This window comes from Cuculus canorus, chromosome 10 (assembly GCF_017976375.1).
Source record: "Cuculus canorus isolate bCucCan1 chromosome 10, bCucCan1.pri, whole genome shotgun sequence".
Classification (NCBI taxonomy): Eukaryota; Metazoa; Chordata; class Aves; order Cuculiformes; family Cuculidae; genus Cuculus; species Cuculus canorus.
The window spans coordinates 6219969-6364147 of NC_071410.1; the positions used below are offsets into that span (position 1 = coordinate 6219969).

Sequence of the window (144179 nt, forward strand, 5' to 3'; positions counted from 1 at the left end):
ATTTATATTAAGAGTAGATGGTCAGTATACTACTTAATAGGGCAGATTTATCAGTGCTGTATATTTAAATAGAATGTAAACGTAGTCAGTAATCCATGTATTGCGAAATTTTAAACTAGTGTGTTAAATATAGAGCCATTTTTTCAGTTTGTGAGAATTGGCCTCACTCTATTTCATGTTGTAACTCCACTGAATTTGAGTCATTTTAGTCAACGGAACTAATCCAGTTTACTTCAGCCCGGAATCTAATCCACAATTAAGACTGGGTTTACAGTAAAGGTTGTCTCAAAGCAAAGTTCTCGTGTAGTTTGAAGTGATCAAAATTTTCCCTTGCTTAACTCTCAGTTCCTTAATCCCCAATTAATATTTAGATCTAAACACACATGTGACTTTTCCAAAGAACTTTCAAAGAATGCTCTGAGTCACTCCAATCAGTTCTGAAGCACAAAATACCCCTTGGTTGACATTCTGAGATCATGAGCTGTGGTTATGTGTATTTCACTGTTCACATGGTAACAGAATCAAAAGAAAATCATAATGAAACACAATGGTTGGATTCAGAAATAGGTTACAAAAACATTCTTTTGAGCAACCTTAACAATGGAGAAAAGATAAATTTACATTGGGCCAAATTCAACCCTGTTGCTGTGCCTATTAACTCAACTAAGCTGCACCTTGGAATAACTCAATAATTAAGTTAGATTGTTTCAGTTAGACTTGTACCACTCCCACCCTCCTTGAAATGCTAACCTGAAAATAATATGGCTGTGAAAAATCAGGACTCTGTATTTTCATTAACTCTTTATATGTCTTCATTTAAAAAAAAATTAAATATTTAACTCAAATTTGCATTAGAAATTGATATTAAAGCTGCATTTACCAGCAGAGATGAGCCTCTGATGGTTTAAAGCAGAAATAGCTTCTGTATAAGGATGAGAAGAAAGGAATGAAAAAGACTTAATTCTGTAGCTCTAAGCTTTCCTTTGTCTTAAAAGGTAAGAAAAGAATTACCATGGAAACCTGCTCACTCACTTCTTTTCATAGAAAAAGAGTTTGACTTAATTACTATGAACTTGTACTATCTTATCTTAAAATAATATTCCAAGTCTTTTTTCCCACCCAGTGTATTTATATGTGTCAGAAAGAGCTAAGGAAAATGCTATCTGAAGGGAAATAAGCATTTGTCTGTGTTTAAATCATAGCTCTTGCTCTGTAGCAAACATTTTTATTGCTGTTGTGAAATTCACACCTCTCAGGAGGAAACCTTCTTATAGAATCTGCTGCTTTCTTTCTGCTCCTGTACCTGTATGTAAGCAACTGTAGCAAATCTCTTTTAACTGGCAACAATAAAGAACAGTAATTGCACACTTTAATTTAAAATTACAAGAACGTTCCTTCCTTTTCTGGAGGGAACCTTCTTCTTTAGGCCACTTTCCAGAACTAAATGCCTGATTCTCAGAAAAGGAAAACATTGCCTTGTTCCGATTTACAGAGTCAAAACGTGGGGTACAACAAAAATCTCTGAGCACTCTGCTTTTTCACTCTTGCTTGTGTGCACTCCATTTGTACCATCAGTGAAGATGCTAATCAAATACTAGAAAACTGCGATGAATTTATACCTGCAGATCTTGGGTCTGGCCCTGAGCAGGGTTTGCTCCTGAAGCTGCATCATGCCATGAATCACCCTGTTTCTGAGGCTCCACTCCTATTGTTCCCTCCCCTCGCCTTCCTTCAACCAGTCCCTCACTCTAGTGGGGAGTACGACCCCGCAGCTGTTAGAAGGTATAATTTTCTTCATGGATTTCTTCTAAGGTAACTTACCTTGGCCAGCAAGACCTGCTCTGTGCTCCTCACATGAGAGCTTCATCCAGACACTCGGCAGTCTTACCCAACTCAGCAGTCATGGAAAGTGGAATCAGTTCTCAAAGTGAAACCTTGACAGTCTAACCCACAGTAAATGTATCAAATATCTTACATTTCACATCTAAAACTGTGGCTTCTCTTGTATCTCAAAGTACTGCACAGGCTTTTGGAAGTGGAGGTTCAAAAATTTTTTCCCACTAACTGGCCCCGGTGAGAGTGGAATCTGCACTGCTGAGTGACGTAGGAACAGAAGGGTATTGTTGATTATATCTGAGATAATCCTTGGTTTTCACATCACATCTGTGAGGCTTCCAGTCTTCTGCAGTTAGACTGCCAAGAATTATATCTTTGGGAGTTACAGTTCCCTATAAAAAAAGGCAAATAGAGAACTTCCAATCTAAAATAATTTAATTTAGTGGGAGAAAAGCTCTAGAAACCAGCAAAAAATGAAGTTTCCTCGAAAGGCCACAGGAACCACCTCTTTCCTGAAGTTCTTTACAGTCATTTTAGAGCTAGACGGCTAATATATTTGCACCCCCTAGAAATGTATGAGACTTCATATTTTCAAGGCACTTGGTTTTAGAACAACATAAGTTTGTGGCAATCATACATGTGTTTAGTTGCACTGGGATAAGTGAAGTCCTGTTTCCTGTTTTTTGGTACCTTCGCGTCGTAACAGCAATCCAGAAGTTTCTTAAAATAAATAAGAATCTACCAATACACTCAGTTTAAATATTTAAACTGTTGTTATCTTCTGATATAGTTTGATCATGATTTTTCCCTGTGTTTCTCTGGGTGGAAAAGACAGTAAGAGACACAGAGAGAATATGGTGACTTTGAGTTGCGTATAAAGACATTACTTCAATTTGAGTTTAAAAGCAAAACATTAACACTTGAATGCTCTACATGGGCAGCATGTTCCCCTCTATCATTATCTTTACACATCAGTAAAATTGATACAACCCACTTTTACATGTTGACACCAAAGTTGTTGAAGCTTTGACTTTCAACAGTTTAATTCAGCTGGTTTCAATAATGCTTCTAACATACAAAGATCAGCCCCAACTTTAGTGAGGAAAAACTGTATTTTCTGGTATCTGCTAAGCTGTGTGTCACGCGTTACTGTAATAACTACCAGGGATTAGGTTAATAGCATTACAGCTGGAAATGTTACTTCCGGCTTTGTCAGAGACCTGTTTATGATTTACAGGGTTAGAGTGATTAGTAGTGCAGATGCAGGCTCTGCTGGTTATAAAAGCCTATGTTGGTTTGAAAGCATAGTTGATTCATTTTCTGGAAGAAAAATATGGTATGTTACAGTAAAAAGTGTTGCTGGGTGTGAAGAATCTTGGGCTCATTAAGGATCTATTCACAGAAGTAAAATAACCGTTGATAAGTCGCTGCTAGGATCCCCCCCTCAGTAACTGGGATGTCACGTAGCAGCAAGTATTCCAGAAAGGTATGAAATAAACTGATTCTGAAAGCACATAAGTGTCAAATCCCTATAACCCACACGATAATACGTCAGGTCTTCCAAGAGCATAGTTACATGGAAAAATGTCTTCATGGCTAAGTGCCTGGAAATTACCACAAAATCTCATTGGGTCTTATTGTGGGGACTGTCACTTCAGGCAGTCCACTTAGAAGGAACATAACGATACTTTATAACAGTGTAAAACTTGCATGGGTAATGCTCAATTTCCATTATTGAACCGCATCTTTACAGACAGACACTTCTCGTTGTTCTGGATGTCTTCACATCTAAACTAGGCTTTCAGCTATGTGGGGCCTTTCATCTAACGTCTTGATTAAATGCAGCCTTCGTGTGAAAACGGTGGCTTTAGAAATTAGCATACTGTCAACTAAAGTAACGCTGTCTTTTACTGTTGCAAATTCAGTTTTTCTCATCTAAAATTTTGAATCAAAGTAAATAAGATTGTTGCATCATTGAAGACCTTATAATAGAAAAGAATGTATGTTCTTTCAGTTTTTCTATTAAACCATCTTCTTTAAATTGTTGGCACCGGTGTCTATGACAATGCTGACTATGATCCACACCATTAGAGGTCAACTGATGCTGTCCTTTCATTCCTTGGTTTTGTTAGTTCTCTTATGCTCTCACAATCTCAGTTCAACTTCTTTCTTCCTAAGTGGTTTTCAAAGATCGACATTTTCTTTTGGTATACTGCAACATGGAAAACTACTGATTCATACTCGCTGTTCTTCAAAGCACGGGAAGGAGTGATTAGATTCTGACCACAATTGTGAAAAGTCCTATGTCTCTTTTAATTCCCTTTCTGCTGCTTTTTTTCTTAAAGATATCTTGCTAGCTACAGCTTTCTATAGATAAACAGGCACCGTGTTGGCAAACTTCACACTCAAAGTGAAGTCTACAGAATTTGCATTTGTCAAATTTTACAACGAGGTGGAAAAATGGCACTCCTTACTCGGAACAAACTTGAGACATAATTGCTTGTAAGCTAAGCGGATATCAAATTCATTTTGTCATGAATTAAATCATGCTTTGGCTTTGCAGATTGCAGCTCTCAAAAATGGACCTTGTTTACTATGAATTGTGGGGTGTAGTACTGTATGAAAGAATTGATGGTATATGATATGACTAATAGAATACCATGACTCCTATATTGTCTTGAGACAAAAGACAGCCTGAATCTTTGCCCAGACTTCTATATCTGTCCAACATTTCAACAATGGTCTAAGATGTTGGCCAGTCACCAGGTGGTTGTGCTAATGGACTGTAAGTCGTCTTAGCTGTTCCTCCACTCTGAAAAGCTGTCTGAGGAACATCTTTTTTGAGCTTCAGGTAGACAGACTGCATCAAGAGAAGAAAATACATGTCTAGGAGTATGAAGAGACATAGCTGCAGGTTATAGTGTCGTGAGGATTTGTGGTAAAACCAAGCTGCCACATAAGCTGTTGCTATTTAGCCAGTAGGCTATCTTGGCCTCTCTGCCTTGTGTGATGGGGAGGGTGTGCTACATTCCCAAAAGCATGCTCTTCTTTTCTGTTTCAAGGGTTTTGTGAACCCCTTGAGTAGCAAAACCAAAAGCCTCATGTAGGTGCAGCCAAGGTTGGTATTGCTCACATCTGCAAAATCCATTTGGTCCTTTTGAAGAACTTTAGTCTAAAGGGTGTTCTAAATTTATTCTCCAAGGTAGTAAAAGACTGGGCTTGTTGGGAATTCAATCCAGCTCTCCAGGAGGCTTCCTGTCACTGTTGCTGGGCAGCTCCAGTACCAAATGGCAGCTGTGATTAAAAGCATGACAGTCAGTGACCCTTAGCTTGCTCTCATAGCACAGGACCTTAAAAATGCTTCAGTGAACCTCAGAGGAAATTCAGATCACAAGAGAGACTCTTTCAAATTTGCCTAAAGGAACTGAGTTGTTTGGGTTTGGTTTGTTTTTTCTTCCTTCCAGACTGCATTTGTTCCTGGAAAAAACAAAGGATGATTGAGGGACAGTATTTGCCCAGGGAAAGGTGGCTTTGGAGTGAGGAAAGGATAATGGGGGTGGAGGGGAATTACAACTGCTTTTTGTTTGTTCGCATGTGCTTTAAGTGCTATGTTGCTGAAGCTTCTAATGCCATATGGCGGAACAGCTGATGGTTAAATGCTGATGCTGAAACATGATGCTGACACAGCAGATGCTAAAATGTGATTGGGACAAAGATGATAGCAAAATACTGAAGGTGAAACACCAGTGCTGAAAACGATGATAAAATGGAAACTTCTGACGTCCCTCTGTTAGAAATCATATTTCTGGAGCTGGCAATAACAATAACATCCAGATGATGTTTGGAAGGCCAGACTGGAGAGTTGCCAGGTGTGTGGGAAACTAGTAGAATTGTCAGCTGTTTTCTGGTAGGAGATAGTGGGCAAAGTTTCTTGCTCCTTGCTCTAAAGGGGAGGACACAAATGCTTTAGTAAGAAGCAAATAGGTTGTGAAGCTTTCTTTCCACCTCTCACAGTCCACCCAGCAGAAGCTTGTATCGGCTCTATGTTGGTCTGACAGAGATGAGAGAGGCTGGCTGCAAACCAGCAGGTTTCCAGCTGGTCACAACAGAATAATGAGGTCATCCAACACACACAGAGGCTGTTTGCTTTCTTGTATCCCTTAACATTTATGTATTTTTTATGGTTCTAAACATTTAGAACAAGAGTTTTAAACATTTAGTTGCAACTAAACATAGTCCTGTATTTTTTTTTTTTTGACAGGAAAACCCATTCTGGGGTGCGTTTGTCTAAGTGTCTGAAAGATGGCTTTAACCTTATTAGCAGATATGCACTGTGTATCTTGTGAGGCACAGGAATGGCATTTTGTTTATCAAATACCCAAGCTGTTCTAGAAAATCAAGATAACTTAAAAAACAGGGAGAGGGCCAAGTAACTTCATTGGTGATATAAAAGTTACAAGAAAACGTAGTCAAATATTAAATAATCTCCAGTCCAGTTCTCTATGCCCTCAGAAAATCCAGGGTAAATTGAGCAGCTCTCTTTGGCATCAGCTGCTCTTTTTTCCTACAGACCAGATTTTGTTTTGCTTTTTAGCTTGTTGACTGCAAGTAGCTCAAATTGTAGATTATAAAATTCATATTATTAAAATTCTCTGTGATTATTTCAGTAGCCATTTACTTGTCAAAGTCTTGCAGTAAGGAAAGAGTTTGACCACTAATATGTGATTACCTGGGAAGGAGGTAGGGCATGGTCGGTGTTCAACATGTGAAATATGATTGGAAGGCTTCAAATTGTCTGTTTCCTTTGAGGGTCCTGGCATGTGTTTCACTTATTTGTTTGCAGGTTACTGTGTCTTCTAAAAGAGTGTAGACAGGCAGCAAGGAAGGGGACTTGATTCTGTCTAAGGTACCATCTGCTGTGCTTTGGTCAGATGAGCTCTGAACACAGGCAGACCTGAAGGATGCTCCTGGAGTACAGAGAGGGCACTAAAAGAAATAATGAAAGATTTAGGTGGCAACAAATGAGAGAAGCAGAGAGAAACCAGGACTCGGACACGATACGAAGCATGGGAATTATTTACCTAACCACTGATACATAGCGTGGTTTTAAAAACCTTAAGGCATTGAGCTGTCTGCAGGGAACCGTCTGATGAGATACATGACCTATGGAAGACCTGTACCCCCTGAAGACCTGGTCCCCCAGGGGCCCTGTGGCCTCTCAAAAGGCATAGCATGCCAGCACATAGATACACGAGTCCCTTCGCCATAGTAATTGGAGTACAGTTTTTACAGATAGCCGCTCTTACCTTCTGAAGTGATATATAAATATAAATAACGTTAGCATTAGAAGGGAGTTGATAGCCTTTAGCAATATACAGGATTGGGCCTTGATCTCAACTCTGAACAGGAGTGTGGGAAATCAGACACCACCATCCCTTTCCTCCAGAGAGAAACTTCCATAGTAACAGACTAAAAATGTGAATGATTAATTAGTTATTTTAGAGGAAATTCTACGACTTGAGTTAATTTTATTGGGCATTCATGTCCAACTCATACCTTTCCCAGTTCCACACTTGCAGTCTTTTCCCCAGACTAAACCTCTCTTTGGAGTTCCCCTGGGAGGTACTGTGGTGGTTGTTTTTTTGCTTGGTCAAAGTGACAAAAACATAAAAAAAAAAATCACTATAGAATATGATCTAAAGTCTAACAACACTTAAGCCCAGGAAAGCAGCTCCATCATCTAGGCAGCTGCTGATAACTATACAGAAGTCTCTAGCACAGAGCCTAGGGGAAGGAACACAACTGTTGTCCCTGGGAAAGTTCATTCCAGTGTAAAAGCTTATGGTTAAATCAGTTCCAAAAATGTTCTTGAAAACTAATTTGCACTCCAGTGACTTGAGAAGAGGTTTGGTGTTTGGTACCTAATAAAGATAGCTAGCATTGGAGGGGGGGATGTTATTTTAATTATAACAACACGGTGATGGTATTTTCAGGAAGGGATCCCACTGAGTTCTGACTGCAGACGTTTCTCTACTCACAGCGTTTAAGCAGCTGCCAAAGGGTTTTCGTTAATAGGTTATTTGGATACAGTGTATGCAGGCTTATGCTCTGCTATCACTGCTTCACAGCCCTTCTTTCCCTTTCTTGACTTTCTTGGAAAGATGAGCCAAATAGATTCAGTTGGAGCCAATGCCTCAGATTAGAAGGCAAGAAAGCAAGTGGTGAGAGGCAGCCGGTATTGCAGCTCTGTAGCAGACAGCAGGGTGAGAACCCCAGCCCCTGAGATCACCAGACACCCTAATCCCACTCCACATGCAGAGCATTTGCGGGACAGCTTTCAATGTCTGCGCACCCGAGTTGGCTGATGGAGTAAAGCCCTCCTAAAATTTGTAATGTAACCGTATTGAGGGACTGGGAAACTCCAGCTTCAGTCTTTACACGAAAGCTCTCGAGCTGCTCATTAGTTTTTGAAATCGTACCATTTGTGACTTGTTGCATTTTGCTTTGCTGGTGTAACTAATTGCTACTGACCTTGCTGGCATTTAGAACTGCTAAGGATCCGCTCAAGGGCGGGAGCTGGGACCCAGCATTTCTCCGCACCGAGCAATGCATAGTATCGCCCGGTCTCATCTCACGTATAGCGCTATACGTGAGGAGTAACTGGGTAGGAATCATGAAGTCAAACCAGTACAAGGTGAGGGTGAGGCCCAACTACTCATTCTTGCAAAGTCTCTCCCCCTGAGAATGTGCATCTGTCATTGTGCTTCCTCAGCACAACTTGGATACGGGAAGAACTTAGGAGATAGTTGGGGCTTGTGAGAGCTTGCAGCTATTCTCAGCTCCATTCAGCTGCGCATTCACATTGCTTAGAAGATTTTACAAAGGTATTACCATCCCAATCAGATTGTAGTGCTCTATTTTATGTATATTAGAGTCTCTAACCAACAAATCTTTATGTGAAAAAAAACCTGAAAATAACTCTGTGTAAATCATCATCAATTCTTTTATTATTCATTAAAGTAACATTAATCATAAACCTCTTTGGTATTCATGTGGATGTAATATGTAGTTCCAAAGGAATTATGGATTAAAGGGGACTTAAGCTCAGAACACTCAGTTCTCTATGAACATGCTGTGTTCATTATGTTAGATTTAGTGTGAACTATTTTCTTCAGTATTATTAGAAGGGAGTAATGGTTGAGTTTCGCATTTATTTGAAAGTGATTAAAGTAAAATTTTCACCTTGAATAAAACAGCATCATATTAACAATTTTTATCATGCCCACAAAAGAAATCTCTTCTCAAAAGATTGGAAATAATCCTCTGAAATCTACCTGCAGCTGATTATATTAACCCATGAGAAATATACATTTCCACCTCTATGGATTTTTTTTTTTTTAAACTTTACATTGTTGAGGTTGTTAATATCGCTGCTACTCACATGCACCTGGGGGTAATGTTGTGATCAGTGCACATTCACTCTTCTGTTTCTGACATCTGAAGGCCCTACATTAATATTCTAAGACTCATTACTGATGTAAAAACTAACTGGTTTATTGAACATTGCATGTCTGGCCTCGTGTCTGCATAGTACTAATTAAAAATCACAAACTTCTTTACCAGCAGGAAGCTTTGTAAAATGCGGTGTGGATTCTTTAGAGGATTTACCGTAGTCTCTTTGTACATAAACCAGAGGGTGTTTTTCCGAGACTCTTGTGAGTTTAGAGGTATTAATTACAGAAATAATTCTATGATGAGAATACTAGGCTGGATTCTGCTCAACATACCATTTTATACCACAGTACTAAACTAGCTCTAGGCGTGAGAGGTCTGATGATGAGAAATGAGTTCATACAAGGAATTCTGAAGGTTGGAGTTGCAGTGGATCTCATTCCTGCCTCTGAACCTACCATGCAGTAGACACTATTTGTGTTCCAAAACACTCACCTCATCTGAAGGACAGAAAGTCCTCCAAATGCCTGGAAGTGGGCTCATTTTTCAACACTGAGCTTTTCATGTTTGAATGGAGATTTACATTAAGAACTTTGTGAGATAGCGTAGAGGGCCATATTTTATCAGACAGTGGATTTCTTTTCATTTTGTATTAGCAAAGTGTGTGTAATCCTAATTAAGAAATAAGTTAATCCTAATGTCAACTGGCATAAATCCTGTGGGGAGAAGTGTTTTTGTTTACAAAGTGCTAGAAGTATTTGCTTGCCTTTGGTCTTTGTGTCATCCTTGTTCCTGCACAGCCTAATCTAAGGTCAAGAGAATCATGGAATCATAGAATTGCATGGGCTGGAAGGGACCTTTAAAGGTCATCTCGTCCAACCCCGCTGCCATGGGCAGGGACATCTTAAACTAGACCGGGTTGCTCAAAGCCCCATCCAACCTGACCTTGAACCCCTTGAGGAGCTTGTTGACTGCTCTTGCAAACCCTCAGCTTGTTTGGTGGAGTGTCACAAGAGGTTTTGTGCTTATCTGGACACTGCTTAGACTCCTCGCCTGCCCTTGTCATCCACAGTGCAACTTTTTGCAAGCTTTTGGGGTAAATCTTTAGGTTAGCTTTTTTACTTTTAGGAATTCTGAAATGCCATAACTTCCAGGCACTGTTCCTACCATCAGACATTTAAATACCCTGCCACAGCTGTGTCTGAATGTTCTAACCTAGCTTCAGATAACTTAAACAAGTTTTTGGGTTTTCAGAAGGAAGGAAGCAAGCTTTGATAACGAAGTTGTTCAGAATTGAGAAGAAATTCCAAAAAGTCAGAATGAACTCCAATTAAAGTTACAAATAACCCCTTTTAAACTTCTTTGAGCCATAATATGGTCTGACAGGATCTTCATTCAGCCTGGATTTCTCCATGACAAACACTTTCCTCACTTCCAGGCCCTCCTGACGGCTGCTCTGTGTTGTTCTCAAAATGATTGCAGCTTGATTCCTCACAGAGAGATTCTTGCAAATATGTGCAGGCTGAGGATGGTGGGCATTGCGGTGGAGGCTCTTACCTACCGCTATCACTGTGTATCAGTGACTTCCACTAATTGAGTTAGAAACACGGTTCTACCCTCCTTCACACAGGCTGTCAAAACAGACTGGGGCATTCTTTCAGAGAGATTTGGGGTTTGTTCTTTGGTACATGATTTTCTTAAGGATAAATCCAAGTCGCAAGTCATGATCCACTCAAGTGTTCTTAGGTAAACTGAAATGGCTTCAGAGGTAGGCAGATATTAGGCTGTGCTCTGAACCGTGGGGAGTTTCCGCTGCTTTTGAGAGGTCCGGTGAGGAAAGCTGCCCCCAGGAAAGGATTGGGGCAGAGAACGGAGCCAGTTCAGCCTGTGGGGGAAAGTTGGTGGGAGAAGGGGAAAACAAATCCCTTTTCCTGCCACTCCATAGCACATTGAAGCTTGGATTCTGTAAATATGCTTTTATCTAGAATAAAGATGGCTGTGTAAGAAAAGCTATAGCACTAAATACCTTCTTTAGTCTGTAGGGAACTTTTATCTGCAGCAGTCACAGCTCTCCTGTTAGAAATCAGCCCCTTTATCTCTTTTTGTGTGAAGCATGGTGCAGGGGGGATAGAAGAGTTTCTGCTGGCTCACGTGGCACACAGCATTGTGTTTCTGAACCTCTCTCAGTTATTAATAATGAATTAGTCTTCACAATACAAATATAAGGAAAGATGGTTAGTAGTGTCATTTTTTTGGTTTTAAAAAATGGAAGCAGTGAAAAATGAAGAGAGCTGGTCAGGATCTTACCGCACCAGAAATTGGAAACTGAACATAGGTTTCCTGAATGTTATGCCCATGCCCTGGCTGGTTTTAAAATTTCACATTTCTTTTATTACTAACTTGCCCCGGAGAGTTTTTTTCTTTTTGTCCTATTTCTTTCCCCTTTCTTTCCCTCCTGTCAGTGTAGTACAGAGATCCATGTAAGCATAACTTCACATTCCACCAAAAAAATTGAACAGCCTCAGGACACACTGTATTTGCAACATAAAATGCCATTTTGCAAGACAAAAGTCATATTGCTGTTACTGAAAATAGTCAGAAAATCATAATGCCGTGTATTGCAACAGTCCATGTTGTTCAAACGTGCCTGTCCTTTTCTCATGACTATTAACTATTCTTTTGTTCCTGGTGTTCCTTCTCTCCTTTGGACCACATGCTGGTCAAAAGATACTTGCCGGTTTGTACATCAAAGAAAGAAAATAAACGAAGGAATGGGATTTTTCACTACCGATTTCTGATTGCCTGTAGCGTGGAAGGCTGCCAAGAGGAGCTTTCACGTGCTCAGAGACCAGAGCTGCTGGTGCTGGTGCCTATGTGAGCTACCTGGTAAGCTGGGTCAAAAAACAGCAGGCAAACACTAACCTTTTTTTCCAGGAGGTAAGAAGACTGGCAACATTCATTTTCAGCTGCGTTAACTCTTTTGATTGCAGTCCAAAAGACAATCTTGCAGCAACCATCAAATCAGAGCAGCTAATGCCGCTTTGCTGTTATATATTCTGTTGGTACAGCCAGGAGCACTGTCTTCTTGCTCTAAGAGGGATCTTCAGTCCCTGTGTTCTGTTACAGTTTTTAATCACGTGTTTCTATCATATATATCATAGGTGAGGAGGGAAAAGTGCCCAGGTACCTTTGATATTCAGCCAGGATAGATTGCAGTAATGTTCAGGCTGCTCTACAGTGTCCTAAACAAAGCAGCAGCAGAGCAGAAGCAGAGAGATGTGAGCTGTCTGTACCGACGTTGAAGTGTACCCCAATTTATGCCCTGAGGAGCTTTGCTGTTCCTGGAAGGTTTGGGATGGGGTTTCTCTTGAAGTAACAAAAGATGACATGCCCGACACTTCCTCTACACAGCCCTCTGCTTCTCTCCGAACACTGCCACTTTTCAAGTGCTTCTCACTATTAGTGGTAGCAGATGTGTTTAAAAGTTGAGGAACTCTCAGCCTCTGCCCAGGCTGCTATGCCAGTGCTCTGATTACCAGGAAAGGAAAAAATACGTTGAGTGAGTGAGAAAACTCAGAGAGAATCCCAAAACGTTAAGAAAAAAATCTGCCCCAGTGAAGGATTTTTTTACTGGGAGTGGTGGGGATTTGCTGTAGGCAAAAGTGAATCTTTTGAGTAATTGGGCTGCGAGTGGGAGGAGGGGCAGAGCTGGAGGCTCCCACCCCAGGGTGCTGCTGCTCTGTAACCTCTTCGCACCTATTGAGCTCAATGGCACAAAAAGGTGGCCCGTGCCTTGCAGGGAAAGGTCTGCAATGAATAAACATCTTCATTTTAAATCACTGTAGGCTCCCGATTTTGCATTTCATTTTCAAACGTAGTTATCCAATTTTCAGTTTAGGCCCTCTGAAGTGTAGAAAAATAGAAATAAACTGCAGAAGAAGGGGAGAAAAAAACTTTAAAAATTGCTAAAATGATGCACGAAGAGAGAGAAAAAGTGACCTTTGGTTGGGCATCCAACAGTGCAAAGAAATTCTAAAGTAGTTTACTTTGAAGTACATTTCAGTCAGACGGATTTTCTAGCAGTAAGATCAGGCACTTAGCAGGGATTGCATATAATTTCTACTCTGTGCTTCAAACATAATTATTTTTTTTCCATTCAGCACCAACAGCTAAAGCCTTTGGTCATTAATAATGACTCATTCTTCACCTGCACCATTTGAGCTACATTTGTCATCTACTTACTAACCTTTAAAAGAACTCAACCTGACTCTTCCTCTTGCCTTGTCTTTCAGTTTCTGGTTTGTTTTCTCTGCGAATGACGCACCTTAGAATTTGACGTTTACATAGGATGCTGTACATTATGTTAGCAATACTTTTAGATTGCGCTTGTCTTAATTTTTGGTGGTACTATTGTAAACTACTACATTTTACTGTGTTGTTTAGTTTAATCTTCCCATACGATAGCAGGTCAGGATCGGTAGGTTTTGTGGAATGAGGAAGAGGTTGATATGGTACCTCCAGCACCAGAACTTTCTGAAAGGTTAGCTATCTTCTGGATTAACTATTCCGCCTCGTACCTGGCAGGGAGTTCTGGCTCCTTGGATGGTAACACATTTTACAAGAAAATCTGTAGTTGGCATCTGTAAAAAGACCTAGTTTAATACCTAGTTAAGCGGGCCAGTCATCAATGAGGAGTGAAAGCATCTTTCTCTGTATGTGAAATCCAGCAATCTTTTAGCAGAAACGCTGTTGTGTTTCTCCTTGCTTTGTTAACAGCCTGGGTGCAACAGGAGGTAGATGCTCTTTCACCTCATACCCTTCTTACATTTACGATTTGGCTGAAGACCAGGTGAAGAGTGACAAGTTTAGCCTTTGCGCCTGTTTTCTACACGCATCTGTAGGAACTGTCATATCAGAAAAGTCCAGTCGTGCCATTTCATCTGCTGTTGTGTCCTTAAAAATTGCAAAGACCTAAAGACCTCTGGTCTAAACAGCAGTTACAGAACTATTCTGTACAAGAAGAAATATTTCTACCTGGAAACTTTTTCCATGATTAACATAAATTCTGTTAGTATCCATATTATTTTATGAGAAATTCTTTCTGTTTTACCAGTTACAAAATCCTGTGTTCTAGCAGTCACAGCAACTGTAAGCATTCCTAATGATGGAAACAAACCTCGTTCCCACCAAAATCACTGTAAGTTTTGTCAGTGACCTTCATGTCAGGGAGAGCTGGCCCTTTTACAGAATTCAAAAATAAACTAGAGCTGTAAAAACCATAATATTTTCTTAAGGGAGTCATCCTTTTGTGTTTTCTTTCAGTGCCTGAAGTGCCTTTTGTGGAAAGGTTACTAACCTGCAACAGATGAAAGTTAAAAGAACATGGTTAGAAGGCAAAGTAAAAGTAAGTTATGAACATATGGTTGGTAAAATTATTTTTAGAAACGAAATATAAGAATGTTGAAAAGATAGGCAACCGATGCAAACCAAGGTACCATAAATTTGAAGAAATTCATAATCAAATATTTATGGCTCTCTTTGCAGTGTTTGAAAAATTAAATTATTAAAAGCAAATATTGTGGCAAATAGGTTCTCATCAATCTCAATAAAAGTTACATTTCACTATCACTGTCACATTATTACTTTTTTGCTTTCAGTCTTTTAAGATTGAAGAGAACAGTAACAAACTCCAGTAACAAATCAAAGCTTTTCAATGTAATTTACTTGGTGAGTAATTTCTAATTGATTCAGACTGATGGGGCTGCATAGTTTGATGTATTGCTGAAGTGAGAGATACTTTGGATGAAGTGAATTTATAAGCACCTCTTCTTCCAAGAAAAATGGCTGCTATATTTCATTTTGTCATTTTTAGCTGTAGCAATGTTCTTGTATACCTATGTGTGTGGACTCGGGAAAAGAAAAAACCCAAAATAGCATGCACACCTGTCAGGAACCCCGATCTTTTCCCACAGTGGAGCAGGGAGCCAGATCCCGTGCTGGGTCTCAAGCACAAGGAATTGGACACAATGCGTATTTACCCCATACCGGCAGCCTGGTGCGCGCGTACCACTCGCTCCTTTTCTCTCTCTTTTTTTGAACGTGTAGTTGCTTAGCAACATAATTTAGTCACCTGCAGGTCAGGGTTCAGATCTTGTTAATGTCATTGTGAATTAGAAGGAGGAAATGACTTTGGGGGTTTTACAGCTTCTTTGTGACATTGCTGTTAACCAAAAGGTTTGTAGCATGTTTGGTGGAAAACCTTCAGTGACTGCTTGTTTTTTACGTGATTATTTCCATACGAATTCTGTAATACTTCTAAAGTGAAGAAGGGAAAGGCAAATCTGACAAAAGATCTGTTATTTGATATATATATGTTGTAGATGCTAAAGGTCAGAAAGAGTACTTTGTACCCAATGACAAATTGCTTCATTTTAGGGCAAATTAAACTCCAGACTTTGGAAAGAATTGTTCCAATGTCAGTTGTGCTCTGTCCTCTTGTCTTTCCCCACAGCACGTTCAGGGAGGCTTTCAGGAGAGCAGTTCCCCACCACTTGTGCTGTTGCTTTATTTCCCACAGCAGAAATCTCTGAAGGCTAATGCCTCAGGGGAACGATCTAAATTTAGCAACTACAAAATTCATCTTGAATTTTTGCTTCATACACTGGCAACCTCTCGGATACCGTTTGATCCTTCCTGCTTCAGCCTGGCGTAATAATAGCTTCAGCCCTTCCCTGGCATCCTGCTTTGGTCAGACAGAGAGAGGTTTCCCGGGACCACCTGCTTAGTTTACCATGGAGGATCCGAGACATCCTAGCTGATGCAGTCCCAAATGCTTGGAGACTCGCAGGGTCACCCAGGCTTGGAGAGCTGTGTGCTTTTTAACCTCCAGGGATGCTGCACACCCATCAGATCTGTTCAGCTCAGCAGACAGAGCTGGAAGAGTGGGGCCACAGCGCCAGGTCGAGGATCTGCAAAGGCTTGGAAAAGCAAATGGGATTTTTGCATGCTCTGGGTGTGAAGGAAAGGCTTTGCCATTTTGATAGAAATATTTGTGTAGAGCTGTCAGAAGGGTTTTTCCGCTTCGTTGGCCTAACCAGTTGAAAGGAAAGCATGCATACATCCATGTGTACATATACATATATCTAGTGTGTGTGTGTTCTTATTATTCTTAGCTGTTTGGGTGAAGATTGAAATTTGATCTAAACTTGAAGAATTTGGTCCAAAATTGCATATTGCTTTTTTAGGATCATAAACACTTTCTGTTATAATTTTAAAAGTAGCTATAAAAATCCTAAGTAGAAATGTCATTGAAAAAATAAGAAGCCATAACGTTTTCCTTGGAAAATAACAGAATTAAATATTTTGCACATATTGGAAAAATGTTTCTTCATTGTTTAGAGCCAAAATAGTTTTATCATATTGAGTCTGAATTCATGGGTAATTACAATCCTCCCAAAATAACATTTCTTGGTAAACTTATTATTCACTTTTTTTTTTTTTTTTGGCCGATGTTTGCCTTTGATTTCCTGATCAAATTTGTATGCATTGCTCTTGTCTCTATGTTTTGAAATCCCGTGCTAATGGCTCTGTCCTGCTGAGGTTTTCACATACGCGCTGTTTCACATGGGCTTTGTGGGTCAATTGTAAGCTGTGCGAGAAGCTGCAGTTGTGTTCACTGTTCACAAACACTAGTAATCCCAGGATCATTTGCATGGGTGATTTGTGGTCTAGAGTTCATTAATCTTTTGCTGTGACTGTTCATTATTTGTGCTATGTGACTGGTCAGCTAAGACATATGGGGCCAGATTGCCAGCTGCTGAAAATCAGCGTGGCTCCGTTGATGGATTGAGGCATGCTGGCGTCCGTCTGTGACGGATTGGAGCCTGGAACAGAGGGGCTTCCCGCTCGTTTGCCAGGCTTTGAGGACAGCTATGCTAGTTTTTGTAATGTATGAGCTTCTACACAGGTGAAATCCACCTGTGAAACAAGCTGCCTTCAGATACCTTGCTTATGTAAACATTTCAGATCTTGTAAAAACAACTAGTGTGAGCAGGTGTTTGCAAACAGGAGTTAAAAAGGCAATGAATAAATAGCTGGACTAAAAGCTTATTTTGATGTTTTGGTTTTTTTTTTATTTTATTTTTGGTCAGGTGACTCCCCAAATACAAATCCAATTGTTTCTTAGGTGATTGTTCTCCTATTTCAGAAGAGATGATGTAGACCATATTCTTGACTCCATTTCCTGCAAAAGTTTCAGTAGTGACAACAATATCACGCAGCGGTTATCTTAACGCATAAAGCCTGAGTAACACTATAACCCGTTATTTACAGGGATTGATACAATAAGAATCAGTGATTCAGGTTAAAGTCTATTATAAACTGATGCTGGCAGAGGGCCGGTGCCACACTGCCAGCGTGTAGTCAGCTTTGCAGAGGGGAGTTCAAATCGCTGGCAAAAGGGAACTTTTCCAACTTTTCTGTCTTTTCATCCAGAACTGAGTGGGCAACAGCATCTATGTAAAGCCAAAATGTCTTGTGGGTCCACCTTCATATGAATTAACTGTAAGAAGATTTCAGATCCGTTGCTCAGCTCATGCCCTTTCAAAGTTGTTGGTGTTTGAGGGATAAATCGCCCATGTAATAGGTGCTAATTGAGATGAAGGTTGCCGTGGGTAGCTGGTGAGATAGCACAATGGCATTTAAAACTGAGAGGAGGGAATATATCGTCCTTCCTTTCTTCTGGGTAGCATTGGCATTATGATTTTAGGCTCATACCTGGACGTCTCAACCTCTGCCTGTTTTGCACCAGTCTCCAGCAGCCCCTTTAATGCCTAACAGACACCATCCTTAAACTATGACAGGAATCAAAAACTCAGAAAAGCGTGGAGGTGGAAGATTTGTCTTGTTCCCCATCCCTTGTCCCCAAAGGCAAAACTTTGAAAACTTTTGGAAACTTTTAATCCATGGATCTCAAAATGTTTTCTAGTCATTGACTTTCACAACTGGTTTCCTACTTAAGGACAAGGCTGGGAAAAAGAGAATTTACACAGTTTGTCAAATGGCTTGTAGAAAATCCATAGCAGAGCTCAAAGTAGAAGCCAGAATTCTTTCCTCCAGCTCTCTGCTCTTTCTCCAGACAGTACACATCATACCCTTTGTTCTTGTTTGTAGAACAGTCAGGTCTTTGCTAATGACTAGCTAAAACTCAGAACCCTGATAACACCTAATAAAAGCAAAGTCAGTGGAAACACACAACAGTAGAGTGAGCAGTACATCAACAAAAAAGTCATACTGAACAGCTAGATATTTTGGGTTTAATCATGAAGTTTTATGTTTCCCAGCCACTAGAGATTTGGGTATTCAAGTGAAAGGAATGGAGTATAGATTTTAAAAGGCTTTATCTATTTTTTTATCTACCATGTATTGTCTCAAAGATTTTGAAACCTAGTAGGAGGCCAGCTCTGTGAGGCTGTCGTGTTCAGTGTTGGTGGCTAGAGACAGGTATTGTATGAGGGCAAGATTCCCTCTTTTCAGTTTTCTATGTGTGCCTAGTGCTCCAGGGCACGCACAGAAATGAAGTGGTTAAAAACAAACTTCTCTGTAGGTAAAGTTTCTTTTATTTTTCTTTGTAAACTTTGGAGAAGATGTACCAGTTTTGTTTTGTGTTTTCCTTTAAAAAGAGAATCAACAGGGCTTGAAAGGAAGTGGATCTGTAGAGCTGTCAGCAGAATCTATAAAAGAGACTCTCTGGGAATCCCATCCACCTCTCCACTTGCAGGCAAAAAGACATGGAAAATAACACATCAAAACTACATTTCTTAAATATTTTATACATAACGTCCAATGTTCCAGTCTTCACAAGAATGCCAGATAGCTGTACTTCCTTTAGTGTTTTATATATGATACTTTAAAAACATCTGAAATAAGTTTATACTTTGTATCAGCTACCTATAGCAAACTGTCTTGCAATCAGGGCCATATGTAGTTCTGTTGTATACACTTTCTTAAAGGTATTGCCGGTGTAGATCTGGAACCTCTCTCTTGAAATATAATAACTTCCTTAGCTTATTCAAGGAAGTGCTGTTCTTGAGCTTGTATTTAGGACTGTGATATGTTCCACTGGCAAATCTATAATCAGGTCGCAGATGAGTCTGTGATTCACAAGAATGGATTGACCAAACAAATATCCTAAGCCTTCACGAGACACAGCAGAGTGAAAATTAATTTGATGTAATGTTAATGACTTGGCGAAAATATAAATGTCACCTGGGAAGTCTGACACCATGCCTCTACCGTAATCAAAAGACCATAGTGATTGTACATGTGAATGGGTGAAGTAAAATACAAGTTTGGAATATGGGAATCCTTATCCAAAAACTGGTACAGATAGAAAAACATAACTCTACATTTTAGTTAATTTAGCAGCGTAAACCCCTATTAAATCTTTCTATATTCCTTCATTAACTGCAAGGTTGCTTTATGCAAACACAGTTTGATGTACATATTTGTGCATGATTGGCACTGAGATCAACCGTGTCGAGTTTAAGTAAACATGAGCATACAAACTCAAACAACAAGCTATTTGCCCAGCAAAGCAACATAACTCTCACAAACAGAAAGTTGCTTCTTCATCTGGACTTAGAAAACCTTGTTTTCCTAGTGTATTCCTGCACTAGGAGCCCTGCAGACTTGGGTCTTTAAAATGCACTAAACAATTCTGTACGGATGCAATCAAGTGTATTGTGAAGCACTTCAGTTTTACTTATTGGCATAAAGACACCTGCAAGGTAAGGCTTTTGAGATCTAGCTGCCTCACTCAAAAAACAAACTATTGCAATTGTTGCTCAGTTACAAGAGCAGAAGAGCTGTTCTAAAGCAAACCTCCAACCTCTTTTTTCCATTATTTGATTTAATGTAATGTTTGTGAGAGATGCTGTAGGTACAGCAAAAAATCCGTTATGTATATAATTGAATTAAAGTTGTGATTTGCCTTTCTCGTTATAAAAACTCGGTGTATGCATGAATGTGATTCTGAAATACTCATCTTTCTTTAAGAAGGTATGACGTGTAAGGCCCGTTTTCTGAGATTCCCTCCCGATATGTAGGACAGGAGAGGGTGGGAGGGCTGCCTGCAAGCTGCTTTCACTTTGCCTGCACTTCAGGCCTGTGCGGAGGGTGACTGGGGAAATTCTGGGTGGCTCAGAGCAACCTCACAGACCACAAGAGACAGAGGAAGCACCATGAAGCAGCAGCAGTGGAGGTGATAAAGGTGGTATATTTCTTTGCACTCATGCTTAGACATAGTAGCTGCTTGGAGCAAGAAAGAACAGGCATCAACTTTCAGCAACTGAAGGCTTAGGTAAAATCCAAACTCAGGAATTACACGATGCAGGAAGTGTTAAAAAAAAGTGCAAAGGATTTCCTGCCAAACACCTTCAATCATCCCGTGCTCTCTTTTTCACTAAAACTGATTTCGTACTGTCTGTGACACGGCAGGTCGTGAGCCCGACGGGGTGTTTCTGTGGGCAGACATCACAGCTCCACACAGCGCAGAAAGCAGAATGTGACTCACCTGAAAATAGAATCTTAAAAACAGGATTGAGGGGAAATTGTTTTGTCCTGTCCAGGTTGTGGCAGACTGCAACAGAAGATGATCAGTGCTGTCTGGAGCTGGTCTGCTGTGGGAGAATCGAAGCGATGAGTGTGTGCAGCATTTTATGCTGGTTGGCTGGATTTCCTACCTGGACTTCTTTGTGTCTGACTTCCAAGTGTGCCTTTACATCCCTTTGGAGAACAGCTTGCAGGGGTAGAGCAGCCAGGAAGGAGGTGAAGGATCACTGTCTGCTGAAGATCTTTTTAGCTTTCTTTCTAAAACCCCCAGGGAGTCAAAGGGGGAGGTGATGTGGGATCAAAAGCAATAACGGAGAAGCATTTGAAGGGGTGACTTTTTAAAGATGAATTGTTTGGTTGAAGATATTTCCTTCTCTTTACTTTAATACCCAGCTGCTGAACTGAAATCTAAACGTACCTGGTCAGTGCAGAGCATTGCAAACCTACAATCCATATGTTCAGACATTACTTGCTTTGTCTTTTCTCACCCTACCCAGAGCAGGAATACTTCCCACAAACAAGTACACCCCTGTGAGCCTCTCACACAGAGGCACCTCGTTACAGATTTAAGACTACAGCATCCAAGAGCTTTAAGACACTTCAGAAAGAAGAGAAAGCTGCCATCTGTCTCTTCCTTGTTTCTCACTCCAAATGGCAGAATACCTTTTTCTGACCCAGCTCTTCCCATCTTTTACCCTCTAAAGCATTAGTCAGAATTAAATGCCAGTGTGTTATTCACAGGGGAATAATAATTTATTTACCTGCCTGTGCAGTGGAACAGTATGTTAGAGAAGATAGCTAAGCAAAGGGAGACAGTTCATGTCTCTGAAATAACATACTTCTTATTTGAGGATTAAAAGGAAGGGGGGGGGGGAGTTAGAGTAAATAAATAAATCTGCATTCCCCTTTACATGCAGCTTTAAGAAGGTGGAGTACTTCATGCTTAAGAGTAATTTTGTCAGCTGGATGACAATGTGTTAACGATGCTTAAATGCAGAAGAGCAGAGCTGCGGTGGCTTTTGCCCTAATCAAACAGCATGGCAGGGAGAGAAACACAGATGTGATTCTGGGGCTTTGAAATCAACAGATCTGTGATAACAGAGGCTGCATTTTCACCTACAGCTGAGAGCCGAACAAACAATACGCTGTATCCAGTGCATCTGCCTTTAAAAACAATTGCTATTGCAGCAGTCTAAAGGTAAGAGAGCCTAATGTAGGTACTGCATCTTGGGGTGTTCCTAGAGAATAGAGGATCACAATATGGTTTGTTATTTTTTCAGACAAAAGACCCCTGTGGTTACACAACTTAGTCTTTAATTACTGTAAAAATGAAGTACCCATACGGAACAGCTTGACTTTCCCACTGGACCAAGAGAGGGTGAGTTTAAGAGAGAAAACACCTGAGTTTGGCTTGTAACGTCTCTCTTGAGGTCTTTCTCTGTTTCGTACAACCGTGCCACTGGCTTCTCTGATTGCAAGATCGATCTTTGGGGGAATTTTTGTCTATAGTATCTAAGAGAACCGTATCTATGCCTTTAGAAATCCCCCTGTCCAACCTTTTCCCCCTAAATAAACTCCTTAATACCTAATAGTGTGCTGAGGGGGAGATAAAGATAAATAGAAAGACCCTTCTGAAATGCGTTTACTTTGAAGTAGCAACACAGGTAATCGGATGTATAAGAATTATCTTCCAATTCAGGATCTTTATTTGATGAGTTTAATTTAGTATAAACAAGCGACATACTTGGGCTTGCTAAGAGCTGTTAGTATTCTCTTGGTGCATGGAAAGGACAGGAGATTTTCTTTTTGTACATCATGTACTACTAAGTACAGTGACTCCTTAAAGTTGGTACAACTTCCTAACACAAAGCAGAAAAATTCACAAAGGAATAAAAAAGATATTTTTTTTGCTGGTTTTTAAATAGAAGTTCTCTGTAGGCAGAGTTCAATTGCTTTGGGGTGGAATCAAAGGGCCAGTAAGGAGGAATTTTTTTTCACCTTCTGGAATTTGGATGTCTGGCTTTTATGTCAATTGTTGGTAGTCTGTATTTACCGAACAATGCCTCATATGAAGATAGCAAGGTAATTTGATATTTGCTTATGAAGGCCCATTTCTAAAGCAGTGGTACAGGAATTTTCAGTGGTTTTCACCGGGACCATTTGCTAGAACTTTAAAGAAAACTGTTCTTCAACAAACAGCCATTCAGAATAGACTTGTATTTTCTGTCACCTGGGGAGAGGACGTTTTCCCTGAGAAGGGAAAATTAGCGAAGCAAAACTTCAGACCTTTTGTGCACAGCTCATGCACCACAGCTTTTTCCTTATAGCCCCTTCTCACAGGCAAGAGCCACGTTTTCCTCCTGCAGCCAGACTTAAAGCACTGTCATTCCTCTAAATGATTTTCAGATCAGGCTGGAAGCCAGTCTTCCCACCCACCCTCACTATTTATTTGCCGCAGTGATGACAGGCCCAGCCAGTGCGGAGTAAAAATTTAGTTATTCCTTCCATGTGAGACAGCGTTCATAAGCACAATTTCCTGCTGTGTGGGAGGCATTCTGTTCCTGTCCCAAATGTCTCTATTATCCCTTCTGACTATGGTATTCCAGGTAGACAAGAAGGCAGATGAGATAGCCTCGGATCTTTCCCAAAATTGCCCTAAGCTTGATGCTTCATGATTAAGAGATTTCACTGAGCAGAGCTTTGTCCCTCCAGCTGAGGCAATGGGCCAAGCAGATATGCGGAGTTTTGAGAGGGACCAGTCACAGAGACTGAGCCATGGAGAGATAACAGGTATCAAAAGGAGAATGAGGCAAGCAAAACTCTACTTGCAACAGAGCAGAGAAGGGTTTAGAAAAAAATCTTTTGTGCTTGTTCAGATTTTTGTAAATCCCAATATGCTTGAACATGGGCTCTTCCTTCAGAGAGCGAAATGGCTCGCAAAGGAAGAAGTGGTTAGAAAATTACCTTCTTGCATGAATTCTCTGTATAGAAAGAAATTTATTTGCAAAGGTATTTTTTTTTTAAGATCTTATAGGTCTTATCAGCTACAGCTTTATCTAGAAGATTGTGGAAACTGCAAGGGCTTTTTTGCTCTGTACCTCTGAGGTTCATTGTCAAGTGCCCACAAAGAACTTAAAAAGCATTTATCCATCTTTCACCAGCATGACAGACCCTGTTGCTATTCTGCTGTCCTCCAGATACCCCTTTCTTAGAAAAGCTAAATCGCTTTCAAGAAAGTGTTGTTTTCCCTTTCTTTATGCAGCTGAGCGAGATGGAGCAATTTCACCCTGTGTGACCCAGAGTACAAACTGTGTGAGTCTTCCCTTCCTATCTCTGCCCCTGGATATGTCGCCTATTTTGCTAAATTGTCACATGAGTATTAATCAAGATTGTGTGTGATGCTCACATGTGAGCTTATTATGCAACCATTCTTAACGATCATTATAAAAATCAGTTTGGCTCTGGCAGTCAAGTGGTGCTAAGCTCTCTGTGGTGGGCTGCATTCAGGGCCACATAATTTCTGTTCTGAATATCTGAAAAACAAGGCTGTCTGTCTTAAGACCTTAACTTTGCACACCACGAATCTTGGAACAAGCTGCTCAGGTAACCTTGTGACTGTAGGTTTCCAGATTTTCTGATTTCATCTTAGTTAAAGGTTTATTTCTGTAGCCCATCGCTTTTAGCCTTCAGTATTGGAGTGTTTCTAAGCTTCCTGCATGTCACAAAGGATATGCACAGAGATAAATTACGAAGGAAAGATACGTTCAAGGGGCAGACATTGAAAGGCATCTAGATGGTAGAGGGGCACTTTGAGAAAAGAAATGATCAGAGGAATTACAAACTGACAAATGTTTTGGAATTGCCAGTCTTTAAAATCTGCCCCAAGCTTCTTAATTATGGAACAGGTCCACAAGGAAAACAGTAACCTACTTCCCTTTGTTCAGCTCTTTCTGGTTGGAAGGATTTATTAAGCTAATGTCAATATTCTCCCCATCAATTTTGGAATGTCTGTCTCTTTGTTGAAACAAGCTATTAGCAGCAATAAAAAGACACTGGACTAGAATAATTTGTCTAGAGTTCTCTTGTGTGAAATATTCACAATAGTGTGAAGAAGCCACTAAGTAATATTATACTCACGGCTTGCTTTGGCTCACAGGTGGCAGCAAAATCAATTAACTACTTCTATCCATAGGAATTTATTGACTTCCACCCATTTTAGAAAGAAATGTGACTTTCAGTTGGTAAAGTTACAAAGCGCTTGTCTCGTGCTGTGCAGTTTTGTGAAGTGCTGCAAGACATTCCTTCTGTACCAGCCTCCCTGGCTCTGGGGCAATGTGTTTCATCTGGTTGTTCTTTCCCGGAACACAGAAGCTGGGAATCTTCCTTACTTAAGTGAGCTGCTAATCTAGACTCTCATTTGAAGTTTCTCAAAGTACTGGTTGGCGATGCTACTTACCTCTAATTACTTTTTCACAAACTCGAGTCAGCAAAATTTGCAGTGACTGGTATGAATCTCATAATACCATGAGCAGTGGGAAAGTGTGGTTTTGCAGATAAGGCACCCCATACTACTCATTTAACTCAGTATGATCCCCACATTATGAACTTGGCACCATACCAGAGAAGGATATGGGAGAAAGAGGCCAAGCTATTATAGCAGGTAGATCAGTACACATAAATTTAGGCAATCATTTAATGGGAGCTCAGCTAAACAAGCTGTCCCTCACCTTTTGTTCCTTTATAGATGTTTATGTTACTAATTAAGCTGTGGGTTTAGGTCTGCAAAGTAATGAGGCTCTTCCTCCTGCTGATGTCAAAATATCTGACTGTTTGCTGATACTTTAAATAAAAGCAGGTAGGAGAGCTGGCTGTAGTAATTGACTGGTTGCTTGCAAGAGTTATTTCAGGGTGAGTGCTGGAGAGGTTGGACTGGCCTAGAAATTTAGAAATAAATGTTGATTTTTCCAGAGGCTGCCGATTGGAATGTTTTCCTGAGAAGCATTAGCATTTGGTAGCATTCCTCACTCTAGGTGTGGTATGCACTAAGCCTACATCTAGGGTTTCATAAGGGAGCAGATTGTGTACGTCTCTCCTGTGTAGCCTAATTAAAATAACTTGCATACATATGTCAGTGTTCCCACTGAGTCTTATGGTATTTTGTTAACTGGTTTTCACTTTGTTGAGTGTAGACTGGGAAAGGCTTGTGTTTCTCAGCTTTTGTGGCTGACAAAGTTTTAATTGAATATATAATGAGTTTTGTATTTAGGTAATTATTTGAACCCTATAGCAGTGACAAACTGAAATCTAGAATGCTTGAGTATTTTGTTTTATATTTAAATATCCTTGTTTGAGTGTTTTGAAGACCTGAGGCTACATATTTGGATTCTGGACTGCACTCGAATGGGAGACCACTGAGAAGCAGTCCAGGTTTGCAGAGCAGAACTGCTAAACATTGTTCTTGCCCTTTTCTGCTCCTTCGGACTCTGACCCTGAAACAAAGCCATCTTTACAGTGCAAATGATGACCTAGCAATCCAAGATGAATTTTAAAACCTGTGTACTGAACCTTTGCCATGAAGTCTTTCAAGGGTAAGAGCATTAACCTAGATCTTCTGGACAAATTCCAGTCTTTGTATTTAACTTCTTATCTGAGTTCCTCTGGTAGTTCCAGTTATCATGATCTTCACCCTCTTTCATCTCTACAGCTGCCATGTGACATTTCCTTGCTTACTTCAGCAAAAGTTGCAGATTACCCAGCTCTAGTTTTAATTCAGCAATGAAGTATGCATTTTGGAAACACACACTGCTGCTAAAAGATGTTCATGTTATCTTAATCATATGTTACGTTAAAATCTGGATCAACATATAGGAAAGAAATAACATATTTGCATTTCTCAAAAGATAACATAGCTTTTTTGCTAACTACTAAATCCAGTCGGGAACTCCTGTATCAAATTATCTGAAATGAAGGGGCTATTAACAAAGAACGTTATTAAAGCACTCTGTAATAAAAAGAATTACATGTCCTTGTATAGGAAGGATTTCTGCAAAGGGTTAATATGGGTTAATGGCTTCTATCTACCATCTAAAAGCAGATAAAATATCATAACAAAAATAGGAGTGATATGATAAAAAAGGTGACTACTCAAAGGCTTAATGTGTGAAAGTAAGTAAGTAGAGTGGAGAAATCAATATCATAGGTAGTTTAGTGTTTGCTCAAGCAAAAGGTACTGTTACTTTTCCTCACTAGATCACCTGGTTCTAATCCAGATTACAAGGTAAATTCCGCCTTGACGTAAATCACTTATTTAACCCCATCAATTTTGCATAATAGAATTTGGCCATGTCTCAGTGATGACTTGAATTCATTACTGCACACAAGTGAAAAATTGAGAATGAATACATTATCCATTCAAATTATACTTATTTTTATAGCCACAAACTGATTAAAAATTCCTGATTATTTATCATAGTCTTTTATCCAAAGAGCATTTTCTGGGTTGAAGGGAGCTATTTTTTCTGTCATTACAGTCTAATACTTCGTTCATGGCTCATGAATAGTGAATGTGGACCTACTGGATTACTGTGCAGACTGAAGGTTTGCTTGGGTTTTCTTCAGTGCTATTGCTATTTCAAGCCCTTTAAGAGAGAGACTGTGCATCAGGAATCTCTACAGCAATTTTGCTAAAGTTTCTTCTGGCTTTCATCACTCAGATTTTGGGCTGTGGCCAGAAACAGAAATTTGACTTTTCCTTGAAGATGACCAAAATTAATATCAAAAAGTTGGGTTTACTATTGAGCTCCTGAGTCAGACTAAAACTGAGTGGTCAAAAGGAATTTTATGATTTATGATCTGTTCTGAATAGGGATGTATTTAAACACAGACCTGAATTTCAGGAGCTAAGAGGGAAGAACATAGAAAAGGAAGAAATGATGAAGGGTGAAACACTTCATACTCATGATTGTAGCCAGGCCCTACAAACCCAGTATAAATAGTTTGTAGTACTAGTCTCGGAGGCAGCTATTTAGCTCATTTGAACTGAAGTATCTTCCACTGTGAAGAAAAGGTTTGTATTGCTGATGTCTACTAGACAGTTAGAAAGGGCAGACTACATTTAGTTTAATGTTAAACTTCACCCTTAAAATGACTTAAAAACCTGAACTATTTACTGCACTTTGTCCCTAATAATGCATTCTTTTAGTGTCTAAAAATGAGCTGTGGCAAAGCTGCCACACAAGCATAATGCAGGAAATGGACCTTAATCGATATTTCAATCAGCCACCTGTGGGTGAGTGAGAATTGCTAGCTAGGGATTCTCCCAGGTAAATAAAAAGCTACTTGTTTTCTTGCTTTGAAGGAAGAACTGTCGAGAAGTTCACTTCTTTGGGAATTTCGGTACTTTATATAAACAGTAGTGTTCTTCAGAAAAATGAGGTCTTCGATGAATTTACTCTGAGCTTTCACAAAACCTGTTTAATATTGCCTGCTATTAATTGGGTACAGCCCCATCAATTATCGTGGGGCTGAGCTAAGTGATATGCACCGTGTGCGAATCGCACTCAGACTTTTGCAGAGAAGATTGGTTTGAGTATTTTCATTCTTTTATTGTTCAGAAATTCTTATCTCCAGAAGACGTGAAGCTGTAGTTTCTTGGTGTTGACACTGCTATGACCTCATTGATTGAATGAAGGTTGCTATGGTATAACTGCAGAATCTGGTCGGTGATATATTACGGTATCACCACTGAAAGCCCATCATCTGCCAGATACCACGCACTGATAACTGGTATCCTGCATTTTCCCTCCCGCCTCCCTCCTTCACATGGTGCCATATGGTAACTGTTGCGATTGCTGACCTTTAGTGGCTATGAGAGCGTGTCTTCAAACTACCCTTTTTATTTATTAAATCATTCTTCTTTTCAGCTTCAAGACTTTGTTGCACACCATACTTAATAGGATCATTTACTGCTGCGGATTTCTTCCTAGAAGAATCAACTGCCTTGTCCTTTGAAATCTGCTAAAAAATAATTACTGGCAGGCTGCAGTTTTCTCTCTGAGGGAAGTGAGGGCTCCCCAAGGCACTCGCTGTGCCAAACCGGTGGGGTTCAAGCTGCCTGCAGGCAGGGCAGACAGTGGAGACTGCCTACCGGTGGCTGGGATTCTGCTGGATACATTTGACTGGCCCATGCAGAAGTGTTTCAGCACATGGGGACTGGTCTTTTTGCTTCCAGAAATGTTATGTTGGGTTTTGTGCTGACAGTTGTGAGTGCAGAGCAGACCTGTAGCTAAAGGGTCTCGGTGACTCAGGAAGAGGTGAGGACTGTGGGCAGGATTACTCATGCATTGCCTGTCCACCAGGGATGGGGGCAATGTTAATATCGCACAGCAAAGCTCTGAGCTCTCTATGAGACATAAGGTGATTCAGCTAACCACAACAAAACAGGTTTGTGTAGAATGTGTCAGCCTCGAGAAGTCGGGGGGAAAATGTGTCGCAGCAATATAAAGCCACATCTCCTGTGGCATTTTACCAGGGAAGTCGAAAGCAGCGCAGAAGATGAATGGCTCGGGGCTAGGACACGGGAGGTCCATTCATACATTGCCGTCCCAGAGAAGAAGATCTTGAGCTTGAGAAGAGCTTAGTTTGCTTCTGGATATTGGGTGAAAGAAGAGCCATTGTGTGCTAAGCATGGATAGGTGGTTAGGAGGGCAGTAGAAAAGAGGGAGAAATGTGTTTGCTTCAGTACTGTGGGGAAGACAAATGACTATAAAGAAGAAGGATAAAAGTCTGTTTGCTGCAGTACAGCTAACAGACGCTAGAAATTTTCCAGCTACCCTTTGCATCCCAGTATCTAAGTTTTGACTTTATCAGTTTGTTTAAATGTCAGTAAAACATAAAAGCAATACTTTAGTTTCTTCTGACCACATACTATCTAAACTTTCTTTTCAGATTTCTCTGTCCTCTCTAAACTGGTAGAGTTGCCATCCTTCATAGCCTGGATTTGAGCTATTAAGATCAACCTGAACTGACATGAGAGAGTGTATCAGCAATGAAAAAGACCTGAATCCCTGGATTTAAGGTTGTCAAATCTCTGAAACTCCTCCAGGGATCTAAACAGCACAGCATCGCTTACACGTACTATAGGTACATTAGAGTTTTCCTCCTAAATTTTGTGTGGTGTTTCCACTTTTATCCAGTCTTATACTATATATAAAATTTTTATACTAAATACACAAAGCAGGTAGAGTGGTACGAACAGAAGAAATCGCCTAGTCCTTTTACTGCATCCTATGCAAAAGCCAGCTGATAAATTGCAAGATGCAGAACAAAGAGAAAGGAGGAGAAAGAGATCATTTCTGAATCTCCTATTTCTCCAGTGATCTGTCAACATTTTTATCTTTTTCTTAAAGGAAGTTTGATATCAATGTCTGTCATGACCAGTACGTTTTGCCAGTGAAAAAGGCTGTACTGATCTTTTGATTTGAAATTAGATAGATATATGAGGTTTTAGTTTTAAAATAACATTTTTTTTTTTTTTGCTAGTAGAGAAATCTTGTTTTCTCTGTTCCTGCTCTCTGACAGTTGGTTGGCAGAGAAAGGAGGAATAATAAGTTTTAATTATATCTCCCCAAACAAGCAGATTTGAAAGCAATGCGGGGATTACATGAGAATAAAATCCCTTCAAGCATTAACTGTCGCTGGTAAAAGGATGTTAGATATAATCCTATAAGGTTAGATGTCCAGACATCCTGGTTTAACCAGGACAGTCTAATTTTTAATTTAACGTTCTGTCATCCTGATTATTTTCTTCGGGAGGCTCATGTGTCATGTTTGCCTTTGTGCCATACTCAAGAGTGGCACAATCATGAAAATAACACTTTAAATCATCATGCAGCTTTTCTCCTCCAATTTCATCAACCAGCATCACATGTCAAAATGCATTGAACATCACAAGCCAGGAGAATAGGAATTGTATTATCTTCTGCATTAAAAAGGAATAGATAAGCAAGAGAACAAAGGAAAAGTAATAAAGAGGAGTGGGGAAAATAACTCCAGATCTATACACGCCTTTTTTTCTTTATGAGGAAAGATGCCCGTGACAATACACAACGCACTTGTCACTTTTTTTTGTTACGTAGAGCTTGAACTAAACCAGTTCCAAAAAGCTTCAGGTGCTGTCCCCTTCAGACACTTCTTGGCTGGCAGGAAACTAGTAAGCAAATGTCAGTGGAACAGTTAAGAAGATGGAAAGATTTTTTTTTCATTCTACCCATGAGCTTTCAGACTCCCTCAGACAACAGATGGGTGATCCAAATTGGGTCTAATAAAGCAAGGATAGATATTTTTTCTGAGGCTAGAAGAAGTTTGGTCAGACTTAACAGAATGTTTATTGTGCTGTTGCAATTTTTGCTTTTAGGCTGGAAGCAGAAAAATCTGCTGAAACACAGTATAGTTTCCAGCTGAAACCAGAACTGTGTTGTGAATCACATGAGAGAAGTAGATCCTTTGTGATTTTTTGAGGCAGAATGGGTTCAGAAAAGCATCTGAATTCCTTCAGGATTTTCTGATCATCCAAGCCTGAGGCTTTGCTTTTCTCATCCCTCCATCTTCTCTCAGAGTCTTATTGCAGAGAGTCACCGAGTGTTCCCTCTACCCAGCTTCAAGTAAGAACATTTATTACCCCTGAGGAGTAATTTTTAGTATTTTTAAGACCAGCCATAAGGTTTTAATAAGCATTTGACTAAACCAAGTTGTTTTCATTTCAAGCCAGATTTTCTCTTATAAATTGTTCAAGTCTCATGAATGTATTGCTGTTATACTCACATGTTCATCATCACTTCTTTTAAGTTTGGACTTCCATCTGTGATTCATTTGGAATTTCCCAGGTGCTCAGAGGCAGTGTGCGCAGAGCTGGCATCTCTCATCCAGCCTCGAGGATTCCTTGGAGGTCTACAACCTGTACAACTTACTCTCCCCTTAGGGTAGACAATAGTAAGTTTAATAGATGTCTCTTTGGATGAGTAGGACATGTCATCCTTAGACTTGGGCCAGGCACTGTGCACAGGGCCTGTCAGTTGTTACATCCAGGCTGCTTTGCAAATATGCAAGCACAGGATAATTGGTGAAGTACAGTCAGGCATGTTAGTCATACTGAGGGAGGGTCCTCTGGGAGCTCTCTCAGTGGAAGAAAATACCACTGCAGGATTTAAAGATGAGGTGTGAACAAAGCATTACCAGTCTGAGGAACTAAAAGAGCCCCTTTTTAAGTAAAGAACCTCCCTGACCTACTCCTAAAAAATCAGTAGTCATTAACACTTGGAAACAATTGCTCCATTTATCAACCTTGGATCCAAAGGCAGAGCAGTGAGAAGACTGTGTCAGTAAAGCCATAGAGATCTGATCTCTCTTCACACACTTGTGAAATTCCACCTGGCGCTAAGTGGAGTCCTGTGTGCCTGCAGGCAGTTGTACATCTACAGCAAGCCAGTGCGCTACGAAAAGGCAGGGGCTCTCTCCATCTCAGCAGAGCCACTTAGAAGCTATTGAAGCAGTGCAGTAGAGAGAGAAGCCAATTACTTGTAGCAGAGTGATTGCAGTGGGAGCCCTTGTGCAAGATCATAGAAGAACAGAATGGTTTGTGTTGGACGGGATGGAGAGATGGCCACGCCTCCTACATCCCGTCGCATGTTCTTGCAAATGCAATGGTAAAATATCCAGGGAAGAGCCGCAGTGTCCCTACGGTCAACCTCCAAAGAGGATATAAAGAGGACAAATGGGATTGTGATCCATTAGTCTCTTATTTTTCCCCTTTTTGCATATTCTGACAGGCTCTTATTGGTTGGATTTTGCCGTCAATTTTTATCATTTTTATTTTACATCAAAGAATGGAAGAAAGAAGCTTTCTGTTCTGTCTGAACAGATGAGCTCATGGGTAAATGAGCAAAACCAAACCACTGACATCTCAGTGCTCTGGAGTTTGATGGTAGTTAAAATGACAGGGGACAATCTCCCAGTTGGGCAGGACACACCCTACCACCCACTGCTGATTGTGTCGTTCAAGGATATAACTCAAGATGCTTTAGACCAGATTGTGATTTAATATACACCTATTTAAATCTGGCATCAATCTTTCCTTCTGCTTCTATACTAATTAATGTCTTGTGGGCTGTATTTCTGCAGCTAGATAGCGGGCTGCTTGGGATCCGATTTATTTCACTGGATCAGGCAATTTAGTTCTCTTTGAAGTTTTCATTGTGATTTATATTTGGATGTGCCTTTATATAACTGAGAATTAAAAATGAGCATTTATGCCTTTTTATTATTATTATGTCTTTGTGATTAAATGCCTGTCTTTAATAGTGGGTTATAACCCAGGAAGTCCTTTCCAGTTCTGCATTCCTGCACTGAAGGCAGCAGGATTGCGGGCCATACAGCATGATAGGGATACAGAGCTCACAGTGTGGTGGCACAGAAAAGGGGAACGGATTTTTGAAGATAGCTTCAAGTGAGATTTCCTGTCAGCCACTAAGGGCATTTGGTGCCGTAGGGACAGTGCTATCAGCCCTGCTGATGATGACCCAACTATTTCACTGATGGCCACAGTTTGGCTTCAAAACAAATGCCTCTCCTACATTCCCTAACTCCATGGCAGCACTGAGGCAGAGTCAATGAGGATAGTTTTGTGAACCTTTAACTATGAAAGGCACTATGCAGAAAACCAAACACATATCTCTCAGCCTCAGGCTGGACTCAGGCACGGTAGTTTATATAACCACCAGCAGCTGTTCCTTTGCTGGCTGTGGCTCAATCTTCAATGAAATCAATGGAGGGAGTAAGATTAAGTAATGCTGCAGGCACAGCTGCATCTATTTCCCCCCCTGTGGCATCACCGCTTTGCCACTTGTTAAATGAATAACCTCTGCTGATTCCTTCCCCACTCTGTGAAGTACAAAAGCAAGAGGGACTTGGACTCTGCTCTCCATCCCAGAGCAAAACAAATGGTCTGACTTGTTAACAGCCAACAAATTAAGCGAGGCAGTTAAATAAGGCCACAAATTAGTATGTTTTATGAACTTAGTGAACTTTAGGTTGTTAAAGCATTCCATATTTTTCATCTGTGAAGGAAAGGCGGGCTTCCCTACCTCAGCTCAGTGTGTCCATCTCAAAGCACTCCACCAGTACTTGTAGGTATCACATCAGACAAACATGCTGGGAGAATGTTTCCAGCATGTTGAGGAGAGCTTGGATCACCAGGCAGCAAACTTGGCTGTAACCAGAGCCAGATACCACTCAAATGTCATGCTGAGCGTGCTCGATATGACAGTGGTAAAGAAGAATCTATGTGGGATGTGTAGTACGCTTGGGAATTCACCTGAACAGTTGCATTCTCTGTTTCTTCACCTGGTCTCCTCCTTATCATCACTGTTAGCCCTGTGCTGCACGCAAGGGCATGGCAAGCACTGGCAGCAGCACGTTGCTCTTGAGAAGCAGAGCTAAGCTTCACTGTCCTCTCTCTGTTGTTTGGGAGGTACAAGGTCATCACTTTAACAGAAATCAGCAACGGTACCCTACGGTACATTTTGTTACAGACAAGGAGAAAGTGATCTAACCTTTCTCATGATAAACTTTTGGCTTGAGTAATGAAAATGTTTTGGCAATAGCTAAAAGGAGCGGTGTGCTTTGGGTAGGATGATTTCTGGCTACTTGGTCAAGGTGAAGCTGTCTCAGAGTGGCTGGCCAGTGTAAGTCTCACTTAAGCCCTCACATACATATACACTTATCCCTTAAATCTCAAAATTCCTCTGAAGTAGACCTCCAGAACCTTTTCTTCATCTTAAAGAATCCTTTGAGACTCCTATCCTGACTCTCGCACCCTAGTTCATCCTTCAGCCGCTGAACAGCCCAGTGTAACTGTGATGCTACTGAAACCAGTATTTCTCTTGCCTTTCCTGATCCAGCACTTTAGCTCCATGTGTTTGTAGGCCTTCCAAAACATTTGTATTCTAGACATGAGTAACCGCTTTTTTCTCTCCTGACATGGGATGTCATATGTTTTGCCATCAGGCTGACACGTATGCTCATACAGTACTTCTTTCTTTGCCAGTTTGTTTTACCCAAGGATAAAATCTTTGATTGTAGGAGGAATTGTTACTTTACCCTGGAGAAGGGTGAATCAGATCCATAGGTCACAAGCCCTATAGCAGAAGTAACTCATTTTCTATTTACTTAGAGAATGTAGTGCTATTTAGGTGCTAAATAATTAATATAGTGAAAAAAAAAAATGCACTGCTTCAGTTGATGAGGTGTCCCCAGAAAAGGAGTTCCACTAGAGAGGAACAGAGGATTGAAAAGCACAACACTTTGAGGGTGGCAGTATATGGGATGATTAACTGGTAATGCAGGTCACGGCAGAAGCAAAAAGAGCATGTTGTGGAAAACAGTGATTCTCTTCCGTAAATAAAGTGGCGTTCTGATCTTAAAGAAGCAGGACTCTGAAACAAGCAGACAATGTAAATAAGTAAGTAGCAGGGGGAATGTGAGAATATCAATCAAGAAATTAAGCCGACAGCATAAATAAACAGGCAGCCGTAGCCTGGGGGGTGGATAGAAGAACATGAAGTCAAGTAAAGATGTCAGTGGAATAGTTGAGAGAAAAGAGAATTTGTGCTATGAAGACAAATGGTGCAGTGGAAAGAGTCTGAAAAAGAATTTCACCTCAAATACCAAATTCATGATAAGCAGGGCTGGCCAACAAACAAATTAATAGAAGTGAAGCATAGGTCACAGTTGAAGAGACAGAATAGGATCCTTGCCGCTGATAAAACTACATTAGCCTCAAAATGTGATTTTGTATTTAAGTCACAGATTTTATATCTCAGGATTTTTTTTTAAATACCACACACTACATAGACTGTAAATGTGCCCAGGGACCAATGCATTATGGATATAAAACTGTCAGTTTTTCTTTACATTTCTAAAATCCTTCACTTTGAAAACTCATATGTGAACTCTAGGAGGGCATTTTTGAACCAAGAAGCTGTAATTTTTGTTTTTGCTTTTAAACTGTATTATCAGCAAATACTTTTCTTTCGCAACTAATAGTCTTTCTGGGCTTTATTTAAATATTCAAGAAAAGGGAGAGAAGGTCAAAAGATGTGTCTGGTAAATTTTGTTTTGTCATTTGATATATTTTCTTCTGTAAATCATCAAACTTTCTAACTAGTTCTATTTGGCCCAATGAGCCCATCTTAAACCTTTCTGATTAAGAAAAGCTGTAGAATATATCACCAGTGACAAATTAGGAGGTGTCAGAAGAGGTGTTCTCTGTTCACAAGAAAGTGTGTGTGTGTGTGTGTGAGAGGACAGTTTGCTGTGAAAGTTATATATGCAGTCAAAGAAAAAGAACTCTGGTTTTAACAAAGAAAATGTTGCTTTGTCAATATTAACATAAAAATATGCTGAGAGCAATGAAAGACAGGATGGGGCAGACTAGACTGACAGAGTACCCCATGGCCATTGAAGGTAGTGAATAGGATTCAGAATTTATTCAAACCCTTTTACATCACTGGAGCACAGCTCTGTGGGTGTTGGCCAGTTCATTGGCATCTTGTTGCAGAAACAAGCTCCTCTGTCTTTCTCCAGAACCAAATTTTGGATTCTTTCCCCTTCAGAGCCACGCGCCTTTGCACCTGTACTCGGAGACTCAAAAGAATGGGAGGATTGTGTTATTTCTTTAGATTTTTTTCTCTTACAAATCATTATTTTCCTGCATTTGCTTTTGGGAAACCCATTTTTAAGTCTAGTTTAAGCCTAAGAAATTTCATGACCTTTCAGAGCTGGGCCCCAGGGTTCTCTTGTTCAGGATGCAAAGCTGGCTAATAGGTTGTGAGGGCATTGGTTATATCTTAAGTTCTTGGGAGGAGTTGTATGTGTTGGAGGGTGGATGACTTTAATCAGTGCTCTAGAGGCTCGCTGCTCCAAGGCCAGCAATCTGCTTGCTCTGTTTACTGTGTTGAGGTTTGGTTTTGGTTTTTTCCTGGTGAAAACAAAGTGAAACGATCACATTTTGTGACAGTGTATTGGGGTTTTCAAATTAACTGCAATGTATTGGTTAAGGACCAGTGGTCTTTTCCTGTGGTCTTTATATCATGAACTTGTTTGGCATGGCTAGAAAATTTTCTACTCTTCTGCTCTGAGTTTAGTTTCATTCTCCAGAAAGTGCAGATCTCAGTGCTTTATGGAGTTTGTCTGTGGGCCTGTGCAATGCAACTTTGCATTTTCAGTTGCTTTGTGCAAACTGCATCCCCAAATACAGACACAAAACAAAGCAGGAGATAGAATATGACATAAATTACAGAAAACACTCGCTCAGAGAAAACATTTGGAAGGAATACATATAAGCAATCAATCACAAGGCTCAGGGGTAAGGTCTGTGGGACACAGCCTTTTCTGTGTTCAAAGTTGTATTCACATAACAGCAAAGCCGTTGTCCACAGTGGGATTTCTAGAGACTACTACAATACAAATAATAATAAAAAATAAGGTGTTTAATTCATTACAACTCCAAACAAACTCTGCAGAGAATTCTGTAACAGGAGGAGATAAACAACTTAAAAGGAACGGCACTCTATACTTGATTCTGCTTGCTCACGGCTGTGATAAAAGCTATTACCAATTCAGACTGGCTTATCAAAGAGGAGTATCGGGTGTTTCAATAAATAATTGGTAAAGAAAAAGCAGTACTGTTTATTAATTAGCACCTATCACTTCTGCACAGACAACTTTGTTTGCAGGAGAGGCAGCCTTAGGACCTGGCCACGTCGTCTCATTCATCTTTTATAGTTTTTAGATGCTATTTTTCTGCTTTAACTGAGTCAAGTTTTTAAGGTCCAGAGGGACTTTTTCATTACCAGTCCCAGCTTTTTCCTGTTATCTTTACTACTGTGTTAGGACTGGACACTCAGGTTGTCTGTGAAGATGGTTTTCTACTGAAGTATTTGAACCAAGGAGGTTGGACAGAGGTCTCTCCAGGGACCAGGACAGAGCAGGAAACAGGTTGTCCTTGCTTGCTGGAGCAGCTGCAGGCAACGTGTACGGTCAGGTCGGTGCAGGACAGAGTATTTGAGTTCTTGATTTCTTTAGTCTGATGCTTTGTATCAAGTCATTGGTTTTGTGAAGACATTAATGAGCATCTTTACACTTTTGTTGAGCAAAATGATGCTTCTATGGATGTAGTCAAACAGAATGTTGGTTTTAATCTTAAACGAGAGTTTTATTAAGACTCCTCATTGTAGGTCAGTCACTTAAGATAGGAATTTTTTTTAATAAAACTGCAGTCAATTCTCCTTCAATGTTGCCAGCAAACAAAGACTGACTGTTTTTAATGTACATTTCAATTTACAGTGCTTTTGGAGGCCATGAGGGAAATATATAGTCCTAACCGCTTAGCTGAAAGTTGTTGTTATGTCAATACAAAATCATTATAATAAAAAACTCCTGTCGGCTCTGAACTTAAAAAATCTAGAAATAATTTGATACGTATTTTATACATATCCATAGCTTACCTCAGTTGGAAATGGTATTATGGTTAGCTCCATTATCATTATTGCAAACGTATGATCGTAATCACGGCACCCCTGCAGAAAGAATTCTGAAAATCTCCATAGCCCCTCACTGCTGACAGGGCAGTTTTCTGTTGGAGGCTTTACATCGTGGTAATGGATCTAGTTAATGTTTTGTTGAACTAGCTAGGAGTGGGATGGAGCAGTCGCCACCACCACCTGAATGTATTGACACTTCTGACAAAGCAGAGGCTGCTTAGAGCACTTTAGAAGGGATCTCTGGAAATCATCTGATCAAATCACCTGCTAAAGGTGGGCCAGCTAAGTTAAGTTGGCCAGGGCCCTGTCTACTCAAGATATGAATATCTCAGGATGGAGATGTTGCAGCCTTAGTGCATACTTGGTCCGATGCCGGACTGGTGACAGTTTTTTCCTAATCTTTGCTCAGATTTTCTCTTATTGTAACTCTTGTCCACTGCCTGTTATCCTATCATCTGTGCACTTTCAGTGGTCTGACTTTTTTGCACCCTGTCACTAGGCAGTTGAAGAGGAGCAATGAGATCCTCTCACCCTTTCCTTTTCAAGACTGGCTACATCCAGTTTTCTCACCCTGTCCTTGTTCATTGTGTACTCCATCTCCCTTACCAACACAGGGGCTCTCTATTCTGCACTCCAGGGACCATAATTTGGGGTGGAGGTTGAGGACTTAATGCCTAGAGAAGCACATATGGATTGGTCCAGCGCTTTGTGGAGAATCTCACCATTGTATCAGGGATGCTGTCAGGGCCAACGGGAATGGAGAGCTCATGCCTGTTACTCTTGGAGGTTTCTGGCGGGGTGCTTAGAGCCCCAAAGGAGAGCTTAGTCAGGTTTGGGAGATGATGCATGGCAGCGTTGCAAGCAGTTTTCAAGCTGACTGGATGAGGTGATGTGAGAGGAGGGCGATGATGAGCTGTCAGTTAAAGAATATAACAGGAGACTTCTAATATCTTTGAAAGATGTGCAGATGGATGTTACTTTCCAGTAAGGAGAGGCTGAAGCAGAAAGCTGAGAGAACAAAATCCCCTGTATCACTGAGCTCCTGGTGAAGCAGGAAACAGGTCCTTTTATTAATGAACTCCTCAAAGAGATTAAGGAATTTTGAAGGCAGCATCTATCTATCTCTAGATTCAGCTTCACACGTGACAAATGCTTTTGCTATGAGAGTGAGCATCTGACCTTTTCCTTCCCGTCTCTCCTGCAGCTGCAGTGCTCAGCCTGCTCATTAACAGTGCTTAGTTATTAACCTCAGAATAACCCAAGAGAAAAGCCTAGAGAAAGCTTCAGCCTCCATTCTTAAACACACCATTGCAGGCTAAATGAATGGAGCACATACCATGTTCCTGCACCCAGGAGAGTTTTCATGCAAGTGACTCATGTTTGAGAAACTGCCAATATGATGCTTTTGAAATCACCTATGTGAATTTACCAGAAATATTTTGGTTGACCCAGTAAAGTCTGTGAGATGTATGGATCCATAGCCTTCCATGTGGTATAAACAGAAAACAAAGCAGATCTTCTCACCCATTTTCTTCTTTGCCATACACAGTCACGTGCTTAAAATGTAGAAAGTACAAAGTAAGAGTCTGAAGGGAAAGGTGCTGGCAGGAGCCTGCTGACAACTCTGATGCTCTCTGACACTCTTGGATACTGGTTCCTCGCTGTGGCTGTTGCAAGCACAGCTGCTGCTTGTTCAGTTGCTGTCAACACCCCTGTGCTGCTGGTGGAGAGCCTGTAGGAAACAGGGAGCTTTGCTTTTCAGGCAGTTGTGTTGAGAAACTTCCTGAGAGTTGTGCTTAGGTACAAGTTGGAGAATGAAACTGGCTCCCAGAATATACTTGCGTTTCGAATGACGATGGGAGCAGAGGCTTGCAACTCTCTCAAATGGAGGAGAGCTAGATGGTAGCAGTGATTGTTGACGTAGCCTCGCAGGTAATGACTTTTAATCTTGGAAGCAATAACATACCCAAGAAATTCTTAATTGCAGGTAACCTGAGTACAGACTCATGGTCCTACCCGTAGTTTGTCCCTGGCTTTTGCAAAAGAGCTGCTTTATTTCCTCCCCTTCTATTGACAATTTGGTTTGGGGAAGCAATAAAATCTATCTCTAAAATAAAGACCTGGCTTCTGAGATCATTCTCTTACTCTTTCTAATATTCTGAAATTATATTTTATTTCATATCTCCATATTTAATTGGCAAGATAAGAAGTCTAATTACAAACGTGGAGCTCAGCTGCCTTCACTGGAGGCTGTGTCAAGGTGTGCCAGCCCATCACTGAAGTGAGCTAGTAGCTGGCACGCCACCGCACAGCCTCCAGACATACTGATACGACTTGCAAAAGCCTCTGGATGCTAGTTTCTATTCGTTTTACAAGGCTCTTCAATAAATGATCAAGTACTGTTCTCCAGTACTTGTACTCTCCAGTAATGTGATATTCATCTTAAGGCAGTGATATTTGTCATGAGCTTCACTTCTTGCAGAAACAAAGGCCAAAGAGACCAAAAAGCTGTGTGACCATTTCATCTCCTTCCTGATAAAGCAATGTTTTCTCCTATAGCTTTTCTACATCCTGTAGTCACCTTCCACTATGATTTTTCCAGTTTACATAAGGTAAGAGGGTTACTCAAGGTTACTCAGATTCTAAGAAATAGCTGGGCTGCTGAAGAATAATCTCTGTGCAATTCAATATGTGACATTTTTCTTTGTGCTACGAAAGATGTAGTCTTTCAAACATCATGGATAGCAAACTTCTGAGCACATACTGTCATTAGATATGTAACTGCACTTTTGAAAGAGATTGTCCTAGTAAATTCCCATTTAGGTAACCTGCTGCGAAATATGACTTAGGAAAAGAAATATGTAAAAACATGCATCAGGCTTTTTGTGTAATCATATTTCCAGTATGTTCCTCACCTGTTTGTATTTACTGTTTTTCCTCAGACTTTTGTAGGAAGTGGAATGGAAACAATAGTAGCTTATTTGATCAAATATCACTAAGCAATAGTCATTCACTTAGCTCATTCTTCTGCCAACTTATAGAGTAAAAAAAGAAAATTAATGAACATCAATGTGTTAAATAAGCTGACGTTACTTTGCATTGCCAAAATCCCACAGAAAAATTGATTTTGTATTTTCTGCACTTCTTTTCTGTAGTTTCTCCTTTCCCTTTTTAAATTCCCTTGTGGCTTCAAATGGAAAAGATGTTTTCTAGTTCCTGTCAGAGGAACTTGGATAGTGCTAACGTGTGCCACAGCACAGCAGTGTCACATGTGCTGGATGCATGTAAAGCAGTGCCTCCAAATAAACTCTTGTGGAGTTTGCTCTTTACTTCTCAGGGCTATGTGAGAATGGTCAGGAGAACAAAAGGTGCGTGTTAAATTTCTGAAGCCAACCTAAGGGAGACACAGGGTGATCTTGTGCCTGTTAGAATTTACATTTCTACTAATTCTGCTAAACCACCCAAGCAAGGGGTGCCCATGTCCAAGGCTCAGGATAATGCTTCAGAAATGTTATGCTATCAGTATGTTCCAGCTATACCTAATCCTTCTCATCATTTCTCACATGAACAGTCTCACTGATTTCAGCTGGACTTCTCCCAGGCCTTAGTTCAGGAATGGCACCTAAATGTGCCTATCAAAGCACAGCTTCTTTCACTTTCGTTTGTCACTCAGCATTTCTGCCTATATAGCTGCTTTAGAGACATAAATCCTTCTCCTCCCCACTTCCCCACTCCCCATATGAAGCGTAGCCTAGAGTAAGAAGAGAAAAGGAAAGAAATTCTTGTTATATTAGGAGTAGTTTGGAATAAAAGGTGCTGTAGAAACGCATGATGGAGATCATTATCACTTATCTCTTACTGCCAAGTCTTCTCAGCTGTCGATCTGGTTGAACCTCTCTGTTGAACGTATCATTATGACTTGCTGTCCATTTGAGATCAAACCAGTCCATTCGTCTAACTTTTCTGTGTACTTTCTTTGCCTGTGAAAGTAAAGAAAAATCACCCCTCCGCAATGTATCTCTGTCAATAAATTGTCTGCATTTTGCATTAACAAAAACATATCCTTTGACAGTTAGGGAAGATGATTATTACTTAGTGCCTCTTTACTCACTACACTGCTCTTCGAAACTCAGCTGCATGCATTAATTTAAAAGAGAAAAAATAACAACAGTAAGAAGGAGGAAGACCTTACATCATAAGAAGCTCAGTTTGAGGAGTTGAACTTCCTGCAGGAAGTTATGCACCAAATCCTGTCTAGATGCTTACCTAAACATTAAACTCTGCACGTTTTTGCTGCTGCCTGGTTTTACGTTATGCGGACAAGCCATCCATGTCTTGCTAGAAACTTGACGCTGTAGCTGGCAGGGGAGACATCGACACTTGGAGATAATAGACTAGACATTCTTAAAGATCCTTTCTTGTGGAACACACCAATGCAATTTTCAGAGATGTTCTTTAGGATTTAAAAATAATAGCTGAGCTTTCTTCTTTCTCTATGGGGTATTAGAACGTGGAGGTCTCAGCATTCCCTTTGGGAAAGTGGCTCTTCAGCTGTTTACCTCTATGGCGTTCAGATCTCTTAATTGCTGCTTCTTTATTTTATTGAAGGCTTGACAAGATGCTCCACACTCAAGTATTAATACAGGGTACCCTCGCTGCCCCGCGGCACCAGCACCTGCTGATACATTTCCAGTGAGTGCACGGTTCACCCTCCAACCTAAATGCTCGAGGCAAATAGGCAGCTACAGACTCAATTCCTCCTCTAAAAGCTCATCAGCAGAATCAAGAACAAGCCTGAAGGTAGTATCATTAAAAACAAATGGTGAGTGCTATAAAAGGGCAACTAGCGATTAAAGCAGAGCATAGAAAGCAAAAAAATTAAGTTATTATAACAAGAGCTTTTTTCTTTCCGGTGAATGGTAAGGAAAGGACATATCTCAGCTTCGACATCAGAGAGCTCCTTGATCATTCCATCATGCATCAGAGAGCTCCTTGATCAGCCCTGTGATTGGTACATCAGCGTTCAATTGTCATTTCTGTGAATGTTTTTTTAATTTTCATTTTACCATACAGAATAAGCAGAGACATGACACTTATTGCATAGGTCCCCTGAGGTTAGGTGCATTTGTTTAATGGCGTGTCAGAGCACCTGGTCATTTTGCTATGGACAAAGCTAAAAGTCATCGCCCGAGGCATTCATCTCTTGCCTTTCCAGCAGCCTTGCCAGGCTTCTCCCTTCCTCCAGCTGTCTGTGTAGGCAACTGCTCAGCATAACATGAGGTGGAATTTGGCCCAGTATCTACCTCTGTAAGGCTGTAATTTTTTGTTGTTGTTGTACTTTTGTACCTGACGCATTCGGGAAAAATGCTGATATCTTGGCAAATATCTGGACATCTTTGCTGCTAAGAGAACAGTGATTAATGTGCTTTTTTGTTCTCTCTGATTAAATTAAAACATGTATTCTAACATGTCCTGGAGACATTTATAATTGTCCTTGTGTAGCCCAGCTTATCAGGACGCAGTAGCAGGTGTTGTCAGCTCAGCCAGCCAGGATTTTTAATCCTCTATGCCAACCCCTCTGCTGAAGGCCAAGGCCCAGATGCCACAACCCTTTGCTCATGCTAAGTAGGATTTCTGCAAGCAGTCCTGTTGCCTGGGATGGAGGTTGGGTGGCTGAGGACCACAACAAAGCCCTCCTGCAGCCGGTGTGCTGAGCGGCAGTGCCGTACATGCCGTCTTGCAGAGGTCTCTTCTCATTAACCCGCTTGGCTGCACTGGAGATTGGGGAAAGTGGCTTTTTAGATTTCTGAAGATCTGTGAGTTCTTGAAACAAACTTTACCGGCTTTATCTTAAATAGAGCTTTTTGCTAGTTTATCTCAAAGTGTGTTTTAGTGGAGAGTAGTAGCAGCTTTGATGTGGGAAGAAAACACAGTTTCTGTGAAGAGCCCTTTCTGTGCCCTGTGAAGAGCCCTCTCCTCCTTGCTGTTGATGTAATTCTGAGCAATGTGTCCCACTTCATCACCTCCACTGCCCCTCCCATCACTTGGAGTGCTCGAATGTAGCGGCTTGAGCAGGTTATCAATTCTGAGGTGACTGCCTTCCTGGTCTGCCCTTACCCCTGCCGTTGTGCTAACATTTCATCTTGCAGAGGTTATTCAGTCCTCAAGTCAATAAGTTTGTCTGTCTGGTCATCTACCCAGAGCTAGGACCAGCTTTGTGCCAGTTATGCTCCTTCCCTTTTTCTGCTGAATTTTAGGCAAGTGGTGCAATCTTCTTTATTTTCAGCACCTTTTGTCCCTATAATCCAACCTATCCCTCCAAAAACCAACTGTCTACAGACTTGAAGGTTACCTTTCTTGTTCTGGGATATAGTTGGAATAAGTTGCATTTGTACTTTTGCCATCTTTATCTGAGGAATAAAGAATAAACTGATTGATAGCATTTGCAGAATTGTAGGAGTTGTATGCAAAGGGTCAGGTTTTTCTGTTTCTACCATTTTGTCATTATTTTCCTTTAAGGAAGGTTAGGTACATAGAGGTGTTGGCATGAACTGGTGGAATGTCTGTAAAAATGAGTATCAAAAAGAAAATTTACAAGGTAGGACAGTGTTTGCCATGAAGTATTCAACAGCTGGAAAAAGGAATTTGTACTTGTGATATTGTTCTGTTCCGACAACTGCTTGGCAAATTTTTCTCATGTATGGAAAGGAAAAAAACAACCCCTAAATACAATATTTTTGGGGGGGCATTTTTGCAATTTCTCATTTGTGTTGCTTTTCTCCTTTAACTGTCAGCCCCAGACTCACACTAATTTATCGGTTGTGTTTTGGGGATGTAAATCCATTTGCTGTTCTGAAATGTCCGTAGACAGGGATCTGGTCGGAGCTCTGTTAGGGCATTAATCAAAAAGCATCACATAAATGGTGTGTCTGATCATAATAACGGACACTCAGGGTTACCATTGATTTGGAAGCAGATGTGCAACAGGCAGCTGAGGTTTTTATCAAAGCATTTCTGGGCAGTGAGTTACCATGGCAGTTGCAGTAAGATAAAACACCGTAGGATCTTTGAGAAGTCTGTTCTAATTTTATAGGATGCATTGTCCAGGAATTCAAAGCACCCTGTTAACTTTCACTACACTATTGTAAGGTGGGTAAATATGATTAGATCCATTATTAGACCGGCAAAAAGAGACATAGAAGTGATATGACTCCCCCACTGTGTCATATATACTGCTGGTGTCAACTCAGTGTTCCTCTTCTGTCGTGTAAGCCTGCCACAGCCCTGCCAGACAGCTCTAGGATATCTGATGGCCTCTTTGAGCAGTTTTGCAGTCTCTGGTGCGGCTGTGTTTTCCCAGCGGTGTCTGTTCCTGGTCTCTCAGAGATTCACCCCTGTAGTGAATATTTTACATATTTTACTTGATGTATCTAAAAGCAGAGTTCATTAAGCAGTCCTTAAAAAAAACCCCTACCACACAGTTCATACCTTTATTAGCATCTGTTTGCTGTCAGTGCTTTTATCCATCCCACCATCCACTTGAAGTGTTACCGTTGAAATCAGTAGACTGTGCCTTTACTCCCACACAGAGCATTTGTGGCTGAGACCATATCTTCCCCCCAACCCACACGTCCTAGGCTCTTACAGCCCTGATGTTGTACTCTTCTGTGTCCCTACCAAGGCTCCTGTTGATTACCGAGCAGCAGCAGCTGCCCTCCTGGGAGCTTCCACACACACAGGTACCAGCCAGAACTTGCCCTTGAGCTGAGTATTTTTATTAAAAATTACTCCTGTAGGCTGATTGTTATTCTTTTTAACCCTGCTATTGTCTCCCTTAGGCCAGTCAAACTAAGAAGAGACAAACTTCAATCTGTGATTGCTTTTACGCTTGTTTGTGTTTCACACGCGCTGGGAGGTGCGAGGTTCCCACATGTGCTCTCCCAGTGTGCTGCTTCATTACGTTCCAAACATTTGCAGTTGGTTTTCTCCTTTTAAAAGCAATCTGTACTCTAAAGAAGAAAACAACTCTTTCTTAATCCTATCTTCCTTGCTAGTGTTGATCTACCTTTGTCAAGACATGGGATTATCCAGGGCTGTGTGTGGACCTTTCCAGCAGTAAGCGCTTGGGATGGGGGACAAAGCAGGACAGCCGTGCTTAGCTTTAAAGCCAGCCTGAAAGAGATTCAGCTTTCTCTGGCAAGGGGCCAGCTGTAGTATTTTACTTTTGAGCTCATTCCAGCTCTAAGATCTTGTCTAATCTGTGAACACAGGGAGTTCAGTGCGGTGGGAAGGCCAGCAGTGATCCTTCAAATGGAGCCTCGGTGATTCTTGTTTAGAACCAGCCCACCAGCATGATGTAGGCGAGCGACTGTTCTGACAATGGTCCAGCAAACGGAAAAGGGCAAATGCAAACTAAACGTGCGTCATGGCAAACTTTCAGCTCAAACGCACAGTCTGCTCTCTTGGAGCATGAACACAAAAACTCTGGTGATGGGAATACATGTGTGTGCGCAGTGGGCCCAGACCTTTGAAACAGCAGAGCAGGCTCTTCTCTTCTTGTTCTTTCTCAGAAGGTATGCAGAAAAGGTACAAACAATAGGTCAAACAACTTTTTAGCCGTTTAATTAAAAAAATCATGCTGTTGCTGACTTCTACAACTACCTGAAAGGAGGTTGTGGAGAGGAGGGAGCTGGCCTCTTCTTCCAAGTGACAGGGGACAGGACTAGAGGGAATGGCCTGAAGCTCCGTCAGGGGAGGTTCAGGTTGGATATCAGAAAAAAATTCTTCACAGTAAGAGTCATGGGGCACTGGAACAGCTGCCCAGGGAGGTGGTCGAGTCGCCTTCCCTGGAGGTGTTTAAGGAACGGGTGGATGAAGTACTTAGGGACATGGTTTAGGGAGTGTTAGGAATGGTTGGACTCGATGATCCAATGGGTCCTTTCCAACCTTGTGATTCTGTGATTCTGTGATTCATCCTTCAAAATTTAGACTGTCTAAAGCCTTGTTTTTGTTTCAGTTACCAGCCCCGTGGCAACAGGGGCTGGTAACTGAAGTTACCAGCAAGACAGTGCTGATAGACCCTTCTGCCCTTCCAGCCCTGCTGCTATATTTGTAGTGGTGTCCATTAACCAAGGTGGTTTCTGAAAGTCATGGCATCCAGCAAACCAGTAGCTTCTTGGTTCCTCCTGCCATGGCATCCAGCTAACAGAGGTATTTTGTCTCATCCAGTCTGGGCATACTTGGCCACAGGTTCTTATCTCCCTTTTCTTCATTATTTTGTGATCTCCTCAAGGCTGACTTTTTGGTCATGTTTTTATAGTATTCTAAAACTTCTTGCTGAGACTTTCCCATTCTTTTCTTCCTCAGCCCTTCTTCTTTCAAAGGGCTCTCGTGGGACCCCTGCTCTTCCCTATGGTTCGTTTCATAATTCTCCACCCTGGTCTTAAAAATTATATGCTGGATCTTGCTGGTTCACCAATTAAATTGAGCAGAATAGTTTGGATTTTTTTAAAAGTAATTCTTAACACGCCTTAAATCAGTCCTATTGATTCTTCTCTCATGTGGCCCCTGCTAGGTGTTTTCAGAGAAGGAGAAGAAAAAGCATCATTTTTATTCTTTTTTCCTGACTTTTGGCTTTCATGGCAGTACAATATTTGACTCTCTGCTCCTTGTCTTGTTCTGAAACTGTTTATCAAATCTTCTTCGACAATTACTGTCTGGTCCTCTATTATTCACTTTCACTAGCTTGATTCTTTCCTATCAATCAGCTTTCTTTTCCCTCTCCAGCCTGCATTCTGTCAGCATGAAAGTCTTCTACATTGAACTGCAATCTAAGGTAAATGCAGACTTTTAACCCTTCCCACAAGTGCCCAGCCCTCTTTACCTTAATGTCAATGCAGCAATTAATTTTCTGTCTCCTGTGTTCAGCTTAAGATGCTCGAGCTCTCCATCATCTTCCCAGTCTTTCTCTGTTTGCAAGTGTGGGATTTTTGAGTCAATAAAATGGTCTTCTGCAGTTTTTGCTTACCACCTCAATGACAAGTTTCATTGACATTTTGGTGGGTGCTGTAAGTTTTTAAAGCTAAAGCAAACCCTGCTGCGGTACTATGGCTTCTCACTGATTTCTGTGTGCTTCGAATGAATCTCAGTCAAAGAACTCATCACACTAAGAACATCTCCTCCACCTAGGTAATTGTTTTCAAGTAAGACTATAGGTAGGTTGTTTTGCTCCTCAAAACAAAAGTTGTCCATTCATTATGACCACACAAGTGGATTCTGTTCCATGTTCTGCTGTAGCCCCAGGTGTGTTCTTGTCTTCTTTACATTTGAATCTCTCTGCATCCTCACTTCCCCCACTTTCACCATCCAAAGGGCCAGTATCATGGGGAACATTCAACTCAGAGCCTTCATGTGTTTACATTTTAAACACTTTCAGAGAAATGAGTTTTCGTAAGTAGGAAGTAAAACTCTGGTTTTATCATAATCATTAATAAAGCAATTAAATTGGTCCATGCACTATAAAATTCAAAGACCTTCGGTAGGTCATGCTTAGAAGTACATGTCTTTTGTATTAGTGAAGTGATAACATTCAAACGGAAATGAGAAATGTTTTCTGCTCTGTACATGGAATGTGGAAAAAAAAGGTGCTAGGATTTTACTGGATTATTAAATAAAATGTGTTGGGGGATATTCTTAATCAATGCTATTTAGTCTCAGAAAAACATGTGAAACACTGTAATTTTTCCATGAAAAAAAAATTTAGATTTAAGGTAAAAAATACTGTTTGTTTATGAAAATGATGTAATTTTGTGCAACCCAAAGCCTCCATCACAAAACTGTTCTTGCAGCAGCCTGCCACCAGTGGTAGCAGTCTGTGTGGACCAGAACAAACCCGTTGTGAGCTGAGGGAGGGATGGATTCTTATGCTCTGCAGGTTGGTGTCTGACCATATTGCTCATATGGAGGAAACTGGAAAGAGTGATTGTACCTATGCTTCATAGCAATTAGTATCAAAGCTACTTAGTTGGCTGAGATATGCTTCCTCTGAATCCTCATTTTGGGTTTCTGTCATGCTTCTCTAATCTCCTACAAAGTTACATTTCCATAAAAAACATTTCCATTTTTCCTGCTTATTTTTTGTTAAGTAGAAAGCCTCCTTAATTATGGGGTTTTTTTAATTCAAAAACTCCTCATCTAGGTCAGCGTTTTTAGAATGCCAGTTTCCCAGTTGTTATATCGCTACGCCTCAGATCCTTAATTTTAAACAATAGGAGTCTTGGAACGGCTCTTGCTTTTCTTTTGCTTCCTTCCTTCAGAGAGCTGATTTTTTCCTCTCATCACAGTCTCCATTCCAACCTCAACCCATTTATCAATTTATAAGTCTCGCTTCTTCCAGAATAGTTTTTCAGATACGTATTTTTAGATGAGAGCTGTTCCATCTTTCCAAAATGATCACTTCAACCTCAGCCACTGGAGCTCAGACATACAATATTTAAATTATTATTTATAGTACCGGAACACGGGGAGACTTTCATTAAAGATAAGGCATTAGGCATGTGCCTTGATGAGTAAAGGCACAGTGAATGATAGTCTCTACTCTGAGCACTCTTGAGCCTGGGTGGACTTGCTGGCAGAACTTAAGGAGAAATTTAACCCAGACACAGATTAGAATCACACAAGGCTGAGGATGGTCTCCAAGACTTGTCAGAGTTACCCAGCCCTGCCTTCCTCATCAGTACTGCTCCATCTCAGTGTGATAACTGCTTTTGACTCAGCACACAAAAAGCAAGAGAGATGGCAGAGTGAGACCAAACACAGGAACAACGGGACTGAGTGCCACAAGGACACAGTCACCCAAGAGAGATGCCAGGCAAGCTCAGAAGGGCACATCTGCCTCCACCATGCAGAAGAGTGCAGTACAGCCATCCCCAGAGCTACAGTGGTGGTGGTATAGCTCTAGGGCATGATAATGAGATAGTGCCTTGAGATAACAGATTACATATACAAACATGACCAGACAATTCCAGATTCCAGCATTTTTCCAGTCATTGCTAGAGGTCCCTTTTCTCCAGTGTGTCCCTAATTCTTTTGATTCCTCAGCTAGTACCAACTCACAATCTATTAGACTTCTACAGAGTCCGTTGCATTTCTGTACTGAAAGAAACCTTTCTACTTGGATTACCGTATATAGCTCCAATTTTTGTCACTAAGTGGTGTAAATTAGTTCTGTGTGACTTGATGGATTTTCTCCCTCCCCCTTGATAACAGTGATAAAAGATCTGACCCCTTTCTGAGCGTTTGTAAAACCAAACATACAAAATCTAATTTGTTTGGGTTTGAGCTTTTAATTGCTTTACCGTCACAACGTGAAACTGAGTGCTCTAGCAACCTTGGGGATTGATCGACTGATTTATAATAAGGGACTTGACCTGAGAAGGGTTATCACCCTTAGATGCAGTAATATAAACCTTTTTGGATAGTCAGGATGTTGGTGTTGGCTTCTGTTGGGCAAGGATTTGGGTACAGCTACTGAACCCTGCTGTGGTTGCTGATGAAATCTCCCATTGAAATGGTCTTCCAAGCTGCGCTTCTTATCAGGACTGAAACTATAAGAGAGAAATAAAGCTTAACAGCACTGTCCAGGGCTTCTCTCTGCTCCCAGGTGTCTGAAAATCAGGCCATGTTTCCTGACCTAAGATGGAGGAACAAACCCCCCTGCAGTTTTGATTTGGTTGGTTTCGGGGGTTGACTGCTTAGAATTAGGATTGCAAAGCAAAACCAATATTTATATGCAGAACATTCCTAGTTTTAAAGTATTGTTAATTAATTTAGGGCTTTTTTTTCCCTGGACCATAGATCGTACAACCTTCTTTAGCCTTTCAGAGGCAGCACAGGTTTTGTCTTCAGTTTGCACTGATGAGTATCAAGTCAGAATAATTCTTTTTTCCCCAGAGAAATCCCCTGTGTTTTACTCATAAATAAAAAAGAAAAGGCAGAAACATTCTTGATGGTATTTTTTGCAATTTGACTTTGCCATCAGAATAGAACTGCACACATACAGCACTTGTCGTCCCTAAAACTTACATTTTGAAAGTTCTTTGAAGATGTAAATTACAGATCTTTCATATGAAAAGTTAATGAAGGACTCTAAACAAAATAAAATAGAAATGATGACATGAAAGAGCCTTCTTATGGCTTCAATAACAAGATAAACAGTTTAATATTCCACATACTGCATTAAAAATAACAGCTGGGCTCTGTGGAGACGAATCCCCTAACTCAACTACATTGGTTTTCACATTAGCTGAGGACAATTAAGGAGACTGATTTCTCTCCCTTAACTGTCACCTCCTTTTGGCCCTCAGAAACACTGAAGGCAGCCAACACTTGCTAAGTTTTAGCAGACACCACAAGTACTTTAACAAATACAGTAGTAAAGTGTCATTACCAGCAACACTTCAGTAGCCTCTGAAGTGATAGACATATACTGTATTGACAGCCTAGAATTTTAATGAGCTATAGCTGTATTGATTGTTCTTTTTTTTTCTCCTCTTCCTCCAATTCAGACAAGAGGAAGCAAGACCCAGCATTTCATTAAAGGAAACTTTATCCAGTGATTCATATTTCATGAATACTTGTGATCGAACATGTCTTGTAAAATAACCAATTAATACAGCCATGTTAAAAGTCAGGTTGAAAACTGGAAACTACGCAACTGCATTTATAGAAGCCCGGGAAGGCACAACGTTCAAAACTTCCTACTGTATAAAAAGTTCCCAAACATGATTTTGATCCACATCCCTTGCTTCATTTCATTTCACTTTCTACTCCTCGGCTTTCCTGACAGCTTCTCCTGTGTATATTGTTCTGTGTGACTATTGCATCGTGCTGTTTGCAGCTCAGGATGTTTCAAGGTACAATGCCCATTTTTCTGCGAGTGTTTTTCTGGCGGTGGTGGGTTTTGACAGCATCACAAATGCAAGTTAAAAGTGACCAAAAGAGCAGGAGAAGGAGTAGCCTGCAATAATGATGTGCAAATTGTGTTAATTTCATAGTGGGATCCTGCTTTTTGATAGGATTTAATGCGTAATGAGCTCCTGAGACGTTATTTTTGCTTCAAAGCTTTGCTGAGTACTAGATCCTATTAAATTCTTGCAGTGAACACACCAAAAAAATACTTTGAGCTAATTTTAATAATTTTTAATTGAAGGAATATTTTTATTCCAATTTGAATATTCAAGCTGTTTAAAAGTTAACACATTCTCAAAGTATTCATCAGTCCTTTCCTTCCATAATGTCTTTATTTAGGCAGCCTGTTGTGGGTTTTTTTGGCAGAGGGGGAGCTTTTTTTTTGTCCCAGATTTGTTTTTTAGACCCGATGGAAACAAATTAAGACATTTTTTGCTATTTATTTCTTTTAAAGTGCCTGCATGCTGCAGTTTAATCTCTATTCTTTTTATTGCTGTTTTATAGTCTACCATTATTGCTTGTTTGTTTCCTTTTCTTTTTCCTAAAAGCAGAAACAAAATACAAATTTCCCTGCTAGTCCTTTCTTGTGTCTTAGCAGGAGCTAGATTTGTGTGTGTGTGTGTGTCTGTCATGCTCGGTAACGTATGTATTTCGTTCTTAGTAGCGTTGTTATATTACATTAAATCTTATGGACCCCAACAGAGACTGGCATCTCAGGTTGCAAAGACAGCTAGCGGGAGACCAAACAACATCACAATCTACATATATAAACAAGAAATGTGCTTTACTGTCATGTTTCAGGGAGGGAAAGCAGGAGCAGAGAGATCCAGTGACCTGGTCCAAGCCTTCCTAAAGATCTGGGATTCGTTCCCATAACTGCAAGACTTTTTCTTTGTTTGATTTATCCTCTCAACCTTATCCCTGCTCTCCAAAATCACAGGGAAACCTGGAGGACAGCAGGCAATCATATGGTAAATGAAACACAGCTTCGCACTTTGTCTCTTACAGGACTCTGCTCATTTTAAGCATGGCATAGGCTAAGAAATTGATGTGAAAAATAAGAGCTGGGCTGAAGGCAAACCCTGACTAAACAAACTCTGTGCCTGAGGCTCTCTTACGTGATGACCACTCAAGTTATGGCAGCAAAGAGCCTCTACTTGCAACAGGATTTGAGGCTAGCAGAGGTGAAATGCTGGTGATGCAGGCGTGCGTGATCCCAGCTTTTCTATCATTTCCTTCTGGTGTCAAAAGGGAGTGCGCACCCACACTTTGGTGACAGAGGTGGGGTGTAGCCATGAACTGAGCTATGAGCGCTGAAGGCTTTTGGATTGCAGCTGTGGTGGCCCGGGACTCTTCTCCTGCTACATTTTCTCTGGTAAATGAGAGTGACCCTAAGGAATCTGATAGTCTTTCTCTCTCCATCTCCATATTAATTTTTAGGGATCAGAGGCAGATGGTTAAGAAATGGCTTTGAGATGTTTGGGGTGACCTTGAGGAAGCTCTAACTACAATTCAGAACTGCAAATGGTGAATGCAGTAAGCAGATTAAGAGTCTGGCACTCTGGCAAATCTCAAGACCTAGTCTTATGTTGCTATTTTTTCCCTATGGCAAACTTACAGATTTCAGAACGACTTTGCTGTAGCAGTGACTTGAAAATTATAGTGAGTGAGTGTTCCCTTTTAAATAATGGATTATGAGGCAAAGATTAATTTTTGCTCAATTTTCACACTAATTCAGTGCCTTGCTGCCAGCAGAAGCATAAAGAGGACATGAATTCACAGTGGCTTTCTTTTCTTTCAAAGTCTTAACGTGCTTTTATTGGATGGGACTGTTTGTGATAAAACTCCTATCATTCACATCTGGCTGCCTACCTAACCAGAGGACTGACATCTCTGGAACATCCTTTGGATAATGTCATCAGTGAAGATAGTTAAACCACTCCTCAGCTTGTTCAATGCCTGTCAAAGGAAACCAACCCTCTTCTGCTACAGACAGAAGGTCATATACCAACAATCCCTATGACAGCCAACCCTGCTGCTGCCAGGAACCGCTTATTTTTAGGCCAATTGAAAAGTGGAGGAAGAGGAAAAGAGGGCAAAAGAGAGAGAGAAGTAGAGAGAGACATACAGCTGAGAAGAGGCGAAAACAGAAACACTATGTCCCATAGGCATTTATCAGCCCAAATGAAATGGAAACAGTGAAAGGGAAACACTGCTTTGCTTTTCTCAAAATTGTATTTCCAGTTGAATGAGTCGAAAAGAAAATATCCTTTCCTTTTCCTGTGATTTTGAGAGATCTGTTTGCTAAGTCTGCAGGCTTAGTAGGAGAGACAAGGAGTATTTATTTTCCATATATGTTGGTAATTTATGAGGTTGCTAGAAATGCAGACTTTCTGGAAGTAAAATCAGGCCATGAAATAAAAAGGATTTATTCAAATATCCCAGCTTATTAATTCTTTCTAATTCTTCACAGTGAAGGAGATGAGTGAGGATGCACACAAGGTTTACTGAATTTTAAGAGGGAGAACATCCAGTAAAAGTAGCAACTGCAAGTGTACTTTCAAAATAGAAAAAGGGGAAAGATAAGTGAATTTTATTAGGGTTTGAAATGTAATTGAACTTTCCTTTTCCTATTTTGCCATCAAAGATGTCAGAAAGAAGTTTACTGTTCTGGAAAAGGGTCTTGCATTACTAACTAAGCTGCATAAAGTGGCTTCACCTTCTTGTGCAGCAGGGTGTGACTGACGGGATGTAAATGCAGTCCTTATCTATGACACCTGAATGGGTGGAGAGGAGATTTAGAGCCTTGAGCAAGAAATAAGATGCAACTATTGCTTTCACTGGAAATTAGTGTTCCACCAGCAGCAGGAATGGGACAAACGTATTGTTCTTTATGAGGAATGTTAACTACCCGTTCCAGTGAGTGTCCATCAGTATGCATGGCTGGGTGTTGTATTATTGTCCTGCCTTAACCTCCAGAAGCCTCCAAGAGGATGAGGGGCTGGGGGAGCATTCTACTATATGAAGTGCTGTAAAAAACAGAAAGATAGAGGTTCTGCTAGAGCGTTACAAAGTCTAAGGCTAAGATGCTGCACCCGAGTGCCTCAAAAGCTTTCAGAAACCTATCCTTTTAGAATGCTTTTTGGAAGAAAAGTGTCAGCATAGCATAACCCTTCAGTATGTGCTGGCTTCTTGTCAGCACTCTCTCTCTGGGCATGCCACGCGTCCTGGGGGCTGCTTTACACTGGTATTTGGATCTGGAAAGAGAGAACACATAAAAGTGAAAGTGTATTGAATGCTAGAGTAATATGTTAGCTGGTATTGATCTCACAGAGCAATTGTTTGGAAGCCTTCACCAAATCAAGTCCTTTCTATTAGCTAACTACAGAAAAATGCAAATGTCCCAAGAAATAGCTCCTTTCTTGGCAGATTCATAGGCCCTGCACTGCCTTCTCCCACCCCTTATTCTCAAGATTTGCAACATTGAGTGTACTCCAAATTTCCCAGCTGACTTCAGGGTGTCTGTTAGTTTTCACTCCAAAATTGACACTGCATATGCTTTTGGATGTGAGGGACCAGGGTGAAAACAAAGCCCACATCCTTCACAGTTGGATTGTTTTCTTGGCTAAGAGGAGCAGCTAAGGCCCAGAATGTCAGAGCAGCTGGTGGCAGCAGTCACCACCCGGCTCCATGGGCTAAATCAGACAGGGAGGACAGAAGTTAAGATCTACCTCCTTGAATTAAACTTGTTTGGTCTCTGTAATTGAGGGAAATGGCATAAAGTAAGGGAAAGGATTACTGCAGCGGCTCTGGGTGGAAGCGTAAGCCTCCTTCCCACCTTGGCATGTCCTGACCTTGTGTGTCCGTTTCACCTACTCATCTCTGCAGGGGCTGCCTGTGATCTCCGGTGCCCCCACAAGTGCAGCTCTGGCAGAAGTACGTTAAAGCTCGTAGTGTGTAGTAGAGGAGCTGAACTCCTCCTGGAGTGTCAGTTGACTGGATGACACCGAGCAGTTTCACAAGGCAGGAATAGACTGGAAGTCTGTGATGAGACCATGGGACAGAGGGGTTTAAAGAAAGAGTGGCTCTGGAGTTCCTAGTCCAGTGGTACCCCATGGGGGTCTGTGGCTGGGGCTGTGATGGCAAGATGAGATGAGCTGCAGTTCACGTAGTGCAGTAGTGCACTGGTAGAATCACAGATCGTGATACTTTGGTGTCTTTTTTTGGAACGCTTTTGATAGCAGAGGTGGCATATGACCTTCTGAATTTGAAATCTGATGGCTCAGGAATCTCCAGCTATACTATTGGCCATCTATCCCTCTTCCTATATACAGAAATATTGCTAAGCTGAGAAAAGCCTTAAAGAAAGCTGGAGTTTCTAAGAAGCAATTCCCATTGTTACATTCGCTAAGACTTCTGGACCCCTGAGGAATACAAGGGAGGGTCTGAGTTGTAAGTATCAAAAGAAATTAATTATTCTATATTATAATTAAGACTTTTTAAATTAGCTGAATAATTAGAATTTTTTTGGCATTACAGTGCAGCTTTTCACACAGCCTGATAATCTGAAATTTTAGAGCTATTTACCTGAGTAAAAGAAATTTCTAGCATCAACAATCCTCTTTGTGTAATAAAAAGGAGTAAATAACAGCTCTACCTTGGCTGCAAGAAAAGCAGCTCTCTTTAAAAGAAGTCTGTCAAGTCAAACTTGTCCCTCAAAATATATGTTTTGTAAAAGCCTTCGGAAAATGTTGGGTCGAACTGTTTTAGTGTTATTGTGAGGAAATCAATATTTCCCTGCAGCCTTTGCAGCCCCCAAATTGTAGCATGTTGTTTGTGCAGAAGAAATTGAAAGTGAAACTGTCTAAAAATGAGAGCAAAGTAAACTGGCCCGTTTCTATATTTTGCCCCAAAAGCACCCAAGGTAAATAAAATGGCACACTTGAGTAGTCAAACATGATAAATTCTCCTAATGTAAATAGCTGATGTGTGGGAGCGTTGGTGGCATTTGGGGCAGGTTTTTGCTTTCCTTTCAACCTTTGTCCTTCTTCCCTCATCCTTCCCATCTCCTTCGATAGCTCATTACTCAGATGCTGTTCTAGATACTACCATGCAGTATGGCTTCCAGGCTTTGCCCCCCGAGTTAAAGTATCAAAGGAATCATGCAAGATCACCAAGTGCATTTACACTGAAACCAGTGAATTGGCTGCAGTGATTCCACCACCACTGGGAAACAGAAAACCTTTCCAGATTGCTCTGAAATGCCAGCAGTAGGCATCAAACAGAGGTGGGAGCACCAGTTCCACTAGATGTGATACATTTGGGACCCTGGAGCTGGCAAAGGTACGGATAATGCTCCCATGTGAACTCTGCCAGATGACATGGCCATGGGTCAAAGGCTCTGCAGAGTTAGGGCTTCATCAGGTGACACCAGGAAGAAATGAGTTTATGGTCTTCGATACTGTAGCTGCAGATGTGTATTTTGAGCTGCTTAAACTGAGTTCAGAAAGGAACCACATTGGTTTGGGAAGCTCGACTGAGACCTCCGTCGAGAGAATAAAAAAGAAGTCTGTGAGAGCTGCACCTTGCTCACAGATACACCAGTGTGGATGCACCACGGTCCTCGGAGTATGCCATGAAAGGGCAGGAAGAGCTATTTTCTGTGTGTTTCATAAGTTCAGTAGCACATTTGTGAAGGAGCTGTGCAGTCTGAATAAGCAAGGAAGGGTAACAGAGGCCAGGTGAGGAAGCTGTTCATGGGAAGGGTCATGATAATACAGAAAGACATCGGCTACAGTGCTACTTACCATGAATGCCTTAATTGCATAATGAGTTGTATTTGAAAATACAACCCACTGTTGTATTTGAAAAGCTAACCCTAGAAAATAGTGGTTTGGACTGGCACATCAGGAGTGTTTTCCTTGCAAGCTACACTGTATAAGGAAAACCCTGAGTGTGTAGTAATGCATGGGCACCACAGTCCTCACCAGCAGTCAGAAGATAACCTCTACTATCCAGGGATCTGAACAAGGACTCACCAGTTTCAGGTTAGTCTTCCCTAGGCTTCAGCTTCTGGGCATGTTAATTCACATGTAAATGCCCCAAAATTGTCTGCTACAAGGACAGCACTAGCAATCGTCAAGTTCTCCGGGCTATTTTCATGAAAGAGATATTAGCCAAGCCATTTTTATTCTGCTCTGCGCTGGCAGGGAAGGGGGTGTCTGAATGCATCATCAGACTGCATTTCGCTTGTGGCAGATTGGTGGTAACCCAGCAGTCAAGTCCATGAGAGTGAAGCTGTGAGAGTCTGAGCAGAGAAGGAATAGAAATCAAATCATTGCCACATAGGGTGAACAAGAACGCTTGAATTCTGAGACTCCAGTAAGCAAGTCACTGAGAAAAATAAACAGAAGTTGTCAGCTAAAATGGATATATTGACTGCAGTACAAACCAGAGCAGTAGCAACCCTGATGACCGGGATGAAGACATTTAGAATGATCCCATTTCACCCAGACCATACCCTTGGAAACTTATATTCCTTTTTATAATGAGCTGCAAGCATACAGGGACGGAGGATCCCATCATGATAAAGAATGCTATTAATTCAGGGACACAGGGACCAGCATGAGAGTGTGACCACTGAAAGGTTCACTGTTAAATGAAGTTGGTTACCACTTAAGGCTGAGCCTTCAGTGTGGAAGTGGGACTTTAAAGATGAGTATTTTTGTGGAGTGGATTGTGGCTTTAGGCAAATAGCCCTTTTAGACCAATTCTGATGAAAATTCTGGAGCCAAAGCTAGCTGAATGCCTGCTGACTGGACTCTGCATGATGCTAAGTTCCACAAACCTGCGGTGGGGAGAGAGAACAGGCTAGAGTTGTGATGAGCGTCAAGGTGTTGAACTGGTTTAGCATCTAAGTTGGAAGTAAAATCAGATGAGGGACTGAAGTCATGTATTGCTAAAAAAACGACTCCTGGGATAGCTGCTGTATTGCTGCTGGGGGAGACAGCAATTCAGAAATGCAGTGCTAGAGGTTAGGCGTGACTGTGGGGTCTGGGAATTCTGAACAAAATGAGGAGCAGGGATGGATGGATATGACAGAAGGGCTGAAAGGATTCTCTGTAAAGAAAAGGAACTAGAAACAGGTTTAGTCAAAGCAATCAGTACCACTAACCATCATTTTCACTAGTCAGGGTCCTGAGGACAAACAAACCAAAGCTCTGGAGGATGAGAGGGACCTTTATAGTCCTGTGGTATGTGCCCCTCTGCCCAAAGGCAGAGGGTATTTTGTCTGGACTGGATAACTCTTGAAAATTACATTTGAAGTTGATGTGATACAGGGTTCAGAAGGAACTAGAAAACCTGGGAGAAGATGTAGCTGGGTGGACTATGAACCCCATTAGCGTCTTAATGCATGAATTGGCAGAACTGTACAATAGCAATGAAAAACAAGATACTGGGAGCTCAAACTGTTATTAGATTCTGGTGCCTGAGCAACTACTGAAATTACCATTTTGCAAGAGCGCAGATGCCTGCAACACCATGTAGGCAAAGGTGTACAGTGATTTCTTATGGTGCAGGGAGTTTATCAGCTCTGCTCCTACACCCACTCTCAGTGCAAACTGCTTACTGGAGAGTGCGGCTGAGCTTTCTTGTATTGAGCATCATGTGCAGGATAAAAAAATGGGCTTTTCAGCAGCCTGTCCCTTAAACAAAATAGGTAACTTCTGATCTGACTGACTGTGGAAGGATAATACAGAAATAGAAGGACTCATAATTACCTTGCCTACAAAATGATGTACTCCTGTACATCCTGTAAATGATGTATCCTGTAAAGGCTCCGGAAATAGTCCGAACACCTCAGGATGAGGGTGAGTTACCTTTCTGCAAGTATAAGCTTGAGATAAGTTGGAGTATGGAAAGATTAATGCCTTTGCTTTAATAACAGGTCTTGATCCAAGACTGCAGAAGCGATGTAAGTACCCAAGCGGAGCCCAGAAAGGATTGTTGTCCACTATTAATAGCTTGGTGGATCAAGGAGTGCCAGTGCAATGACCCTGGGTGTGCAATTCCCCTGTGTGGCTGGCATTAAAAGGAGGTAGGAAGATGCATCTGACTGAGGATTTCAGGGCATTAAATGCTGTAACTCCTCAAACAACACCTCTTCTTGTTAAAATGCCAGAAATTACGGCTGCAGTAGCACAAAGAGCTAAGTGGTTTTCGGTCATAGATCTAGCAAATGCATTTTTCTTTAGCCCTTCAGTAGAGAATTGTTGGTAAAAGTTTGTTTTTACATTTCAGAAGAAACAGAATACTTTCATACAAGTTCCTCAAGGGTTTTACAAGCTTCTACGATCTGTCACATATATTTCACCCAGATGTGGGAGAAATTAGCCTGCAGGTCCAGGGAGCGTGTAACATCATATGTGGATCACACCTGAACTGGGGGAATTCTGAAAAATCAAGCATGTCAGCAGACAGAAAGTTTTGGCTGCAGTCCAGAAGGAAGGATTGAAAGTCAACAGACAAAAGGTTCAATTAGTGCAACAAGAGGTAAAATATTTAGGAGTAATACTAGGTATTGAAGGCTAGACTGCTGATAAACAGAGTGTGGAATTAATTCAAAAGCTACCCAACCCCACTATTCTGCCTGGCTAAGAGCACTGTAAGGCACATTTAATTGTATGCAGGATTTTATTCTGATGTTCACTGAAGTGAGTCGTCCTCCAGCTAAGCTTTTAGAGAAAACTAGGTAGTGGGAGCAGGGTGTGGAAAAGCAGTAGCTTGGTTGAGCTGAAACCAGCCCAAGCCCAAGCTGAGGTGGTGGGCTGTCTGGATCCAGGAAACCTCTTCATCTGTGGTTTGCCGGGAAGGAAGTGCCAATTTGGCACGAAAGAAAGATATTGTCTGTGCATCTCAAATCTTATTGACACCACAATTCTTTGTTAAAAGGAATGAGTATCTTTAGTCTGGAAATCAGTGAAATTGGATTATATGGTTGGAGGAAGGCCAATGGCACAACACATCGGGCATGCTTCCTTAAAATACATTATGTTCAATAAAGCACAAGATGGTGCATATCTAGCTCTAAGTTGGCGAAATGGACCATTATGGTAATGATTCAGGGAGTTAGACCTGGAAAAGGATGCATGACACAAACACCTCCAGACCTTAACAGTGCTGAACATGAGTTTCAGAGATCGCAACCTCCTGAAGTGCAGTAGCCTGTGCAGGTTTAATTGCCTCTGTCAAAATACAGCCACAGAAATTTGCTTTACAGGTGGTTCAAGTTCCCTTAGGATAAGGCTCGCACAAGATTTGCTCCAGTCTGTGTAAGGAGGTAGTGGGGCAGGATGCACCTCACTCGGTACAAGATGGAGAAATCCCAGCTGCATTGTCAGATGTGCATCATAGCAGTAGGAGTAAACAAGGGTGAAGGATTTCATTTTACTGAACGTGGTTTTTGCCCATCTAGGTATAAAGTGGCAACTTCACATAGCAGAATAGCCACAGACCTCAGGATATGAAGAATTTGGCTTCCAGAGGAAGCTTTAAGGAAGTTAGTACAGGTGAATGGCAAAAATTAGGATGTGGTGTTCCCATCTAAATGGCTCCACAAATGAGTACAGACAGCCATGATTATATTCCTTTTAAGACCGTGATATGAAGGGAGATGTGACTCTGACAGCATTGGTGGTTAAAAACTTCCCTAGCAGATGAATAGCAGCTGAAAGGTCTCACAAATCAATGGATAAAAGAATTTGACAAACAACTGCAACAGGATAATCAACAAATAGCTGAGCAATTAGGGAAACGTGTTCATAGAGCAGATAAAAGGGAGAAAATGGTAAATAACCAACATGAAGAATGGCAAGTCAGGGGTTTCCTGGAAAGGAGCACCCCTTGGGCTGCAAGCAGGATGGATCTGGCGTGAACATATATAAAGGCATTTCCGTTGTTTAGTAGGTCAAGTTAGTTCTGACAATGTGAGGCAGTTTCATCAATCATAGCCAAAGATTTAGAGGAGAGAAAAAGACTAAGCTATAGGGAAGGTTGTCTCTGTTTTTCAGAATCACATAAAGGAGTGAGTGTTAACCACCTGGATGAATGCAGGAACATGACTTTGCTGCAGTAAGAATAGCTCCTTCAGTTGTCGTATTGAGCATTAATAATTTCCTTACCGAAGTTGGGAATACTGTTGAACAGCATCAGGATCTTTCTGTTCTGCCTGCCGTGTCAGGACAGGATCTGCATGCAGCTTGGTGTTGCCTGCATTTTGCAGCAGGAAGAACAAGACCAGAAGGAGCACAGTTGCCAGGGATGCCGCCTGAAGTGAGCACATTCACCTCCTTGCTGGCTGACGTCTTCTCTATCCAAGCAAAGAGCTTTCTGCAGTCGGTGTGGGTGGGCAGTGTGATGAAACCATCGCGCAGGCCTTGGTACACTAGATACTGGCCAGCAGCATGGCATGCAGTCAGAGCTCTCTGGCGTGAATATTTGAGATGTCCAAGTTCCTTGATCATCCAGAACTGGATGCATACAAAGATGGCTTAAAGCTGCATTAATCCCACTTTTCTGGAGTCAGTCTCACTTTTCTCTGGCTGCTAGAAAAACACAGTCTTAGCCGGCAGTTTGAAAGTCCTCTTGTTTGGTTCCTTTGTGCTTCCCTCAATTTTACATAGTCCCATCCGCTTTTATTTTAAAGGTATTGTATCTAACAGGAGACATCCTTCTTCCCTGAGAGGCCAGCATGCTGCTAACAAGTAGTGTAGACATAGCCATGCACTGTTGTTCCTGTCACCTCTAATCATGCAGTGAGCACCATCACACCAAATCCCTTCTTTCCATCTGCATTCCTCTGAATCACAAGAAATACTCTCTCACCCCTCAGTGCAGTCTGAGCTTCTCTTTGTTTTCTCCATCTTTGGCCAAGCCAATGCAAGCAATCCCGTAGCTCCAAACGTGAAAACTGCCTCATTATGGTGAAGGGTCTCTAACACAATACTTTTTCCTGTCAGAGAGACTAGTTTCTTCTGCCATGAACTAGAATCCCTTGAGAGAAAGCAAGCTAAAAAAGTCTTTCAGCAGCCTTTTCTGTTCTGCCCTCCTGGTGCAGGTTGAAAATGAGAAGAAAGGGGGGGAAAGATTAAAAAAAAAGAAAACGAAAATATCTTCAAAAAGGAAGACTTTTCCAGTGCCCAAACAATCAATTGGACAATAGGAGATAATGATTCCACCTCTGTGCCCTTCTCCTGCCGGATGGGAATTTTAAACCCCATGCCTGGCAGAGGTGGTAAAAGACCTAAGTGATCCGCCTCGGCTCTGAACGTGGCACCTTGGTGATGAGCTGAAAAGCTTGTTGCTCACGTTGCAAACAAAGACTTAGCAGAGGGCAGAGGTAAAACCAACCGGGACCCGGCCTTCTAATCAGGTCCATGCTGTGAGCTCATGGTATTAATCCAGCAGCCGGTGACATCAAGGCAGGAGGCCTGCATGACCCCGAGCCCGTCTGACAGTGGCTTACACTACCCAGTACCACATGTTCCATTTAATAAACTCCATTGATATATTTAATAAAGACACCTCACACTTCCACAGTTTCATGTGTGACCTCTCTGCGGTTGCTACCGAAAACACAAAGTAAGAGAGTCAAGGATCATTAGCTGACGAGGCAAAACTGCCCTTCCCTTGCTCTTCTATTTTTCTTGTGAATATCAACTGCTTGGGAGGCAGAGATTGCTTGTAATCCTTCCTGTCTCCATTACAGAAGGCGCGGGTTTCAGCGAGAGCTTGGGGAAAAAAGTCACAACATAATGTCTGCAGTTTGGGCAGCTTGCAGTCCTGCTCACTGCCTTCAGATTCCTCATGCCAGCACTCATCTTCTGCCCATATGGGCTCCTGAGAGCCTTCAGGGGTTGAGTGCCCCCTCTTCTCCCAATTTTGTAGTGAATGAGGAGCATTTGGAGGCATCAGGGGTCAGAGGAAACCCGATAGCACTGCTCTGGGGGTCCCTGGCTGTACCGGACAAGCCAGGCAGCTTTGGCTTCTGATAAAGGTCATCTCCCTCAGCAGGTGAGGAGAAAGATAGACGTATAGTTCTGCATTTTGTTTCTAGACAGACTAATGTAGGAAAAATGTCTGGTTTAAAACGGAAAGAGAAAAGGGTTAGTTTGGTAGATTTTCTGTTAAGTTTGGGGCTTTCAGGTTTTCTGTTGTTTATTTTTATTATAATTTTATTTGGTGGTTGTTGGGTTTTTTTGCATTAGAAATAGTGTCAGTTGTCAAACAAGACTCCTGATTGATTTGTTTTTATGTCTGGCTTTCAGCATCTTCAAAGGCATCTAATTGTTCAGGACATACTGAGTAGCTGCACTTACAGAAATCAAGCTTCAAGTGGAACTCCCCTGAAAGAAGGCACCAGGAAGCCAAGATTAGTTTTCAGAAAGTTAAGTGGTTTTCATTTTTTGGTTTCTCAAGGACTCTTTCAAGGGCCAAGCAGATAGCTGGGAGATCCACAGAATGGAAACCTGCAGTTTGGAAAAGTGTGTGTGGAGGGGGTTGTTTGTTTGGGGTTTCTTTTAGTTAAATCATCTTTTTGTTTGACAGCAATTTACGCTATTTATGCAGCTGAAATGCCAGTGCATTTTTTGTGTGGACTCTTTCTTTTCAACAAAGGACTGAGGAAATTGCCACACTAATTCTCTGAGCTTCCTAGCAGCTCTCAAGCATAACCAGAAAAGCAATTTCCAACTTAAAAATACGAAGGCATAGAACAGAATAAAAGCATGCATGGACTAGTTCAGTTCAAAAAAGCCCCTAGAACACTTTGGGAAACTGTGGCTACCTTCCCATTGGATTGAGTGGATAGTTGGGCCTGTGCTGAAGACCAAGCCAGCTTTAGGTGCCCCCGGGTATTTCAGGGACACCTAGAGATGGGACAATCTTCCATGCAGCCCAGAGTGACCACCAGCCTGCCTCTGTGCCCTGGCAGAAATGACATCCTTCCAAGAGCTTTTAAACTCTTGTTGATATAAGACGTGATGGCTGCAGGCAGGCGTGGGACAGGCAGCACGAGCACCCCGAGCCTGACCAGCTGAGATACGGCACCGCTGCACCCTGAGCTCTTGGTAAAACCGAGCCTTTGTACCACACTGAGTGGAAAAAAAAACGTAAAGGGCAGCATTTTAACTCTTATCTAGGGCACACCAAAATCCCTTGTTGCATTAGAAAAATAACGTTAACGTTTGATCTGCAAGTTGGGAAACTTGGGTAGTTCCTCTCCTTGGGGAGCCCCTGTGCATTCCCAGGAATGTTGCGCCCACCAAGCATGGGCTTGCCTAGAAAAGTGCAGACACACCCCCTCTCTCTCTCTAACTCTGTGTGTATTTGCTGTATAGCTGTCCCACACATTTCCTTGCTAGCCTGTCATAACCATTACTAAAATATGCTTATCTCGTGTATGCAAATAGCAGGATATTTATAAGGTTCTTTGAAATTTCCATAATTTTGCTGTAAAAAAAAAAATCTCTTTGCTTATCTCACAAAGTGTTGTAACCAGTGTTACTTTTGTTGAAATCCAAAAATCACTCAGCAAAATAAGAATAGTCTAAAACCTGACAGTTTTATATATTTTTGAAATAGAAGTGAAAGAAAGAAAGCAAACTAGGCTTTATTATTTTAAATTAGAAAGTTTAATGCTCACCAAAAAGGATATAAACTGTAAAAGTATTTTAGCAGTTCCTAGAGAAAAGGGGAGAAGTTTTAATAATAACACCGTGTGCTTCTATATCATTTTCATTAGAAAAATCTTAGAGCACTTTCAGCTTATTAAAAAAAGAAATGCCTCAGAAGACTCTTGGGAGGTACTATAGAAAAGTAAGGTAGCAAATATAAATCCACATTATGCTCCATCTTGTGATTACTTGGAACTTCCTAGCCACCTTGGGGATATACAGCTCCCTGCTACGGCTCAGGATTACAAGTCTGACCACTGTGGCATAGCTTTCCCCGGCTGTGGCAATGCAAGGGCCTTCACTGCTTCTATCTCCTCATTTCATGGGTGAGCAAACCAACGCCTGGAAGGTTTTTCCTGAGCTCAAATGCAAGGAACAGGAATGAGCAACAGGGATAGGTCAAGCACGTTGATGGTCACGGGCTCCCACCACCCCGTGTCCTGCCTCATGGGGACGTGCAAGGATCTCTGCGGAGATTCCTCGGCCACCTCCAAGGAATCTTGGCCTGTTTCTGGCTCCATGTGAGTAGGTTCCTCGCTGGGTAGAGGAACATTCCCAGACAGGCTCTGAGACATCCAGAGAGGACAGAAAAATAACCTATTAGCCTAAATATAGCAAAAGTCATAAAATGTGCAGTGGAACAACAAAAGGAGGAAGAGATGCTGTAAAGGTAGAGGATATTCCCTGGGCTGATGAAGAAAATAATATTAAAAAAAGTCTCTGGTGTTTAATTTCAGAAAATACAATAGGCTGACTGAGTGCCCAGAAGAGGAACAGCATGTTAACATATCTTAGATAAACAGGAGCCAAACTGTTAGCCTGACAGAAAAATGAGAAAGCCCATCAATGCAGTGGGGGAAAATAATAAATTAAAAAACAGATGGTTCAAAGATGTGATTGCATCTTCAGCTTCAGTGAGAGGAAAGAAGGGGAATACATATGTATTACAGACAGGCCAGGAACAAAAAAAGCTGAGAAAACACAGATGAACAGAAGAGGCAGACTCATCATAATGAAGTTAATTAAAATAGCAGGACCTCAAGTTATTTTAGGTCCCAATGGTAGAAACCCAAGAATTCCAAGACACATTCTTCCTTAATACAAAAATTTCCTATTCAATCCTTGCTCAAAAAAGGGACCTCTTCCTCTATGCACTAGATAGTGAGTCAAAGCAGATGGGAATTATTCTGAGCTTGGAGAAAACAAAGAAGCACAAATTAATGGCTTACTGGCAGAAAGGCAGTTTAAAGCACTTTGCCAAGGCACATTTTATTCCTACACTTATCTTACATACATATTTTTTTCTCTAATTCTGTTTAGATCAGAAGTGCAGAGATGTGTATAGACTGGAATGGGCATTAAAACAAGCAGACAAAAGAAAGGGGGGGAAAAAAAAGCACCCTAAAATGTATGGTGCAATGACTTAATGACTTGCTTCATATCCCTAGTATACAGAAAATAAATAGAACAACCTCGTCTTGCCAGCTTGAACTCACCCTGTAAGGTCTGTGCGGATATATGCATCCATACCTCTGCACATATACATACACGTATGTGTGTATATACATGGTCTGAGGTCTGATATGCACAAAAAAAAAACCCTGAGACTAACCCTATAACTTGGGAAACAAGAGTAGGAGGGGAGAGACAGAGAGATGGGTATAGAACATGTTCTAACCTGTCACAGTGAGACAAGGCTCATCTCAATCGCTTCACTCAGTAGGAGTGGACAAGTGTTCAAATAGAGGTGTTTTCTTACCCTCAGTTGGAAAATGTCAGTGTGCACCAGCCCACGTTGTTTTCTCTGTTTTATTAGCAGTTTTTAGCTAATAACATGACTGTGCTTGAGCACCCACCCTATTGACCGGACCTTGCTCCCTGCAATTTCTGCCTCTTCCCAAAGCTCAAGTCAGTGCTCAAATGAACCCATACTTTGTCAGTGGTAGATGTGAAAATAAAAACAACAGAGATCTTCAATACCCTCTCAGAAAATGAGCTGTGGAATTGCTTTGAACGTTGGCAGCATCATATACAGCTTTGTGTAAACTCAGAAGAGAATTATTTTGAAGGTGGTGGTAGTTGATTTTCTTAATTTATTAAGTAAAAAGTTACAGGTGCAGTCTCTTTTTTGTGTGTGTGTCAGACCTTGTACATACTCATACGTTACTCTTCCATATGAAGAAGCACCAAATGGTTGCAAGGGCTCCTCATGGCATTAGAAACCCTGGTCAGGATCCTTTTGCTATCAGAATGAGAAGGTTTGCTTCGAAAGTGGTAGGGTTTCACTCCAGCTTCCTTTGCAGCAGTACAGCTTTAATTCTTTAGCTAGGCTTTCTCTGCCCAGGACCGTACTTCAAACACTTCTGTGAGAAATTTGTAAATAGTCTAACTGCACAAATTAATCATGCATAAACAATTTAAGATATGATATCAATTCTATTTCAATCATAATTTGGCAAGATGATGGAGGTAGAAACTCAAACTGTACTTGTGATTGAATCGTGTTGATTCTTTCATAACTATTAACACTCAAGACCTCAATTTTATGTCCCTTGGGAACAGATTCTGCTTGTGCTTGGAGGATTAGAAACAGGAGATCATGAGATGTAGGTTCAGTTCTTGTTATGTGACTTTCAACTGCTTTCTTAGCTTCCTGCCACCTTATTTTTCCCTTGTGTAAAATTAAGATAATGACATTTCTTCACACGATGGCAGCTTAATGCATTTATGTCTAAAATGCTCAGGTGAAAGGTGCTATACGTTTCAGAGATTACTGTTTATTACTGCATTTTTTATTACTGCTATTTCTGAGAGTTTCACTCTCACATATGTAATAAAGGCAAAATATTATGAACGTTTTGCCTTGTTTTGAACTTAACGCCAATTTTATTCTGAATTAATTCCCTTGAATAGAATTATTCCTGAACTACATCAACTGGGGACCAGCTGCTGACCCCAAGTGTGTAAGAACTACAGATAATCATGGATGAAAAGAGACAAAAATACATTTTATCTAAGAAGTATCTACTGTGGTGATAGAGACTGAAATTAAAGTATAATCCAGAGAGAGAGAGGGGAGAGAGAGTATTCTTTAATTAAAATCAGCTACCTCAAAAGATGGATATTCTGAGGAGTGAAATTTGCACTGTGCTGAAGGCTTCCCACTTAAACCCTTGATCATGCAAGGAAAAAGAATTCTTGAGGAGCAATATTGGCATTAGTAGGTAGCCATTGCCACTGCACAAAAATGCAAAATTTGCAGAAAAATGAGTATGTGGACAATAGAACAGAAAGATGGACAAAATAAGAAGCTGCCTGAAACACAAACCCATGATTTTCTAGCAACAAATGAATAGTTTGGCCAAGAAAGAGACTAAAGGTAGAGACTTGGAGATGGAGAACGAAAAAAATTAAACCAGAAGCAGCAGAGATCAGTGAAAACAATCAGCATTTTCTGTCACGAAATATGTTAAAAAGACTGAAATCAAAGCTTCAGATATCCTGTTCAAAATGAGCCGTCATCCCGCCCAGCATCTCCATAGCAATTAATGGTCTCGGCCAAGGACAAATTATGGTTCAACCCATGGAGATTGTGTGGACCCCCAGTAAAAGGCAGCAGGTGAAAAGCATAATGTCTTCCTCACCTTCAGTGAGAAGCTGCTTCTGGCAGTGTGAGAACCGCAGAGCATGCACTTGAGGGGAGTACTTCTGACGAGCATTTCATAGTGAATCCTGTTCTGTTCTCATTTTAGCTCCCATCACAGATGGCTTCCTGTAATACAAAGAAGGCTCCTGGCAAGGCAGTTTGCTGGATAATGTTGGAATTGGATGTGATGGAAGTATTACCTCACAGAAACACCCATTCACCAGCATTTTATTTCATTGTGCTCAGCACAGTAGATTTGAGCAGCTAGTTTGCACTGGCACTGGTTCCCCTGCGTTGAGCTCACATACAAATCTCTCTTGCATGAATCTTGCCTAACAGTTGTTCGCAGCCAGGTGGTCTCTGTGAGAGGCGGTTATGTTGCAGTGAGGGAAACTGTATTCTTTTTTCCTTCCTTTTTTAAAAAAAAATGTTCTCTTGTGAAGTGGAGGAGCTGCTGCAATGGTATCAGAGGATCCCCGACTACGTCTCTGGGGACCGCGGGCAGTGTTATGGGCAGCGGCAGGTCACCCTCCCTGTGTGCTCTGGGCTCCTTATTGATGGGGAGAGGATTCACATAGCTGCCATGTCTATAAATACTTTGTAGCTTTGCTGTACACGATGCAAATGTTTTTTCTAGGACGAGCCTAAAAGCAAATTGTCTAATTTTGGCCACACAAAATTGCAGCCAGGCAGGATAGGGTATGTGGCAGGGGACTTTTTAATGCATTGTATTAAAAAAACCCCAAATGTACAAATCATGGCTGAGTCCAGGTTCCTAAAGATAGCTGTGGATTCAGGACACATTTCAGTTCAACCAGAAGGGTTGGCTAATCATTAAAATACATCATACAGGTAATCTGGTTCCTAGTCTCAGATCTTTAAAGGTATTTAAATACCCATAGTACTTAGTTTAACTGCTGAAGTGGCTTGACCAAACTTGGCATTAGTTACCAGCATCTCTTGAAAGTAAAAAAGAATTTATGGCAGTAAAACAGCGAGGCCTTCTTGGCAATATTACTTACATTGGAAATTGGTGAATCATATTGAGCTGTGAGTTACGAGTTCTCAAAGTTACAGCTCTCATAGCAGCTCTCATCACTCCTCACTTGCCCAGTTCCACCAGTCTTGCTCGCACAGATTCCATGGTCCTGTGGGGCCCCTCTGAAGACGCAGGGCTGGCTGTTTCATGAGAGAAGAGAAGTACTGAAAGTCCAGCGATGGTGGTACATGCTGGCGAGCAGTATTCACATATTAGCAGATTTCCACTCAAACTGGCAAATAGGAATGTCTATGTTAGAAATACTGTGTGAAAGCCAAGGCAACAAAAGTCAAAATGTGCATATGAGAATATGTGGTACACACAGTATATGTCACAATGTTTACCATCACTTCAAAACATGCACCCGCCCACAGTTCTTCACTAGCGGCATCCTGGAACTTCTCCAATTGGGATTTGCTATATGAAGCAAAAGTCATTTAAAATCAGCCATTATTGTACAGATCATGAGATCCACAGTACAAGATGCCATGCTCATCCCAGATGCTCATTAATAGCACTGTGTTGCAAACAAGTCCAGGACAATTGCATGGGGTTTGTATACTTTTCTGATCACTGTGTTTGCTCAGTTGGTATATAACATTTTCAAACGGGTTGGATTAAAATTTTTAGTAAATAGCTAATTCCCCAGAAACACAGTTCTGTTGCATTCTGGAACTATTGCAAATGTAGGTCAGAGTCAGTAAGTAGGTTTAGCTAATGAAAACAGGGGCAGGGGAAAGGAAGATTTTGGGGAAGGGAACTCATGTCCACCCAGCTTGCGAGAGGAAGATGTGTTGGCACCAGCTCACCCACCTTCTTTTACCGAACAGCTTGCTGCTGTATGAGGTGTAGTGACTCATCTCTGCATCATCCTAGTGCTGCGTTTTTAGCTCAGAAAGTAAACACCTGCTAAAAGCGTGGTGTGCTTGGTTGGGTTCCCTCAGTCCCTTGTGGAGCTCTTCCATGTAGTTAAGAAAACGTGATTTTACAGGGAGGTAAACTGCGTGGTCTCATGTTCAGGAGCTCACATAATTGAACAAGTCCAAAAGCCCAGTTTCTGCCACACTTTTATTTGTGAGAAAACAGCATTTACTGGTCTGATTCAGAGAAACCTACACAAGAACAACCTTGAGCTGAAATCATTTTACTGGTGAGTAGAAGCTGCGAGTCCATTGGGGAGGGCTGAGCACCAACACATATCTCCTAGCTCCCAGGGAAGGCCTTAAGAGAATTGCAGACCAGCAGTGAATCTGACCCCCCATTTCCTGCTTAGAATGAAAACACTGACAGGTTTTTTTGTTGAGCAAAGTGTTCACTCAACATCAAAGAAACATCTTTGTTTTGTGAAAAGATGCCCTCACCCCTACACACACACAAATGTACGCACTAATTTTTAGGGCTGATTTATAAACTAAAAGATCTGTAATTAGCACAATTTTACTTGTAATTATCAGGGATGAGTTGTTTGCGTTAGTGCCAATATTAGTAGCAATAGAAGTGCACTCACTCTTTTGTTTTTAATTCTTTCACTGCCTCTTTACGTTTAGTTTGAAGGTGAGATCAGTATCTGGAAACATAATGCAATTTATGCTGTTACCATTTCATGAACTTCAGCAGATCTTCTCCCAATAATGTATTATAATTATACTGATGATCAGAACTGGATTTGAAAATACACAAAGGCTGGCGTCAACTGCCACTCTGTGTCTGACCAGACCAGAAAATGAAAACAACAGTTGCTGACATCTATTGTCAGAGGAATTCCAACTGAGTTCTGCAGACAGATATGGACTGTAAAGATTAAATGGCTATTCACTTCATCTATATACCTAATTGCTGCAAATTTTGAGACTTGCATCCTAATCTCTGTTATGCTTGTTCCAACAGTACCTCTTTAAGAGAAGCTTCCCTGCTTTAAAGCCAAATGCAGTACTCCCTGCTGTGATGGATTCCTTCTTTTTCCTTCCTAATTGGAGCCATTTCATCAGATCGAATTTTGACAATGATAGTAATTGTCATCCAATTTTAAGGCAATGACAAGATCAATACGAATTCTCAGATGACAAGTATTATTACTGGGTAAGCACAAAGAAACAAAGAAAATGAAAAATCCATGTTCTAGGGATCAAAACAGTCAGAGGCACATGCTTGCCTTGATCCACGTGTGTGTGAATCCTGTTGACAACAATAGACACTGTGCATGTGGATGGATGGGGTAGAACAGATGGCCTTTGCCAGTCAAATAGCGAAGGAAAACGAGCACCCAGTGCTTTAGTACATTGCCGTTGCGGTAATGTGGGAGTCAATTAACTTACCACCAAACAGGCTTGCAGGGAAAATTACCCGCAGCCCCATCTCAGAGAATTCTGCTTCTCTTTAACATTTTGTACTCCTTCTGTTTCCTGAATGTCAGGAGTAAATACTCAAGAAAATCCCAGTTCTCTAAGGTAAATATATTCAACATATATTTATGTAGGCAGAAGTACTTGATTATTTTTATAACATTGTTTAAATGAGAAGAGCTGATTAGTTAATGGCCCAAAGAGTTCAGATAGGGTTCAAATATGGATCTAAAATGTGTTGCAGCATCTCTAGACTTTTCCCCACAATAGTGGTTTTGGGACAGATTCTGCCATGTAGGCATAACTGTTGCCAGACACTATCATTTTATTTTAGTAGATTTGCCCTTCAGCAAGACAGTTCTTCAAGGCATTTGACCCTTAGAGCTCAACTCGAGTTCCACATTTGCTACTCAATGTGCATTCAAGTTACCTCTGTAGGACCACTATACACATTCATCTTACTATTAAACCAGATCACCCCCAAAATGCAAAATCCAAGGAAAAGGACATTTTTTTTCTTGTTCAGTATTTATATTCAAAATACAGTTTAACTGAGGGAAGGGATTTTGGCAAAGTAATACATGATCGTCATACTAATTGGCAGCTGCAATGATAACAACCGTGACAAGTTTTAGCTCTGTCCACTTCAACTCAGCCAAGTCATTAAAGGTTTCCAAGCAGAGGGTTGTGTTATGAAGCCTAATATACACTAGTAGCTACAATGGTATCCCTGGATTTCTAAACGCATTTTTAACCACCCAAATGCAGGTTCAGTAGTATTTTGATCCATGGAGGAAGGTCTCAGCCAAGCTCTGAAAAGATGTTTGTTAGCCCCCAAAATATAAATAAAATATTTACAAAGAGAATAATTTACTTTTGATGTTTACTTCAGGCTATGGTTAAGCAGGCAGTGTCTGTACTAAGCAATGCAGTGACCACCTGCCACAAATGCTGTGATATTTGACAGATCCCTTTCTGCCAAGAACTATAATTCCTATTTAAATCTAAATAGAGGAGCCATGAATGCAGATTTCTCGTCACAAAGACACTGATGTTAATCCTCAGTACACGAAAATAAGAGAAGCCAGAACGTTTTATTGGATTTTATATGGAAAATAATTAAACAGTATTTCTTCTTTACTTGTTATACAGCATCCCATCAACATTCCTGCTGAATTTTTTTTTATAAAGAAAGCCAGAAAGTTTTATTAGATTTTTATGTAAGAGAAAATTAGCATTTTGTGTATTTGAACTTCCATTAGAATAACAAAAAGCAGGTAAACAGAAATGACCAAAGAATGATGAAAATAAAGAGAAAAAGGGTAAGGAAAGCATAACACTGTTCTCATACACACAGTTTTATATTCTAAGCATGCAAACAAAACAAATGTTTATGTGCATAGGGATGTATTGTTTATGTTCACATGCCAAGCAGTTTTGAAAAACTAAGCTCCCCAAAGTTAAGAAACACTAGAAGCGGATGTGCTTGCACACTCCTAAATTTGGCCTTTTTGGTTGTATACACAAGGATGTATGCTATTTTATTTCTTTTTTTCACACGCACACCATACAAAATGGTGCAGTGTAGGCAGAAAATTGGCCGGGAGAATGATGTAATCTCTGAGAGAGCTGCTTTGCAGAAGCCTGTTTCTTTTCTGCCCACAACCCAGTTTGGTATTTTGGATGTACCCAAGGAAGTTATCTTAGCATGTTTCCCAGCAGGTGGGTGCTGCCAATCTGAGGCTATAAGAGAACGTGTCGAAGTGTGCATTTAAAGTGTGCTTATTAATAGAGGGGAGGCGGGGGGCGGGGGGAGCTGTATCCAAGGTTGCATCCTCGGCATTTAAAAATGTTTCAGTTCAGCCTGTGCTGCATTATGTGATGCATGTGGATTTTCCAAACAAAAGATGTTTATGAGGAGAGTATATTTTAAGATCCTTTCCATGACTTTACAGACCCCTCTCCAAGCAGATGGCCTGACAGTTGCAAGAAAACTATTCATAAGCCAAAAGTAGCATTTAAAATTCTTTTAGAAAGACAGTTTGTTCTTCTCATACATGTACAGTTTGAGCAGGTACTAATTCTGTTCGCAGCAGCACCTTGCCCACTTCCCAGCGCATTCCAGATCTGACAGCACAAACTGCAGACGCACAGGCTGCGGGGAACGCAGGCTCCAGCAGCACCAGCAGCAATGCGCAGGACTACTGTGTCACATCAGCGCCTTGGTCCACTCTCTCCCAGGCTTCTTTCAGTACTGGTCGATGCAGACGGGACCATTAAAATTCAGACTCCACTCACTGCTAACTGGGAGTAATACTGGAGGTACAACAGTTTGTCTTATATACTCAAAATAGGCCATACCCGCAGTGAAAAAAAATGTTTATTTAGCATTTACAAGTGCATAGAAACAAGCAGGATTAGCGAAGAACTTTCCAAGGACGTGAGTATATTTAATTCCATTTTCATTCTCAGCCTTGACTGTTTCTTAGCTGTAGTTGAAGTTCATTGGGGAAAATCGCCAGCTGAAGACAAAATAACTAAACCTGAACCTCTTGACCATTACTAATTTTGTGTATTCTGGGAGAAATCTATGGGCAATGACTTCACACAGCTGCATTTGCTGACCCTTTTAATTGCCTTCTACAGAACCTCCTACTTGAAGGAAGCGAGTGCTCCCATATCACGCACTTGATAAATAAATAATGCTGTCCCTCTGGAGACAAAAATTCCATCTCTAACCAATCTAAGCACAAGGACAAGGACTAACCGTCCTTACAGTTTGGGGGGATTGTTGTTGGTTTTTTCTCCTTCACCTAGGTAACTGAGGCTTATTATTTGTAACGTTTAATATATTTAGAGATATTTCTGAAAAATTTGCCTAATATCCTGCAGCAATGAGTTGCAGTGTTGATTATATGCTGCACAAATGTTCTCAGAATATTTCTTTCACCTTTCCTTGTGTATTTGTTCTTGAGAGAAAACAGAATAAATAGTCCCTTCTCTCTGCTTCTGTTATATCATCCTTTACTCTTGTGTTTTGCAAACTAAACAATGCTAGTCTTTTTAATCACATTTTAGATGGAAGCTTCTTTCCTCAAGTGTTTAATCATTTTTGCTGCACTTTTTTTACTGCAGAAGTACATACGTATGAATATATGCACCCCTGGAGCAATCAAAACGTCTACTCAGAACAGGTTTTAAGGCTTAACAGAGGGTTTGCTCTTTGCTCCCAAAATAACCCCTGTTCATCTCATTTTAAATTCACGTCGAGAAACAGGGTTCCCAGGTGCAGGTGCTGAGATGTGCAAGTTTAAAAGTGAGGAACAGGACAGAAAGGGCAGGAAGACTTCATCTCACGTTCAGCAATGCGGTCACCATGCCAGTCCCGACTCACTGCAGAAATGAAGCCAGACTGGTGTGAGGTAAGAAATTGCTTCTTCTCTGTGAGGATGAGCTCTCTTAAGCTTATACGTTTCAGACATGACAATTCGTAGATGATGCTCTGTTTCATCTTCCTGGGGCTCACCTTGACTCCAGTCTGCCTTTGTCCTTCACTCACTCTTTGCAGCCCTTCAATCTCTCTTTGAACAGTGATAGTAAGTTCAGATCTGGTACTACAGCGCTGCTCAGTCCAAAAAGGAACATGAAGGAGAAACGAGAAGCTGGTGAAAAGCCTTCGGGAGAAGCATGCTCTCCGGGTGGGACCAGCGTCCTCATGGAGGTACAGTTAAGGGAGCTGTTACTTCTCTTTTGACCACCTTTTGTTTTCTGTCCTACAGAAGATTTTCTCTCACTGCTTTCTGGATAGAGAATGCTGTGTGTATTTTAAAGGCCGAAGCTTTTGCTGAGTGAAACAAGCATGCACTTCATCAAGGGGAATAGTGTGGGTGTACTTAGATTAGCTGAAGACCAGGCCCAAAATTGTTCTGCGTAGGCTTCCCTTAATCTAATTTTAGCCTTCTGAAGCTTGATCATCTAGTCCAAGCTTATTGTTTAATCTTCTCCTGCAGTCAACAGAGAGGAATCAATTCATTCCATCATAAAGTAGAGATCTGAGATAGAGAGGGATGGCTTCCTGCCCTGAAAGTACTTCCCCTTCCTTTGGCATGGAATTGTCTAGGTCATGAGCTGGGTGTTTCCTTTCGTAGGCTGTAGATCTGCCTAACTAAAAAGATCCCAAAATACTTGCTCACAGATCCTACTCCTTGGGACAGTTTAGTTGCTGATCTTGGTACAAGCACTGGAGAGCTCCGAGATACAGGAGGTTCTTAGAGACTCAAACTGCCTTACAACAGTGGCTGGAAAGGGTAATTATGTGAAATGCTGTTACAGACCTATTGCAAATCACACGGCATCAGTCAGCAGTTAGATTTATATTTAGAGTGTTGATATACGGTTACTAAGTAAACTTCGCAATATTCAAATTGCTTAGGGAAAGGAGGAGAGGGGTTTTCTCCCCACCTTCATCCAGTTACAGCCCCTCTCTCTGAACCTCTTCTTAAATAAACTTAAAGCACTGCACTATCCTTTCAGTTTTAAAATCAAATCAAATATATCTTGCCCTTGGAAAGTTCTTTGTTAATCCTGTTTGTATTTTTTTTAAATGCTATGCAAACATTTTCATTGTGGATTAAGGTGCTGTTTCAAGGCAGTCGAGATTTTAAGATTCTTGTTAATTTGGAGAGACTTCTGATACTATTCCAGTTCTTTGTGAAACTAATTTCATTCAATGCCCTTTTTGAGGCTTTGCACTAGAATGCTAAATGAATACTATCAAAGGCCATATTAAAGAGGATTGTATATAGTTGACCGGGGTTCATACCACAGACTAGTTTTAGATAGTGTCTTACATTGAAAATGTGGTTCTTCAATTATACATCCTATTGCAAAAATAAAATTACCTTGAATGCTTGGTCTAGTAGGCTTATTACTTCGAATACAATAGTAAATGGTCAAATTCTTCCTTACAGTAAAGCATATCTGATTAAAAAATGAAAGAGAGAGAAATGTGAGAGGCAAAGTCGGTCAGAAGAGGCTTAAGATCAGTAAAAGGACAGTTTATAAAAAGATTCTCCATTTGAGTAGCCCAAATAATCCCAGGAATGTCTGAATGCTTTGAGTAGGAGTGTCTAAAGTGCCTAATGTTGTGCTACCTGATTTGGGACACTGTGAAGAGAGGTCAAAGGGCCAAAGCGAATATGCAGAAGCTCTTAAACACATCCGTGCTATTCACAGATAGTAGTCAGTGATTTGCAAATATATCTTCTTAGAAAAACTTAACATCTTTGAGATCACAATCATAAAAATAATTGACACAATTAGGGAACGAAAGCTGTGTTTGGTGTGATTGCAGCAATTCTCATTTATTACATTTCTAAGTGTTTTCTTGTCTGCTTTCCTAAGTCATGAGGTACATCTGATTTATTTGGAGAATAATAGTGATTTGCAGTCCTCCTCTGTTCTTTTCTTATAATGTTCTGTGCAGATGTTTTAGATGTGACTTCTTTGTACTAGAGTCCGACCCTGTGACATCACTGAGGACACACCAGGCCTTGGCCAGACAGCTCTAGCTGGCGATGCTGGCAGCTTGGTCTTGGCGTCTATTGAATAGAGTGCCTACTGCTGCTGAATATACACACAACCTCAAGGCTACCTACTGTGGTGTTTCTAAACAGACTGCTTTTCTAATTCCAGGATTACAGTGCTTAAAGGCACGTAAGGATGATGAACAAGTGGAAAGGATCTTATGTCCTTACATCCACAGGGAGTTTTGTGCCTCTGTCCTGTTGGCATTAGTCATGTAAGCCTCTCATTCATTTACCTTGGGAAGACCGATTTGCTCAGCCTTTGGTGTTTTCGTCTGGTTTTGATGTGCTAGCTGAACTAACTCAATAATTGCTTATGTGTATGAGAATTAATTATAAATTTTAACTATATAAAGCAATCAAGCGGACTCATGCTTCATTAGTAGCATGATCAGTTAGCCACTGCGATGCTAACTGACTTAATTTGCACTGCAGATACTATAGCAAGAAGGCAGTGGACATTTGTAGAACATAGGATAAAGAATTTCACCAACTCCTTACATTAAATTCACAATATCCTCCTCTCACTCAGGTAGCTTATGATGAGAGGACATAGCATAAGACTAAGCACTGTGTTCCCTGCTGAAAACTTGTGTTATGACCAAAAAAATCTGTTGGTTTACTTTACCAGAGAAAGCAAGCAAGCTACTGCTTTGGTCTAGCTGTGGTCTAGCTCGCTGGGCATGGACATGCACCTTAAGACTCTTGTGCTCTCACTTTCTTCGGACCGATAGCAAAATATTCCAAGAGTTATTCATCAAAGCTGTAACACAAGAGTGAAGAGGTTATTTTCTTCTTTTAACCACTCTCTACCTTATCTTATTTGTAAAATAAAAAATTACTCTTGGGAATATACAAAGCACTTTGAGACCCTGAACCACTACCTGCAGAAAGGAATCATTTTGTTTTCAAAAAAAAAAGCCCTGAAAAGAAACATTTCTATACTGTATGCATTGGTAAGAAGGATTAGACAGGCTGTAATCTCGGTCAGTCTGACTTCTACAATTATGGAAAATTACAAAGATTGATGTTACTTGCAATTTATCTTATTGCACAAACTTGTACAGGATGAATCTGCTCTTTTGAAATACATATTTTGCTAAAACTAGCACATATATGAAGTGATTTCTTTTTCTTTCTTATCCCCATCAGATTGATAATAGTCTGGATAGGAAAGTGCCAAAAAACACAAAAAGAAAAAGTTGGAGCAATTCACATTGTCATGGCAATATCCTAGATTTTTCAAGAAGTTCGGTTCTGTTTAGCTAGTCACTTTAATTTCCTTTGCTAACTTGTCTCCATTCTCTGCCATAATGATAATTCTTTATATGACTGTCAGCCCTTTGCATTGTGACAGCTTAAATTAATGTTTTGATATTTCTCTCTTTGTAAGAATACAACAAAGAAGACAACTGCCAAGGATAGGACAGAAACTGTATGAATGTAAAACAGACATTGTGCACCAATAAAGCCAGAAGGAATAATTTTCATTTTATTGCCTGTTAATAAGCTTTTGCAACAACTAATCCTGAACAGTTTGAGCTCCACGGGCTAGTGCTGCCCTTCTGCTTCGTCTGGATTGTGGCAAACTTCTTACTGGGGACCTTGGACACTTCTGGGAATACTTCAGCTTGTTTGGGTCAAGGATGTTTAATACCTAAAGGAAGCTGATTCACCTCTAGTGCTAGGCTAACTGTGTATGTAAGCTGTGGTGGATTAGCTTGTTTTACAATCATAATCATAGTAACAGTTGTTCACAGCTGAAACCCTTTGCAAACTAATATACGTTGATCCCGTTGCCAAAAGTTCAGAGGATCAATAGTAAGAATTCCAAAAGGAAACTGCAGGAGGAGGAGGAAGGATTTGAGTTTGCACTTACAAAAGAAAGGGTAGAAAGGAATTGCTTTAAGATTTTGTTGAGATTCACACCAATCCTTATCTAAGGTTCAAGGCCTTTAGCAGCATCATTCTTGTTCTTAACGTATGCTTTGAAAATCCCTAATACATCTGGCATTGCCTTAAATGAAGCTTGACTTCAATGAGGATAGTGTTTTTCCAGTGTTCTTTAAAAAATCCTTTTCAAAAGATCTGAGATATTCAGATACAGTTTAATGTTTTGGTATAGCTGAGGATTTCATTACTACTTACTCTCATTTTCTGTCTGTTTTTCCTCTCACACATTCCTTCAGGACCTGGCCTCACCTGAGAGACGAGGAATTTAAATGAAAGTAGAACAAAAAAAATCAATTAATCTATTCTTTGTGGCAGAAGCCACCAGATGATGCTGTTACTCTTACAGCTTCTTAGCATGTGAGCAAGATTTCAGTTTTTGAAGGAATGCTGCATTGTTATTAGTTTAGTTTTACTGTAATCCTCTGAGAGAAGCTAGCAGCAGAGTGTGTTTTCTGCTTTATTCTCTGTATTAGGATGCAGTTCGTAGGACAAATTACTTTCCTTGGAGTTAAATGTCAGTGCCCAGCTGTAAAGTACTTCTGGAAGCGGTAGGAACTTCTGTGATGACTGCAGGTGCCACTGTCACAGGGTGGAGAAAAAAAAAAAGGCATAAGGAAAATGTGTTCCCCTTGGGAGAAAGTCCACATTACTTTCTGTTCTATCAACAGGTTGATACCAAACCCCCAATTCTGTCATTATACAGAAAGGAGTGATAGTTGTCTAAGGCAGAAGACACTGGAGAAGCGAAGGACACTTGCTGCCATGCATGTGCTGGGCTACATAACGAGAGCCATAATGAGAGCACTGTTTGGATCACAAACCATCCTTTTGACCTGGACTTCTCCCTCTTTAACAGAGTGCTGGTCCCGGAGAGCTTCAAAGAACAGATCAAAAGTGTGAGGCATACTATTTATCATAATGGACCACAAGTGCTGAAAGCTAGGGATGAAAAATTTAACATTAGATTTGTCAAAGATTTCACTGCTGATGGGATCATTTTAGCAGAAATGACCAATGATGGTGCTTATCCATCAAATTGAAGGTTTAATATAAAAAATAAATAACACAGGAGATAAGGCTTTTAGTGGATGATTCATTTATGCATTCTAATTAAAAACTTTGATTGTTTAAATGCAAATGAAGCAAACACAGAAATGCCAGTGCATTGCATCAGCGTGCTTAAACTCCCAGCAGCAGCAGAGATTTGGTTCAGTCAGGTATAATGATGATAGGATCCTGTGTGAAACAGATGAGAAAGCTTTACTGTATCTGCAGAAGATATTGCCATGGTCTGTTCCTTACTCCGCTACCAGCTGAAATAACCCCACAGCAACCATCTGAACCATCTGAAGAAAATGAGAGCTCATGCCTCAGCCAAGCTGTTACTGGACAGCGATCTGTTAAACTAGAAAGTTTTACTGAAGGGCATATGTCAGCATTAAAATGTCTCCAGATCTGAACAAGGCAAGATTAAACTATTCTGCTTATATTAGGAGGAGTGGCATGCATATACCTGAAATTATCTTTGCCCTGGAACTTCTAAGCTTGACTGCCATTTTATGTAAAATATGTTCTGTTTACTTTTTATAGGTCTTACAAGAAAGAATAATCAAGCAGGTACAGAAATCAAGCAAGCACGTTACAGAGGAAGTGCATCCAGGCTTTGCTAAGCCAATTAAGCAATCAGATCAAGGTCACAGCTGAGATGGACTCAATAGATCAATGAGATTGAATGGCTAAAATTAATACAGTAGGAAATTAAATCAAAAGGATAAAATTGAGACCAAGTTTGTTTTGTCACTCTTGGCGCTAGCATATTTAAGGGAAAAGCTGTATTCTTTTCGGTTTAAAGCCACTATTCAGCTCATACAGTATGCATCTAGCTAGCAAAAGACACAAGTGCTGGAAGGATGCTTATGTCCATCAGCAAGATCTGCACTGCTCCTTCTCTATAGAGACCCTCTAACGCAAAGGGTAATCCTGACCTGCTTCATTTAAGGAGGAGGTACAACAACCACAACACCGTCAGCAGCTCTGATTCATTATTTTCTTCCTTAAATCTCACTGTTGTAACAAGTTATTAGCTTGCTGTTCTGATCTTCCCTTTCTAGCACAGAGAAAAACCTTTCCATAGAAGTGACACAGATGACAGCCAAATCAAGCAGTAACAGCTTTGGGGGAAAAAAATAATAAATCCAGAAGAATCTTCCTAATTATACACAAGATTTACCGAGTTTAGTGTTTACTTTTAGGGACCTGTATGTAGTGCTGTTTCTCCATTATAAAGTGCAAATATGCAAGTGTGTGTTTGAGATAAGGCAGTATCATCCTGGTATAATGAAAAGGAAATGAAAAGCATGAGTTCAAAATGCTTTATATTTCGGGATCCTTCACTTATGGTGTTGACAGCAGCTATAACAAATTTTCAGGTTGAACACAACTTACAATTCAAGTTGAATATCTCAGTGGCAGTAACAAGTCTTTCACCTCTTTTCCTATGAATTGTACAGCCGCAAGAGGGAAAAGCTTTGTCCAGAAGCTGTCCATGCTGGCTGGAAATGAATGTGCTGCTACTCATCAAGATCTTTACTCCTCTAAGAGTCCTACTCATAGTGATTAGGACCTGACCTTGTTATAGATGACGTTGCCTAGCGGAAGGGTCTTGGGCCATGTGGCCACCAAGGTTAGCGCTCACTGTGATGCAATATGTGCTAGGCTAATAGCAGGCTGCTTCTCAAAAAAAAAAAAGAGGTAAGGAGGGCAGGGTGTGGACAGTCCAGTAAAATACTTAAAAAATCAATTCTTTCTTCATGAGTTCTTTCATGGCAGTTACTTCCTCACCCTACCTAGGGCAACTAATGCAGGTGAATTCATACTCTCCCCCAAAGAAAAATACTTTTAGTTTTCCATCAGGCTGAATTTCACTTGTAATTAGAGTTTTTATAGGTCTAGTTCAAAGTAATTGCGAGGAACTTTTATTCTAAAGGAGCAGGTTTTCCTTCAAACACAGGCTGGGTGACCCTGAGTTCAGGGAACTGGGCTGCAAGGACTGATTCTGTTATCCAGCTTGGGCTGGAGAGAAGCCCTGCGTGGGGGGCACATGGAGTCTCTCCTCCCCTCACCACATGCCTCATCGGCTGGGAATAATTATCCACTGGCCAGGTCACACCGGCAATCTGTCCCAGAAACACTACACTAGTTGATGGAAACTAAGCACTGGGATATTGACTGGAGATGGGAGAGGGAGAGAAAAAGAAGTTTTCTTGCTGGTTGGCTTGCACATCCCACGGACTTATAAAGCCCAAAACCTGGTGGCTGCCTGTCTGTGCTACAGCTTGGTGCAGAGAGTGCCAGTGGCTGCTGAGGCAACTTGTGTGAGCAACTCTTCCTCAGCATGAGGGGCAGGCTGCGGAGCCAGGCCTTCTGTTTGGGCAAAACCCAACAACACCGCTGAATCAAAGGCATAATTGAGGTTTTGGCAAAATTGCAACACAGCTGCCCAAGGTCATCTCCAGTGAAAGTAGCCGAGGAGGTTTACACAGAAGATGCTAATTGGATTTTCCTTTTCTTTTTAGAAAGGTTCAGAGCTATCGGATCTCACCCCACTACAAGCTGCATGAATATGTCCAATGATATTGTGAGCTGATTATTGTTCATTCTTAATGGCTTTCCATCGCCGTAACAACGGTATTAGCATTAATATCGTGCCCAGGGCTCTGAATATGGATACTAATGGAACTCAATCGGCTCTTAAAGAACAAAGGATCCCTTTTAGATGGCACCCTGTGACAGTCAGAGGATTGGATTAGCAACTTGTCAATCCTCCGGTTTGCAGCTTTTTTTTGATGCTCTCTTGAATAGTTGGATAGTATGTAGAATTCCATTATCTGAAAAATTAATACAAAACATTAAGTGAAAGCCATGCACTATTCCCTCCTGACCTGATTATTCTAGATTATTTAAGTAAGTAGCCAGCATGCACCCTAATTTAAGTACTGAATTTCTACAATACAAAATGCTATCTTTTCTCATAAAAGAAGCCAACGGAAGAGCAAGCTCAATTGCCAATTATTCTTCTTCCATGAAATCTCTTCTATCCCCTTCAGGATAGGTTTGGGTAAAAATATAACTGAGGTGGATAAGGAAGCTTAAAAAAAGATGTAAATGAAAAATGTTATGTGTTGGCATCTGATTGATCCATTTGAAAGGAAGAGAAGGAGAACTTGACGAGATGGTAAGGAGCTCATAGTTTGTTTCGAAGGAACCCAGCATTTTTAACCTGTGCAGGGTGCTGAGCTATAATTAAGAATGGCAAGTCAGTGAAAAATCTATTTAAACTCCTGACAGCTTCTCTAGATTAGCATTTTTGACATCTGCGTTCACTCTGGCAAATCACTAATGTGATTTTTTTCAAAATTATATTTTTATTAGCTTCTTGCATATAATAACAAAGTAAGAATGATGTTACAGCCTGGACAGGTCTTTAACTCGAAAGCTCAGTACTTACAATGTGCTTAATTAGCTGCCTGATTATTGTTTTATTCTGAAAGAAGTTTTGTAAATGTGTTTTCATCTATAAAGCATCTTTAAAGTGAAAGCAACTGTTTGATTCTGTTAGTTGGTGAAAACTATAGCAAACGCTGGATAACAAAGCACTGTGATTAATTGATGTCAAGATACTCATCTCTGCTTTTCTTCTTATTTTTTTCTGAGATGGTTGAAGTACTGAATAACAAAACAAATATTTGGGTAAACTTTGAATTATATAAGCCTTTCCCGTTATTCTTTAAGGGAAGAATATATCCTCAGCCTGTTAACTCAGGTATAGGTATAATATTTTTAAAAAACATCAGTCTTCCTCAAACTGTGCACGACTTGCAATAACACTTAAGTCAGATGCACTGTGAATGTGTTAGTTTTAATTTGATAGCAAAGAAATACCATCATTAATTAGAATGCTTTCAGATTAGTGTTTGTCTTGCATAATTCAACATTTGCCAAAGTTCAGGAAAGATACGCACTAAGTAGAAATTATTACTTTGATAATGCTGCTACATTTCCCTTCCTTATTTTTAATATGGCTTTTTAATTTGGGTAATGAGTATATATCACTAATCATTTTGAAAGCCTATTACCAACACCAACCAATCCGTCAACTTGAGTTAATAATTTACTTTATTATAAAAATTGGAACTGGACACAGCTGTGGAGGACTGAAGGAAAAGGAAAAAAGCCTCCTTAGCAGATAACCTATTTTCCTCTGTGCACAAAATACCCCTTGTTCTGTTGGGACTTGTTTCCCCACTGCTGGAACTCCATCGGTAGCCATTAAGCTGCTACTCGAGACACATTCCACTGCAGGGCATTTGGAAATTAAATGCTCAAGGAATTAGAAGAAGACGGTCTTCTCCCATACTTAATTTTCCTGTGTATTATTAGTAGCTGCCTCTGCACTGCTAATGCCCTTCTCCCACTGTGTAGGCATGAGCTGTCAAGGTCATTTATTTCTGAACATGTTTACTGGAAAAATGCAGTTGCATCTGAATGATTGTTTTGGGAAAAATAAAGATCTTTGGATGAGTCATAAGTGAAGAAAAAAAGGTAATTTGAGAAGATTTCAGTAAGAGAAGAAATTGATAAAGAATATGGAAATGCATTCTAATTAGAATGAAAAGTTTGAAGACTGCACCCTGTAGTGAAATTAGTGTCTGTAGCAGACAATGCTCCTCATTAACAAATCGGGACCTCACTTTTATTACACTTAAACCAAGATTCTTCACTGTGTCCTACCGCTTAAAAACATGCATCAGTGACCACAGCACTTGCGCCTGTGGTTCTTCTTAACCCTCTGCATTCATGAACAGATAGAAACTTCTAAAGAAGCGCCAGTCAGATGAGGGATGCTACAGAGATGTGGAGTGTATTATGCTGAGAGTGACTCTTCCTTTGAACGATGGAAGAATAATAAGGGCCCTGCCTATTGGACCATGTTAAACTGCAGTGTTTATTTATTTTTAGTACAGTTTTATCTGGTGACAATGCAGTCATTATAGCCTTTTGTTGTTAAGGTGTGTGTAGATTTCTGTTTGAAAACCTTAACATAAGAAAGGCATGAGGAGTCAAGCTTTTGAAAGCAACCCCCTCCAAACATACATAACTCCAGTTCCCCAGAAGTTTTTTGTATTTTCACACCACTGCTGGTCACTATGTGGGAAGGAGAGAAAGCAAAGCAAAGAAAATAATGAAATGAGAAAATATTCAAAGAAATATAAATTAGAAGCCTTATATTTGATATTATCTAGCTTTGACATTAATGCTTGTCTGCAGCTGAGCTATCACTGGCCTTTGTAAGAATCATTGTCTCATTCTTCCCCACAGCTTCTGCATCCCGCACTCCCCTTGTGGTCCGAATCCAGGAGATGGCTCAGCCTCAGGAAGGGCAACAACAAGCCTCAGGAAATGGAGAACTGCTCACAGAAAATCCTGAAAGCCGAGGTGAGCGCAAAACTAAATATAGACTAAACTCGACATGTTCTTAGTCAATGAAATACTTTTTCAGGTTTCCCAGTGGAAAATGCCACCAAAAATCAACTACTTGCACACAAAGAGTTTAACAGATTTCCATTTTCTGATGGAAAAGGGTTTCCCTGAAATATGGTGAGGGGCATTTTGTTGCTACACACAGCCCGCGTGCTTAGAAAGCAGAAGCCACATCTCCAGCAGCTGAACCAGCCCCATCCGTCCCAGCGGCTGCTCCTGCCCCTCAGCTCTCCGGCCCATCCCTGCACCGCTGCTGGGCTGTGTTAGCCAGCACCAGGGTGGACTGGCTGCGCTGTGCCTGGCCTCGCTGTGCCAGAAGCCTTGAGCTGCTCTGCCAAGAGCTTTGTCTGCACTTTCCCCCGGCAGTTCATCATGTAGCTCCACACCGCAACAGTGATGCTGGGTACCCAGGTTGATCCTCGCCCTTGGCTCCCAACGCTCCATGGCTAAAGCCCTGGGGTGTCTCACACCAGCTTCCTTCCCTCCAGAGACCAAGCGGCATCACCTGAAAAATGCTGCCAGATGTGTGGCAACCCCGGCAGATGCTGCTTTGATCAGGGAGGTGCGCTGGAGGTGGCTGCTGCTGGCCCCGCCGTGCTGGTGCGAGCTTTCTGCAGAGCTCTCATGCTGGCAGGAAGCTTGATTTCCCCAAAGCACCTGTGTTTCAACCCACCTGCAGCTTGCAGCGAGCACAACATGTCTCTAACAGAGATAAAACCTGACTAGCATATCAAGAGAAGGCTACTTTTATTTACTTCTTTAGTTTTGCGAAAGAAAAGCGAGGTGAGGGTGTAGATAAAGGTAATAAACAACTCCAAGCTCCGGTAGCGTTTGAAATGATTCTGCTGTCTATGGTTTCTTTTGGCTACAAGTAATTCTGTGTCTGTTAAATAGCCTGTAGGGTCTTCCTACTGATAGGACCGAATCCCAGCGCAGAGCCAAAGCCACAGGCAGGAGGATGACAAACACGAGGCACACCAGGTACAAGCCAGACATCCATCTTAAATTCACTTGACTCATCTGCTGTTTTATGGGCCTTGTTCTCCTTGCTTGCACACTTGTATTCCACTGGTGCCTGTATAGCAACTTCAGTGAAGTCCTCCTGTGTAAGAGCACTTCAGACCCTCCAGACACAGAACAGAAAGGCTTTTTATGCCGCGGCAGAGCCTGGCTCCGTATACACCTCCCTGCAACCCCCTCAGCCTCACAGCTCTAAGGTTTTTTTTCTCCACTCTCCAGCATTCTTGCTGTGCAGCACTGTTATGCCACTTGGGTAAATTTTTTTTTATTAAAAAAATAGTTATTTTCATTGCCTACTTCGTCAAGAGTGCTGCAAGAACCTACCTTTGCTGAAGTGCTTTGGGATCACCACCACCACCAAAGCAGCACTGGCTGGCGACACACACGTGGGCAGGGGTTGGGAAGCACGCCGGCACGGGGGGATGCTGGAGAGCTGCGGCTAATTACAGTCAAAAATCATAACTTTAGACAATTCTAATGTTTGCAGCTGGAAAGACTTAAAAGCTATTTGCTTCTAATCTCCCTCTGACAATCAATGAATTGAACAGTAAATGTTATTAGTCTAATTTACTGTTCATCAAGAGTAAGAAATGAATAGAATAATTTACTATTCATACATCCAACTGTGTGACATGTGTACAGATCAGTTTGAAAGAAAAAGCAACATTAGTGTTCCAATTCTCCTCCCATACCTTTTTTTTTATTCCAATTAAACTCCTTTCTCATCCATAAAGCTGCTCTGGCTTTGCCCCAGTGACAGAATGACCACATCTGCTTGGGTACATATCTGCATATCTACATAGAGTAATTTCCTGCCTACCTAACTGTATCAGTATTTTCTACTGGAGGAAGCAGTCATAATCCGTATGACTATAAAGGAAACGCCTGCTAATTCTCACTATTGTCTGTAGGAAACATTGGGTACCTCCCATGAGGATGCTACAGTTGTGTCGCATCTTTAGCACCTCATCTTTCTGCTGTGGTTATCCTGGTTATTTAGGAGTTTCTAACACACAAGGAATAAATTTGGTTAATTGCCCCTTCTAGGCCAAAACTGGGATGCTGTTAGGCATTTAGAAATGTGCATTTCTTATAAAACCCAGCAATATTCATGTGTGGGAAGAATAAAAAAAAACCAAAACAACAGACCTGCAGCCTCTCTGGTCAAATGTTCTCTGAATATTTTAGATACTAAAGAGAGAATATGAGAGCATACCAATCACCTTCTGGATGCAGCAGACCTGAACACAAGGGAAGCACATTGAAAAGCCTAGTCTAAAATGACTGGAACTGAGGTTCTCAGTGGGGTTCATGTTACCTGCTGGCATGGATGCCCTTCCCACCCTCAGTGATGATTTTTAAGGTCAGAACTCTGAGCTTCCTGGCTATGGTAAGAGCTATGGCAGTCCTGGTGACCTTATCTCCCAAACCAGGACAGGACCAATATCCTCTCTATTAATTCTCCTTGGCTAAATTAATTTCTTCTGCAAGTTGCTCCAAACAGCAGCATTTTTTTAGTTCAGAGGAAATAGCTGGTAAGTGCACACAGACAAACTCTCACTTCAGCTATATAGTCTTTCTAGTACCTCAAGAGATCCCACAGTTTTTGTTTTGATAAACAAGATGCCACCTACCATCTGCCATCTCCCATTGCCTCTGTCAGGAAGTGCGGGTTGGAGAATTCTTCCAACTGGAAGAGTCTCAGCTGCCTGAGATGCACTTCAACACTGTCCTTTCATGTAATCTTTAAAGGTCTGTCCACAAACTCTGAAATTCTAGTATTGCAAAGAAACTCTGACAAAACTGAAGACAACCTTGAAGATTTAGGATCGATTTTGCTTTTAAAACTATATAAAAAAATGAGCAACAAAGCAGAAAGTACAGTTTTATCTTTTTTCCCTACTTCTGAGCTGCATGCTTTTGCCCAGAACCTGACAGTCAGACTCATTTTTGTCCTTCTCACGTACTAGCACCCACAAGAGAGATCCCACCGGTCAAATACCACAAGTCTTCCGAAGAACCCTTTCCTCAGAATGACTCCTTTCATTCTTATGAAATGTAAGAAGAGTCAGCGAGTTCCTCAGGATGAAAGTTTCCCTCTCAAGCTGTCACCCATGAAGAAGATCCCCAGAAGATCCCACTAACGCTCCAGTGGAATTTGCCCTTTTCTGTGATGAGCAAAAGGGATAAGACGCAATTCTCAAACGGTTCTTCATACCACAAAGATGTTGGGTTCATCTGGGGCCATGCATCCTGCAGGACCATTCACTCAGCTGACCTCCGTGTAGACGTGCTGCAGACTCTGAGCTAGGTGAGATAATTTTCAGTACAGATTTAGCCGGTGCCAGCACAGGCATCATGAGTGCCATTACTGTTACAGCGTTAGCAAGAAATTGTGCCAAAGGCTGACTGTGATCATGTAAATAGTTCATGGAGGAACGCAGGGATTATGATTAGCTTGTGCTGGAGGAGGGGAAGACACCTGAGAAAAGATGCTCCTACCCCTGTGGGAGCACACTCGTTGCCAGCAGAGACACGGGGGCCGGGCACAGCTCCTGCCCTGCAAGGCAGAAAGGATGGACTGCGCCGGGCAGAGCTGACGGCTGGCTGAGCTGCAGCCAGCTCTGATTTCTGTGCTAGGCAATGTTTAAAAAATAGAATCAACACATCAAATAATGTGTCATGTAAGTTTTCCATGGCAAGGAAAATAGCCCGAGGCCCTTCCTCCCACATTTGCTGCTACAACAGCCAGACAACCTGGCCCCAAAATTTATTCTGGTCTTTAATCAGGCAAAATCCGTGTGATCTCTGAGGCTGGGCTTCATGGTTTTGGAAAGAGATTATACGGTTTACTAGAAGGAAGGCACTTGCCCACTGTTCTTGAGGTCTGTGGTCACTGTGAGAGTCACACATGTTGTGCACTGCGTGCTGAAAAAGTGGAAATGTTCTCATTTGCCCCAGTCATCCCTGTGCAATGTGTCCAGCGTTACTGCTTCAGAACCATTACTCATGCTATGTTTCCTTCTGTATACACAAAAGCAGATGCTCTCCAGCACCAAAATGACCCTAAGTGCAGCTTTCACCCTGTGCTACTTCTGCTTTATTTTCTTTTATCCATGCTCTTTGTGCTGAGGTTTACCCTTCCCCATGACTACGTTGCCCCAAGAACAAGTAAAGTTGATCCTCCACAGACCAGGCACACTGAGGATGTAAGGTCACTCCTACTCTTGAGTTTTGTACCCCAGTTTAGGCAACAAACACAATTTTCAAGTAACCGGAGTGAAATTTCCCTTCAATGCTTCCCTTTCCACCTCAAGAAGCCATTGTGAGATGCCAATTTTGCCTTTAGGAAAGATCAGCAACCTGAATGTACGTTCAGCTGATGCAGATCCGAGCCAGTGCCAGCTCCACGTGGAGCAGGACTATCAAACTGCTCACGAAAGTCTCCATTTCACGTTCTCAGGACTCTGAGTCAGTCAGGTCTTTAAAATGAGCACACTTTCCAGGAGAGAAATATACAACTAGATATTAGCTTGGGTTTAAAAGCAAACAAACAAACAAACCCTGAACAGGCTTTTAGGCCATTGTGCATTCTCTCTGGCAGGCAATATGGTTTTCTTGTATATATAATAAACCTCAGTAATCAGTATTGCTCTGAGCTGCCACAACCCACTCTCTCCCGTGGTGCAGCCCCGGTCGCTCTCACTGATGTGTGCTATTTCTGAACTAAAGCATAAGGTTTATCATCCCTGCTGTTCTACCCTGCAAGCAGGAGTAAAAAAAGGTCGACTACTGTGTTCAGTCAGCATCAAATTACTGTAAAACAAGTGAGATACTGCAGCGATATATGGTGAATCTCAGCATCTTCAGTTCTCTTTCAGGTTTTTATTATATATGGGTCACAAACTGTTGCATTCCTAACAGAAACACGATCCATCAATTCACACATGCCTTCCAGATTAATATACAATATGGATTTGCACGTGAAACAGTTTCACACCTGGACATGCCGCAGAGTGCTTGATGTGCTTTGTCTGAGCTATGTAATGAAGAGCTCAGGATCATAAGCCAGCTTCCAGGCTCTCTTAGGGCTTCATATGATAAAAAAAGATGATAGGAAGTGTTCACAGTACATGGAAGATAAGTGTCACACACAGCTCTGGGCTGGGCACGTAAGAGGAACTGGACACTTCTTTTTAGTCTCCCAAATCCAAGTGGGAGTTACTTAAAACCCTACTGCAGTAACACCAACCTTCACACTGCCCGGGCAAGGCTGTCTTCATCTGAACCAACCAACTTCTCAGACAGTACAAGACCAATATCAGTCCTTCCACTGTCAGACAGGACATGAACCTTTATCTTCCCAAGCTGAAAGTGAACCACTCAATAGATCTGTGTCTATAGACCACAACACTCCCTTCCTCCATCTGTCGAGATGTGTGTACCTGACTGCTTCTGAGTCCACAGATAAAGCACTCAGCATAACACCTATAACTAATTGCACAGCTGCATCACTTCGGGGTTTGATCTGGTTTTAATTACATCTACTGAAATTCAAATGGGGCTGATGACAGGAGATGCAACTCTCTCCCCTCTTTTGAAACTGCAAAGGGAGCTGACGTCCTAAAGCAAAGGTGAGATGGGATGCACCATGCTGCAAGATGCATCAGTAGGTTCGTATGGGAGTACATTAAAGAGTTGAAGCATGGGTTTAGAGCAACAGGTGAGCTGGAAGAGTTAAGAGGGGATGGCTAAATGCATCTCCTCTTAACCTGCATCTATAGGCACCAGCTGAACGCCTAGCACAGTCCCCACAGTAGTGTCTATGGTGCCGTGAGATGCTGTTAACTCTAAGAGTAACACGTGAATTGGTAACCCCACAGGTCCTGCCAGCCCTGACCCATGTGCAAATCACAGCTTCACCCACTCCCGAGCTAACGGCAATGCCGGGAGCTCAGCCCTGCAGCCCCTAAGAGAGCAGCAGGCTTCACCTGGCAGGGGCTGGTGGCAAATTGCGAAAGCTCTTGCAATATTGAGAAAGAAGCTAATTTCTTACTAATTATTTGCCAAACAACATGTAATTAAATAGCGCAGAACTGTCTGTGATGCATCTTTGGGTCTTTAGGCCATTTTTCCCCCCTGTTTGAGGCACACTCCTACAACACTTCAAGGCTACTGCACACTGCAGAGCAGCAGAGGAACAGAGTGATAATTGAACAATTAACAAGTGATGTCATAAAACAATGTACTTAAAATAAAAAGCATAATTAAAACAAGTGAACCAAAAAAGATGCAACAGCATACAGAAAAAGCACACAGAAAAAAAATTGTTGACAATAAGTCTCATATAGGAAGTGAAATATCCAATTTAAAAGAAAAAAAATAGCACCAGAGCGGTTAAATAAAGACGTGGCATAAACTAGCAAGCCACACAGCGATTTGCCAAAAAAATATAATAAAGTTGCAAAAGAACTATTCTCTGAAGTTAACAAGTTTGGACCATAAAGTAGTCCTTTGGTGGCTCCCTGTGTCATTATTTGCTACCAAGACACCGTGGTGATGGGCTCGGTGGGAGCGCTGGATCCAGCGCTAGATCAGTAAGCAGGAAAGCAGAGGTCCCATCAGATTTCCTGCCTGGAGAGCTGTTAGGATCCATGCTAGTTCTTTAAAGAGCAGAGCTGTGTACAATACTGCACTGGAAATGACCCTGTTAGGAATATAATCTTCTGCTACAAATGAGATGTTTGGGGAAAAAAAACACTGGAAAGACAAGGGAAAAAAAAAAAAAAGCAAACGCAAACAAGGCTGCTTGCCTGAAGTTCATCCTAAAAATGCAATTTTGAGGAGCTTTAGACGCTGCCTGTGGGAAAGCCAGAGGAGGGAATTTACCTGTGGTCTTCTCCCCACAGCCGGGCTCTGGGCTGCTCAGTCTGATTTCATCCCAGCCAGCGGTCGCTGCCGCAGGCACCCAGGACAGGTGCCACGAGGTGCACGCCTGCAGTCACGTTCATTCACAGCAGGTAAATACTTTACTCCAGTTTCTCTGTTTTCTTTCAGCACATTTTTTTTTTTTTCCTAAGCACAAGTCACTAGAAAAGATTTTACAGCGTGAGGCAGACGTGCTTTCCAAGAATAATTGCTCTTTGGCTGATGCACAGGAGCTCTGCTCATGCATTTCTGGGAGATGCCTGCAGACTGCTAACTGCTCTGGAAGCTTTTCAGCCTTTGCTGCCTGCAAATGGCATTATTATTCACTAATAGCCTCAGCTCACCATGTTGTCTTTTGGTTAGTTAGCAGCTATTCTGCAAGTCAGAGACAAGGAAAGAGGAACATATGTTTAAGCAGTAGCCAACTTCTGACCTGTGAAAAAAAAACAAAACCTGGAGGGTTTTCTCAGAGCAATCCCTACCATTAGCTGGGATTTATTGGGTGGGAAAGTGTCAGCACTGAGAGGGGACATCCATCCCACATCCCTCGAGGCAGCTGCTGTTTCTCAGATGGTTTTCTAGAGAGAAGGATGCAGAGGATGTTTGTGCTGTCTCACTAACCCTAGCACAGCAGCTGCCACAGGGTCAAAACAGGAGGAGAAAGGGCTTTGTGGAGGCAAAAGAGAGGAAACTTAATGTGGTGCCCAAAAAAACCAAGACACAGCATTTCCAGATCTAAACAGCTACCCTTTTTAAAGCATTTAAATGACAAGTATTCCTACATCTCATTAAAAGTCAAGGGGACTTAATGACAAAATTTCTGCTGCTTTGTTGTTCTTTTCTGAAGGTTAGGGATTGGGTTTGTGTCATTTTGTTTCTCTAAGGTTACTTGCTCACCTGCTTTTCTTTTTGGATATTGTATGATTCTGTTATTTACTGCTCAAGCAATCCCAGGAACTGCTCTACTGACATTTCACGGTATTTAGTATTGACCAAACACTACATGATAAATCTTTATAATACTCCAGAGAGACCATCAAGGGAGCAGTTACAAATATATACATTGCAGCATGTTGTGTTCTGGGTTAAATGAAATATAAAATCACATCACCAGCCTGGGTACTAATGGCTCTATCAGTATTCCATCACACACCAGCTGCAGGTACGGTGGTTGCCATTAAGACATCAACATTTGTCGATAGCTGCAGATGGTAACTGATGGATCACTCTTTCTCTCAGTACATGGGGAAGAGAATGGGAATGGTGGTAATGTCGGCATCTTGCCCCATCCACTGGTCAGACCTCACAGGGAGTGGTGAGCACCCAGACAGACAAAGTGGCACAGGCAGTGCCATACAGTGGTTTGGTGTGATCACACACTGCCATCCTGCACGCCAGGCTCTCTGCTCCAGGAGACAAAACATTGTCAAGCTCTCAGAAAGTTGGGGATTAGTTTTGAGGTTTTGGGTAATTTATAGCCAAGTTGATTTCACCATCATTAGCTTTTGCACGGTCAAAGAAGGTTTAATTTTCTTTGGAAGATGCAGACACGTGTACAGCTAGATAATACCCTGTTTATTTTACTGACTAATTCATCACTTAAAGTGCAAGACTATAAGTTGAGAGACTAAGACTTATGCACAGTCCCATACCCCTAAATCAGGCCAATAAAAGTTAAATTCACACTGTTTGCAAGCACTTTATGCAGATGGAAAATGTCACCTTGTCTGAAATACTTTATGGCACAATGCTGAAGCAAAAAGAAATCCCACAGTGAGAGATTAAAAAGCTTCACTAATGCTTAGCTGGGAGGCACACGACTCTGCGCTGCCTCCTCCCCATGCGATGGGGAAGCTTTTCCAGGAAGCAGCATCTGGCTGGTACTCTGGCTGCGTACAGCATGGTTCCACGAGCTCTGGTGCCCTGACACCTGCCTGGGCATTATTCAACCCAATTTTGAGCAGCGCTGTGCGGGATGGCTGCAGAGGACCTGGTCAGCCCCACCGACGAGGAGCATGTTGGCTACTGGGCAAGCTGCCAGGGCCACTGAGTGAACTTGAGCTCTTGTCCCTTGTTGTGGCTTTAGTTTATCCACAGTATGGATAAAATTTAGTGTATCGTACAGTTTAGTTTATCACATAGTTTTTATCACACCTGCTTATGCCAGGTATATTTTACCACTTGGTTATCAAGGGTCTTCAAGCCACCTCTGTGCTGCCTCCTGCTACCCAAGACGATGCTACAACCATGGTGGGAGACGAACTTGTTTAAAAGCAACTTAAAAATTACAGAAAGGACCCTCTAACTTGGCCTGTGGGACACTGCAGCAGAGACTCAGCACAGCTATAGCCCACCCAGCAAATTCTGGGCTGCCCAAAGGGTGCCCCAGCACTGAAGAAGCCTTATTGTGAGCCCAATCCCACAGGAGCCAAGTACGTACAGAGCTCAGCTCCCTCCTGCTGGCCCTGCACCGGCTGAATACAACAAAGCCGCAGAGAATCAGCACGCATGGACCTGTTAAACTGTGCAAAGTCACACTTACTGAAGCAAAATCAACAGTTTCAAAAATCCAAGTCCCAGGCGGGAGAGATATAAAATGTGGGTGGATCTGTTGTCCCACCACTTGCCTGCGTTGCCCAGACTTTGTCACGGATTCCAAAGCAGCGGCAAGGCTGAATCCCTCTGCAAACTTTGCAAAGCATCTCTGAAACATTTCATCCCTCTCCCTGCCAAAAGGCAGGGGGATCGCCTCACTCCCCGTTCTTTGGTGGCACAGCCGGCTGTAGGCAGAGCATTAAATGCTCTGAAAGCGTTTTTACAGTGGGGAAGTGGAGACTCTGCAAACAGCTAATGGGTGTATTTCAATTCCCTATTAATTGCATATTTATTACTCGTCTGCTGCAAGGAAACGTCATGTTACGTTGATTAAAGCTGTGCAAGCTGTACAGTAAATATTTTAAACAAAAAAGGTTTTGATCTCTGTTGCTGTTGGGAAGGGTGAGGGAAGCTGCCATTAGAGTTGCTATAATTAGCAAGATCCATTACAGACAGTATTTCCCACTGGCTCTACAACACGCTTCGTGTGTGTCTGCATGTATTTAGACAGAATGTTATTTTATGTATACGTTACCTATAAATTATATATATATTTTATATGTATCTCGTGTGTGAGGAAAAAGAGAAAAGCAGGAAACCTATCCTTCCTCACATCTCACAAACAAGAAAGATAAAAGACTTAAAAAGCAGAGAAGAAAAGGGGGTTTGTGTGCACTGACTGAGGTCTGGGGGAGTTAGGTGCCCTGCCTGCTAGCCCTGACTGCCTAGATAACTTGTCTGATTAATTAAACCAATGCCTGTACATGCTTCTGTTTCTGACTGCCATCTCTCTGCACATATGCTTTTGGTCTCCTTCACTTGATGGTGTCAGTAATGGACCATACGCACGGGGAGATTTCACTGGGCAAGCTTTTACACATGTCACCCAAACATGGGTCAGAGATGACCAGTCACAGCCATCCTGAGCTCCATCTCCTGACCATCTGTGTGAAGTCATCAAAGGATCCCAACAACAGTCACACCAGAGGAGAAAGCAGCCCATATTTCTGACACACTGAATCATCTTCATTTCTTGTTCAGCTCCCGTTCACCCTCTACACAAGAGACTGTACAAAACAAAAGTACATGACCAGCAGAAGTCTTGCTCCTGTGCTCTCTTCAAAAGCACTCAGGTGTCAGTTTGGTCCCAGCTCTGCTCTCCCCATCCTACAGTGGCAGTGAGGTCTCCAGCCCCAGCGCAGGACCCTCTGCCCACTCCTTTTGCACTGGCTGGGGGCAGCTCCCTCTTCTCCCAGCGCTTCACTTTTCAACATTTGACATGAATTAGAGGAGACACCAGTCATACCCAGCCAAACATCCACGGATGCCTGCCACAGGACAGGACAAGCTAAAACGACGCTAACGCAGAAGAGACAGCTCCAACTAATAAACCCAGTGATGTGCAGCTCAGCAGAGTCATAGGAAAATCAGACAGGTCTCACTGGGGAGGCTCAGCCCTGGGGCTGAAAGGCTGTCTCTAACACAAAGTAGTGCTGAGCTTTGGTAAACCTCTTAAGAGTCAATATACTCTTCAGGGCACAAATTCATTACTATCTTCAAATCTGATTTCTGTAATCCCCAAACCAGAGAACAGCGGTTGGAGGAAGGCTCCAAACACTGCGTGGAAGGCAACGCACCCAACCCTCAATGAAGGGGACCATCAGAGGTGGTTGAGCCAACTTTCAGCTTTTAGATTAAGTCAAGCTTGATCACATAACACAGACATGCAAATACGAAGTGATGCATTGTATTGCATAGCCCGAGCACAGCCATTGTGTTCCCTGTCCCCATGTTGTTTTCCCAGAGTTCGTAGCTGCTATAGACAAACCAATAGGCAATTTTCAGGAGCAAAATTTGTTGTTGTCAAGTCTTTGGAGTTTATTAAGCTGCAGTATTTGACTTGGCTCATTTCCTACACCGGCTCCCTCTTGGAACTGTGTGATTGCAGGGGATGCAGCAGTTAATAACAGTAAAACAAATTTCAATCTCTTATGATTGTACAAGAAGGCTTGGAAATGTGAACCTTCAAAGGCAAAAAATGCAGAAAGAAAAACCAGAAATTATTCAGGATTTATTTTTCGACGGGGGTTTTTGAAACCCATTTTAAAATTCAAGGGACCTTATGTCTGATTTTTGAAACAAAAGTTGGCAATGCTGAAACTAAATGAGCCGTATTTACATCCCACTGATTTCTGTGAATGAAAGGGTGGTGGGGTGGGGGGGACATGACTCCATTTGGCAAGTCCCAGTGCAGAGAAAAGGAATTAAATAAACAAAGCAGGAACAGAGTACTTTCAAAAAGAATCAAACAGCATGGACCATTAATGTTTTAAGAGATAGGAGCTGTATGTGAGCCAACCATCCCCAGGACATTTATTCCCTATCTTTAAAATAGGGAATTGCATTAGAACAGGTAGAGTCTTTCAAAGCAGGAAAAAATTTTAAGGGCACTCACTATACTTTAAAGAAGACTTCAAAAACCATCTCCAGCACTGAGCTGGATAAGTTGGAGAGATTTGTAGGTTGTAGCAAGGGAGAGTGATAGGAATATACACGGAGCAAGCTGGTTACTGCAGTAAACAAACCTCCCCCAAACTAGCAGCGAGTGCTTCAGCTCAGGAACAAATGGCTTCACATCTAGAAATATGTTTTAAAGTGAGACAAGGTGCTGGGTAAACACCAGCCAGCAGCTATAAACTATTGTTACAGAAGGTGAAAGCCAGCTAGCCTTGGCCATTGGGTTGGCAAGGAAGAGCATAGCTAAATACTCCGTTCTTCATAGGCTGAGATGTAGCCTTGAGGAAGCTAACCCCCAAAGGCTTTGAAATTAAAAATGATGAAAACAGAGAAGTTTTCATTACAAAGAAGGACAGCATAACACAGCTATAGAGGCAGAGCTTCAAACAGTGCTGCTTTAAATCCGCAACAAAGCCAGCAACTGCACGGGAAGAAAGCGAATCTGCGCTTCTATTCATCCTGCACCATCAAGGGCAACACGCAGCTCGCCTTTCTGTGTACCCCGGCTGGTTTGTAAGAATGAACTATATTATCTCAAGGAAAGAGACATTATCATTAATTGACTTGCATAGTGCTTTTTCACTAATGGCTGGGTGCTGTAAAACAGAGATACTGTAATCATGCCGAGAGTTTAAAAATTAGCAAAGATTGCTGGGCTTTATTTCCCCCTGCAAAACGAGTAAGAAGTGCCACCCCTTGGGCCGCACCAGCTGGCAGCTCCACCTGGCAAGTGATGGGCAGGCTGGGGAGACCCAGAGTGCCAAGCCCTGAGCAGCACCTCCCCAGTGCCTCTCTGCGCTGGTCGCCTTTGCTCCCCCACCTGTGCCTCTGCAGAGCGCTGCACAGGCAGGTGCAGCATTGCCCTTGCCATTACAGTCCCTGCATTCTCTCCCAAGCACAGGAACTGTTGCAGAGACTGCAGGAGGTTTCTCTCCCCACTGCCAGTGTGCTCTGCCTCCTGTGCACCAGCCCCAGTTTCCTCGCTTTCCTGCAGCTCCCCTTCCCATGTTCCCAGTGACAAAGAGCTGACTGTATCACCTGCATCCTCGCAATATTGTCCCCAATCATGTTAGGTTTTGTAATTATTGTTAATTTGAAAAGCCATTTGGATCTTCCTTTTCAGGATTTGTTATTATTTGTGGCAATAATTGTAATAGCATATATAATTGTTCTATAATGCAATAATTAGATAATATGTAGCAATTATCTGGAGGAATATTATTAATGTAATAATAATTCCTTAGACTCTGTCAGCTCTCAGTGAAGGATTGAGGGGTTCAAAGACCTCTTTGGTTTTGCATAGTTTGTGGCAGATTAAAATCAGGGTATCCCTAAGGCGACTGTAACTGAATCTTGCTCCTTGTTAACCTTTACGTGAGTTAGCAGAGAGCATACCCCAGGCGGTACGACCCAACATCCTTCCATCCTGACTCAATGCCCGTTACTGGCAGCAGGGCTGGGTTTGAGTGTTTGCATCTGCCCAGCATCGTTCAATGAAGTTACTTGCACCTTGTGTGCTTCCAGGGACCCCTTTCCTATCTTCACTGAAGACAAACATGTTCCCAGATAGCATAAAGGGTCCTTAATGCAATGTAAGATCAGGTCCAGGACACTCCATTACCAAGGAGATACTTAACTAATGTTCTGCTTGTAGTAGGAGGTCACAGGAGATTTATCTGAAGAGATGCACATAGAAAGAATTAGCAGACAAGCCATTTCACAACCTCTGATACCCTCACCTTCTTAGTTGCTCAGCTGAAATGCCTTAAGGGATACGTTTTACAGGAGCTCAAAAGTGAACTGGAAACTGCTTAGATCACACAACTTATGCATTTTAAATAGCAGTGTAAAATACCGTGCTTTACAAAAGCACACTGTTATACTGAGTAATAAAGACATGCTCTGAGTGGTGAATCTGGAAAAGTTGCAGGAAGTACAATAGAAAAAAGCACATACAGCAAAACAAATCTGTGACTTACTAAAGTTTATGATTAAAATTTAAAGACTGTTCAAGTTTTATTCCCCATAGCTGCTGCTCCCTGGACAAGAAGAGACAGAGAGAGACTGACCTTGAATAATTAAGCCCGTCTGTGGCACCAGATCAATTGCTGGTATTGGCAGAACTCCACAATCAGGCATTTTGAAATGCAAGTGTCAAAGTGCATGTAACTATGGGGCTTTTGGTGCAAAGCAGCCAATATAAAGGAGAAGAGGTGAAGAGTGGGAGAAAATAGATTGTGGAGTTTTGAGCACAGTCATGAGGGAAGGATGGGAAAAGTTTCCATTTCCTAACTCTACCAGGGCAAAACTTGCAGCTGACAGAAATGCAGCGTGCTTTTTTTTTTTCGCTCCTGTAACCTTGTAGAAGTCACCTGGATCAAGCTGAATCTCTTCTGAGTGACTTAAATCCATTACCAGTTCTGGAACAGACTCTGAGCAAGTACCAGTCAACAATTTAATTGAAAATAAACTTTGTAAATCCAGGGAAACATCTCTGATCAGCATCAATTACTGAACAAACCTGGAAGTGTTTGAATCCAGGTAGACGTTGCCAGACGTGTTGGGCATTTTTGCCGCTGTTCCTGCACTCCCTCAGATGAGATAGCACTAAGGTGACCCACCAGAATGGGATGTAGTAAATTTTATAACAGCCAAGGAAGGCTTTATATTAATATCAGCCAAGTAAGACTTGTATTAATTTCAGGAGCTGTGGGAGCTCCTATTTAAATCTCTTCCCAATCCCTTGACCTACAACTGTGTACGTGGAAGAGCAGCATCAGGCAGATAATCATTGTGTTCCCAGTGCAACAGTCCTGGAAGCTGCCCTTGATACTGGTGTTGTTCTTAAGGCTCCCTGCCAGACATTTCTCTCCAAAATTCAAGAGCTTTAGGTGGTCTTTCATAGAACAGGCAAGGGATAGCATGCTGAGAGGATTTTTCATGCACGATGGCCCAGTCCCATGCACCCCAGCCCAATGGGTCTGTCCAGGCATGGGGAAGGTGGTAAGATATTTGCATAGCCCTCACAAAGCACTGGGGACTGTCCTGTTCCCTCTTTCAGGGCAGTCTGCTCTGTGTCTGCCACAGAAGGAAAAAAAGCACAATAACAAGGGAAGGGAAAAGACATGGCCGTTTCACTGCCTATCCCATAGTTTTATAGAAAGTTTTGTGGTACCTGTTGTTTTCCAGAAAGCTCCAGCCCCAGGTTCCTGTGATGAGATATCAGCTTTCCTAGATTTAGTTTCAGAGCTCATAGTGAGTCAAAATTTTCAGTTTTCTGAAGTATATGTTGAGCCTCAAAATTCCAGGAGGAAATCAAAAGCAACCCAAATATATTAAAGAAAAAAAAAGAGGATCAATTCTTAAACCAAATCATTATCTAAAAACCTTTTTAATCAATACACAGGCTGGCCATGCTGTAGTGATCTGAAACCTGGCTTAAAGTAAAGTGTGGGGCAATGAAGAAAGCATGAATTTGGGCAGCTGCTGGCCAGATGTGCTGGGGAAGAAGGAGGAGGACAATATCTTCCTCGTGTTCTTCCAACCCACAACCATTCTTTCCAAGCACAGGGCAGACCCTGTACTGACTCCAGTGCAATTATAAAGGAAGGCAGGAGACAGTTAGAAGAGCGAGGAGAAGAGATAGAAGAGTTTCTTAAGACTTACAAGGACGGCTGCTACACCATCCCCACGCTACTCCAGCTCCCACAAATGCTGGCACATTACAGGCCTTTCATTGCCTTTGTTCTCCTCTTTCCATTTCATGGGCTTTTGGTTCATACAGCTTCTACGATGGAGTGAAAGGGAATCAGCAACGCAGGCTCCCCTCCTCGGTGGAAATGCTTTGAAACTTTCAAAGAACCCAACTCTTTCCCCACACCCCTGTGTTAATATGCACCGACTCTGCTCTTGACGCACTCCATTGTAAATGATGTATGAAATGAAATCTCCTCGCTCGCCTAATGCAGGGAAGAAAGGCTCTGTAGGCAATGCTACAACATTCCCGTTTGGAGAAAAAGGCAGTGAAACCTCAGACTCCCTATGAACCCCTTTTTTTTAAAGTTGTTTCTCTTTGGTGTTGGTGTTTCTCCCTTTTATTTTTTATTCTTTTACTGAGAGTGGGGATTTGAATTCAGATTTCACAGAGGAACCCAAACCACTTGCATATATTTCTAAGCTTTTTGCAGGGATTGTGTGGCTATCCCCATCCCTCATCAGAGGGAATAGCAGCGGTAAATTCATTAGACCCACAAAGTAGCAGAGTGAAAAAAAATGGCTTAAAACTTGCAAGAGGGAAGAGACTGGGTGCATGGGGAGTAGTGGTGGATGCCACGCTTGATCTGGATTGGAGACCTCCTTCCAGCGTTTTATGAAGCTGCTTCAAAACCAAAACGTGTCAACAGTCTCCAAAGGGAAAAAGGATCAGTGCGGACTGAGAGCTGCTGCAGGAGCAAAGTCTGAAGGTCAGCAGTTTGAAACAGCAAACACACCATGGGCTGTTTCCAGAGGCGAGGGACCAGATGATGGATTAGTTGAGGGCAAAGGGAAAGTCACTGAAAGGGAGAGCGGAGAAGGTGACTAAGACATTGCAAGAGTCACAGGGAGAGTATCTGCTGGCGATAAATAGTTACATACTGTTCATGAAGCCCTCAATATGAGTTTACTTCAGTTGGACCAACCTCGGCAGCCCTTGGGCTCCGTGAGAGCCAAGTGGCCTCTGTGTACACACTCCCAGCTCAGCTCTATTTCCTTTGGAGCCTCCCCAGATCTTACTGCCATGCTTTGGCCAAGCAGAGCCCGGCTGGGGAGTAGAGTGGCTGTGCTGGCAAAGGACAGACAAGGTTAGAGCTCCTCTCCAGCGTCCTTTGGTGAAAGCAGTGCAACTCAGTAGGCTGGTTGCTGCTCTCCCCACATCCCCCAAGATACCTCATCCTTTCCAGCATGACGCTGGTGCTGTAGAGACAACCAGGCAAAGCAGGAATTAGAGCATTACAAGCCGTACTGTGTGAAACCAGACACAAGGATCCACCTGCAGCAGGTCCCACCTCTCAGGCCAGCTGACAGTCCCTCATATTAATGAGCTTTTTGATTTCCTCTGGCCAAAGTAACGTACACAGGCACTGACTGCTTCTGTCTCCTCTGCAGCAGGAGTGAAGGAGACCCTGTCCTTTGAGCTGACACATCTGGCCTGTGCTTCCAGTGCTGCCCCTGCGCGGTGTGGGCACTGTGCTGGTTTTTTTGGCCTCCTGTGCTCTGCCATCACAGCACTGCTGCCATGAGCAGTAAACTGCGCTTAGACCTTATAAAGCTTTAGTCAAGTTCTAGGGATGACACTTTTATAGCTGACAGATGAGCCACCGTTAGCTATCCTTGCTAGACTTTATGTTACTAATGAGTTTTAGGGGCTTTGCTTTCATTTTTCTTTCCCTTTTGTTTGTTCTGAGCAGCAACTTTCAGAATGACAAAAGAAAATGCTTCAAGGCAGCAGCTGGAGCTTGAAATTAATAATAAAAAGTAGTTGAGCTGATGTTTGGTTGCAGAGTCATGTGTGTGTTTCATACAACCACGATACTTCCGAGCAACCTGATTTGCATCCTCATTTTCACAGAGCCGGCGCTGGGCTGGCACATCAATGCTGCCAGGGCAGGCAAGTGAGCAGAAAAGGGTCCCAGGGCTGGAAAGAGTCAAGCAGCTCAATGGTAAGTTCCCCTGGCACCACTGAAACTGGTGGCAAATATGAACAATATCCTTGTGATGAGCTCTCCCTTTCCCAGCTCCATGCTGACCCTGTCACCTGCAATTCGCCTCGCCCTGCGCGGCACTGCCTGCTCCTGTGCTGCTAATTGCAGGGAGATTGCATCTATCAGCTCCTATGGAATCCATATTTATGGAAATACCAGAGAAATGCTGTTACACCCATAACAAATTTGCCCTTTTTAGATATAGGAAGGTAAAACCTGCACGAGTTAAAATTCTTTTTTAAAAAACTCTCAAAAAGCCTAAGAGCTCAAAACGCTTGAATAGACAAGCAGTTCTGGCATGAGTTCAGCTACATTTGACCTCCTTACTCCCCTTATTCATGAAGTTAACAGCAAAAATATCCATGTTTATCTGAGAATGGCACCATTATTTCATAAAGCTGCTTTATTTCCCTTTCTCTTTATGTATTGGAAAAATTCCTCAACATAAACTGAACATTTACTGCAGGCAGATTTTCTTCTCATTGTTCAAGGATAAGATGTGAATGGGAACGGCAGGAGGCCAGCTATTCTCTAGCTATATAAAGTGAAAATGATATTTTAAAGAAGATCAAAACCAGTAGCAAGTATTCAACCACTTCCATGAGGTGTCATATTATTTTGGCTGCAGACAGGTGACAGCAACACAGCACATCAACCCTTGTGAGCAAAATGAGACACAACAGTTTTTAATCAGACTCTGCTCAGGGAACATAAACCAGAGGAAAGAGGAGCAAATAATAAAAGCAATTCTCAGGCAGGTTTACTTGAGCTGTGATTAATAATAATAACAGTAATAACACTTCGTATTCCCAGACTTTGCCTCATCCTGTACTACTTTGGAAGCACTACCATCTTATTAAAAAAAAACCCACCCTACTATTCCCTTCCTAGGATTTTGACAGGGATAAATCTGACAACTAAATAGCAAGGGTGTTCCTAGCTGGATGGCTGGATTCTGTAACACTGGGGAAAACTGAACCCCTCTGGTGTCGCTCTGCAGGCTGCTTCTGGTTACCCTTTTGCGAATGCATCAAAACAAGCTCATTCAAGAGTTAAACCTTCAGGAAAACACACACAGCAATTCTTTGCTTGCAAATTCTTATTCTTTCAGGGCATGAACATATTCATGACGTAGCCATCCTTCCTCCTATTTGGTACCACAGGTGGTAGCTCAAGCAGGATAACTGGAATAAACATCTCAGGAGGCTCAGTCCTGAAAAATGTTAACTGTATAGTAGGTGCTCTGTCGGGAAGGAGTTTCCTTTTTGAGTCATATAGTGACACCCTGGGCAGGTTAGTGCAAGGTGGGCAGCGGATTCCAGTGATGATGCACTGAGGGACAGGCACAGCAGTGAGGAACCCACCCCTGTGCCACCACTGCCCTGTGCCATCCTCAAGACCCACAGACACCCGGGAGCAGAGCTTTGCTGCTTGCAGGTGTTTCTGGCCATCAGGAATCTGATATTGTCAGTCCAAGAGGAGAGACAAAATGTTAAGCCAAGCAGAGTGGGGCTAACTCAGCACTGCATCCCTCCAAAAGTCTTCAGAAGACCCCTGGAGTGGCACCGAATAAAGTGCTAGCAAGGCAGTAGTCAGTACCCAAAAGGAGAGAAGACAAATCACTGGAGCAGCAGAGACAGCTTTATAAACAGAATTTGGGGGTCCTTCACAACACACAAGCCTGAAAGGATGCTGCCTTGGAGAGCCACCATTTTATGCTCATAAAATTCACATAGGCGAAGCCACTGAGTACCAAACAAGTTCAAGCAGAGCACTCAAACACTCCCTGCCTGCATGTTGCCACTATCGTCTGGGGGAGAGGATTTTCATCTCCCCAGAAAGAGCGAGCTGGTGCAGAGCACCCTTTGCTCCCAGCAGGTACCCACGTGATGCCATCCCCGCACACAGGAACATCAGACATCTCCCACACAGGCGGCTCCGCCGCTAACCTCATGTCAGGCACGTCAAGGCAGATTGAGCCCAGAGGGCACTGTCCAATTATAAAGAAAACCTCAGAAAAGGTTTAGAGTTGGAGAGGGGCACACAACAGCTTTACGTGAAATTGCTCAGCCAAGCCCATAAACTTTGCAAACTCCATCCCGCGATAGTCACGCTAATAATAATCGTTAATCAGTTGTTTAAAGACATTCGCATGAAAAGCTATGGGTTTGTGATTTTTTTTTTTTTAGCTAGTATAAATCAACCTTATAGGCAAAAGAATAAATACAGGGAGACAGCTGTACAGATCACACTGTCACACCAATCACTGCTTAAAAGCACACACTGTAAATAGCAGACAAAATTCACCCCCAGTGGAATGCCATTGACTGCATGGGCAGGAGCTGCAGCAGGGATAAATTGGCCTATCAAAAATACATAAAAATTTAGAAACAGAATTCAGTGACGTGTGGGAGCGATTTATCACAGCTATGTCAGTTAAAATGACATTACCACTAGTGAACCCATTAAATATTATGGGCTCTGTTTAGATTCCAAAGGGGCCAAACAACAAAGGAGGCAGCAGTGCTTGGATGGGGCAGGAGGGAATTTACACAGGGCCACCAGCTACTCACCCAGTCCTGAGCGGAGCCTGGGGACAAACTCGGTTGTGAGGTGACAGCCTTCACCTGCACCAGTAGCACACAGCCACACGGGTTCCTGACATTGCCGGCAGGAGTGCAGAGGATTGCACCGGATCCACGTAACAGCAGTGTCAGCAGCTCCTCCATCTCGTCTCACAAGCGGGAGAATAAAGTCCATCCAAACACGGTGCTTTGGGAGCCCAAAATCGGCTCAACCTGCTGATTCCTGCTGCAGCATCCCAGCTCCGCGGCACCATCATAGCAACGTTGCTCTAGCTGGCTTTCCATTTCCAGCAGCTGCAGTTTGCAAAATGAGCCTTGCAGGGAGTGGGAGGAAGGGAAAGGAAACATCTTTTTTTTTGTGAATCTCATGGTGTTACCATGATCTCAGACCTTCAGAAAATCATCAGGCTGCTTCGTAGACCTCTCATCAGCGGTAGGAGCTGAGCATACGGTGGTGTCTTAACAGTCAAGTACAATATTTAGCTACAGTCAGAGTCATTAGGTTCGGTGCATGGGCTCATCGGGGAGTATTGCAGAGACATTGTGTATCACGGTATGTATTTAATGACGATAATCGAGTTTTCATAGAGATAGGCTGAGGAACTTTGCTCTAGTCTGGAAGCATCCAAACTCAGCAGTTCTGCTCAGGGACCCGGATTCAGGCAGTCATGTGGCTCAGGATGGCTTCGCCGACGGTCCAGCCTTGCCAGCCCAGCTGCAGCAAGCAGACGGCTCGGGAGAACACACCCCGGCCAAGGCAGAGCCTGCCAGAGAAGGGGAGCGGTTGGATGCAGAGCCAGCCTGGTGGAATAAAATAACAAGCAACTGTTTTCTTTTGGAAAAAACCAAAACCCACAACTTGCTAAATTGCCTTACCAGGATTTGATTATTGCAGATACCAGGGAAGGCAGTGTCGGCCACAAAACATTTATGGGAAGCAATTTTGTTAGGGGTATTAATATAAATAAATAGACGGATTTTTCCCAGTGTGCTTCCATGCTTGTTTTGAAAGGCTCTTTTCATTACTCTCACAATAGCTGTTAAACATGTTCTCCCATTCTCTTACACAGCATCCATGGCAGTAGCACACGGGTGCACTGACTTCTGACATCATCATGTTTTGGTCCAGTAACTTTGCGTTTTTCCTCTTCTTATTATTTTTTTTAATACTCTTAAGGGCAGCAGGTACAGGAGCACAAACAGAAACGTTACCCATTTAAAGACATCAGCGGGGAGATCTGACACCAGCGTGGGGATGAGTGCTCTGTGTCCTCCCCGCCGCCAGTGTGGGGGACAGGCAGGGACCCCCGTACAGCTGCTGCTGTACAAATGGGCCACATCCAGCGCAGGTGGCCCGCGAGTGTTCCCTTGCTGTGGTCACCTACGAGAGAAGGGGCAGGAGTAGCCATCCACGTTTCACGTAATCAACGTGCCACAACGCATTAGTCTGGAGATGTAACAGAACAACAATTGCATCTTAAACTGTGATAGTTAATTTATTATTTGCTGAAAAGCAAAGTGTAAGAAGGTTTTTTCCCACCCTGGATAAATTGTTATAAAACAGATACATTAATCTTTTTTTTTTCCCCCCATGGCTATAAAAATAGAAAGCTACCAATAGAATCAAGAAGAGAACTGTAGGTCTCATGACAGCTTATGCCCCTGAAAAGCTTCACCAAATATTTCTAGCAGGAGTTGCTAACAAACACAAACTGTATGACTGCTTGTTGTACTTCTGCTAATTGATGTTTTTACACTGTACCGTACCTAATCCCTGCCTCTTAAACACAATTTTATGAAAATTCCTTAGTACTGCAAGGAGCAATAGTTATTTGGGCTTTTATCTACTTCTTATTCAAAAATCCCAAAGCGTTTTCCATGCATCTAGGATGCCTTGTAGGCAAGAGTTTTTATCCCCATGTGACTGAAGGATACACCGAGATAACAAAACTTGGTGCAACTTGAATGATGTCATACATGAACAAGCAACAAGCCTGGCAAGAGAATAGGCTTTTCTCCCAGCACTCTCCTAACCCACAAGAGGCTTTCTGCTTGGAAACAAAGCCACACAGAGACCGTTATTTGTTTTAACATCTGTCCTCTTCCCTCCTGACTGCACCTTATTCCTGAAAGGAAGAAAAATATCCCACAAATGACCAATTTCTAGTGATAACTACAGAGAATTCTATTTGCTTCTCAGCTGACTATATTTCAGATCTCTGAGGATGACATCAGCAACATGGTTTTTACACCCATACCTGCTGTCGAGTGTGATGGTGTGTTCTCACGCCCCGGTCGCAGCACTGGCACGAGCTCAGGTTCTGACCTTCCACCAGCACAGCAGGTCATGGCCCCTTGGGCAAATGATGCAGTCTAGGTGATCTCTGCATAGCCTAAGGTCAGCTTGGATGTGGAAGGGAGTTTGATGTCTCTCCATCATTTGTCTCTTCCCAAAATCTAAGGACTGTATTTCCACAGTGAGGGGGCTCGTAAGGTGACACCACTTCTCAGCCCCTGGCCATCCTACCTGCACTTGCCTTCCCCGAGCACCCAAATAACTGCAGCCCAGATCGCATCACTGCAGTCACCTCCTCTTAATATAAGCTTCTGGACAACACTACAACATAACTAAAAGAATTCAAAGAAACATAACTAAAAGAACTAAAACAAACAACAAAACTTAAAAGGATACATTGAGAATAGATATAAGGAATAATTTTTTTATGATGAAGGTGATGAAACGCTGGCACAGGTTGTCCAAAGAGGTCATTGATGCCCTATCCCTCGAAACACTGAGCAACATGATCTGGTTGAAGATGTCCCTGCTCATTGCAGGGGGTTGCACTAGATGACCTTTAAGAATCACTTCCAATCCAAAGCATTCTATGATTCTACGATAAAACACAAATGCACTTGAAATACTTTCATAATCAGATTCTCTCTTTCCACAATCAGGTATATCCAACCAGCTCCTGCATGGCAGACAACTACTGCACATTAGCATTGCGAAATGTTTTGAAATGCTAGTGAATTATTTCCATGCCCAATGGATTATGCTACTAATCAAATCTGACATATGACTAGCCTGAATACCTATGCCTTATTTGCAGGTGGAAATTTATCTGGCTCGTACTCAAAAACAGCTTAATCAAGAGGTGGCCTTTAGATTAAAGACGAAGTAAAGTATTTTTCCAAATTTTGATTACTCGCCGAGGGTAACAAGAAATTGAAATATATTAGCAAAGTCTGTGCAGCTACAGGAGGTAAAACCAGCATAAATGCTATCACATGCCACTGGAGGGTTCAGGATAAGAGTTGGCCCTTGGACTATGTTTCAAAATCAGACACTGATTTTTGAAGAATTCAGGCAGTAAGACAAAAAGGTGGTGAGCACCTTACACACAGGAGGAATAACATGGAAGTTGAACCACAGGCTGTTTAGTGGGGCTCTGTGATCTGGATCCTGCCTCCCTTTGCACCCATCAGTCTCGCCGCAGTCTCTTACCACCTCAGTTGTCTGCCAAAAACTATGGGTGTAAATTGGACATATTGTTGAAAGCAAATGTGGCAACTTTATCCATAATGGAAGCTTTCTCAAGACTAGGAAGCAAAATAGCTTCAGAAAAGGACAACATGGTTTCTGTACACACTGTAATTTTATAGGACTGCGGCAAAATAACTGCAGAACCCAAAGTGACACATTTCTCAACGTGGTTAGAGTTCAGCACAGAATGGGGTACTAAATTAAATGTAGCTGTTGCAGGGTGATCTTCCTCTCTCAAATATATAGTTAGGCACGAATATATTTCATGCATACACACATGTATGTCCCCCTGTCTGCACATGGATACACTTACCCACAGAAGAAAGATTTTTTGGATATTCTGCTGCGACATTTATTGACAAAGTCCCAGGGGTATTGCACCTATTCTTTTTTGCATTACTCGTGTAATGCAAGATATAAAATTCTCGGTAGATGTTCTAAGTTTGTATTTAATAGACCTGGAGGCTCTGAGTGTCTTTTCACAGATTGCGTTCCAGCTGTCTGCCGATATTTGAATGTGCAGGTCTTGGTCCCATGCTGTGCAAACAGGCAGCTTCCCACGCATTTTGTGTACCAGGAGTAATTTATGAGTCTATCTATAAAGGAAATAACAGTGCGTTAAGAAGAGGTTATGTAAAGCTCTGAGATTGAGAAGTAGCTCAGTTAACTCAGTACAACTTCCCAACATCACCGTTATGTTTCAGCTGATTTACAAAAACAGGAGGCCTTCAGCTGGTGATTCATAATCTTTCCGAAGGAGACGGGGGGTAAAAAATTATAATAACTGTCTCTATATAAATCTCACGTCACTGAAAGGCTCCTACCTTGAAACTTCATATTCATTAACCATCTTTTGCAAATATGAGCATCTGAATTGAACTGCAAGTCCCAAGACACTGTGGGATATTCTGGTACCAACCAAAGAGAGGAAAAAATCAAATAAGAGGCGATCACCATTTTATTTTCAATCTCACACCACAAGGATTTCTTCCAAATTGTCACTTAAAGCAGATCCTACAGGCAATGCATTGGAATCCACATAATAAAAGCGCAAAGGGAGCACCCGGCACCCCTATCAGGAGCCACGGAGGAGTGGCAGGACTCCAGCGGGGCTGTCCTGCCGGCTTCAGCACCAAAAGGAATTGGTAATTGGGGCTGGGGCCTTCTGCTTGATCAAAACAACAACATTCCTTTGCAGCATTCCTTTTTTTTGTCACCAAAGGAGGAAAACAGGTTGTAGCTATCAGAGACACCTGTTTTGAAGACCTGTATGCAAACCATTTCAGTCTTAGCGGATAATGGAGTCTGAACAACAAAGCCTTGCCTAACCGCAGAGCAGGCTGTACTTAGCAGCCTTGCACCACTTCACGATTGCAAACAAGACACAATATGCAAAAGTTGCAAGCCGCTCAGTTTAACAAGTTCAGCATTATTTATTTAATGTCCCTTAGAACATGAATAATTAAAGTGGACAATGACCTCTTAAACAGAAGAAAGTTATCAAAATCCATATGTGCCACCTCTCCACCCAGAGAGCAAGCTGAGTTTGCTGCTCAGCTCAAGCCAAAGGGAACCAGAGTAGAGGTTTCATCTTTCATCTAGGAAGTTGGTACTCCAGCCATCCTCACCATGGCACTCACCTGCAAAACGCATCTTTCTACCAATCTGCATGTAAACCGCTTGTGTCTGTCATCAGCGCGTAGCTACTTGCGGGCAATGGGTAAGTGTGAGCAAGCAAATGCCATCTGGTACAAGACTGTAGCGAGAGGTCCCCCGATCGAGGCTGGTGCTGAGATATGTCCCCAACACACTGCAGAAAAGGAGGTGTCTGGGTCTGAAATTCTGGTTGACAGTCAGGTTACCCAGCCAGTTGTCACAGACACTGTGGTGATCCGAAGGCTTACCTGAACTGTTAAATGAAAAATTTTATTCCAAATGATGATTCTCAAAAGCATTTTTCTCTACCTTAAGCCCAGGTAGTGCCAGCACCAAACATTTCTACTCTCATGAAAAATTCTATTAATTTCTCTCTTTTTTCAATCTCTGTTCTCCCAGTTTTCTTGAGACCGTTATTAACATATTATGCACTCCTTTTTACAGGCGTTTCTATACAAACATCTCAGGGACAAAGATCTAAACAAAAAATGCAGTCAACTCTCTTCAAAGCCTACCAATTGCTTTGATTTGAAGATTTCAAGACAAAGTCAACTGTGGGCATAGCATTTTTTCTACATTTCTCAGTCGACAACATTGCTTACCTCGAGGGGATTCTCGGTGGCTTTGGGAGTATCTCCCAGCCCCCATCACAGGGGCAGCTCCAGCCCCATGCAGCTATGGGTGTGCCGTGGGGCTGGGCACAGGCACTTCCACCTGCATGGAACTGCATCATCACCACTGTCACGCAGGCCAGCAATGTCAGGTAAATGGATCCACGTGGATCAGGCTCATCTGGAAATTAGAGATAATAATATTTTCCTACATCACAGATCCATCACAGGAGATCTTCATTAGCGCCAGTGAGGCAATCAGAACATCACCATGATGAGTGCCATAAAAAGCTGTCCGTGAAATCTGTCAATCACTCAGCCAACAAGCTTGATCTGAGCCCTACCCTCTCTCCTCCTGTCACACAAGTGAGACAGCCCAAATTTAAAAGCCAAGGAACTGTCTGCCATTTTCTCTGGTATTTTAGCCACTGAGACTCAAACTTTGCCAACTGTTAGCACCTAATGTTGCAACCAGCACATTTCAGCTTTGACTTGTGAGATTTCTGGCGTTTCACATAAAAAAAGATGCTGCATTCCTAAAAAAAAAGTTCTTTTGCAATAGAAGCTCCTCATGAAAAATTATTCACACGCGTTTTTCACCAAAGTGTGTTGAAAGAAAAAATAAAACAAGAAAAAGCCAAGGATAAAGCAGCAAGCAAGCAGTGCTGGAAATCTCCCTGGGAGATGAGACCCTGGCTGGTGCATGATCTGCTTTGATGTCTGGTTTGTAGGGCCAGAACCTTCACAAGTTTCACCATCTAGACAGGAAGAGCTGAAATAATCACCACCAAGTGACAAGGCTACACAAAATCTTCCCCTCTGGGAGATGATTCTACCACTGTTCGGTGCAGGGATGCCTGTGCCACACAACAGAGCAGCACCAGGTCTGGCACTGGTAGGGCTCTCTCCTGCACTCGGCCATTTCTTACAGTTCCTCCAGGAAAGAAGCACTTCCAGGTGTGTTTTCACCTCAAGGATCAAAATCCCAGCTCTGCCAAGCTGCCAGTTTTCACAAGCAGCCCCAGCACCCTGCCCTCCTCCTCCCACTGACAGCTCAGGATAGAAAGCCAATTCCTGGGTGCAGTCTGACACCAGACCAAACTGAAAGTCGGAAATCAAAGAGTAAGAGAAGTAGATTTCGTTACAGACTAGTTAATCCAGCAAAATGCTCCTGGATAAAGGTTGATGATATTCACTTCAGGGTAATTTTGAAATAAATATGAGGATTCACAGAAGAAAAAAACACAGTTGGGAAAAGATTATTTTTGAAGCATGAATATAGCTCATTTCTAGACCCCCTCCTCCACATATCAATTAATGAAGCAAATCATCCGTCTGAATCAAAGATGTGGGAGAAAAACATAGTTATCTATTTGAACTACAAAAAAATTAAAGGATTTAAAATGAAACGTATAATTAGCCTGTAGGACTCTCTGCTGTAGGTTATTGAAGCAAAAAAAAAAGAGCTTACTAACTTTCAAAAAAAGGACTCGACAGTTACAAGAATAGCTTCTGCTGCTCCACAAGAGAGAGGAACATTCATCCTCTAGAGACAGGCAGGTCCAGCCAGAGCTAAGCTTCAGGGTTTGTAATTCTGCCCCTACACAGGCTCCAGCCTGTATCACATTTTGCCAAGCTTTGAATTGTTTCATAGTTTTTAAATTTACTAGATTTTTAATCTACTTACATGTGCAGGAGCATCTCCCTGCCCTGGCATGCACCATGGTCCCAGCCCCTTGCTGGGACACCTCTCCACGCATTCATAGGAGCCACCTGACTTTCCCTGGACCGTAAGGGAAATTAGGAGAGCGCAAACATCAGTGAACAAAATCCTTCATATGTTTGGTCCTGTGTTGATGCTATCCAGTGATTGTAACCGCTGAACCTCCATCGAGGACGCTGGCTCTCAGTCCCCTGATATCAGGCAATCAACAGACAGCGACAACACAATACCCAACATATAAGCGGTTTCATTCACTGCTGTTTGTGCTCCTCTAATTGAAGGCAGGCAAGAAGCACTGCACATGGCTATTTTCATCAGACCCCGGTGCTGCAGGACACATAGCTGATGAACACCAGCTGGCAGCAGGAGGACGTGTTCCCACCAATTAGCTGTATGATGATGCTCTGCAATCTCCTCTGAAGCATCTGGCACAGGCCACTGGCAGACCCGGCTATGGGATGAATTGGCGCTCTGTTGCGCTGTGACAATTCTCACGTTATTAAAGTTTAGATTGAAATGAGGAGTTCAATGTCAAATCTACAAGCCCAGCCAAAGACTCAGCAGATGCTGCATATATAAACACATACAAGGGTTAATATTCCTCTGGACAAGGCTGGCACTAGCTTTCCCAGATAAATCGCAAGAACACCCCTTAGCAGGCCCCTTTTTTCCAGAGATCATCACTAACATAAACATGAAATACCTATAGGTCACATCTGAAAATCCCTCTTTATCACTACTATTTATTTGCAAATGCAGTAGCTGCGAGAGACCCCAGGCAGGACCCGCACTACTTATCTTCCACCACGACTTGGATCCATGCCTAACCCTAAGCGTGTTTGTGCTGCTGCTACTTGCATCAATGCAGAAACAAGTGCAAAACACCATCATAGAGAGCTAGAAGCAATTTCATGCATTCGTGTACTTCTGAAACCAGCTACCCAAAGCAGACAGAAAACTCCTGCTTGGTGCCTGCTGATGAAGTTTTCAGATGGGTCTCAATATGATCTAGTCATTCCCAAATTAATAGCCATTCGACCCCTCCCCAGGTAGAGCAAAGGTTTCACCAGCTCAGTTAAAAATTTACAAGTCATTTGATCATAATCTGAAGAAAAAAACCAAGAAGTGAACAGAAAATTATTGCCTTGCAAATAAGATCACTTTGACTAAGTTACTTGCATCCCTTCAGAGGAGATTTAAGCTTTTTCTCTCTTCCTCTGCAATCTGGCTCCCTTTTGAAGTTGAAAGAAAGGAAGGTTTGGGGGCTTTTTTATTTAAGAAGAAAAAAACCCTTCTCCTCTTTGAAAATATTTTTCTTAGACAATTGCTGTCTCAAATTTTAACAAATACTCACTAATTTGCACCTTGTTCAAAAGCCAAACAGTAACTTTGATTTTTTTGTCTACTGAATGTTACTCTGCTTTTTTTTTGTCTTGGTGGCAGAAGGGAAAGTCTTAAGGAAATCAAACTACCAGCTCCATTCCAGATTTCCTCAATTTGTTATATAATTTCGTAAAAAGAGCCATAAGGCCACTTGGAGAAAAAAAAGATTCTTTTAAAAAGAAGAAAGAAAATAGATTTTTTTTTTTCACCCGTCTTCTTGTAGATGAAGTAGATGAGACTAAAAAAGGTGTTTCATTTGAAACATTGTATTCGAGCCCAAGGAAAAAAGCCAATAGCGTGTCCCTGCTAGGTATTGCGATCGCAGGGACCAGACAGAGGAAACAGAGAGATTTTCTTCAAGGACAAAAAGAAAGGAAGTTTTGAAAAAGATGAGCTCGATTTAAAACATCCTTTCCTCCCCCCTCCAAGCTGTATGAGAAGAGATATGGAGTTTTGTTTTCCAGAGGAGGAGAATTTGGGTTCTGCGTGTTTTTTACAGTGGGTGCAGAGCGATGGGCAGGACAAGGAGCAGCAGGGAAGAGCTATGGATACATCTCCCTGCAACGCTGCCTCATGAATATGATAGGGCTTTAATGACAGAGCAGTATTTTAGGAACCAGATGCTAAGGGCTGCTCGGGCTGCTCTGCGTTGCTCCAGCAACAAGAAGCTCATCTGAACGGTCAGTGAGATTTCCCTTGTGAGAACAACCCCATCAGGATCTCACGGCCAGTGGGAGAGGGGTGGCCGAAACAACAGGGAGCAGAGAGGTCAGCACCTTGGTCCTCTTGCACTCCAAGGTTTGCAGCAGGTGCTGCAGCATGGCTGGGAGCAGCCCTGTCCTTGCACTCAGGGACCTGTGTCTCCTTACAACTGCCCCATCCGGAGAGGCTGACCAGCCCTCCCACTTACCCAGAACCCCAGAAACAAGTCAGTCCTCCAAAGAGCTTAATGCAGAAGTCTCTCCACATCTCCTGCCGTGCACACGCATACACACATGCACCAGTGCGCGCCATTCATACATATGCATGCCCACGAGGGAAGCGTAATGAAATGCATCCAGCCTGTCCTCTCCCAGAGGGAGCGGATCTTCCCGCAGTAGCTCGTGATGGAGCACATGCACCAGCTCCTCCGCACCGCCACCCAGGCCAAGCCGACGGCCACATCAAACCTGTCTTATCCAGCTTCCTCCTCCAGCGTGGACTGAGTGCACTTTAACCTCATGCCCAAATCTGCTCCAGCTCCCTGCTGCTTCACAGCTGGAGAGAACCCCGAGGCTGCTGTGTGCATGGTGAGCATCACTCGAGGCTGCGGGTCTTTCAGATCAGAGGCAAAAGGTGAAGACAGCAAGAAAACAAAGGGAGTGCAAGAGGTCATGAAAGCCAAAGGTGGTTCTGGGAAAGACAGACTGATTTTACACCAGGCACTGGAACCGAGCGGGGGTGAAGAAGACTAAATGGTTCTAGGGAGAAAACACAGCCTCTGGTTTGTTGTTATTTATCAGTTTATGAGCGCTGGTGTATGCTGTGGTGGGTGTGTTTGCACATCTCTAATCAGCTAAACAGTTTGTATGTAGCCCTGGAAGAATGGCAAATTAACCCAGGATTCTGGTGCTGGAGACATTTTGTACTGAAATGATGCTTTTGGTGGCAGACTCACAGATTCCCTCCTGGATCACACACTTGCATCCAGGATGTTTTCTCTCCAATACAAAGCTGGTGAAAACAAAACCAAACAGCCAAACACCCTTTCCAACAAAAATAAATGGAGCTTAACCATCAAAACATATCTGCACATTTCTGATACTTGCTTATGAAAAATTAAAAACAAAAGTCAAACCTTCAACAGCAGACTTTCAGGTCTTTTCAGCTCACATCATCTTTTCATTTAGAAGTTTCTTACAATTTTTCAAATGCTTTCAGGTGAAAACCAAACCAAAGTTAACCTGAACGACACTTTCCTTTTTCTCTTTTCATTTCTCTTCTCATCAAAAATTTCCCCCTGAGACTGCCCCCACCGGCTCTCAGATCTCCGGGGAGCTGAAAATGTGGCTGCTCTGTAGCTTCGTCAAGGACACAGAGCCAAGCCCAAGGAGTTTCCATGGCTCCATTCCTGCCTGTGCCGCATCACCTGAACTCAGACACTGTATAAAACCTCATGGCATGGCTAATACTGCAGCTGAACTGCTCATATGTGCCTACATCCATCTCTGTTTCTTTCTTGTGCTGAAGAAGATGGACTGCAGTTTTTTCCAGCATGTCCAAAGCTGCATCTTCGTGGTGAGGATACAGCAAAGCAACCACCACCAAGAAGCAAAGGAGCCCGAACATGTGCATCTAGTCAAACCCTTTCATGAGTAACTTCATAATGCTATACAAACAAAAAGTATTCTGCATCAATATAGATTTACCACAACACTTTTACAATAAAGACAATGGATATGAGTGAGTTAGCACTGCATTAGGGAGAGGGCTTCAACTGCATCTTGTTTCATTACCAGCAGCTCTGTACCTCACACAATCATTAAACATACACTATAAAGCTATAGGTGTGTGAGGGGAAGAGGGATGGGATGTGTGGGGCAGAGCATCATTTCAGGGACCTGTTTCTGCTCCTTCAAGACACACAGCAGGGTCATCGCTGTTTGCCTTTTCCTCCTTCTACTCTTTCCCTGCTTGATTTCCACAGATTACAAAAACAGGTTTTATCTTTGCTGGCCCAGGTTGTTTCTCCCTCCTCCCCAGCCGCATTAAAAGCCGCAGGAGGGTATTTAGGTGAGGAAATCTTTGCAGAGAATCCCCTGCTAGGTCCCTGTGGAGCATCAGGTTTGTTCTTTCCAAGCTCCATGCAGCAGAAAAGCATCTTTCAAACAAACCTCATGCAAAGACAGATGTGCAATCCCCAGCAGTGATGAGACCACTCCTGCCTGAGCTGGGACAAGGATATAAATGCCTGTATTACCCTCATCCCGGGCATGTCCCAGCCCTGCTTTCAGTAGCACATAGGTTTCCCACATCCCCCTTGGGGTAAGGCAACTCTGGGCTGCACCATTCTCTCCCCAGCACATGGGACTGATTCCTGCCCAGCAGCTCAGCAAGACAGATAAACATCTCCTTGACGCAGAGACATTTCTGCTGTTATTATTCTTTCTTACCCTTTTGATAAACAAAGTAGGGAAGGCAGAAGCAGAGGTATCCTCCTCCTTGCTGCCAGCACCCTTGTACTCCCACAGCCCCTCTCTGCAACTAATTGCCCAAGCAGCTTCACTGGCACCCCAGGGAGAGGAAAAGATCATTATCGCTTTCAAAATGAGACCGTGGAGAAAATATACAATGAGTCCAAAACAGTAATTGTATTTCCCAGGGCTGGAGGGGTCCTTTGCTGCCAGATCTGTGAAAAGCCTGGCTCTGGCTCCTCATCCACGGCCAGCGCTGGGCAAATAGCACGTTGGTACGTAGGGCACGTGCTGCTTGCTGTAGGGCAGGGGAGAGATGTGCTAATGGTGCTACCACTTCTGTGGTAAAGGGGTCAAAAGCTGTCATGACAGCCTCCTCCACTGCTTCTGCGGCACTGGGGAGCTGTGTGGAGGGTTTGGCTGCAGGATGCTACGTGCCCCTAGTAGGCACAACAGCCAGGATAAGCAGGTTTACATGAGACCACATCCCGCAGAAACCCTGGCCTGGGCAGGGCTGACCTCACCACCTCCCCTTCAAGACCTAAACACCTTTTGAAAGCCCAACAACCTTTAACCTGCACTGATATAGGGCTGCTTACATGCAACCGAGCCTCTCCAGCAAGTCCCCACTCCTTCTCGTGTTGCACTGCTGGTTTCACGCCAGCAGCTGCTGCAGCCCATGATCCCCTATGGCTTGTTCAGATTGAAGCCGTTGCGTTTGTTTTCTTTCACTGTTAACTTTCAAGTATAAACGTGCAAGCTGGGCAAAGTGTTCCTAATGCCCCATATGTTTCCCCTCAGGAGCAGAGCAATTCTTTCATATGCTTTATGCTTTTAAGTTGTTGCTGCTTCTTTTTTTTGCAGTCTTCATTGCTACAGAGCCAGGAATCAGGCTCGGGGAGCGGCTGAGCATCTCCTTCCCTGAGATGGGCAGCAGAACAGGATGCACAGCTCCTATCCCACAGCTTCATGCTGCACCTGCAAGCTGGAGTGCCTCTTTCCAGCAACTGTAATGAAATGCTTTGAACATAAAAATGAAAAGAGAAAAGAAAAAGGTGCCCCATTCCCTCTCCTGACACATACACCTGCACACACACGCTCCTGCGGACTTCTCCTTCGCCTGATATATCAAATGGCTGTGTCTTTTTGAAGTTACCATGGCAGTGAGAGCAGAGCAACAGCATAACTCGCAGAAAATGAGAGAGCAAGGGAAAAACACTGGCACAGGGCTGGGGAGGACAGAAGGGGTCTGAGAAGATCTTCTGATGTGTGCGAGATATCGTGCAAGAGAGGCTTTCCCATCAGAGAAATTAAAATAAGCAAATAAATATCCATCCATGAGAGAGCAGACGAAAAGTAAAGAAAGATCTAAGAGCAGAACTGGGAATAGGGCAAAGGGAGAAACAAAGCAGAGACAGAAATTCTACTAATTAGAGAACAAGGAGTGTGTGGAAAGAGAAACAGAAGAAGGTGAACCACGGTTTAGCATCAACACCTAGAATGAAACTAATTCCAGGAAGCAACAATTTTGAAGACAAAACATGCAGAAATGCCAGTGATGGACAGCTTATAAGCAGCCAGCTCAGCCATCACCACCAGACTCAATAGTGGCATTGCACCCAAGGCAGCAGCCCATGTCAGACTACCTCCAACACAAGCCTAACCCCATTGAACACCCTGTTGATTGGGGCTTCCTTGCATTGAGCAGCTCAGTACAAGGCTTGAACTCAAACCTGTTGCTCATCAGGAGATCCCATGTCATCCTGCTCAGCCTAACACAGCAGATGCTCTGAGCAAAGCTGGGCTTAACCCACACACCAGGCACATCCCTGTGGTGTGTTTGTGTGTCATGGCAGGTAGGGAAAAGGTGGATACTTCAGAAACCTCACACAGGGAAAAGAGAAACAATTTTCTTGAAGGTCAGGTGCTGTTCCTGCCTGCATGAGCTCGCACTGTGTCGTTCCATTTGTTCTCCATGTCCACTCTCAGATCAGTGTCCTGTCTTTGCTGCATGAATGGTAAGATTATCCTTCCATCTGCATCTTGATAATGTGGACCTGGGTGCTCACTTAGAGCCCATGACCAGCGTAGGAGTCCCTTTGTATGGCCAGTTGGGAAAATACCACTGACCTGTCTTCCAGACAAGATCAGGTATCTTCTAGTGTGGGTCTAATCTACCCCAGCAACAAGGACCCGACATTTCCATCTTGGACTATTCCACAGATTTCATTGCCAGAAAGTCATTCAAAGCATTCCATTTTTCTCAGCGTGAGTCTGTACTCCCAGTAGAGCCATGCTAAATAATTCCTTCTTGCTCTGGAAGTTTAAAATCTTCATATGTCATATTGGCACTGTACCTTATTTAAAATGGTTGACATTTCTTCAATTTTAGGCTTACCTGGAGGGTGCTAAGCAGAAGACCAAGAGAGTGGAAAACTTTGCAAAGCAAAAATCTCACAGAACAGGAATGTAGGATGAAAACAGCAACCCACGCATATTTAAATACCAGCATCCAAAGTGAGCAGGATTATGATTGCTTGGCCTGAAACAAATGGTTCCACTTTTGCTGTCGCTAATACCATTAAATAACCAAGACAGCGAATGCCGCTGATTAGAAAATAGCACAGAACATTTGCGAGTACTAATCAACTTTACAGAAATGTTAACTTTCAGACCTAAAAAACCCTTGACGGTGTCCCTGTGAAGTTATTTCGGGTGAGGCTCTGCATACCGGAGCTGTCCCTTCGCATTAGGCTTGATCCCTGCTCACTGTGTGCGCACACAGCAGAGTGCACCCTTAATGCTTTTCAATTACATGACAAGCAAAGCAACTTATTGGTGCTCTTTATGTTAATGCCCCAATATTTTTCATATTTATGATATCTAATTACGTTTGCTCCTGATAGTGATGTAATGTTTAGGTACTGAAGATTGAGAAGACTGCTCTAATGTTAATATATTTACATTATTAAAAAGTAATACATTACATAGGCAGTCTGCTGCATAGGGCTGGATTTCTAGATGAGCTCTCAAGGCAAATCCATTATCTTCTCCCTCCTCCTGTCCTCTGAACAGATTCTGATAACTAGGATTGACTGGCAGTGTTTAAAGTGACTGCAGCTGGTATCATGGTGCCAAAAGGGAAAAGGTATCTTACACATGCATGAAATTAAATAGGCCCAGGGGTCTCAAAGGACCACACTGCATTACCAAGCAGAGGAATTCAAGACATTAGCTCAGAAGATCAGCATTGCAAAAATAGTGCAAAAAAAAAAAAACCCTCAAGAGGGCTAGAGAAAGGCAAACTCCCCTGCGCAGTGCCATCAGAGGCGCTTTCTGTGAAAGTCCATTATCTGGAAGAGAAGTCTCCGCAAGCCCCTCCAGTTTCAGATTGCCTTTTCCCCTTTGGTCAGGGAATTGCACATGTTTGATGATCACCAGGGTGTACTGAAGAGCCCATTGCCCTCTTCAGAGGAGGAGAAATGATGTATTTATAGGAGAGGTTGAGTTGTTGCGTTCCCTAAGGATCACCTTCTGGGAGGGACACATTCCCTTTGGGACTGCATCCTCCTCCAAAGTTTCCTCACTAATCACATCTTCAAAAGTTCACCAAAGAAGCCAAGACCCAGACTGCTGCTTCATACATTTTTTAGACACACCTCAAAGTAGCTAACTCAAAGCTAAAATGTGTTGTTCAGTATTATATGTCTAAACAATTCAGGAAAGATGCCAACACAAGTGAAAACTGGGGTGACAGGAGGCAGAAGCTATGGTTAGCCTTCCACTGGGGGATATTCACAAACCGAGCAGGTGCTGAGCATCTTCATCTCCTGCTGTGATCTGTGAGAACCGAGTGTGATCCACACCTCCACTGTAAATTCAACATCTTAAATACTGGCTCCACATCAAAAACCCTAAAGAGCCCTTCTCTCATAGCAAAAACAAGCCATAAACACACAAGGGGACTCAAAGGCGTCCAGCACTAACAGCACTGAAGGATGTATTGAGAGAACAGTCTCTTCAGGAGTCATTTATGAATTTCTAATAAATGACGAAGAGGTGCTTTAGTGAACAGCAACTGTAGCAGCAATGCAGCCAGTGTCATTTCGAGGCTTGAGTGATTGACATTGGAGAAGAAAAAAGACAAGTTTGGGACACAAAAGCTCTGATAATAAACACTAGATAACAAAAAGAAATTAATAAATAGTTGCAGAATCCTTACTGACTACAGGAAGGTCTACATGATCACCCATGACCTACTTATAGTCTATCACCTGTATATACTGTCAGACACGCATTAGAAACCCACTGCATGGGGCACACACACTGGAAGGAACACTCAACACCAGTGCCCACCAGTGAGGGCAGGCACTTTTGCCAATATTTAGACCCTGGAAAAATTAATTGGATGATGGGGAGATGAGCAGGTGGACCTCCGGCACCTGCTTCACCATAGGTATTTCCATTCAGTACAACGTGCTCACATATTTTGAAAGGAAAATATACGAAAGTAGGTCTTCCTGGTTATTTCTACTCCTTCGGATGTAATTTCTGTCTCCTTAGAGTGATGTGTGCTTACACCAAGGAATTGGAAATGACTCCTGAGTCAGTAACAGCGGTGGGGAGGACAGGGGTTGCTTGCAAGTCAGAATTCATCTGCATCGGTAGAGAAGTTGTAAGGCAGCTTCTGTGATTTCTACCCAAATTAAGCCTAGCACAAAGGAGGATTTTCAACCTCTTCTTTTAATAAGCACAGAGCTATAAGGACAATTACACTGAATGAAGTAAAATTAATTAACACACACATTTGGGGACTAAAAATGCTTATTATCTAATATGTATGAACTTGACCTAGCTTAAAATTAATGACAGAGGCAGAACGTACACGGCATTCAGGTTATATAAAACTGAAATAAACATGGTTACGAAGAGAGATGTTGCTGATCCCTTTAACATCAGTACTGTGAGAGATAGGAAAAGCGGATGAAAGCATGCGCTGTACATAACTTTCATAGAAATTTGCTTTGCTTGAGCTTGTACTTTACATGTGTTTTAACAACTGAACTTACCGGCAGGAGTGAGCTTGGCAAAGTGAATATTAGGTAATACTTCTACGAGTATTTACTCGAGCTGAAATTCTCTTTTGGAAAAAGACAAGCACAATGCAGCACTCCACTTTCCGGGATGCCAACAGCACTTATATAATTGATTGAGTTTGTGGTTGCCTGCGTCCTGGCATTTCAGCCAGGATGCCTGCTTTAAATGCTTGATCAGGAGTTTTTATACTTGAAGGATTCTTTCAAGGAGAAGCATCCATCCAGCCTGAGAACAGAAGTATGCCATGTGGCCTACTGATCCAATTAAACTGACCAATACACTCAAAATCCAGCATCAACAAATGTGCAATTAATTAATCACATGCATGCAATCGACAGGCCACAACTTATTCATCCAATTTATATAGCAACATATAACTGAATTATGAGGAAATTCAAGAGCATCATAAATTATTTGTGGATTACGCTAAGGCAAAGTTTATTAAATAACTCACTCCAAATTACTTGGGCCATTTTATGTATGATGGAATAATTTTGGTGCATAAGAACTTCTTGGATGATGTTAAAGGGCAATTCTGTCTGGATAGCGGCTGTGAAATCACATTTGGCATCTCAGAAACTCCAGCTCTGCGTGCTCCTCTTATGACAAAAGCATATGAATGTGTAGTTTTACTCATCAGCCCCAAAAAATGAGCTTAATGGAAGTAAGGCACCGTGAGTCTGCCTGTGCTTTCTGATAATATGAAGAAAAGCCCCTTTGCAGACTAGAGCTACCAACCACCCGCACTGGAAACCCTTAGGCCTACGCTTGGAGAGCGCTACCAAAAAACACCCAAGAACGTGCAAATAATAGAAATAAATCCATCGATTATTGTTTTCAGGGCAGAAGATCTGTGTTTAATTATAGTGCCCATTTCCTGAGCCAAGGCAAGGCTGTTTTCTGCAGTGAAGCACGCGCGGGGTGTTCCAGCACTTCCCTGCTCCTACAGATGCAGGGGAGGGAGGAGAATTGGATGCACATGGTTCAACAGGATTTGGATCAAGGAAGTCTGAAACCTGGCACGTCACATGAATCCAGCAGACTCCTGGGTTATTTACGTATCCAAATAAACTCTACGTGAAAGGAGCAAACTAAAAATCTTCCTTTCTTACACACACAAGTCTGCAAGACCCTGGACCCACCTGGGCACAGAACAGAAGGGCAATGCAGAAAGGATAAAAGGAAGAGCTAACTTCCCATCCCGCTGCAGATGCAGTTGCTAAGAACACCCTCAGGAGCAGATTTCCTGGGGTCGGCTATGCCAAAGACAGGGAAAGGACCACGAGCAACACACTCTCCCTGCGCGAGGGTTCCCAGCTGATCCCAGCACTGTGTGGCAGCTGTTGGGATTTGCCAGGGAGGATGGGCTTTCTGCAAACCCCAAATGCATCATAGAGGAGGTGTCAGTGCATGGGGCACAAGGATGAAGCCAGGGAGAAAGCCCTTCCCCATAGCTGCAACGGGCTGAGGCAGCTCTAGGGACACAAGGGTTGTCCCCGCAGCACTGGTGACAGGGACAAGCAACAAATAACAGGCTGAAGTTGCACAATTCCTCAATCAGAAAGCCACGGATAAGAGTTTTCTGAACTAAGCCACAGGTTTATATATGTAACCTCATTTTTTTTACAGTGAAATCTCCCATATATAACTAGCATGTAATTCCTTACTCACTTTAATAAACCCATTTTTTCTAGTGGATAGATTTCCTTCACTCCATCTGCCCCCAGATCCACATTGGGATATAGGCCTGATTTATTCCTTAGGGAAAAAGACTGCTATAGCACTCCTAGGTGCTGTGAAGCAGTTCCTTAACCCTGCAGAGGAAGGACCCTTTCCTAGTGGTATTATTAGCATTCCCTACTACTCGCATGTCATTTTTCTTCGCACTCTTCATTTTTTATTTTTTTTTTATTTAACTTCTGCAGTGAATTTTGCTTCAACGCCCACACGTCTGCTATTGAAGCCAATCAGCAGGATTGACTCAGGTAAGTTCTTTTATTAGGTACTGATTTCTTTGTGTCTGATGTCTTTATCCAGACACCTTTGAAAATCCCATTTTGGCTGAGCATATTGAAGCAAATGCCTCACTCTCTTTCATTAGCAATTTTAGGGCAGCACTGGCAGGTTTTTCACTCTCTGTCTTGAACTCAGGGGGGTAAAAAGCTGCAGTGGTTTTATTTCTTTTCACTGTCTCCTGAGGATGTCCTGCCAACACTCCCCCACCTCCAAAATCGGACAGAAAAATGTAGGTCTTCAGTAGTCCGATGGGTTGAGATTTGGAAGCAACAACACTACACGACACTGGCTTTCTCATTTCCTGAGACTAGAATTAGTTCTGCCACCAACATTTTGCCCAGGGCCTCCAACCCCAGGAGTGCTCACAGTGTGTGTCTCTCTCTCACAAATTATTATGCTCCAATGAGGATGTTCCTAGCAGAGCTCTAACGTGTCTGGCACAGATTCATGTTATATCTGGGTTTTGACATTGGGCCTGCTCTTATAGAAGTCAATGTCAAAATTCCCTGTGAGTATTGGAGCACGAGGATCAGGCCCACTCCTCTGATTTATGCAAGTTATTTTTATGTGATAACAAATTGGAATTAATCTGCATTTTAACACTTAACAAAAACCAATAAAAAAAAATATCCCAAATTAACATCCTCCTTAACCTTTATTTTTATCAAGTGTACTAAATCAACTGAAGATTAATTGCTCTGAGGACTATGCCAAATGAGTGCACATTTAGTTTACATATTCCCTAATGTAACATGAATTGATGAACTTTCTGAGACACATATGATATAAATGATCATGATGTGCCATTCTTAATTTCTTTCAATCGTCTCTGCAAAAACACTTCGCTCTTACAATGAGAAGCATGTTACTCGCATACCAGGCCCACAGGAGGGAAGAAAAAGCACCTGTAAGTATTTGCCCCTTTTGGCTGGAAGAGAAACTATTCTAAAATACAAAGGTTGAAATCTCTGCTCACAGCCATATCGTGCCCTGTGCAACAATCTAGATCCCAGGCAGCCGCTATACAGCAGACCAGGAACCAAATGTTCTCACTTCCAGAAATGAGAAATCTGAGTCAGCCGCATCACATTGCCATAGTTCTTCCTTCATGCCAGCTTCCCCAGAAACACCTCATCTCAACCCCCAACTCACAAATTAAATCTGTCTCAGCTAGTTGAGGAGGAGAAGAGTAGTTTCTTCTCCCTCACACATAAGCAGCACGGGAGTAAGTCCTGCCCAGGGCTGTGTCCTTACATCCCACACAACGAGTGGAGCCACAGCCTTGCCCTGAAGAAGGGTGAAAAGTGAGTTGGTGATGTTCTGCTGTTTGATTGGTATTTGTTACTCAATGAATGGAGCACTGTAAAGGTCTGCATGTGCTGCCTGCCCTCTCCTGCAGGACAAAGCACTTCTGTTTGAGTGAAGACTTCACAAGGACCTTCTCTGCTTCTCCTGCTGACCAGTGTCAGGGGTTCTTCGTGGCAATCCTTCACTACAACATGCGATTACCAGATGTTTTCTATACCATATGAGTCTCTCAACCTTGTACGACCTTGGGCACATCTCTAGTCCTCAGTTTGACATCTGTTAACTGGGGCATGATAATGTGTTACAGGTTTTAAAGCCAAATAGGATAAGCAATCATCTGAGTTGGACTGCTGTATATAGAGGCCACTGGACTTCCCTGAATCCTCATTGGAATCAAAGCAAACCTCTTCAAAAATGTATCCTGCTTTGATTTGCTCATAGCTAGACTCTGAGGATCCAAAGGAAATGTGGTAAATGGTGCCAATGTTAATTACCATCGCATCTGTATTCGGCGCCCTGCCTGGACTCCCACACTTTGCTGAGAAGAAGAGTCCAACAGAAAGGTTTGCTCTTCAGATAGATACAGACTAAGATCAAATCCCACTTCACCTTTCCTGTTAAGGTAGTGAATTATAAAAGTAACACATTATAATTGTAATATCTATCAAATAGTCCAGTCCCTGCCTTCAACCATATGGTTTCTCCCTGGATCTTGCCAAACTCCACTCAGTCGATTGTGCACCAAAGAGGGGATGCCAGTGCTGAGTTTGCTCTTCCCATTTCCTCTCCACACACATCCCAACAGCTCCCCAGAAAAAAGAGGGCCACATATCCATTAACCTTGATAGGCGCTCCTGCAGTGCAAATAATAATGCTCATGGTGATCACAGAGCGCACTGCCTAGGGAGAAACTTTTCTTCTGTGACACCTGTGAGCAATCTGGAGCCATTAGCCATTTCACTCCAATACTAATGATGCTCCCTTCAGTCATTATCACTTATTTTTTTTGATAAAACCCTACAGTAAAGCTGAATCTAACAGGTCATTAAAAGCCCAAGGAAGCTCTGACTGACTTGATCCCAATTGTTCCTTATGTCTGACAAAATTTTCCCTATTGAGCATTTGACTTGCATTTTATGTTGCCTCATTAAACTGTGCTAGACTTTAATCAAGGTCAAATGGGGGCAAATTTGCGTTTCCAGAATCCAAACAGCTTGTGCCAGGGTGCTGATCTGCAGCTTGTGTTGTTGCATGAGCTCTCCCTGTGGATGGAGCCCCACAGATTTCCTTATCATAGGGCATGATCTGTGCCCCACAGGACCCGTGGAAAAGCCAGGACCCATGGTTGTTTATACTTCATTGAAGTCTCATTCAAACCCTTCCCCAGTGCCTCTGAAGTGAAACGCCCAGATGAGGAGATCAGTGAAGAAAGAGTGCTGTGTCACAGCATGAATAAAACATATTCTAATTTTATCAACACCTAGAGTTCCAGTCTTTAAAATCCTGAGGTATTTTTTTTTTGCTTTATAAGGTATATGATGAACAGCCGATTACATTTTTGATATCTTTTAATGATCGTAATTAAGTATGATCCATCATTGTAATTTCACCACTAAATCAAGGTAGATCACCATAACAGTCATGATAAATCACGCTCTTTGCACAACTATTCCCGAGGATGAACCAGAAAATGAAGTTAGAGGACTTGAGAACCTCTTTGCTCCGTCAGCGGGATACTTAGCAGCAAGCGCATCCTGATGGCATGAACACAATGCGATGAGTGGAATCACTCATCTGCCCTCAGATTCACAGGCTTGCATGGTTCTTTCAAGAGCTGTGCTTCTGACTCACCTTTCCTACATTTGAGAACAGTAATTTTCTTGGCCATCCCTTCTGTTTGTCTTCCTGAAAGCCCAGGTTCAGTGTTTCTTATTTAAAAGAAGAGGGTATCTAAAGAAAACAGCTGCTTAACCAATTCCCTCTGCAAAGCCTCATGTAAATAGAACACTGCTTTTAAGGAATATGAATAACTGTACAGTCATGCCAGCCACGACTAAAGCCAAAGCCCCCACCACTGGAGGTCAGGTAAGACCCCTTGGCACTATCTATATTTATCAATACTCTAGATTAGTCTGCAGGCAGTTTACAATGGGGCAATATATCCTCTTGGGGGCCATTAAGACTCCCAAATCACTTCTGATATTTCATCATATATTGCTTAAGAGTAAAAATCTTGATTGCACTAACGAGATGGATTTTCTTTGGCCAAGCTGATGTCTGAAGGTCTAAATGGTCTTTTCCTGACTTTCCTGTGCAATTTCAGCTCTGTTAGACACTGTTCTACAGTGTTACACACCACAGATGGCTGCCTACCCAAGAAATGTGAAGAGAGCTCTTGAGAATATAAAAAGCAAAAATCTTATGTAAGGTTCTCAGCCCAAAACTTGAGCAAATAAATGCTGAAGTATCCTGTTGACTGCTCTAGGACTCTGAAGAAAAAGTAGAGTCATGCTAATGTATAATATTGGCTTTTCCAAGTAGTTTTTTTTTATAAGGGAGCATGCTTCACCAACAAAAGCTCTCAGCAGCTCATATAAAAGGTGTACAATAATCATCATCAGACAAATGGGGAAACTGAGTTTTGCAGGTGTCAGATACTGTTCTACAGGATGCCAGTGGCAGACTTTTTCTCCGAATCCACTAGGCATGGTTTCCTCCTAAAGAACGCAAAGAGGAAAAAAACAAGGTCCCTCGAGAGGACAGTAAAGATGGTAAATTTCCCTCATTGTGGTCCAAATGAGAAGTACAGTAAAGGCAATACATCACAACCGGATTCTTTACTCTCCCACAAGCTAGCAGAGGGCTCCCATCACTCTTGGTCTTCTTTCTCACATTCATCTTAATCAAGTCTCTGTCATTTTCAGGTTCGGGTACAGCGCTCTCAGCTCGACCTGCCTTTGGCTCTGTGTCAGGGGTGTCATATTATCCATCCGTGTTACAGTGGTAATGCTTGATAGCCAGGAAGGTCATTTCATCTCTAATAATTCCCCCCAAAGGGGATATGAAGGTAGAATGATTACGGAGTCATATACCTTCTTGCAGAATACCTCATCCTCTTTGTTGCTAGATTATTTAAATGATAAATGGAAATTGGCCAAGGGAAAATCACTTAGAAATGAATTGTGGTCATAAGCCATAGGAAACGCATTAGGTTTCCAGAAAGACAAAATAAAAATCAAACGTTACTCTCTTTCCCAGACATAGCCTCAAAACAATTGTTTAAAGCATTTTACATTTAACACCACATACCTCTTATTAGGGAGGAAAATACCATGAAGCAGGGTACTAGTTCTGCAGAGGTCCATCGCTGAATGAATGGCCCCAGAAACTGAAACAACTTGTCGAAACCCAGACACGGCACTCTGATGATCCAGAGAGAAGGCATATGTACATCTAGGCTCTGTAAGCCAGAGGCACTCGCATGCTAATCTTAGACTGTGCCAAGCTAAGAGGAAGCAGAAATGCTCCTATATAGCTCAGAAAAAAAAAATAATTGAGATCTGAGCTCTTTCCCACACAGAATAACAATACTGCAAGTATAAAAAAAAAGAAAAAAATCAAAAATTTATTCTAATTTTTCTTCACACTGTCATCTAAAGTTTTGCTTTTGCTACTGCCTTTGTTCATGTTCTTTGAAAACCGAGTAAATACCTCTTATAATCACCTCTCTGTGTAGTCAGCTGGGAGATGCAAGCAGAGGAGTGCCAGTGAGGATGGCAAGGTTCATCCCGTAACTCTGCCACTGCGCAGCCGAGTTGCCTTGGGCTACCCAGCCCAACATCAGAAAGCTGTCTCATATCTCCTGATTGCAAAATGAGGACTGTAATAATACTGCTGTGGCTCTATGATGTTTAATTAACATTTGGGAAGATCTCTGCACGGTATACACACTGTCAAAATGCCAATGCCTTTGCCATGTTGCTTACAAGATAAGAAAATGACAGCAGGTAGGTTGTGGTCGTGCTGGGCCAGCCTGCACTGCGCTGAGCAGTCCTCACCGGTACCACGTACATGCTTGTCTGTCTGCTTGTGCCCATCTACTGTCTCTTGGCTAATGTTTAAATCATAAGCTCTTTAATGCACAGGCATTTCTTGCTCAGGATCAGTGCGGTGTGGGATGCTGGTTCAAGGCTAAAACTCAGAGGCATGTCAGGAGTACAAATATTAACAATGTCAATGGTTGCTCTGCTTTGTGGCATAGGTTTAGTTTGTGGGCACGTACCGAAATCCACCTGCTTTCCCCCCGCCTCTCTGTGTTTCTTCTTTATTGACAGCTTAATCACCTTTATGTCTGCTGCTTATCTTAGAGGATTTTCTATGAATTGCATTCACTTACTTCCACTGTGACAATCTCTACACTTTACTAATTAACCGCCTGGTGGACACGGTTACAAGCCACAATAAACATTTTCTGTACCAGAGAATAATCATGATGGTGACACTTGACCTGAGGGTTTTCATATCTTTTGATGTTGGGGTTTTTTTTTTCCTTTTCTTTTCTCTTTTAGTCTTAAGACTTAGCTGTCGCACTGCAAATGCAAACAGATGTTTCACATCTTATGACTCAATGACCCATTCCGCAAACCTAAAACAATAAAACTTCAGGCACTGATGTTTCTATCAAATGAAAAGTCCATCTACTCCTTTCAGACTAGTACAAAAGATGAAAAAAAAATAAAGGTTAGCCTAGGGGAGCTTAGTCTCCCAAACCCACCGAATCCTTGGAGACTACCAACAATATTAGCAATTACTTCTCAAAGCAAAGCTGAGTTGGCATGGAGACCACCAAGAGCTGGGTCTTTAAGAGATCAGCTCCTATTCAACACATATATTAAGTGCTGTATTAAGAACCTACTGAACCCCAGAAAAAATGTAATCACAGAATTATTTCTAAATGGACTCTTTAGTTTTTCATAAGTCAAGGAAGGGGGTCATGAATAGAAAGGGCAAAAATCAGCACAGAGAAACATTTACCTCAGCCTCTCTGGGTGTCATTAATCACCCTTTCTGCAAAGCCTTGTAGAAAAACCATTAAAATTTAAGATAGGAGAAATCGCTGCTATTCCTACAGCTACAGCTATTGCTGCTGCTACTACTCTTAATTAAGGTCTGAGAACAGTTAAACATTTAAATATGATAAGACTTAGAGGTGAGCTGACTTGCCAAATGGAGAAAGAAAACACTGTCAAACGGAATCAGGAAGAGGAGCCCAGGCGGTGAAACCAGAGGGGCAGAGAGGTGCAGGATGCGCTGCTGAGCGCCTGGCAGGAACCGGCAGCTCCTCCCGAGAAGAGAAGTCAAAGTTATATTCTGTTTCAAGCAGTAAGAATGAACACGAGTGCTAAATCTAAAAAGGCTTTTCTGCTTGTGTACCCTGAGACACGTCTCAGTGGAGAGGGCATTTGTGAGGGGCACCTCATGGTGGAAGGGAAGGAGGTGGTTGAACAAACAGTAAGCAGCCTTCCCTGGAGAAACCACCCAGGCCAAGAAGCAATATGAAATTAAGAATAGGAGACAGAGCCAGAGGCTCCACATTTTCAGGCCTAGGAACCTGGGTCTGGAAAAACTGTGGGTGATGAAGGGGTTCAGCACCATCGCCGAGTACAAACAACTCAATTTAGCTTGTGCTCAGAAGAGGCTGTGAGCATTACCTGGGAAGTTAGTGTCGTATTGTATAATCCACATTTGCTTTATGATGACACAGTGTCTTCCCTGCTGGATATTTTACCTTTCAAGTAGTAAGACAATAAACTACAGTCCCTGACAAGAAATGTTTTCACTGACATTGTTTTAGAAACACATGTTTTCTCATTCACTATCAGCGCCGCCTAAATCAAAAGAGGTGACTTTCACAATAAATCAGATAAGAACAGCTCAAAATTGATATCTGCCAGCTTGTTTTCTCCCTTAATGGTGCTCCTGAGGCAGGCTGAGATGCCTTTAGCCATAGCAGCCCAGAAGATGGGTATGAGGAGGATGGCATGACCCCAACAGAGCTGGACCGCAGCATCACAACGATCCCTGGCCTTGCATGGGTGACCGCCAAACGCCTGTACTAAGCACCTCGCGCTATGATGAATGACACTGCATAAAGTAGAGCAGTATGGGAAGTATGCAGAGAAAATACATGAAGAATTAACTATTTCCAAGCCCTAAAAAGTGCACTGCTGAACAACATCGTTTGAAGTTGTTGCAAGCCTTCTGTACAAACACAGCCACTGTGACAAGTGGGCTTCTGCCTTAATGATAATTATGGACTTTTGCCTCCCAAACTAAGGATGTAGATGCCGAATAAAAATCCAGTGCTGTGGGTTTGATGTTCACAGTTAAAGGCTTAGGATTCCTTCCCCTACAATCACAGCTGTATCCTGGGATGTACAGGATGAGTTCTAATGTAAATGACAACAGAATCATCATCTTCAAGCATCTAAGCAGATGTTTGTCCAGCTGGGGATGAGCACAGGTTGTCTCAGCAGCTGTGAGTCTGCGCTGCACACCTGCACTCTGCATCCACAGATAAGCTGTAACCCTACGTTATTCTTCTGCTTGGTCATTTGTGAGGTTTCTGGGAGGATGAAAGAAGGGTAAATGGAGGAGCTGTGCACCACAGTTGTTCATCGTGGGCTGCCACAGCTGGTGAAGCACCACACTGAAGCAAGGCATTAGTAAGAATGCCTGAGAGGAGCAGGTGGATTGTGATTAGTTATTTCTTCTCTTGCCCCGGGCTGAACTTTTCCTTTGCTAAAAGAATGTTTCTTACACACAGACAGATAACTTATTTTTTTCCATTGTCTGCCGTCCTCGTTTTCCCCCACACACAGTGGATCCAGCTTCTTTACTCAACGTGATGGGTTTGTTCAGATGCCTCGGTCCCATAGGGTCCCAAACTTGAACAGAATCAATGCTCTTATTTTTCATGATTCCCTCTTCCCTAAATGCTCAGCAAGACCTCCCAGGTCACCAGCCAGAGCTAAAGCATCTTCAACACTGCTGCTGTGTACCAGCGCTATGTTGGGTGTCCTTTCTCAACAGGCCCCATATCAACCAACCATGTATTACAAACTCTCCCCAGAAACAGCTAGAAACTCTGTTGTGCACACTGGCTGATGAGACAGACTCAAACTAGAGTCATTGCCAATGCTGGAAAGGATGTATCTCTGCACACACTCCAAACCCAGTCACCACCCACCATAGTGCACACAACCTTCATAGGCAAAGTATCAAATTTCACTAGCTCCAAAGAGTGAGAACTCATGTTCGCATGCAGGGATACCATGGAATAGCACATGCAAGTTAACAACTCCGTAGTGATCTTGCCTCTATAGGAAGGACATCCCTTGCCCTCCTAAAATCATCCCCTTCTCGTTACACTGTCACTGTGCTGCTAGTGATTAAGGCACATTACTCAGATACCAGCTTCCACTTGGAGCCTTTACAACCTCTTATCCAGAGCAGGTCTGAATTTTTAAAAGTTCTGCATTATGTCTCTTGCATTTTGTATTCAGCTACACAACCAGAGCTTTGTCTGTGCTCTCATTATCTCAGACCTCCATTAACATAACATCTTCCCTGATCTTGAGGAATTAAAGCTCACAGTGAACCCTGCTGCCAAAATCGGCATCTTCCTTGACCGCATCACCACTTTCTAGAGCATTTCCGTAGCCCTGATCCCTGTCACGTCACAAAACCTGTACATCTTTGCACATGTTGTCCGCACCACTCTTCATCACTCCCAGTCCAAGCTGACACTCACTTTTTTAGCCCAATAGTGAAAGCCTCTCCTGTCTTATTCTCCAGGAAACACTTATTTTCTCTCCTTACTGGTCAAGATTATACAGAGCCTTTGTAAACATCCACTTTGTTATTCCCTCCAAACATTTCCTTAAGATGTCAGTTTGTGCTACAAAAAGATAGGCATTGATTAGACAACTCTTGTTTTGCAAACAGCATCTAAAAATGTGACTAGCTTGTCCAGATAATTCTCTCATGCTCCTCTTTTCCATCCCAATGCCTGCATTCTCTGTTGTCTTAAGCTAAAAGTTTTAGAAGGTGGAACCAAGCTATTTGTACAACAATAAGCACATCATGGTCCTGCTCCACACTTAGAATCTGTGGTTAACGCTATAGTAGCAATAGGAAAATTTCTCCTTCCCACTTCAGGTGCAGTTTCCCATGCAGTGTAGGGACGGCACCTCTTACAGATGTCTTCTGCTGGCTTCTATTTCTATTCAACATTTCTTTTCAGTGCCTGCTCTCCATTTCAACCTTCTTTCCTTTTCTCTTGACACCTGTCCCCAATTTTTTGTCTCCTTCTGGAGTTTTTGTTGATCTGCCTTTCCACCATTCACTCCTCTTACTCACATCACTCACTCTCAGCAAAAGCCCCCCTTGTTTATGCTACCTCCTGATCTCCGGTCCTGCTCTGCCTCCTTCCTGCATTCACGTTTCCCTGGGCTCTCCTGCCTCCCTCTTCACTCTATCCACTGATAGTTCACATCATTCGCTCTTTGTTCATCTCTCGAAGCACTGGCGTATCTCACTCAAATGGAAATCAAAATATCTGAAAAGAGGAATGGGGCACAAGACCAAGCCCACTGCCTTGTCTCATCCCGCACACTTCCACTGGTGCCAGCTGTTCCAGACAAGAGTATTAAAATCCCATGGGCAGCCTTAGGATTCGAACTCCGCCAACGGAAACATTCAACTGTAATCCCTAGTAGTCACAGATCATTCAGCATCTTAAGGCAGAAAATTTCGTGTGTCCGTATTAAAAACATTATCATTCAAGTCACGGTTATCTCATTACCATACACAGATGCGGGAAGTCCAGCAGGACTTGCTGCTTTTCTAGATCAGGGAGAGGGATGAGGTTCTGTATTGCTCCTGCTCTGCTGTGATGGAGCAGAGGGGGCAAAATTCCATCTCCAGAGGAAAGACCACAAACACTGCTCTTGTGTGCTGAGGGACAAAGTAGCATCCTGGGGACCTACTTCAGGACATCAGAACAACAGTCTGTCCTTATAAGTGTCCCAGACAGCATATCTTAACCCAGACACCCCTAGTACTGGTTAAAGGACCCAATGATTACCACAAATCCACATTGACTTTTGCTGAAACCTTGACACTACTGTCCCATCTGACTGCACGCATGTGAAGAAGCGACTGGCATCTGAGAAATCCACTGTCTCTGAAAGTTCCTCTCACCTGTCATGTACCTTTTCCGAGTATCCTGTTCTGCTGGGGTCTAGGAACCCCATTGTAATTCATCTTTTGCTACAATTCTGGACTGAGCTTTCAGATTCTAGCAAACTCAAGCCCATGGCTTACAGATCCCATTGAAAAAAAAAAACAAAACCAAAACTTTTGCACGGCTCTAATTTTCATGTTAACATTTGCTTTACACCTCCAGGCTTACTAGAAAGCTGTATCTGTACCGGCAGAGACCTTAATTTGTATACAGAAACAAAACAAAATATAAAAATTAAACATATGAATTCAATTGTTGAAAAACACCCTTTTACTAAGGGTTCAAATATAATGATACCATAATTTAGAATAGCCTCATGTGGGTATGTGCCTACTGAGAGCTGTGAGAGGAAAATAAACCACATTAAAATACAATTCCTCTAGCAGTTTCTGAGACGCAATCAAAATCTTACAACAGGGATTTTTCAGAAGACAAGTTTCTAGCTCAATAATATCTATGGATTGGGTAGTCCCAAATGACTCATGTGGAATTTTTATTCCAATCTAAAAGTGGAAACAATCTTTATGTATACACGTGTGCAGTCTTCACCACTGGAATAGCCGAGTGCCTCATGCTTGGATTCTTGTCCTTGTAAAGCACATATAAAACTGGAAATTTAGACTGTAAAGCAGAGATTAAGACACAGGCATTCATCCCACCCACCTATAAGCACCCTAATTTATCTGGTTTTGTTAGCGGGCTGCTTTCCACAGATGACCTCTCAGGACAGATGCTCTTATTCCCACTGGCATGGGAATAAGGGGGAAATAGATGATGTAACACATGGAAGTCCTCAAAACACTGCTGGCAATGCTTCTTAAAGGGCTTTAAAAAAATCTAAGGTGTTGCAGCACAAAAGAAAAGAATTTCTCTTGAAATAACTGTTGAATAGAATTAAAATTCTAAAAGGGAATAAACGGTCAATACTCTCAGTGGAGGAGGGTATCTGCAGGGATCTGCACTTCTCAAGGCTGTCCAGCATATTTGTATTTGAAGTACGAAATGCACTGTTTTGGTCTGCAGCGTCTATACACGTTCAACTGGAACAGGTACAGAAAGAGCAGAGATGGCCATAGCTGTGAAAGGGCTCCCATCCAAGAAGTCCTCACCTGGCTGTGATTCCCTACCCCAAGAAAGAGATATGCAAGAAGTCTATAAAATCAGGAATGTCATGGATGAAAAATAAGAGGATAATTATCTACTATTTTCCACAATACAAGAAGTAGGAGACATCACTGTCTGGGAAGGACTAGTAGCAGGTTCACGAGAAGCTGAGGCAAGCTCTTTTTCCCATACTACATTGTTAAGCAAAAGCATGGCTGCACCCAAACCACCTTCTACTAGCAGATAATGTTGTCAGTCACTGAGATCCAAGCGTTTTGGTTGTTTTTGGTTTTTTTTTTTTTATTAAATAGAAACATATCAGAGCAGATTTTCCAGTCACATACGAGCATGGGCTTAGTCAGCCCTTCAGTAGACAGCAACTCCACAATTGCCCCTCCATCGAGTCCAGCACCCTGAGCTAATCCCATAAATTCACTGCCTCAGCAAATTCAAAGACCTACAAGGTACCAGAAGAAATTCTGGCTCCTTGCTTTCATGTCTCTCCAAGTCCTTATGTTTGATCAGAGGCAATGACTTTCACTTAACCATCTGACAGGTCTTGCCAGCCTTCTCAGTGATGTTTGCACAGACCATGACACTCACAAATGGAAAGCAGCGTAAGACCACAGTCTGAAAAAAATCCTAAATACCTATCACACAGTCTCTTCTGGCCTATCCATCTAGAACTGCTATGATGGTCTTCTGCAGCAAAGATACTAAGAGACCCTGAGAGTATTCTCAGACAATCTCCACGCATTTTGCAATCAGACCTGCTTCCGATGGCTGTGCAACAATGCACATGACTCACTCCCAGATGCTAGGAAGCATGAAGCAGAAAAACATCCATAAAGGATTAGATCACAATCCCAGTGACAGCACTGACGATTACTAAGAGGGGCAGAAAAAAGGCTCGTATTAAAGACTTTTGCTAGAATGAGTATATTTCAGCATTTAAAATTCTTTGAAGACTAAGTCTGTGTTAAAAGATACCCTTGCTCAGAAAAAGGCAACCTTTGGCAGGTATTATATGATACAGCTATGTGGCCATCTGGAATTTGCCTTCAATCATTTTCATTGATTCAGAGGCATTTTAAAATGCTTAAGTTACTACATCGGATTTAAATTTCAGATCAATGTTGTCTTTGCAGAACTGCTCCGTTTTGAAACATGGTTTAGCAAACCCTGCGCAGCGCAGCGAGGGGCTGTGCCAGGCCAGCACTGAAGCTGGCACCCCTCCGATTCAGGCAGCTATTGACAGCAGCCTCCCAAATCTTGTGTTAATTCTGCTTGCAACTTTCAAGATCTCAGACGTCCTGGATGGCACAAGGTCTTTGCACATTAAATTCTTCTACTGGCAACAAAGATGGCTTCAATTACCATCTTCTTGGCAACTTATTAACTAAAGCCGAACAGTCTTAGTGTAACTTGGTTGGGTCTCTGTGTGGCTGGCATCTGCTTCCCTCTCATCTCCGTGCGGATGGTCAGATGGCCAGCACATGCTGGCTGTCCACATCACCTGAACTGCTGCAAGTTGCAGAAGCAGCCTTGCCTTGGGCGCTCCTCTCCTCCTGCTCATCCCAGGAGCTCTGCGTGCCGAGCTGGCACAGTATGGTTCTGGCCCCTGCTTTATAGGGCATAGCAGAAATCTGCCAGGTGCATCGCTGGGAACTGTCCTTGTGCTCAATCATAATTTAGCAAGAACGCTTGGATGATTGTCTGCTTCATACAGGGAAGGTGAACTCCATCACCCCCCTGACATGATCGCCCTGCTTGGCCTGCCCTCCCAGCCCAGGGGTTTCCTTTCCCCCTCCAAGTCGAGCCTTTGCAGCATGTTCAGCTGCAGACTTTTCCTGACACTTGCTCCTACTCTGCTCCTGTCCACTGCTTTGCAAGAAGCTCCTACCGAGGGGATATTAGTTCAATCCCCTGGTGCCTCTTTCCCAGTGGTTGTGCAGGGAACGATACTAATTACTGCATTACATCCTGCAGCTAGAAAGGAATTCACAATGAAGCTGACAGAATGAGACTGAAGGCTGAGTAAGAAAGTGAAACCCGACTGTTGGCATAGCTGTGACGACACCACAGGACACAATTCCGTCAAAGGCATCTGCCTTTATCCCAAAGTAAGAGAAACAAAGATACAATGATCAGCCACAGCCTTGCATGAGTAACAAGAAATACAGCTCCTCCTGGCTGTAAGAGGCTGCTGAATCTGAACTATAAAGCCTTTTGCTAAGTTACACGTGAACGGGTCTCAACTGAGATTATATTCTTCTATGTTTTTGTGCAAGAGTGATATTCTTTTACAAAGCTCAAATGGGAAGAAACACTTCCTCCTTTCAAGCTGTACACAGTCACTAAAGCTTTGTGCCCTTAAATACCTGACATCAAAAATTCTGAAGTCAGAGACATTATCATTTCCCCAAGCTTTTAGGGCTGTTCTATGGAGGTAAATCACTGGCTGACATGTAGAAAACCAACAAACCTTGAAATAATTTTAGGAGAACATTCCTTTTTTCCTGCAGTCTCAAAACACGCATTTAGGTATTAGTATCCAGGGCACCTATCGTGACAGTCTTTAACAGCGATCAATAGAAGGAGAAATGCATAATCGATACATTGATGAGAACAACCTGACCTTTCCACAGGAACTACAGGGAAAAGGAAGCATTTAAAGAAAGTTTTAGTGAGATTTCATAAAATGAATTTCAAATTTGCAGAAGGTTCCCAGCTATATATAGATGAGGATTGGGGGGCAGACATCAAACAACTGCACATGCAAAGGGCCTCTGGCCAGCTTCTGGTCCAACTCCACCACACAGCCCATCTCACAGCTTATTTGCATGGCAGCCCAAGGTGAAAATACAAGATCAAGTGGGAAAGAAAATTAATAATCTGCTGCTGCAGATGCAGAGAGCTCTTAGGCAGGTTGAGCCTCCTCGCCAGCACAGCAGAAGAGCAGCACGTTCATAGGAGCTGGGGTGCCACCAGCCCGGCACCCTGTGCCTCTGGAGGGCCAGCGTGGGAGGTGGCAGCAGAGGAGAACATAGAAATGGAGGCAAAACTCTGCCCCAGCAGCTCTAGAGCCGCTACGGCAGCAGAAAGGCAGGGCTGACCCTGATGCTTCGAGAAGGCACACTATCACTGCAGTGCCCGGGGCATCAGCAGGATAACTCCCTTGGAGAAGTACACAGCTAATTAATTCCCCACATACTGTGCTTTGTATGTGCTGCTGAGCAGCCGCCATTGCAACCAGAAATTAGTCCAAGTGTGAATATGACCGAGTAGGCAGCAGTTGACTTATCTTTTGCTGATGCCTGGCCACCCATCATCATGGCAACACCAGCCCTAATGAGAATTTATGACAAGCCACCAGCTAGGAAAGCTCACCTGGGCTGGAGGATGGGTTGTGCACCAGGCCCTGGGCTTTTCCTTTGCTGAGAGGGCAGGCACACATTTTGTTTCTGCAGAGGAAAGGGATAAATGATGGCAGAATAAATCGGAGCATGGAAGCACTCAGTCTGCTTCACACACCCAAAACCCTTCGTTCCCCACCAGCTGTGGCCAAACTGCACATGGGGGTTGGTCACAGCAGTCCCTTCCCAACTGCTCCTTTTGCCATGGGTCAGCACCCTTTGCTGTGAATCCCTGGGCTCAGTTTTCCTCTCCTGCTTGCTTTTCAGGGGAACCCACACGGGGATAGAGCCGGTAGCCTTCACAACAGTTGGAGGGGACCCGTGTGGAGCACCTCACAACCACATGGGTACAGCCACGGGCTCAGGCAGCAGCCTGAAAGGCATTCCAGGGGATCTAACTGTAGTAGCAATCAGGAGTGAGGAACTGTATAATCTTTCCCTACAGGTGATTTTGCAAGCAATTATATAATTACTACTTTCAAAATTGGCATAAAAGTACCATAAAACTGTGCCAAACTGAGCTCAGGACTTAAAAACACTTGAAAACCTTTGATACAGACAAAAGGTGGAACAAGTTTATATCTGCAGCGCTTGGAGGGGACTCCGTGACAGAGGCTCAATTTTTTATTCTGCTGCAGATTTCCTGGATGGTACCAAATACATCATTTATCCCCATTTCCAAAATGGGAATAACCTATTTCTATTAATTTGCAGCAGCACCGTAAGCTGCTGGAGGCAGCTTTACGTTGCCCAGTACAAGCGTCTAGCCCCGTCAGAATTAAAACCTCAGCATTAATAAGTGTTTTCATCGCAGGACTTGCATGGTATGCTCAGACTTTGAAAATTCCTAATGAATTCAGCAAAGTACAAGGCTCTGCCTCGCACTGACAGTATATTTGGCTTAAAACCTATTATAGAGAGATAAATAGATATTACAAAGTATACATTATGTGTACATACATATATACACACACAGAGTTTTTCTTTAAAGCATCTCTGTTACATTTCTTCTTTAAGTGCTATTGCTTTCCCTGTGCAACTTCAAACCCAGAACCACGTATTTTAAAGCAAGGAAATTATGACCAAAGGTATAAATAAGTCTTGGTGTACCACTGACTGACAACATGAGCTTCATTTTCATGCTTTATAACAGCACCTGAATCACTAAATATATTTCTGTTCTTGTAAGACAGCATTCCACATAACTTTTATTTGTGAATAAAAGGCAGAAACGTGCACGCACTGTGCTGGAATCGAGAATAAATTATTTCAGCAGAGTCCATTACTCCAGGAAGCAGTCTGAATACCAAATCTGTGACATAAATATAGACCGAGACTAGCACTATTCCATCACCAGCAACATCTGTCCCAGACTCCCAAACTACCCTTCCTGATCCCAAGTCAAAGCACCATCACTGCAAGTCCTCCCATTGTCACCCACAGTCTCGGGGTCCAGCATCAAGGGGTTCAATCTGCTGCCACACACTAAGCAGCCTCACACTTGGGTAAAAACCCACCAACTTGCTGAGTTTCAGCCCACCAACTGTTACCACAATACAGTTGTTGCTTTTTTCACAGGCGCTTTGGGTACAAAATGGTTGATGTATCCAAGCAGCACCCAACAATGTCAACTAAAGGCAATGATGTGCGGAGTCAGGTCTTCACTCCTACACCTCCATTGTAATCCATGTTCATCTTTCATTGAAAGAGAGACCAAACCTGTGTGACCTGCATCTATTATTCCCAACACCGAATGTGGAACAATCTGCTTGGTGTCAGCAGTGTTTCAGCCATAATACTGAAGGTTAAAGAAAGCTACAGGCAATACGTACAAGAGTGCTGCCTGGGTTTAAAGAGCCTGAGTCCTACTGTCTGAGGTATTTGTGATCATTTATTTCAAATGCCACTCTGGCTCTGAGGACTATATAAATAATCATAGCAACTGCATCTTTCCTGTCTATCCACTACTTTAAATGCCTTTTCCACCCCAGTCTTCCCATCAGCAAAGGATACCTTCAGGGTATCCTCGTATTTCTAAATGTCCCAGAAACTGCAGATGATTTACTCTCACAGTCCTAATGTAGCTCAATCCATTCTCATTTTCTATTCATGACAGCAGTAGTTCGCTAAAGAACATTGGCTCCTATCAGTTCA

At 42.3% G+C, this 144179-nt stretch overlaps 1 long non-coding RNA gene across 2 annotated transcripts; it reads right to left on the reverse strand.

The window, feature by feature from the left end:
- Window positions 1-36521: 36521 nt before the first annotated feature.
- On the reverse strand, window positions 36522-108396 carry LOC128853176 (uncharacterized). Of its 2 annotated transcripts, XR_008451503.1 has the most exons (5): window positions 107676-108396; window positions 70865-71021; window positions 69841-69968; window positions 41411-42475; window positions 36522-40227 (listed from the first exon to the last, which is right to left on the reverse strand). It is a non-coding gene; the product is annotated as an uncharacterized LOC128853176 (long non-coding RNA). The 2 variants fall into 2 exon arrangements; XR_008451502.1 differs by having other exon boundaries at window positions 36522-42475.
- Window positions 108397-144179: the final 35783 nt, after the last annotated feature.